Genomic DNA, 118144 nt, shown 5'->3' on the forward strand with positions numbered 1-118144 from the left:
CTACATATATATATCAGTGTAATGACATGAGTATCAGCTGACTCACTGGCACCCAGCTATTGGCTGAAATCGGCACTGTTGGCTTCTCCACCTCCTCTGAGGTGATAGGGGTAATAAGCAGCCAATCAACATCCACCTAACGGCGCACCTAAATGTTACTGGGCCCCACAGCCAATTCCAAGTAGACGAATTTCTCCAAGATATATTGAAATTACTCATTAATTTGGGCTTCACTAGGCCCCCCTACACTCCTAGGGCAGCCTGCATTGGCATTTTAGCAGTTATCTGGTTGCTAAGGTTGAAATTACCCTAGCAACCAGGGAGTGGTTTGAATGAGAGACGGGAATATGAATAGGGGAGGGGCTGAATAGAAAGATAAGGAATAAAAAGTAACAATAACAATAAAACTGGAGCCTCAAAGAGCAATAGGTCTTTGGTTGCTAGAGTGCAAGTTACCTTAGCAACCAGGGAGTGGTTTGGATATGAGACTGGTATATGAATAGGAGAGGGGCTGAATAGAAAGATAAGGAATAAAAAGTAACAATAACAATAAAACTGGAGCCTCACAGAGCAATTGGTTTTTGGTTGCTAGGGTCCAAGTTACCTTAGCAACCAGGGAATGGTTTGGATATGAGACTGGTATATGAATAGGAGAGGGGCTGAATAGAAAGATAAGGAATAAAAAGTAACAATAACAATAAAACTGGAGCCTCACAGAGCAATAGGGTTTTGGTTGCTGGGGTCCAAGTTACCTTAGCAACCAGGGAGTGGTTTGAATGAGAGACAGGAATATGAATAGGGGAGGGGCTGAATAGAAAGATAAGGAATAAAAAGTAACAATAAAACTGGAGCCTCACAGAGCAATAGGGTTTGGCTGCCGGGGTCAGTGACCCCCATTTGAAATCTGGAAAGAGAAAGGCAAATAATTCAAATACTATAAAAAAATAAATAAAGACCAATTGCAAAAAGGTGAAATGCCTATTTTAGAAAAGGGCAACACTTTTATACAAGGAAAGTTTGATAGTAACACTTACCCTTTAGTCTCGCCGTACCCAGAGGGCTCTCCCTTAGAGGCTTAATAATAACAGAACATTCTGCCTTATGACCTACTGATGGGAAAAGTCAGATCTCAGCAGGAAAATGATTTGGAGTCGGGCCCGACGCGCTTCGCTAAACACAACCAGCAGCTCCCTGGCACCGCGCATCAACGTCTCTATCTGCGCCCAACGCCATTAAAGGGGAAGCTCGCCGGGAGATGATGGGCCGACTGACCTGTGATCCTACCGCCTCTTATCCGCCCAGGCGCCATTCCCTAAACAGCGACTGTAATAGTGCGAAGCGCGTCTAAGCAATGCTGGGTACCAGAAGATGTGGAGCAGTGTGTACAGGCTATGAGCAAACTTAGGGGGCTGTTCCTGCTGAATTGTGCTTAGTACAGGGGAATCCCTATGTGCCATAGTTTTATGGTATCTCTCTGTACAGGCTATGGGCAAACTTAGGGGGCTGTTCCTGCTGAATTGTGCTTAGTACAGGGGAATCCCTATGTGCCATAGTTTTATGGTATCTCTCTGTACAGGCTATGGGCAAACTTAGGGGGCTGTTCCTGCAGAACACATCTACATTTACATTCCGTACACTGAAAATCAGCATTTTCAGGACAGAATGGGGGGGATGTTAATCTAAACATCCCATAATAGTATATGTGGGAAGTAGGTTATTGGCACAGGACGGGGCAGATCTGTCAGCGCAGGGAATTGACCACTCAGAATCCTCTAATGCTTTGCCCTGGTTTTGTCTCTGCTTTTTACACTAAACATAGAATTCTTGGGGGGGGGGGTTGTTTATCCGCTCGGAAACCCCATGAATATTTATATGCACTTCCACTTCTGCTGCATCTCGGACCAAATGCTGAATTATTATTATATGAAGAGATTTCTAGAATTCCTCCCATTCATTCCAAGGGAAAGTGGCTCAGAGACAGGAGAGTTGTTATATTCTGTGTTGTGTGAATCCGTTAGTTTTAGGTTAAAGGGAAAGCTAACCTCACAAATCAATTTCCCTTCTGCACAGCATTTAAAGGACACTTTGCCTTCATTTTTCCATTAAGCTGAATGTTTATTTGTTTTTCCATTTCACTTATTTCCTGAGCCCTCGGTAATATTATTATCAGTAGCCTTGTATAATTGGCCACGACTCCATTAGCATCGTCCATAGGCCTCCAATTGTGTTATATTCCTACTGTCATAAGCTACAATGGTCTATCTAGTGCTACCGACCCCTTCCAACACTTTCCCCTGTCTCTGCCCCTATATATTAGGTACCTACCTAGTGCTACCAACCCCTATTTCTGTAGGGAAATGAGAGCAGGGCAGGCAGTAACCCTTCCAACACTTTCCCCTGTCTCTGCCCCTATATATTAGGTACCTACCTAGTACTACCAACCCCTATTTCTGTAGGGAAATGAGAGCAGGGCAGGCAGTAACCCTTCCAACACTTTCCCCTGTCTCTGCCCCTATATATTAGGTACCTACCTAGTGCTACCAACCCCTATTTCTGTAGGGAAATGAGAGCAGGGCAGGCAGTAACCCTTCCAACACTTTCCCCTGTCTCTGCCCCTATATATTAGGTACCTACCTAGTGCTACCAACCCTATTTCTGTAGGAAATGAGAGCAGGGCAGGCAGTAACCCTTCCAACACTTTCCCCTGTCTCTGCCCCTATATATTAGGTACCTACCTAGTGCTACCAACCCCTATTTCTGTAGGGAAATGAGAGCAGGGCAGGCAGTAACCCTTCCAACACTTTCCCCTGTCTCTGCCCCTATATATTAGGTACCTACCTAGTGCCTACCAACCCTATTTCTGTAGGGAAATGAGAGCAGGGCAGGCAGTAACCCTTCCAACACTTTCCCCTGTCTCTGCCCCTATATATTAGGTACCTACCTAGTGCTACCAACCCCTAATTTCTGTAGGGAAATGAGAGCAGGCAGGCAGTAACCCTTCCAACACTTTCCCCTGTCTCTGCCCCTATATATTAGGTACCTACCTAGGGCTACCAACCCCTATTTCTGTAGGGAAATGAGAGCAGGGCAGGCAGTAACCCTTCCAACACTTTCCCCTGTCTCTGCCCCTATATATTAGGTACCTACCCTAGTGCTACCAACCCCTATTTCTGTAGGGAAATGAGAGCAGAGCAGCAGTAAACCCCTCCAACACTTTCCCCTGTCTCTGCCCCTATATATTAGGTACCTACCTAGTGCTACCAACCCCTATTTCTGTAGGGAAATGAGAGCAGGGCAGGCAGTAACTCTTCAACACTTTCCCCTGTCTCTGTCCCCTATATATTAGGTACCTACCTAGTGCTACCAACCCCTATTTCTGTAGGGAAATGAGAGCAGGCAGGCAGTAACCCTTCCAACACTTTCCCCTGTCTCTGTCCTATATATTAGGTACCTACCTAGTGCTACCAACCCCTATTTCTGTAGGAAATGAGAGCAGGCAGGCAGTAACCCTTCCAACACTTTCCCCTGTCTCTGCCCCTATATATTAGGTACCTACCTAGTGCTACCAACCCCTATTTCTGTAGGGAAATGAGAGCAGGGCAGGCAGTAACCCTTCCAACACTTTCCCCTGTCTCTGTCCCTATATATTAGGTACCTACCTAGTGCTACCAACCCCTATTTCTGTAGGGAAATGAGAGCAGGGCAGGCAGTAACCCTTCCAACACTTTCCCCTGTCTCTGCCCCTATATATTAGGTACCTATATACAAGCCGTGCCTGTGAGTGTGGGTGGGGGGATCCCCCAATCTATGACACCCCGTGCCTACAAGCCGCTGCCCCTGTAGAGCCGGGGGGTAATACTGACAGGTACATTGATGTCTTATTCTAGGGCAGAAACTCTCTCCAATTTATCAATGAATCCGTTGCCGCTGGGAGAGGCAGGTGCGCCGGGGATAAATTTAGAATCATCATAAAATTACAATGAAAGAGAAGCATTTTTCTCCCTTCTCTGTGTTCTCTCGACTGCAAAACCCACTCCTGTATCAATTACTTTGTTATGATGGTGCAGCTAAAAATACTCGCGCTCCGTGTAACAACCATTGTGTCTTCTGTCAGCGCCGGAGATTCAACTCCCAGCTGTTACCGAGCAGAGAGCCCCCCACTGTCACCGTGTAACCCCCATATCATATATGCACATAATGTAACTGTATAATATATAGGCACAGATATACCCCCCATCTTTCCCCCCCCCCCCCACTGTCACAGTGTAACCCCCATATCATATATGCACATAATGTAACTGTATAATATATAGGCACAGATATACCCCCCATCTTTCCCCCCCCCCCCCACTGTCACAGTGTAACCCCCATATCATATATGCACATAATGTAACTGTATAATATATAGGCACAGATATACCCCCCATCTTTCCCCCAGCCCCCCCCCCCCCACTGTCACAGTGTAACCCCCATATCATATATGCACATAATGTAACTGTATAATATATAGGCACAGATATACCCCCCATCTTTCCCCCAGCCCCCCCCCCACTGTCACAGTGTAACCCCATATCATATATGCACATAATGTAACTGTATAATATATAGGCACAGATATACCCCCCATCTTTCCCCCAGCCCCCCCCACTGTCACAGTGTAACCCCCATATCATATATGCACATAATGTAACTGTATAATATATAGGCACAGATATACCCCCCATCTTTCCCCCCCCCCACTGTCACAGTGTAACCCCCATATCATATATGCACATAATGTAACTGTATAATATATAGGCACAGATATACCCCCCATCTTTCCCCCAGCCCCCCCACTGTCACAGTGTAACCCCCATATCATATATGCACATAATGTAACTGTATAATATATAGGCACAGATATACCCCCCCATCTTTCCTCCAGCCCCCCCCACTGTCACAGTGTAACCCCCATATCATATATGCACATAATGTAACTGTATAATATATAGGCACAGATATACCCCCCCATCTTTCCCCCAGCCCCCCCCACTGTCACAGTGTAACCCCCATATCATATATGCACATAATGTAACTGTATAATATATAGGCACAGATATACCCCCCATCTTTCCTCCAGCCCCCCCCCACTGTCACAGTGTAACCCCCATATCATATATGCACATAATGTAACTGTATAATATATAGGCACAGATATACCCCCCATCTTCCCCCCAGCCCCCCCCCACTGTCACAGTGTAACCCCCATATCATATATGCACATAATGTAACTGTATAATATATAGGCACAGATATACCCCCCATCTTTCCCCCAGCCCCCCCCACTGTCACAGTGTAACCCCCATATCATATATGCACATAATGTAACTGTATAATATATAGGCACAGATATACCCCCCATCTTTCCCCCAGCCCCCCCCCCCCCCCACTGTCACAGTGTAACCCCCATATCATATATGCACATAATGTAACTGTATAATATATAGGCACAGATATACCCCCCATCTTTCCCCCAGCCCCCCCCCACTGTCACAGTGTAACCCCCATATCATATATGCACATAATGTAACTGTATAATATATAGGCACAGATATACCCCCCCATCTTTCCTCCAGCCCCCCCCCCACTGTCACAGTGTAACCCCCATATCATATATGCACATAATGTAACTGTATAATATATAGGCACAGATATACCCCCCATCTTTCCCCCAGCCCCCCCCCCCCCACTGTCACAGTGTAACCCCCATATCATATATGCACATAATGTAACTGTATAATATATAGGCACAGATATACCCCCCATCTTTCCCCCAGCCCCCCCCCACTGTCACAGTGTAACCCCCATATCATATATGCACATAATGTAACTGTATAATATATAGGCACAGATATACCCCCCATCTTTCCCCCAGCCACCCCCCCCACTGTCACAGTGTAACCCCCATATCATATATGCACATAATGTAACTGTATAATATATAGGCACAGATATACCCCCCATCTTTCCCCCAGCCCCCCCCCACTGTCACAGTGTAACCCCCATATCATATATGCACATAATGTAACTGTATAATATATAGGCACAGATATACCCCCCATCTTTCCCCCAGCCCCCCCCCACTGTCACAGTGTAACCCCCATATCATATATGCACATAATGTAACTGTATAATATATAGGCACAGATATACCCCCCCATCTTTCCTCCAGCCCCCCCCCACTGTCACAGTGTAACCCCCATATCATATATGCACATAATGTAACTGTATAATATATAGGCACAGATATACCCCCCATCTTTCCCCCAGCCCCCCCCACTGTCACAGTGTAACCCCCATATCATATATGCACATAATGTAACTGTATAATATATAGGCACAGATATACCCCCCATCTTTCCCCCAGCCCCCCCCCACTGTCACAGTGTAACCCCCATATCATATATGCACATAATGTAACTGTATAATATATAGGCACAGATATACCCCCCATCTTTCCCCCAGCCCCCCCCCCCCACTGTCACAGTGTAACCCCCATATCATATATGCACATAATGTAACTGTATAATATATAGGCACAGATATACCCCCCATCTTTCCCCCAGCCCCCCCCCACTGTCACAGTGTAACCCCCATATCATATATGCACATAATGTAACTGTATAATATATAGGCACAGATATACCCCCCATCTTCCCCCCCCCACTGTCACAGTGTAACCCCCATATCATATATGCACATAATGTAACTGTATAATATATAGGCACAGATATACCCCCCATCTTCCCCCCCCCACTGTCACAGTGTAACCCCCATATCATATATGCACATAATGTAACTGTATAATATATAGGCACAGATATACCCCCCATCTTTCCCCCAGCCCCCCCCACTGTCACAGTGTAACCCCCATATCATATATGCACATAATGTAACTGTATAATATATAGGCACAGATATACCCCCCATCTTCCCCCCCCCCACTGTCACAGTGTAACCCCCATATCATATATGCACATAATGTAACTGTATATATATAGGCACAGATATACCCCCATCTTCCCCCCCCCCCACTGTCACAGTGTAACCCCCATATCATATATGCACATAATGTAACTGTATAATATATAGGCACAGATATACCCCCCATCTTTCCCCCAGCCCCCCCCCCACTGTCACAGTGTAACCCCCATATCATATATGCACATAATGTAACTGTATAATATATAGGCACAGATATACCCCCCATCTTTCCCCCAGCCCCCCCCCCCACTGTCACAGTGTAACCCCCATATCATATATGCACATAATGTAACTGTATAATATATAGGCACAGATATGCCCCCATCTCCCCCCCCCCCCCCCCCCCACTGTCACAGTGTAACCCCCATATCATATATGCACATAATGTAACTGTATAATATATAGGCACAGATATGCCCCCATCTCCCCCCCCCCCCCCCCACTGTCACAGTGTAACCCCCATATCATACTTACAGGTTTGGGGGTACATGCTCAGTACACACACATACAGTACATATATAATACATTGCTGAGAGGGATAGTGACAGGCCTATATAGTGCCCTCTGGTGGCTGTATATGATATTGCGGCAGATAATATGGATTCACTGATGTTTGGATGACAAAGAAGCCACTGAAAATGACAGAAAAAGAGAATGTTACTTTACTGAAAGAGTAGTAAATGCTCAGAAATGACTTCCAGTTGAGGTGGTTAAACCAGTCCTGTCTATAAAACCCTCTTAAACTTCTTATTTAGTTTCTCAATGCCATGCCCACTTTGGCCGACTCCTTGCAGCGACTACAAGAAACCCAATTAGCTCTGTCCTGTATTTGTGAAATTCTGACCCAAAGTGTCAGTGACCCATCCCGCACACCGTACTCTGTCCCTGGGCAGCTTAGTGACAATATTGAGTTCATGTTTTCAATGGGCTGGACTTAAGGAAACTGGTAGATCCCATAGAGCCCAGCTCACCAAGCACTGTTTATCCCTGATGACATCACCAAGCACTGTTTATCCCTGATGACATCACCAAGCACTGTTTATCCCTGATGACATCACTAAGCACTGTTTATCCCTGATGATATCCCTAAGCACTGTTTATCACTGATGATATCCCTAAGCACTGTTTATCCCTGATGACATCACTAAGCACTGTTTATCACTGATGATATCCCTAAGCACTGTTTATCACCGATGGCATCACTAAGCACTGTTTATCACTGATGACATCACCAAGCACTGTTTATCCCTGATGACATCACTAAGCACTGGTTATCACTGATGACATCACTAAGCACTGTTTATTACCGATGACATCACCAAGCACTGTTTATCACCGATGGCCTCACTAAGCACTGTTTATCCCTGATGACATCACTAAGCACTGGTTATCACTGATGACATCACTAGGCTCTGTTTATCCCTGATGACATCACTAAGCACTGTTATCCTTGATGACATCACCAAGCACTGTTTATCACTGATGACATCACCAAGCATTGTTTATCACTGATGACATCACTAAGCCCGTTTATCCGTGATGACATCACTAAGCACTGTTTATCACTGATGACATCACTAAGTATCACCATGACATCACTCAGAACCTGTATAAGGATATATTGCGCAGGAAATTGACGCTTATTCTCAATTTCTGGGGTTACTTGCCCTTTATTTTGCCGCCCAACCTTCTCAGAGAGGAACATATAATGAGCCCCAATTCAAAGGAAGAACAATAGGGGAGTCAGGCAGGGCTGATAGAGGGGGGCTGTGCCTGGGTGCTGGGGGGGGGGGAGACAGCCGGTAATTGGCCAGATCTCTCTCTCCCAGTCGGGACTGTCACTCTCTGCTCTCTCATTAGAGCCGCAGCGTTTGACCTCTCAGTGAGAGCTGCTCTGGGTCGGAGCCAGTGATCCGGAATCAGGGAACAGAGAGGAAGGAGAGAGAGAGGGAGAAGAAGAGGAGGAGGAGGAGGAGGAGGGGGGGCACTAATCCCGAATAATGGGCTGTGGGAGACAGTGACAGGGGGGGGAGAAGGGACAGCACTTTGAGGGGAGGGAGGTGAATTCAGTGCACAGTTGGGGGAGAGACTGGGAGGAACAGGTTCGGCTCCATCTCAGTCCGGCTCCTGGCAACGCTCCATCCGCCTCCTCTGGGATAAAGGGGTTACCCCCCCCCCCCCGGAATAAACCCGGATACCCCAGGATACCTACCGGGCGGCTTCTTATGGTTTCTCCCCTCTCCGACCTCCCTCTGGGGCGCAAGAAGGATGTCTTCATTATTGGGGTGCAAGGGGGGCCCCTCCGCTCAAAGGTGAGTCCATCAACCCCACCCCGACCCTCAACTTACCCCCCCCGGGGCGAAATAACGCACATTGGCGGCGGCAGTTTAGCGAGTCGCACATGTTACTTTAGAACTGAGGGGTCGCTCCTTATTGTAAACTGCCTGGGGGTTATTTCAGTGATTGAGTATTGTTGCTATGTGCATAGAGTCAGGTGGTCTCCTAAACTATTTACTAAATGAGACGCGTAAGTGAGGGGGCAACATCCCTAATATAGGGGGGCAACTATGTGGGTGTGGGAGATTAAAGGGCAAATTAACAGGGGCATTTAATAGGTTGGATAGATTTGCCCCCACCTGTTAGGCAGTTGCGCTTCTGGAATAAACAGCCCCTAGGGTGTTAAAGGGGTCACAGCGCTCCCCTGTTACCCCGGACCCCCAATGATTTGGGGTACTAAGTGGGATTTCGGGGGTTCTTGGCTATTGTTTGCGCAGGTTGGGGTGAGGGGGGGGGGGGGCTGGGACTGACCCCCCTGTGCTGCTAGTGGAACAGGTGGAAATGGGGGGGCTCAGATTGTGGGGTTCTGCAATGAGAATATTTAGTATACTATAAAGGGAAATTGGGGAGTTTGCTGATTTCCCCTAAATAACTGGGGGGCTATGGGGGGGGGGGGGATTATACAGTCTCACATTATATTATTTGTAATCTGACCCCCCCCCCCCCCTTGTCATTATACATAGTAATTAACCCCTTCATTGTCATTATATTTCCCTCATCTTATTCAGTATTATGTCCCGGGTAACTCACATCTTGCTCTTACCCCTATTTACTCTTTTACCCCCTCTAGTTTCAAGCCTACGGTTTTACCCCTCAGCCCCACATCCAGTCTGTAGATTTACCCCTCTATCCATCACCCATCAATGTACCCCTTAACCCACCGTCAGCCCTACAGATTTACCCCTCGACCCACCATCAGCCCTACAGATTTACCCCTCGACCCACCATCAGCCCTACAGATTTACCCCTCGACCCACCATCAGCCCTACAGATTTACCCCTCAACCCACCATCAGCCCTACAGATTTACCCCTCAACCCACCATCAGCCCTACAGATTTACCCCTCAACCCTCCATCAGCCCTACAGATTTACCCCTCAACCCTCCATCAGCCCTACAGATTTACCCCTCAACCCACCATCAGCCCTACAGATTTACCCCTCAACCCACCATCAGCCCTACAGATTTACCCCTCAACCCACCATCAGCCCTACAGATTTACCCCTCAACCCTCCATCAGCCCTACAGATTTACCCCTCAACCCTCCATCAGCCCTACAGATTACCCTCAACCCTCCATCAGCCTACAGATTTACCCCTCAACCCACCATCAGCCCCACAGATTTACCCCTCAACCCACCATCAGCCCTACAGATTTACCCCTCAACCCACCATCAGCCCTACAGATTTACCCCTCAACCCTCCATCAGCCCTACAGATTTACCCCTCAACCCTCCATCAGCCCTACAGATTTACCCCTCAACCCACCATCAGCCGCACAGATTTACCCCTCAACCCACCATCAGCCCTACAGATTTACCCCTCAACCCACCATCAGCCCTACAGATTTACCCCTCAACCCTCCATCAGCCCTACAGATTTACCCCTCAACCCTCCATCAGCCCTACAGATTTACCCCTCAACCCACCATCAGCCCCACAGATTTACCCCTCAACCCACCATCAGCCCTACAGATTTACCCCTCAACCCACCATCAGCCCTACAGATTTACCCCTCAACCCACCATCAGCCCCACAGATTTACCCCTCAACCCACCATCAGCCCTACAGATTTACCCCTCAACCCATCATCAGCCCTACAGATTTACCCCTCAACCCATTATCAGCCCTACAGATTTACCCCTCAACCCTCCATCAGCCCTACAGATTTACCCCTCAACCCATTATCAGCCCTACAGATTTACCCCTCAACCCACCTATGATCACATTATTACCCCTCACCTTCCCACCCCAGGCAACATTTACCTCTCTCCACCACCCCCCTTACAGGTATAACCCTCCCTCCCCAGAACCCTACAGGTTATTTCCCCCTGCAGCCCAATTCCCCCCCCCCCCCCCACCTAGGCTGCAGGTTTAACTCTTTCCTCCCCTCCCAAACTCCAGGTTAAACTGCCCCCTCCCTGCCCAGTCTTCACCATGAAATCTCTTCTGCCCCCCAAGGCTATAGGTTCAGCTGCCCCCCCCCCCCAGCCCACAGGTTGTACCCGCTACCCCCCATCTTTACCTCCCTCTGTGTTACCCCATTACCAGGACCCTCTTTATCAATGTACAAAGTCCGTGCCCCCCCTTAGCCTTATTACTGCCCCGACTCCCTAATTCCCATTGGCTGCTGCTGGGAGATACATTTATTCTAGTGGGGAAACAGCAGCGACAGTGAGACGAGTATTGATCCCCAGTCTCAGCTTAGTTGGCCTTTAGGATGAACCCCCCAATTTCACTACTTTGCCCCCCCCATAGTGGGAGCCATTGCTCCATACTGACAGGTCCTGCTGGTGTTGCCGGAGCTGCCGTAGAGCCTGGCCCCCCTGCTGTCACCTTACAGTGCCCAACACACCATAGTGGGGGGGGCAACTAAACTCTACATGCCCCCCACCATCCCAGAGGCCCAGGCACCTTGGCACAGACTGACCGACTCGCAGCCATAAGTGTCACCGCTGTGCCAGGCTGAGATGTGAGTTTCTAGGCTTGTGGCTCAGACCATGTGGTACAGATTTACTATCATTATTTTTGGTTGCGCGCCCAACACTCACTGACATTCCTGGGCTTCACGCAGCCGGGGGGGCACGGGGGGGCCCGAACAGTAACACAAACATGTTTTTATAATGTGGTGACCTCAGCTCCTCTCCGACACACACAGAGAAACTCCCTGCACCCCAGGGCTACATGTTTGCAGCAGTTCTGCCCTGCTTTATGGCTGAGATTCTAGCTATCTGTATAACAGAGCATTCTGTCACAGTGGCACAGATCCTATCTGATCCCCCCATTGTAAGCAGCAGTCCTGCCCTGCTTTATGGCTGAGATTCTAGCTATCTGTATAACAGAGCATTCTGTCACAGTGGCACAGATCCTATCTGATCCCCCCATTGTAAGCAGCAGTCCTGCCCTGCTTTATGGCTGAGATTCTAGCTATCTGTATAACAGAGCATTCTGTCACAGTGGCACAGATCCTATCTGATCCCCCCCATTGTAAGCAGCAGTCCTGCCCTGCTTTATGGCTGAGATTCTAGCTATCTGTATAACAGAGCATTCTGTCACAGTGGCACAGATCCTATCTGATCCCCCCATTGTAAGCAGCAGTCCTGCCCTGCTTTATGGCTGAGATTCTAGCTATCTGTATAACAGAGCATTCTGTCACAGTGGCACAGATCCTATCTGATCCCCCCATTGTAAGCAGCAGTCCTGCCCTGCTTTATGGCTGAGATTCTAGCTATCTGTATAACAGAGCATTCTGTCACAGTGGCACAGATCCTATCTGATCCCCCCATTGTAAGCAGCAGTCCTGCCCTGCTTTATGGCTGAGATTCTAGCTATCTGTATAACAGAGCATTCTGTCACAGTGGCACAGATCCTATCTGATCCCCCCATTGTAAGCAGCAGTCCTGCCCTGCTTTATGGCTGAGATTCTAGCTATCTGTATAACAGAGCATTCTGTCACAGTGGCACAGATCCTATCTGATCCCCCCCATTGTAAGCAGCAGTCCTGCCCTGCTTTATGGCTGAGATTCTAGCTATCTGTATAACAGAGCATTCTGTCACAGTGGCACAGATCCTATCTGATCCCCCCCATTGTAAGCAGCAGTCCTGCCCTGCTTTATGGCTGAGATTCTAGCTATCTGTATAACAGAGCATTCTGTCACAGTGGCACAGATCCTATCTGATCCCCCCCATTGTAAGCAGCAGTCCTGCCCTGCTTTATGGCTGAGATTCTAGCTATCTGTATAACAGAGCATTCTGTCACAGTGGCACAGATCCTATCTGATCCCCCCCATTGTAAGCAGCAGTCCTGCCCTGCTTTATGGCTGAGATTCTAGCTATCTGTATAACAGAGCATTCTGTCACAGTGGCACAGATCCTATCTGATCCCCCCATTGTAAGCAGCAGTCCTGCCCTGCTTTATGGCTGAGATTCTAGCTACCCTTGTGGAAGGGTAAGTGACATTAACCCTTAGTGCAAAGTTGATCCAGGAACCGGTCCCATTGCCCTTTTGTAGTCAAGAAGGAATCTTTTTGCCCCCCTGAGGCATATCGGAGGGGCTTTTTATGTTTTTTTTTTCCTTCCTATACCTATATACTGCTGGACTGGGAATCAATATTTATAGGCCGTTGGGGCTTTAATTAATGTCTGCCTTAATTAACTGATTAGTGCTACCCGTTTCTATGGCAACATCAAACTTGGCCTCATTAGTCATGTTATCTGCTTTCCATACAGCGAATATTCCATAAATCATTAAATCGGCCTCTTTTGATCAAGATTCAAATGAAACGGCTTGGCCCCGCCCCCCTCACACACAATGATACATACGGGTGACGTATCCCCCATTTTGCCGCCTTTCTGGCGCTTTTTGCCATGAACTTATGGATTCTGGGGGCCGCCGCGTCCCGGCTGTTGTAAATCAGTAAATGGGCAATGAGCTCGGCTGAGACGAGATAAAGGGGAAGCGAATGCGCTTTTTGGCGATCTTTTCTCGCTGTAGCAGACGGGGAACACGTGGCCCCGAGCGAATATTGAACCAGACGCGCGGAGAGGGAAACCTGTTTATCTGGGGGCCGCCGTACAAACAAGACGTTTATATCATGTTCATAAATTAACCTGGACAGGAAATCAATCATCGTTATATGAGTCTCGCAGGGGGCGGGGCTCGGGGGGGACGGATTATACGATAATGTTCCTTAATTACAAATGACACGGGGACATTAGCTTTAATGTAGGGATGGCAATTGCTTGGGCCGCTGAGTCCCATATCGGGCCTGTATTTAGCTCCGGTGGCACCCCAGGCGGCTGGGGAATTTTTAATATTTTTAAAAAAAAAGAAAATCTATTTTACAGGGACCCCACAGCCACCACCCCCCAAAAGCTGCCACCCTAGGCACAGGCCCTTGGGAGCCTATATATATTTATATATATAAATATGTCCCTACCTATTTTATATTGTAACCCAGACTTATACACAGGCTCCCCCCTCTCCCTTAGAAGCTGCCCTTGGGGTGTTTAGTCCCACCCACTCATTGACTTACAGCCTCCTTGCCCCTCCCCCTATAGTCCCACCCACTCATTGACTTACAGCCTCCTTGCCCCTCCCCTTATAGTCCCACCCACTGATTAACCTACAGCCTCCCTGCCCCTCCCCCTATAGTCCCACCCACTCATTGACTTACAGCCTCCTTGCCCCTCCCCCTATAGTCCCACCCACTCATTGACCTATAGACTTTCCGCACCTTCCTCTATAGTCCCACCCACTGATTGACCTACAGACTCTCCGCCCCTTCCCCTATAGTCCCACCCACTGATTGACCTACAGACTCTCCGCCCCTTCCCCTATAGTCCCACCCACTGATTGACCTACAGACTCTCCGCCCCTTCCCCTATAGTCCCACCTAGTGATTGACTTAAAGATGTCCTGCCCCTCCCCCCACCCAATAACTGACTTGCAGTCTCCCTGCCCCTCCCCTTATAGTCCCACCCACTGATTAACCTACAGACTCTCTGCCCTTCCCCCTATAGTCCCACCCACTGATTGATCTACAGACTCTCCGCCCCTCCCCCTATAGTCCCACCCACTGATTAACCTACAGACTCTCTGCCCTTCCCCCTATAGTCCCACCCACTGATTGATCTACAGACTCTCCGCCCCTCCCCTATAGTCCCACCCACTGATTGACATGCAGAATCCTTGCCCCTCCCCCTGTAGTCTCGCCCAATGATTAACTTACAGACACCTGGCAACTCCCCCTGTCAATTTCCATCAGAATAATCTAGTCCCACCCATTGCTTGAGTCACAGACTCCCTGCCACCCGTTAGCTGTCATTAGAGTGTTCTAGTCCCACCCACTGATTGCGCCTGAAAAAAGTATAATGTATGCGCACTTGTGGGTAAGGGGGTTGTGAGGGAAGTGGGGTGTGGGGGCCCTGCACCCCCCAGTCCAACCCTGCTACCATCTGAGTAGTCCCTCCCACTGCTTGAGTTAAAAACTCCTGCTCCTCCCATTCACCCATAAAGCTTCCATGTTCTAGTCCCGCCCACTGCTTGAGTTACAGCCTCCCTGCCCCTCCCACTGCTCCTTACCCAGAACCCCCTGGGGCAATGAGCCTATAACAGTTCATAATACAAATACAATGACAGAGAACAGACTCCTTTTCTACAAACGTTTTTTCTTTTTTGTTCAAATAAAATCAACCTTTAGGTTTAGTTGCCCTTTATGTTTCCCCGCAGCCCATTGTCCCTGGTTCCCGATATTGTTCCGTTATTTTCCCATTAGTCACAGATGTTCCGGCCTGTTCTGCACAGAACCTTATATTGTTCCCCCTCACTTTGTAGTCTCCTAGCTCAGCGATCCAGGCGCGCCCGGCCGGCAGCCCTGCTGGGATCTGAGAGCCCGGGGGCTTTGATGGGAGAAAGGCTTTTCCCTTTGTGTTTCCTGCTAATGGTGCAACATTGGATCAGTTCTGTCTCTTCTCATCCCCCCCCCCCCCCGTTTGTGTCTGTTTCGTTCCATAGTAAAGATAATAAGGACATTTCTATTTCAATACAGCAGCCCCTATGACCCCATCTGGGGCAAAACTACTGAGGGTACAAATACACCCTGGCCCCTCCCATCGGGGGCCACTAAAGCTTGGGGTTCAAATCCGGTCTGGGATTTGCATTTAAAAAGGAGGCGGGGGGACCTACTACATGACCTGGGCCCCACCAGTGGGGGGGGGGGACCGGACCAGTTGTGGGGTATTTAGTCTATATTACCTACTCTTCCCTGCCTGAATGCATGTCATGGGGGTGGGGGGGGGGCTCAACATTTTTTTTCAAGGCACACAATGCCAGATTATAGCTCCACCCCTCTATGCCTGTCATACTCACCGGACTGCAATCCCCTGCCAGAGCATGAATGAGCTGTTGCTTCCCACCATTACAGTATTGGGGGTAATATGGGGTAATGCTTTGCTGTAATACTGTGCCAATGTAGTAGGGCAAATAAGACCCCCCCCCCCCCATAAATTACAGTACCGGTTCTGGGCAGCTGCCTTCCATTACATCACCCTATACCCCCATTACGTCACCCTATAAACCCAGCCAGGGTCGGACTGGGGGTGCACCCCAGGGGCCCCGCACCCCTCAATGGACCACCCGCTGCCAGCCAAACCCCTCCCCCAAGCACTCGTATCATATATTGTGCCGGGGGAGGCAGAAAAGCAGCCGTTGGGGGCTCCGGGGATCGGGTCTGGGCCGGCCCAGTCCGACCCTGGACCCAGCAGAACATTAGCCCAATAGGATAGGTCAGTAGTCCAGGAAGATCAGCAGCACGGGGGGGATCTAGCTGTATAGCCAATTACATGCAGGGGTTTCCCACCCCAAACTTTAAAAAGGGCAAAATTCCAGAAATTCCATAAAAGACAGAAACCAAACTGCCGACTGTTTCCGAGCGACGAGCGCCACTTGGGACGGCGTTCAGCATTTGTTTTTATTTTTGGCCGCCGCGTGGGCCTGTTTGTACTTAGTGCTGAATCACTGTTTGTCTCCTGTCTGATCATTACAGCACAAGGGAGGATCCCCGCGCGCCGGCCCTTTAAGGAAATGTCAGAAGGTGGCAATGGGCAACGTGGGCTTCCACTACAGATTTGTATTTATACATATGGGTAGGGGGTGCCATAGTGTTTCCCTTAGACAGTACAGTATGGGGGTACAGCTTATTGTGTGCCCAGAACATTCCTTCTCTGTATATTTGTATTTATACATATGGGTAGGGGGTGCCATAGTGTTTCCCTTAGACAGTACAGTATGGGGGTACAGCTTATTGTGTGCCCAGAACATTCCCTCTCTGTATATTTGTATTTATACATATGGGTAGGGGGTGCCATAGTGTTTCCCTTAGACAGTACAGTATGGGGGTACAGCTTATTGTGTGCCCAGAACATTCCTTCTCTGTATATTTGTATTTATACATATGGGTAGGAGGTGCCATAGTGTTTCCCTTAGACAGTACAGTATGGGGGTACAGCTTATTGTGTGCCCAGAACATTCCCTCTCTGTATATTTGTATTTATACATAAGGAAAGGACCCGGCTGAGCCCTTGGGTTTAGTACTTACCCATCTCCGCCTCAGGTTTGAGGGACTAATTACTGGAGAAGATCCTAATTACTTGGAAGGAAGTGGAGTTGGCAGTTCCCAGAGTCTCTGACTGAGGGAAAGCAGATAAATTATTGATTACGGCTCCTTGTTTGTCATTAGAAGAGAAAGAGAATGGACTGAGGGTCAATATCCACCTGTCATTCCTCCAGAGCAGCACAAAGCTCTGCCCTGAGTAGATAATGGGGCAGTTAGAGAGACCCCCTCACTAATTCTCTCTGTCAGCAGCCCAATCCCATGTCAGCACCCCCTGGGTAAGTGAATCCAATCTCCCCCCAGTACTTACCCAGGTACAGAGCTCTGATTCTCTGTACTTCCTGCTCCTGGGCTGCTCTCTTTCCCATGGTCAGGCAGGAACCTCCCCCTGGGTAAGTGAATCCAATCTCCCCCCAGTACTTACCCAGGTACAGAGCTCTGATTCTCTGTACTTCCTGCTCCTGGGCTGCTCTCTTTCCCATGGTCAGATAGGAACCCCCCCCTGGGTAAGTGAATCCAATCCCCCCCCAGTACTTACCCAGGTACAGAGCTCTGATTCTCTGTACTTCCTGCTCCTGGGCTGCTCTCTTTCCCATGGTCAGGCAGGAACCTCCCCCTGGGTAAGTGAATCCAATCTCCCCCCAGTACTTACCCAGGTACAGAGCTCTGATTCTCTGTACTTCCTGCTCCTGGGCTGCTCTCTTTCCCATGGTCAGATAGGAACCCCCCTGGGTAAGTGAATCCAATCCCCCCCAGTACTTACCCAGGTACAGAGCTCTGATTCTCTGTACTTCCTGCTCCTGGGCTGCTCTCTTTCCCATGGTCAGATAGGAACCCCCCCTGGGTAAGTGAATCCAATCTCCCCCCAATACTTACCCAGGTACAGAGCTCTGATTCTCTGTACTTCCTGCTCCTGGGCTGCTCTCTTTCCCATGGTCAGGCAGGAACCTCCCCCTGGGTAAGTGAATCCAATCTCCCCCCAGTACTTACCCAGGTACAGAGCTCTGATTCTCTGTACTTCCTGCTCCTGGGCTGCTCTCTTTCCCATGGTCAGATAGGAACCCCCCCTGGGTAAGTGAATCCAATCCCCCCCAGTACTTACCCAGGTACAGAGCTCTGATTCTCTGTACTTCCTGCTCCTGGGCTGCTCTCTTTCCCATGGTCAGATAGGAACCCCCCCTGGGTAAGTGAATCCAATCTCCCCCCAATACTTACCCAGGTACAGAGCTCTGATTCTCTGTACTTCCTGCTCCTGGGCTGCTCTCTTTCCCATGGTCAGGCAGGAACCTCCCCCTGGGTAAGTGAATCCAATCTCCCCCCAGTACTTACCCAGGTACAGAGCTCTGATTCTCTGTACTTCCTGCTCCTGGGCTGCTCTCTTTCCCATGGTCAGACAGGAACCTCCCCCTGGGTAAGTGAATCCAATCTCCCCCCAGTACTTACCCAGGTACAGAGCTCTGATTCTCTGTACTTCCTGCTCCTGGGCTGCTCTCTTTCCCATGGTCAGGCAGGAACCTCCCCTGGGTAAGTGAATCCAATCTCCCCCCAGTACTTACCCAGGTACAGAGCTCTGATTCTCTGTACTTCCTGCTCCTGGGCTGCTCTCTTTCCCATGGTCAGGCAGGAACCTCCCCCTGGGTAAGTGAATCCAATCTCCCCCCAGTACTTACCCAGGTACAGAGCTCTGATTCTCTGTACTTCCTGCTCCTGGGCTGCTCTCTTTCCCATGGTCAGACAGCAATATAATATAGATTCTCTGTATTTCCTGCTCCCGGGCTGCTCTCCTCCCTATTGTCAGGCTTGGAAAAGCCCAATTTAAGCATTATTGTGCAAGCATGCCGTTTGACCTGGGGGCCCTTTGCCCTTAATCTCATGACATAGGAATTACAGGTCCCTGTACTTAATCCTTCAATAATCCCGTTTCCCTTCATATTAAATGTTTCCCATTGAGCAGTGAAACATAATCATAAGGAGCCATTTGTACAGCTGAACGTGTCCCCACTGTCTCTGGGCTTGGGCTCTGGAGTCGGAACCAACAGTGCAGGGAATTGAACATTAAAGTGGCTGCTGTATAATGGGAATGAGCTGCAATACCGGGGGATAAAGAGCCACAAGTGGACCTTCTCCCATTGGCAGGGATTGGTGGGCCTGGTCCAGACTCCCCTTGATACAATGATGTTTAATGAGCCGCAGCCCAGGCCGACAGCTGGTACGTTTCCAAGTTCAAGGGCTTTGTCTCTGCCTCATCCTGGATCCGACGTTTCCAAGCGAACTCATCCCCGGCTGTTACTTTGTTTGCACTTATTGTAAATGGTGATTTTATTGGCCCATTATCTGCCCCGAAACCTCTTCTTGCCCCAACTCCCACCCCCAGAAACGCCCCACCCCCCTCTCTTACCGGTGCCGCGGTTATTATAGGGTTAATATAGGGCTTTCTGTCATGTAAATGTAAGCAGGGCTGGCAGGGGATGCTGGGAGTTGTAGTACAACCAGACTCTCTACCTGTCCTTATTTGTGCCCTGGGTACCCCTGGAACTATAGCGGGGTGACTGTTACCCCAATGTTTCTATATATCTGTAACCTTGTTATGGGCTAAGGGGGCCCAGCCTGAAGGCCAGTTAGGGGGGGATTTGGGGTGCTTATTTGTGCCCTGGGTACCCCTGGAACTTTAGCAGGGTGACTGTTACCCCAATGTTTCTATATATCTGTAACCTTGTTATGGGCTAAGGGGGCCCAGCCTGAAGGCCAGTTAGGGGGGATTTGGGGTGAGTGCTTATTTGTGCCCTGGGTACCCCTGGAACTATAGCGGGGTGACTGTTACCCCAATGTTTCTATATATCTGTAACCTTGTTATGGGCTAAGGGGGCCCAGCCTGAAGGCCAGTTAGGGGGGATTTGGGGTGAGTGCTTATTTGTGCCCTGGGTACCCCTGGAACTATAGCGGGGTGACTGTTACCCCAATGTTTCTATATATCTGTAACCTTGTTATGGGCTAAGGGGGCCCAGCCTGAAGGCCAGTTAGGGGGGATTTGGGGTGCTTATTTGTGCCCTGGGTACCCCTGGAACTTTAGCAGGGTGACTGGTACCTCCAATGTTCTATATATCTGTAACCTTGTTATGGGCTAAGGGGCCCAGCCTGAAGGCCAGTTAGGGGGGGATTTGGGGTGAGTGCTTATTTGTGCCCTGGGTACCCTGGAACTATAGCGGGGTGACTGTTACCCCAATGTTTCTATATATCTGTAACCTTGTTATGGGCTAAGGGGGCCCAGCCTAAAGGCCAGTTAGGGGGGGATTTGGGGTGAGTGCTTATTTGTGCCCTGGGTACCCCTGGAACTATAGCGGGATGACTGTTACCCCAATGTTTCTATATATCTGTAACCTTGTTATGGGCTAAGGGGGCCCAGCCTGAAGGCCAGTTAGGGGGGGGATTTGGGGTGAGTGCTTGTGCCCTGGGTACCCCTGGAACTATAGCAGGGTGACTGTTACCGCCAATGTTCTATATATCTGTAACCTTGTTATGGGCTAAGGGGGCCCAGCCTGAAGGCCAGTTAGGGGGGGATTTGGGGTGAATGCTTATTTGTGCCTGGGTACCCTGGAACTATAGCGGGGTGACTGTTACCCCCAATGTTTCTATATATCTGTAACCTTGTTTATGGGCTAAGGGGGCCAGCCTGAAGGCCAGTTAGGGGGGGATTTGGGGTGAGTGCTTATTTGTGCCCTGGTACCCCTGGAACTATAGCGGGGTGACTGGTTACACCAATGTTTTCTATATATCTGTAACCTTGTTATGGCTAAGGGGGTCCCAGCCTGAAGGCCAGTTAGGGGGGGATTTGGGGTGAGGGTGCTTATTTGTGCCCTGAAGGTACCCCTGGAACTATAGCATGGCGGGTGACTGTTACCTCCAATGTTTCTATATATCTGTTAACCTTGTGTTATGGCTAAGGGGGCCCAGCCCTGAAGGCCAGTTAGGGGGGATTTGGGGGTGAGTGCTTATATTGTGCCCTGGGTACCCCTGAAGCTATAGCATGGGTGACTGTTAATGCGCGATCCAATGTTTTCTATAGTTCTGTCACCTTTGTTATTGGGGTACAGGGGGCCCAGCTGAAGGCGCAGTTAGGGCAGGGATTGGGGTGATGTGTCTTTATATTGTGCCATGCTGGGTACCGCCTGGAACTAGTGGCGGGGCTGGAACTGTTACAGCGCAATGTTCTATAATCATCTGTAACTTGGTGGGGGCTAGAGGGGGCCAGCGCATGAAGGCACAGTTAGGGGGGGATATTGGGGTGAGTGCTTATTTGTGGCCTGGGTACCCTGGAACTATAGGGGGGTGGACTGGTTTGTCCGCTGTCCTGGTACCAATGGTTGTCTAGATTATATCTGTGAACCTTTGTTATGGGCTAAGGTGGGCCCAGACCCTGAAGGTGATGCCATGTTAGGGGGGGATTTGGTGGTGAGTGTTGATATTGTGTCCTGTTGTATCCCTGTCGGAAGCTATAAGGCTGGGGTGACAGCTGTTACGCAGTAGTGGATTAGGATGTTGAATGATTTTATATATGCTGTAACCCTTGTTTGGCTATAGGGGCCAGCCTGGAAGGCCAGATTAGGGCGGGGATTTTGGGGGTGAGTGTTATTTGTGCCCTGAGGTACCCCTGGAAGCAAATAGCAGAGGTGGACTGGTTACCTGAAGTCAATGTTTCTAATATATAGTGGTAACCGTTAGTTATGGGCTAAGGGGCCCAGCCCTGAAGGCCAGTTAGGGGGGGATTTGGGGTGAGTGCTTTTTGGATTTGTAGCCCGTGGGTTACGCCCTGAAACTATAAACAGGGTGACTGTTACCAACAACGTTGCTCGTTACTTAATTATTGACAGAACAAGCACCTAATATCATTTTCTGCACTGGAAATACAAAGGATTTTACAGTTTCTGTAACTTACCAGTGAGTATTTTAACGTGATTGTGAAATAAATATCTCCCCATCATACAGATCTGGAGACTGAATGATTGCCTTAAGTGAGTTCTTTTTAATGTCCTAAACATTTTGTAAAATTAAAGGGGATATAAACCTAATCTCTGTTGAATTGTAACGCTAAGCTGTTTGTATAAATGAATTGCAAGGGTTTAAAATCAATTTGAAATGCAATTGTCCTGGTGGAAGCCCCTCCCCTGATAAACTGCCATCAGAGTATTTAAGCCCCGCCCACTGCTTGAGTCACAGACTCCAGAGCTAAAACGGATTTTCCCTTTGTTATACTGATTTTGTGGACTGATCTCTGATGAAAGGAGTGCAAGGCAGGGAAGGAGTTAACCTCTCTAACCAATAATAATCCAAGATATTTCATACCGGCCCCCCCTGTGCCTCGTCCCAGCTGTTCATGCCAAGAAGGCATATGGGAGCTTTATTCCCTGGCACAGCGCAGCATTCTAATTGGGGGGGGCACATCAAATAGTATTTTCTTTAAAGGAATAAGAGTATTGCAATAACATCAGAGCCTTTTGCGCTACCCCTCCTAGGCTCCCCCACACGATGAACGCCAAAGATTCAGTTCCAATAGGGTAGATGATGGGCGTGTATGCCGATATACCGCCAGGAGACATCTTCTATGTTCGATGGGGGAATAGATTGCTGGAAGAAGGAATCCAATCCTTACCTTCGAAGACAGTATTATTCCGCCCTTCGAGCCTCCCGAATATGTAATAGAATACAGAATTACTTACCACAGAGAGGGCAATGTTCTGACCCGGCGAACACTCATAAAGCTGTACAGCCTCTGTCCCATAAGCTGTAGCTGTTAAGGGAACTGACTATGGCCCCATCCCTGACTCACATATATATATAGATTCATGAAGCTAGAATATAGCGAGGGGAATGGTTCTGGCACCAGATAAAGCTGTAACCCCAATGTCTGTGCAGCACTAAGTCGTAACGGGAAATACTGATGGCACCCCGATACCAATGTCATAAACTACATATACAGAGAAGGAATGTTCTGGGCACACAATAAGCTGTACCCCCATACTGTACTGTCTAAGGGGAAACACTATGGCACCCCCTACCCATATGTATAAATACAAATATACAGAGAAGGAATGTTCTGGCACACAATAAGCTGTACCCCAATACTGTACTGTCTAAGGAAACACTATGGCACCCCTACCCATATGTATAAATACAAATATACAGAGAAGGAATGTTCTGGGCACACAATAAGCTGTACCCCAATACTGTACTGTCTAAGGGAAACACTATGGCACCCCCTACCCATATGTATAAATACAAATATACAGAGAAGGAATGTTCTGGGCACACAATAAGCTGTACCCCCATACTGTACTGTCTAAGGGAAACCACTATGGCACCCCTACCCATATGTATAAATACAAATATACAGAGAGGGAATGTTCTGGGCACACAATAAGCTGTACCCCCATACTGTACTGTCTAAGGGAAACACTATGGCACCCCCTACCCATATGTATAAATACAAATATACAGAGAGGGAATGTTCTGGGGCACACAATAAGCTGTACCCCATACTGTACTGTCTAAGGGAAACACTAATGGCACCCCCTACCCATATGTATAAATACAAATATACAGAGAGAATGTTCTGGCACACAATAAGCTGTTACCCCCATACTGTACTGTTCTAAGGGAAACACTATGGCACCCCCTACCCATATGTATAAATACAAATATTACAGAGAGGAATGTTCTGGGCACACAATAGCTGTACCCCCATACTGTACTGTCTAAGGGAAACACTATGGCACCCCTACCCATATGTATAAATACAAATATACAAGAAGGAATGTTCTGGGCACACAATAAGCTGTACCCCCCATACTGTACTGTCTAAGGGAAACACTATGGCACCCCCTACCCATATGTATAAATACAAATATACAGAGAGGGAATGTTCTGGCACACAATAAGCTGTACCCCCATACTGTACTGTCTAAGGGAAACACTATGGCACCCCTACCCATATGTATACCAATACAAATATACAGAGAAGGAATGTTCTGGGCACACAATAAGCTGTACCCCATACTGTACTTGTCTAAGGGAAACACTATGGCACCCCCTACCCATATGTATAAATACAAATATACAGAAGAAGGAATGTTCTGGGCACACAATAAAGCTTGTACCCCCATACTGTACTGTCTAAGGGAACACTATGGCACCCCCTACCCATATGTATACATACAAATATACAGAGAGGGAATGTTCTGGGCACACAATAAGCTGTACCCCCATACTGTACTGTCTAAGGGAAACACTATGGCACCCCCTACCCATATGTATAAATACAAATATACAGAGAAGGAATGTTCTGGGCACACAATAAGCTGTACCCCCATACTGTACTGTCTAAGGGAAACACTATGGCACCCCCTACCCATATTTATAAATACAAATATACAAAGAAGGAATGCTCTGGGCACAGTATAGAAGTATCTTTTTCTCTATAAAGTTAGGGGAAATGTTCTACAATCTGCAATCAATCTTTATTTCCGTGCCGCAGACTTAATTAGAGGCGGCAGAACGATGCTCCTGTGGTTTATTAGCAAATTACAGTTGGGGGGGGGGGGGGGGAGCTGCTGCCGCTGAGATTATTCTGTAAGTAAATAATGAGCAACAAAAAGAAATCCGATTGAGAGAGCGACTCAGTAGCAGAAGCCCCAAACCTGGGAATTCTGACTCTCTCATTGGCTCCAATCAGACCACATCCTGGGAATTCTGACTCTCTCATTGGCTCCAATCAGACCACATCCTGGGAATTCTGACTCTCTCATTGGCTCCAATCAGACCACAACCTGGAAATTCTGACTCTCTCATTGGCTCCAATCAGATCACAACCTGGGAATTCTGACTCTCTCATTGGCTCCAATCAGACCACATCCTGGAAATTCTGACTCTCTCATTGGCTCCAATCAGACCACAAACGCTGGCATATTCTGACTCTCTCATTGGCTCAACAAAACACATCCTGGGAATTCTGACTCTCTCATTGGCTCCAATCAGGTTTCCTCATCTGGGAATGTCTGACTCTCAGTCATTGGCTCCAATCAGACCACATCCTGGGAATTCTGACTCTCTCATTGGCTCCAATCAGATCACATCCTTGGAATTCTGACTCTTTCATTGGCTCCAATCAGATCACATCCTTGGAATTCTGACTCTCTCATTGGCTCCAATCAGACCACATCCTGGGAATTCTGACTCTTTCATTGGCTCCAATCACATCACATCCTGGGAATTCTGACTTTCTCATTGGCTCCAATCACATCTTGGGAATTCTGACTCTTTCATTGGCTCCAATCAGATAAAATCCTGGGAATTCTGTCTCTCTCATTGGCTCCAATCAGATAACATCCCTGGGAATTCTGACTCTTTCATTGGCTCCTATCAGACCACAGTCTTGGGAATTCTGACTACTCTTCCCCCTATTGCTCCAATCACAAGCACCCCCACATTCCTGGGGAATTCTGACTTTCTCATTGGCTCCAATCACATCTTTTGGAAATTCTGGGACCTTTTTTTCATTGGGCTCCAATCAGATAACATCCTGGGAATTCTGACTCTCTTATTGGCTCCAATCACATCCTGGGAATTCTGACTCTCTCATTGGCTCCTATTAGACTAGAATCTTGGGAATTCTGACTCTTTCATTGGCTCCAATCAGATAACATCCTGGGAATTCTGACTCTTTCATTGGCTCCAATCAGATAACATCCTGGGAATTCTGACTCTTTCATTGGCTCCAATCAGATAACATCCTGGGAATTCTGACTCTCTCATTGGCTCCTATTAGACCACAATCTTGGGAATTCTGACTCTTTCATTGGCTCCAATCAGATCCCATCCTGGGAATTCTGACTCTCTCATTGGCTCCAATCAGATCACATCCTGGGAATTCTGACTCTCCCATTGGCTGCCATTGGAGCCCATTGTGCACCATGTGACAGCGCCGATCTCTCCTGGATACAAAGTTTCTTCACTAACGAGCAGCAAATTAAACGCTTCTAATAAAACCTTTAAATCAAATTATCCTCTCTAAGACTCATTAACTACAGATTTGAAGAAATAAAAAGGAATTAGCATATTTAATTAAGCAGCGTGCATTCATTAGTCAGTCCCGGGGAGCCCCGCCCCCAACGCCGCAGCTTTGTGCTTCATATCGACGCTCTAAACGGGGGCCACTCCTTCCCTGGGGCCCATTGGCACTTTCGCTTCTGGTTTTCAGGATAAATGGAATTTTGCCTTTTAAAGTCGCCCGTGGGGGGGTCCGAATCAGATGTTTGGGGTGGTAATCCTACCCCCCAATTGGCTGCAGCAAAAGGAGCGGCGAGAAGGGGAGGGGGATTCGCTATAATGTTTTGGGGGGGGGCCATAAAAGTAATTTGTAGGGCCATATCTGGCCCCCTGGCCCCCAGCTGGACAGCCCCGACCTATATTATCTATATCTTACTCCTTCAAACTTTTTTCAACCCCGCCCACTTCCGATGATGTCACTTCCAGTTTGCAGCACCAACACTTCCTGTTTAATGGCGGTCAGTGGGGTCACGGATAAGGCGGTTTGGGTTGCTGCAAATTATATTGGCTGGGTAGTGGGGGAAGGGGGGTTGACAGGGGGGCAGATTGTGATGTAAGCGGGTGTGGCCATGACATCACAGGGAGTCCCACGTGTCTGGGTCTCAAAAATTGGTTCCGTGCTGGACTCTATCCTGATTTGTCCCAGGACATGTCAATCACCCACCCACAACCACACCCCCTTTCCCATATGATACTCTGCCCATTTCTCTGCAAATTGGAACATAAAGGAATCCTTTGTAAGGAGGAGCCCAGGAGGCTTATGGGAGTCAGGGGAAACAAAACCCCCGTCCCGGTATTTCCTTAGTAAGAAAGTGACCTTGAAACGGAGCTGATAGTGTATAATGGCCCTGTTATTACTCATGCTGACAGCAGGGCGGCGGCTGGCACATATAGGGCAATGGGCGCTTATTTATAGTAACTGTATTCTGTATAATATAAACGCAGGGGAGAATACGTTACGGAGATAAGGAGGAATGGGGGGGAATGACAAACTGAGCAATAAGTGGGTCACCGGGAACAAACGGGGCGTTAGATGGATGAGCAATAAGCCTAGAGCATGATGGGAAATTCCATAGGCACTGTTTAACCCTTTCAGGGGTCTCTAGGGAGGAGCAACAGTTCAGCGATGCACACTGGGGGGGAATTAACTGTGGGACAGTGTGTATAGTAAGGCAAGATGGTGCCGGGGGGAGGGGCTGTAACTGTGGGACAGTGTGTATAGTAAGGCAAGATGGTGCCAGGGGGAGGGGCTGTAACTGGGGGACAGTGTGTATAGTAAGGCAAGATGGTGCCGGGGGAGGGGCTGTAACTGTGGGACAGTGTGTATAGTAAGGCAAGATGGTGCCAAGGGAGGGGCTGTAACTGTGGGACAGTGTGTATAGTAAGGCAAGATGGTGCCAGGGGGAGGGCTGTAACTGTGGGACAGTGTGTATAGTAAGGCAAGATGGTGCCAGGGGAAGGGGCTGTAACTGTGGGACAGTGTGTATAGTAAGGCAAGATGGTGCCGGGGGGAGGGGCTGTAACTGTGGGACAGTGTGTATAGTAAGGCAAGATGGTGCCAAGGGGAGGGGCTGTAACTGTGGGACAGTGTGTATAGTAAGGCAAGATGGTGCCAAGGGGAGGGGCTGTAACTGTGGGACAGTGTGTATAGTAAGGCAGATGGTGCCAGGGGGAGGGGCAGTAACTGTGGGACAGTGTGTATAGTAAGGCAAGATGGTGCCAGGGGGAAGGGCTGTAACTGTGGGACAGTGTGTATAGTAAGGCAAGATGGTGCCAGGGGGAGGGGCTGTAACTGTGGGACGGTGTGTATAGTAAGGTATAGTAAGGCAAGATGGTGCCAGGGGGAGGGGCAGTAACTGTGGGACGGTGTGTATATGTAAGGCAAGATGGTGTCAGGGGAGGGGCTGTAACTGTGGGACAGTGTGTATAGTAAGGCAAGATGGTGCCAGGGGGAGGGGCTGTAACTGTGGGACAGTGTGTATAGTAAGGCAAGATGGTGCCAGGGGGAGGGGTGTAACTGTGGGACAGTGTGTTATAGTAAGGCAAGATGGTGCCAGGGGAAGGGGCTGTAACTGTGGGACAATGTGTATAGTAAGGCAAGATGGTGCCAGGGGGAGGGGCTGTAACTGTGGGACAGTGTGTATAGTAAGGCAAGATGGTGCCGGGGGAAGGGGCTGTAACTGTGGGACAGTGTGTATAGTAAGGCAAGATGGTGCCAGTGGGAGGGGCTGTAACTGTGGGACAGTGTGTATAGTAAGGCAAGATGGTGCCAGGGGGAGGGGCTGTAACTGTGGGACAATGTGTATAGTAAGGCAAGATGGTGCCAGGGGGAGGGGCTGTAACTGTGGGACAGTGTGTATAGTAAGGCAAGATGGTGCCAGGGGGAGGGGCTGTAACTGTGGGACAGTGTGTATAGTAAGGCAAGATGGTGCCAGGGGGAGGGCTGTAACTGTGGGACAGTGTGTATAGTAAGGCAAGATGGTGCCAGGGGGAGGGCTGTAACTGTGGGACAATGTGTATAGTAAGGCAAGATGGTGCCAGGGGGAGGGGCTGTAACTGTGGGACAGTGTGTATAGTAAGGCAAGATGGTGCCAGGGGGAGGGGCTGTAACTGTGGGACAGTGTGTATAGTAAGGCAAGATGGTGCCAGGGGGAGGGGCTGTAACTGTGGGACAGTGTGTATAGTAAGGCAAGATGGTGCCAGGGGGAGGGGCTGTAACTGTGGGACAGTGTGTATAGTAAGGCAAGATGGTGCCAGGGGGAGGGGCTGTAACTGTGGGACAGTGTGTATAGTAAGGCAAGATGGTGCCAGGGGAAGGGGCTGTAACTGTGGGACAGTGGTATAGTAAGGCAAGATGGTGCCAGGGGAAGGGGCTGTAACTGTGGGAGTGTGTAGTAAGGCAAGATGGTGCAGGGGGGTGTAACTGGGAAGTGTATAGGCAAGATGGTGCCAGGGGGAGGGGCTGTAACTGTGGGACAGTGTGTATAGTAAGGCAAAGATGGTGGCCAGGGGGAGGGGCTGTAACTGTGGGACAGTGTGTATAGTAAGGCAAGATGGTGCCAGGGGGAGGGGCTGTAACTGTGGGACAGTGTGTATAGTAAGGCAAGATGGTGCCAGGGGGAGGGGCTGTAACTGTGGGACAGTGTGTATAGTAAGGCAAGATGGTGCCAGGGGGGAGGGGCTGTACTGGTGGGACAGTGTGTATAGTAAGGCAAGATGGTGCCAGGGGGGGGGGCTGTAACTGTGGGACAGTGTATAGTAAGGCAAGATTGTGTGCCAGGGGGGGGGGCTGTAACTGTGGGACAGTGTGTATAGTAAGGACAAGATGGTGCCAGGGGGGAGGGGCTGGTAAACTGTGGGAGTGGGACAGTGTGTATAGTAAGGCAAGATGGTGCCAGGGGGAGGGGCAGTAACTGTGGACAGTGTTATAGTAAGGCAAAGATGGTGCCAGGGGGGAGGGGCTGTAACTGGTGGACAGTGTGGTATAGTAAGGCAAGATGGTGCCAGGGGGAGGGGCTGTAACTGTGGGACAGTGTGTATAGTAAGGCAAGATGGTGCCAGGGGAGGGGCTGTAACTGTGGGACAGTGTGTATAGTAAGGCAAGATGGGTGCCAGGGGGGAGGGGCAGTAACTGTGGGACAGTGTGTATAGTAAGGCAAGATGGTGCCGGGGGAGGGCTGTAACTGTGGGACAGTGTGTATAGTAAGGCAAGATGGTGTCGAGGGGAGGGGCTGTAACTGTGGGATGGTGTGTATAGTAAGGCAAGATGGTGCCGGGGGAGGGGCTGTAACTGTGGGATGGTGTGTATAGTAAGGCAAGATGGTGCCAGGGGGGGGCTGTAACTGGGGGGACAGTGTGTATAGTAAGGCAAGATGGTGCCAGGGGGAGGGGCTGTAACTGTGGGACAGTGTGTATAGTAAGGCAAGATGGTGCAAGGGGGAGGGGCTGTAACTGTGGGACAGTGTGTATAGTAAGGCAAGATGGTGCCAGGGGAAGGGGCTGTAACTGTGGGACAGTGTGTATAGTAAGGCAAGATGGTGCCAGGGGGAGGGGCTGTAACTGTGGGACAGTGTGTATAGTAAGGCAAGATGGTGCCAGGGGGAGGGGCTGTAACTGTGGGACAGTGTGTATAGTAAGGAAAGATGGTGCCAGGGGAAGGGGCTGTAAGACTAACAGTGTGTATAGTAAGGAAAGATGGTGCCAGGGGAAGGGGCTGTAAGACTAACAGTGTGTATAGTAAGGCAAGATGGTGCCAGGGGAAGGGGCTGAAAGACAGTGTGCATAGTAAGGCAAGCAGACTGTAAGACCCAGAGCACTACATGCCGGAAGCCCTAATGAAGCCGTCAGAGTAGGAGGGGCCTATACGGACACCCCGCCCCTGTATAGAACATACTCAGCGTATCCCTAACTGAGTCTTATGAGCAATTTTATTGTTAATGAGACCGAATGGTATAATTACATCCAATTTACTTCAGGTACAATTACCTACAATCTGCTTCAATTAGAGACGCCGCGGCCAAGATCTTATTCCAAAGGATAATCAGGGGGCCAATCTCCCACAATCCATCTGTGACTGCTGGAGAATGTGGAACGGGGGGGCCGAAAGGCAAACAATAAGGGGTAATCCCAAATACTCACCCCAAAATAATTACAGATTGGACCCCCTGACCTGGGGGGGGAGATATTCCCTGGTGGGGGGGGAATATTGCTGCACTTTTAATTACCCTAGATGGTAAGATCTGGACTAAATGGGCTTGACTGGGGGCCCTGGGCCAAATCAGGCCAATCTGATTGTTAGCCCAGTGGCCAAGCTTCATAGACAATGTACAGAAGATTTGGTGATGGCAAAGACATCGATTTGGTATGTCGGTCCATAAAGGGATTTTGCTCATCACTATTCAGCAGAGCAGCTACCTGGTTACTAGGGTCCTTCAAACCTAGCAACCAGACAGGAGTTTGAATGAGAAACTGGAATAAGAACAGAAGGGCTGCCGGGGTCAGTGACCCCTATTTGAAAGCTGCAAAAAGGCAGCAAAGTAAAAAATTACGATATAAAAAAAATTACCCAATTGAAAAGACTTCTGCCGAGCGGCATTTATAGGGAGTAACGAGGGTAACGAGTAACAAATAACGAGGGAATATTCCCGGCTAGGAGCGGAATTCAGGATCCCGTGCGGCGCAACACTCGGGTTTATTTGTTGAAGGTTTTTTATTATAAACAGACTCCTGGTGAAGGAACACGGTGGAAACGTTGTGCAGCCGGATAAGGGAAAGGGCAATGGGTCAGTATTAAAGGGAAAGTACATTTGTCTGGCAGCAATCTGGCACAGGGCTCTCATGCTACTCCCCCCCCCCCCCCCCCCCGTTTTATATATGAATATGGACTGTTAATCTTATGTGTGATTGGTCTATAGTTAGTAACTGACAAGCCAATAAAATGCAAGATGGAGACAGTAGGGCAAGATGGAAACAGTAGGGCAAGATGGGGGCAGTAGGGCAAGATGGGGACAGTAGGGCAAGATGGGGACAGTAGGGCAAGATGGGGGCAGTAGGGCAAGATGGAGACAGTAGGGCAAGATGGGGACAGTAGGGCAAGATGGGGACAGTAGGGCAAGATGGAGGCAGTAGGGCAAGATGGAGACAGTAGGGCAAGATGGAAACAGTAGGGCAAGATGGGGGCAGTAGGGCAAGATGGAGACAGTAGGGCAAGATGGGGACAGTAGGGCAAGATGGGGACAGTAGGGCAAGATGGAGGCAGTAGGGCAAGATGGAGACAGTAGGGCAAGATGGAGACAGTAGGGCAAGATGGGGACAGTAGGGCAAGATGGGGACAGTAGGGCAAGATGGGGACAGTAGGGCAAGATGGAGGCAGTAGGGCAAGATGGGGACAGTAGGGCAAGATGGGGGCAGTAGGGCAAGATGGGGACAGTAGGGCAAGATGGAGTCAGTAGGGCAAGATGGGGACAGTAGGGCAAGATGGAGGCAGTAGGGCAAGATGGGGACAGTAGGGCAAGATGGGGACAGTAGGGCAAGATGGAGGCAGTAGGGCAAGATGGGGACAGTAGGGCAAGATGGGGGCAGTAGGGCAAGATGGGGACAGTAGGGCAAGATGGAGTCAGTAGGGCAAGATGGGGACAGTAGGGCAAGATGGGGACAGTAGGGCAAGATGGGGACAGTAGGGCAAGATGGAGTCAGTAGGGCAAGATGGGGACAGTAGGGCAAGATGGAGACAGTAGGACAAGATGGGGACAGTGGGCAAGATGGAGACAGTAGGACAAGATGGGGACAGTAGGACAAGATGGGGACAGTAGGACAAGATGGGGGCAGTAGGGCAAGATGGAGACAGTAGGGCAAGATGGAGACAGTAGGGCAAGATGGGGGCAGTAGGGCAAGATGGGGGCAGTAGGGCAAGATGGGGGCAGTAGGGCAAGATGAAGACAGTAGGGCAAGATGGAGACAGTAGGGCAAGATGGGGGCAGTAAAGCAAGATGGGGACAGTAGGACAAGATGGGGACAGTAGGGCAAGATGGGGACAGTAGGGCAAGATGGAGACAGTAGGACAAGATGGGGACAGTAGGACAAGATGGGGACAGTAGGACAACATGGGGACAGTAGGACAACATGGGGACAGTAGGACAACATGGGGACAGTAGGACAACATGGGGACAGTAGGGCAAGATGGGGACAGTAGGGCAAGATGGGGACAGTAGGGCAAGATGGGGACAGTAGGGCAAGATGGGGACAGTAGGGCAAGATGGAGTCAGTAGGGCAAGATGGAGACAGTAGGGCAAGATGGGGACAGTAGGGCAAGATGGAGATAGTAGGGCAAGATGGAGACAGTAGGACAAGATGGGGACAGTAGGGCAAGATGGAGTCAGTAGGGCAAGATGGAGACAGTAGGGCAAGATGGGGACAGTAGGGCAAGATGGAGTCAGTAGGGCAAGATGGAGACAGTAGGGCAAGATGGAGACAGTAGGACAAGATGGGGACAGTAGGGCAAGATGGAGACAGTAGGACAAGATGGGGAAAGTAGGGCAAGATGGAGACAGTAGGGCAAGATGGGGACAGTAGGGCAAGATGGAGACAGTAGGGCAAGATTGAGCAGTAGTACAAGGCAGAGAAAATAGAACAAGATGGAGACAGCAATGTTCTATGTCGGTGCCCAATATGCAGCCGTTGGGTTCTAGAGCCAGGTGTTGGGTTCCACTTTCTATAAAACATGGTGGCTGACAGAACATGTGTACTAACAATAAGCCCCGCCCTGTTTAGTATCTCTGGGAAGGAATTGCTGTGGAGGCTTCGGTGTTTGTGGCCGGCAGGTTCTAGTGTGCCCCCCGGGGGTATAAACTCACTTCAGCAGATCAGTCGGAAGCATTGGAGATGGGGCTTAGCCCCCCGGGGAGAGATGAGACGGCTGCACTCACATCTGATACGGGAAATTGCTCGAGTTGGAAACATAATCTGCAGAGATCAGAACCACATAATGGGTTTTTGTAAAGAAAAAAAACAACATGTCGGTGTGGGAATGAGGGGTAGGGGCTACAGTGGCACGGGGCTTTGTATTAACCCCTGAGTGCCCACAGGCCTAGCCAGCATTGCACTTATTAACCCATCATATTCCTAATCAAAGGGCAAGGAAACTACTATTCACTGCTGGGTACCAAGTAAATACAATAGCTTACTATTTGCCCCAGGGTGGCAGTTTGCTTCTCTACAAAAACACATGGGCTGGGGGTACTTGCCCTCTGAAAGCTGCCGTCTCTACTGCTTATTATAATTCATTGATTGGTTTCTCATTATTTAAACAAATATATTTACTGCTTGCCCTGCTGTCTCCGTCTTGCCCTGCTGTCTCCGTCTTGCCCTGCTGTCTCCGTCTTGCCCTGCTGCCTCCGTCTTGCCCTGCTGCCCCCGTCTTGCCCTGCTGCCCCCGTCTTGCCCTGCTGCCCCCGTCTTGCCCTGCTGCCCCCGTCTTGCCCTGCTGCTCCCGTCTTGCCCTACTGTTCCCGTCTTGCCCTACTGTCCCCGTCTTGCCCTACTGCCCCCGTCTTGCCCTACTGCCCCCGTCTTGCCCTACTGCCCCCGTCTTGCCCTACTGCCTCCGTCTTGCCCTACTGTCCCCGTCTTGCCCTACTGTCCCAATCTTACCCTACTGTCCCCATCTTGCCCTACTGTCCCCATCTTGCCCTACTGTCCCCATGCTTGCCCTACTGTCTCCATCTTGCACTCCACTGTCCCATCTTGCCCTACGTGTCCCCATCTTGCCCTACTGTCCCATCTTGCCCTAGCCATCTTGCCCTACTGTCTCCATCTTGCCCTACTGTCTCCATCTTGCCCTACTGTCTCCATCTTGCCCTACTGTCTCCATCTTGCCCTACTGTCTCCATCTTGCCCTACTGTCCCCATCTTGCCCTACTGCCTCCATCTTGCCCTACTGCCCCCATCTTGTCCTACTGTCTCCATCTTACCCTACTTGTCCCGCAGGCCCCATCCCGTCACTTTTTACCTCTGAACACAGACAGTCTCCAGGAGACAGTGGGAGACAGTGGGAGACAGTAGGAGACAGTAGGAGACAGTTCCCGGCTCAGACACACAGAGAAATGAAATGGTTGCACTGACACTATAGTTTATGAGAGCAATGAACCTGCCAATGTGACAGTAATAAAACTCCCTTTTCCAATAGTTCAGCTTCCCTTTATGTCCTCATTTAAAGCTCATAAAGTTCTCATTGACGTCCATTGTTCCTGCCGCTGACGCTCAGATTCCCCAAAGGAAAGATGTATAAATTGACAGGTCGTTTGTTGTGTGAAACGTGATGGTCACGGCCGTGAGATAATACAGATAATACAGCCACCTTAACCTTCCCTGCACTCTATACACCAGTTCCACCACTTGTAATAATAATAATAAATAATATACATGTACAATATATATTATACAGTTACATTATGTGCATAAATATAATAAATATAATATACATTTCCTTTCCAGATAATTCTCTAATGGACAGATGAGAGCTAAAGGATGACAGGCTGGGCTTACACCTCCCTCAATGCGCTGATCTTTCTGCTTTTGGTGATGACTTCAAAAGGTACATTTCTTGGCCCAGCGACTCCACATGTGGTGCAGATGTTTGCCCGCATTACAGACACAGATTTCCATGATATTAAACAGCAAGAGCAGCATGTAATCACTTTAACCCAGTATCCAACATTTTCTAGAGATTGTTTAATCCTTTCTGTTGTCTGGTTCTGACTCCTGAAACAATGTAGCAGAAGCATGGTATTTACCTCACCTGGAAGAAAAAAGAGTTTTGCTACATTGAACCAGAGAATAAAAAGGCTGCTAATTATTAATGGCTAAGTGGAAGCTGCCCCATAAAGCTTACAATCTAATTCAAACAGTCACCCCGCTATAGTTCCAGGGGTACCCAGGGCACAAATAAGCACTTACCCCAAATCCCCCCTAACTGGCCTTCAGGCTGGGCCCCCTTAGCCCATAACAAGGTTACAGATATATAGAAACATTGGGGTAACAGTCACCCCGCTATAGTTCCAGGGGTACCCAGGGCACAAATAAGCACTCACCCCAAATCCCCCCCTAACTGGCCTTCAGGCTGGGCCCCTTAGCCCATAACAAGGTTACAGATATATAGAAACATTGGGGTAAACAGTCACCCTGCTATAGTTCCAGGGGTACCCAGGGCACAAATAAGCACTCACCCCAAATCCCCCCCTAACTGGCCTTCAGGCTGGGCCCCCTTAGCCCATAACAAGGTTACAGATATATAGAAACATTGGGGTAACAGTCACCCTGCTATAGTTCCAGGGGTACCCAGGGCACAAATAAGCACTCACCCCAAATCCCCCCCTAACTGGCCTCAGGCTGGCCCCCTTAGCCCATAACAAGGTTACAGATATATAGAAACATTGGGGTAACAGTCACCCCGCTATAGTTCCAGGGGTACCCAGGGCACAAATAAGCACTCACCCCAAATTCCCCCCTAACTGGCCTTCAGGCTGGGCCCCCTTAGCCCATAACAAGGTTACAGATATATAGAAACATTGGGGGTAACAGTCACCCCGCTATAGTTCCAGGGGTACCCAGGGCACAAATAAGCACTCACCCCAAATCCCCCCCTAACTGGCCTTCAGGCTGGGCCCCCTTAGCCCATAACAAGGTTACAGATATATAGAAACATTGGGGTAACAGTCACCCCGCTATAGTTCCAGGGGTACCCAGGGCACAAATAAGCACTCACCCCAAATCCCCCCCTAACTGGCCTTCAGGCTGGGCCCCCTTAGCCCATAACAAGGTTACAGATATATAGAAACATTGGGGTAACAGTCACCCCGCTATAGTTCCAGGGGTACCCAGGGCACAAATAAGCACTCACCCCAAATCCCCCCTAACTGGCCTTCAGGCTGGGCCCCCTTAGCCCATAACAAGGTTACAGATATATAGAAACATTGGGGTAACAGTCACCCCGCTATAGTTCCAGGGGTACCCAGGGCACAAATAAGCACCCCAAATCCCCCCCTAACTGGCCTTCAGGCTGGGCCCCCTTAGCCCATAACAAGGTTACAGATATATAGAAACATTGGGGTAACAGTCACCCCACTATAGTTCCAGGGGTACCCAGGGCACAAATAAGCACTCACCCCAAATCCCCCCCTAACTGGCCTTCAGGCTGGGCCCCCTTAGCCCATAACAAGGTTACAGATATATAGAAACATTGGGGTGACAGTCGTGTATCAGGGTTCTGTATATAACGGGTGCAGTTCCCTACAGTAACACAAATACACTATATATATATATACACAATAAGAGAAGTAGTTAAACACCGGCCGGGTAGTGCTCCGCGGGCTCCGGGGGGAACCAATAAAGCCCTATAATAAAGATTATTTGTGCTGAGAGATCACATTAGCGTCTCTCTGAGCTCAGGACTCGCTTTCCCAGTAAAGATGCTAAAGATTAAAATATAGATGATACCGATGTATAATTTATGTGCCGCTCGACTGAAGGATCCTCGGCGCAGGATTAATAACAGTTCATAGCGCCAGAGCCAAGGAGTCGCGGCTAAGAGCCCATTAATAATGGCTTTATTTGTCTGCAAGGGCAGCGAGTCAATAGAATCCTGTCCAATGGGCTCGTTTCCTACGGCTCATCCCAGAGACAAATGTTCATTATCGTGTAAATACTCAGGGATGGGCTTCTCTGTGCTGTAATACAGATAGCTCTCTGCCATAAAGCAGGGCTGGACTGCTGCTAACATAGCCCTACAGAGAGATACCATAAAACTATGGCACATAGGGATTCCCCTGTACTAAGCACAATTCAGCAGGAACAGCCCCCTAAGTTTGCCCATAGCCTGTACAGAGAGATTGATTGTGAGACAGTTCTTATCCCCCGCGCTCTCACATGAGACATATCAGCGAGTGATGCTGGCAGTCAGTCTGACAGTTGCTACGCTGAGACCCCCCTGTGACCCCAGTAAGGATTCTACCCCCATATGCTTCTTATTACACTCGTCTGGCTCCAAACAGCCATTTCACCAAACGAGAAGATGCTGCGCGCAGTTTACTTTACGTGACCACATCAAACGCCCGTAATTATGACTTTGGAAGGGAACGCTGCTTTATAAATCCTGCCCCAAATCCACCGTGGGTGGAGCCTAATGCCAGCGCTCCCGCCTCCTCTGCCAGTGGGGTCACCTTGAGGCTTTCCTCGTTAGGAAAGTGATTCATTGTACTAATTAGAACTTTATATTCAGGTTATACAGGTGCATTCCTCTAATTATAATGAGTCTGGGTGTGGCCTGGGCGTGGCTGGGGGGGGAAGCGCTGATGTAGAACTGCACCCTGACACCCACCCTGCGTTTCTCTCGCAGCTTCCTCGGCACATTTTCGGGTGTGTGAACCCTACGTGGACCACAAGGGGCGCTACCACTTTGGATTCCACTGCCCGCGCCTCTCCGACAATAAATCCTACATCTTCTGCTGTCACCATAACAACACCGTGTTTAAGTACTGCTGTAACGAGACCGAGTTCCAGAACGTCATGCAGATGAACCTAACGATGGGCGCCGACGGCTACGTACATAAGTAAGTCCCCCCCAGTACTTACCCAGGTACAGAGCTCTGATTCTCTGTACTTCCTGCTCCTGGGCTACTCTCTTTCCCATGGTCAGGCAGGAACCCCCCCTGGGTAAGTGAATCCAATCTCCCCCCAGTACTTACCCAGGTACAGAGCTCTGATTCTCTGTACTTCCTGCTCCTGGGCTGCTCTCTTTCCCATGGTCAGGCAGGAACCCTCCCCCCTGGGTAAGTGAATCCAATCTCCCCCCAGTACTTACCCAGGTACAGAGCTCTGATTCTCTGTACTTCCTGCTCCTGGGCTGCTCTCTTTCCCATGGTCAGGCAGGAACCCTCCCCCCTGGGTAAGTGAATCCAATCTCCCCCCAGTACTTACCCAGGTACAGAGCTCTGATTCTCTGTACTTCCTGCTCCTGGGCTGCTCTCTTTCCCATGGTCAGACAGGAACCTCCCCCTGGGTAAGTGAATCCAATCTCCCCCCAGTACTTACCCAGGTACAGAGCTCTGATTCTCTGTACTTCCTGCGCCTGGGCTGCTCCCTTTCCCATGGTCAGACAGGAACCTTCCCCTGGGTAAGTGAATCCAATCTCCCCCCAGTACTTACCCAGGTACAGAGCTCTGATTCTCTGTACTTCCTGCTCCTGGGCTGCTCTCTTTCCCATGGTCAGGCAGGAACCTCCCCTGGGTAAGTGAATCCAATCTCCCCCAGTACTTACCCAGGTGAAGAGCTCTGATTCTCTGTTCTTCCTGCTCCTGGGCTGCTCTCTTTCCCATGGTCAGGCAGGAACCTCCCCCTGGGTAAGTGAATCCAATCTCCCCCCAGTACTTACCCAGGTACAGAGCTCTGATTCTCTGTACTTCCTGCTCCTGGGCTGCTCTCTTTCCCATGGTCAGGCAGGAACCTCCCCCTGGGTAAGTGAATCCAATCTCCCCCCAGTACTTACCCAGGTACAGAGCTCTGATTCTCTGTACTTCCTGCTCCTGGGCTACTCTCTTTCCCATGGTCAGGCAGGAACCCCCCCTGGGTAAGTGAATCCAATCTCCCCCCAGTACTTACCCAGGTACAGAGCTCTGATTCTCTGTACTTCCTGCTCCTGGGCTGCTCTCTTTCCCATGGTCAGGCAGGAACCCTCCCCCCTGGGTAAGTGAATCCAATCTCCCCCAGTACTTACCCAGGTACAGAGCTCTGATTCTCTGTACTTCCTGCTCCTGGGCTGCTCTCTTTCCCATGGTCAGGCAGGAACCCTCCCCCCTGGGTAAGTGAATCCAATCTCCCCCCAGTACTTACCCAGGTACAGAGCTCTGATTCTCTGTACTTCCTGCTCCTGGGCTGCTCTCTTTCCATGGTCAGGGCAGGAACCCTCCCCCCTGGGTAAGTGAATCCAATCTCCCCCCAGTACTTACCCAGGTACAGAGCTCTGATTCTCTTACTTCCTGCTCCTGGGCTGCTCTCTTTCCCATGGTCAGACAGGAACCTCCCCCTGGGTAAGTGAATCCAATCTCCCCCCAGTACTTACCCAGGTACAGAGCTCTGATTCTCTGTACTTCCTGCGCCTGGGCTGCTCCCTTTCCCATGGTCAGACAGGAACCTTCCCCTGGGTAAGTGAATCCAATCTCCCCCAGTACTTACCCAGGTACAGAGCTCTGATTCTCTGTACTTCCTGCTCCTGGGCTGCTCTCTTTCCCATGGTCAGGCAGGAACCTCCCCTGGGTAAGTGAATCCAATCTCCCCCCAGTACTTACCCAGGTGAAGAGCTCTGATTCTCTGTTCTTCCTGCTCCTGGGCTGCTCTCTTTCCCATGGTCAGGCAGGAACCTCCCCCTGGGTAAGTGAATCCAATCTCCCCCCAGTACTTACCCAGGTACAGAGCTCTGATTCTCTGTACTTCCTGCTCCTGGGCTGCTCTCTTTCCCATGGTCAGGCAGGAACCTCCCCCTGGGTAAGTGAATCCAATCTCCCCCCAGTACTTACCCAGGTACAGAGCTCTGATTCTCTGTACTTCCTGCTCCTGGGCTGCTCTCTTTCCCATGGTCAGGCAGGAACCCTCCCCCTGGGTAAGTGAATCCAATCTCCCCCCAGTACTTACCCAGGTACAGAGCTCTGATTCTCTGTACTTCCTGCTCCTGGGCTGCTCTCTTTCCCATGGTCAGGCAGGAACCCTCCCCCCTGGGTAAGTGAATCCAATCTCCCCCCAGTACTTACCCAGGTACAGAGCTCTGATTCTCTGTACTTCCTGCTCCTGGGCTGCTCCCTTTCCCATGGTCAGACAGGAACCTTCCCCTGGGTAAGTGAATCCAATCTCCCCCCAGTACTTACCCAGGTACAGAGCTCTGATTCTCTGTACTTCCTGCTCCTGGGCTGCTCTCTTTCCCATGGTCAGGCAGGAACCTCCCCTGGGTAAGTGAATCCAATCTCCCCCCAGTACTTACCCAGGTGAAGAGCTCTGATTCTCTGTTCTTCCTGCTCCTGGGCTGCTCTCTTTCCCATGGTCAGGCAGGAACCTCCCCCTGGGTAAGTGAATCCAATCTCCCCCCAGTACTTACCCAGGTACAGAGCTCTGATTCTCTGTACTTCCTGCTCCTGGGCTGCTCTCTTTCCCATGGTCAGGCAGGAACCTCCCCCTGGGTAAGTGAATCCAATCTCCCCCCAGTACTTACCCAGGTACAGAGCTCTGATTCTCTGTACTTCCTGCTCCTGGGCTGCTCTCTTTCCCATGGTCAGGCAGGAACCTCCCCCCTGGGTAAGTGAATCCAATCTCCCCCCAGTACCTACCCAGGTACAGAGCTCTGATTCTCTGTACTTCCTGCTCCTGGGCTGCTCTCTTTCCCATGGTCAGGCAGGAACTCCCCCCTGGGTAAGTGAATCCAATCTCCCCCCAGTACTTACCCAGGTACAGAGCTCTGATTCTCTGTACTTCCTGCTCCTGGGCTGCTCTCTTTCCCATGGTCAGGCAGGAACCCCCCCTGGGTAAGTGAATCCAATCTCCCCCCAGTACTTACCCAGGTACAGAGCTCTGATTCTCTGTACTTCCTGCTCCTGGGCTGCTCTCTTTCCCATGGTCAGGCAGGAACCTCCCCCTGGGTAAGTGAATCCAATCTCCCCCCAGTACTTACCCAGGTACAGAGCTCTGATTCTCTGTACTTCCTGCTCCTGAGCTGCTCTCTTTCCCATGGTCAGACAGGAACCTCCCCTGGGTAAGTGAATCCAATCTCCCCCAGTACTTACCCAGGTACAGAGCTCTGATTCTCTGTACTTCCTGCTCCTGGGCTGCTCTCTTTCCCATGGTCAGACAGGAACTCCCCCCTGGGTAAGTGAATCCAATCTCCCCCCAGTACTTACCCAGGTACAGAGCTCTGATTCTCTGTACTTCCTGCTCCTGGGCTGCTCTCTTTCCCATGGTCAGGCAGGAACCTCCCCCTGGGTAAGTGAATCCAATCTCCCCCCAGTACTTACCCAGGTACAGAGCTCTGATTCTCTGTACTTCCTGCTCCTGGGCTGCTCTCTTTCCCATGGTCATTTTCATATATATATATGTAGGAATTCTAATTACCCTTCAAATACAATTATTGGGGAGAGGGCAGGGACTACTAAAAAAGTGAAAATCCAAAGCAGTTGGTGGCATTGCCCTTATTGCCCCATGCTTAGCGCAATAATAGACCGGCCATTCCTTTATCTGCCCGCCTGGGGGGGGCACAGGGGTTACCGCCGCTTTCTATGCAGATAAATAGGAATATACAGAGGCCGAACATCTCATTTCCATTTCAATCCAAGAATCCAATTAATAACATTTATAAATAAATCCATAATCTGTCCATTAGTTCATCGCCATGGCAACAGTGGAGAGCCAAAATAGCAGCGGAAGCTCCCGCTTTAACGGTTCTCGGGCCCCCACACTCCGGTGGCCTTATTAAAGGGGACACGTACCTTATTTGTTAGTATAGGGGTGTATATAGTGTGCAGTATGGCAGCTCCCACGCACAGATGGATAAAGCTACAAGACTGGAGGATTATAGGTATGCAATAAGGCTCCATACTGGCATCGGCCACCCATGGTGCCAACCTATACGGGTCTCTATACACACAGTATTAAGGCAGAGTTGGCGTAGGGCTGTTGCTATGCGGCACAATGATAAATAGACTATTGGGCCCCATTAGCTGCGATGGCGCCAGATGACAGTTTCTCCCCAAACGCCATGGGAAACAGCTGTTATTTACAAGAGGCAGATGGGGAGACGCGGGGAAGCTGATTAATAAATTGTTGTGGATTTCTATTCCCCGAAAATAAGTGTTTGTTTCAATACGTAATTTATAATTGTCAGCTTCCCGCTACATACAGTGGGCCCTCCAATCACTGTTATCCTAGTATATACTGAATATATCCCCCATCTGTTACACTATATAATAAGCCCCTCCGCTGTATTCTCCAAATATAACCAGCCCGGTCAGGTTATGGGGTTCCCTACCGAGAGAGGGGGAATGAGGGATTCATTAGGGGTGGGGAGGAAAGGGGATCTCACCATCAGCATAGGAAGGGGTTCCTTACTGTAAGTGCAGTCAGGTTATGGGGTTCCCTATCCAGAGAGGGGGAATGAGTGATACATTGGGGGTGGGGAGGAAAGGGGATCTCACCATCAGCATAGGAAGGGGTTCCTTACTGTAAGGGCAGTCAGGTTACAGGGGGCACCTACATTTTCCCATTACAGCTGGGGGGGGGGGCAGGGCTGTACCTAGTGCTGCAGGAAACCCGTTAATAGGACATAAAATATTCATATTTATCTACAGGAGACTTTACATTTGAATTTGGTTCCTTGTGCCCCAGTTACTCTCTGCCAATTACTGCCCTGTCCCCCAGGCAAGAATCATTAGCTCGGGGGGGCGGAGCCTGGTTGGCATATATCCCCCCCCTACATAGGTATTCTCTCCTGAATTATTAATGTGCGTCTTTACATACAAATTACTGATTCGCTTAATGAATGTGCAGCCTGGGAAATAATCCCCCCCCAACTGGCCTTCAGGCTGGGCCCCCTTAGCCCATAACAAGGTTACAGATATATAGAAACATTGGGGTAACAGTCACCCCGCTATAGTTCCAGGGGTACCCAGGGCACAAATAAGTACTCACCCCAAATCCCCCCCTAACTGGCCTTCAGGCTGGGCCCCCTTAGCCCATAACAAGGTTACAGATATATAGAAACATTGGGGTAACAGTCACCCCGCTATAGTTCCAGGGGTACCCAGGGCACAAATAAGCACTCACCCCAAATCCCCCCCTAACTGGCCTTCAGGCTGGGCCCCCTTAGCCCATAACAAGGTTACAGATATATAGAAACATTGGGGTAACAGTCACCCTGCTATAGTTCCAGGGGTACCCAGGGCACAAATAAGCACTCACCCCAAATCCCCCCCTAACTGGCCTTCAGGCTGGGCCCCCTTAGCCCATAACAAGGTTACAGATATATAGAAACATTGGGGTAACAGTCACCCCGCTATAGTTCCAGGGGTACCCAGGGCACAAATAAGCACTCACCCCAAATCCCCCCCTAACTGGCCTTCAGGCTGGGCCCCCTTAGCCCATAACAAGGTTACAGATATATAGAAACATTGGGGTAACAGTCACCCTGCTATAGTTCCAGGGGTACCAAATAAGCCCCCCATTAGAGTTGCAGGTTACCCCAGCGCTGGGCATTATGCCGGTTCTAGTGACCCAATCACGCTCTCTCTCCTTGCAGCAATTACAGCGCCCTGGTTGGGGTTTGGATCTACGGGTTCTTCGTGGTGGTTCTGTTGGTTCTGGACTTCCTGTACTACTCAGCTATGAACTATGAGGTTTGCAAGCTGTACTTGGCACGCTGGGGGATCCAAGGGAAGTGGATGCGGCAGGTGCAGGGCCAGTATAACAAGACCAATCAGGAGCCCTGCCAGGCGCAGACTCGGGGCCACACGTCACATGCGGTGCACACGTTAAAGGGCGACGCGGTGAGTCCGACGCTGATGGCTTTTCAGACTTCGACTGCCTGGTAAGTTCTGTGCTTTCCCTATGTGCATATATGATATGGGGGTTACACTGTGACAGTGGGGGGGGCTGGGGGAAGATGGGGGGTATATCTGTGCCTATATATTATACAGTTACATTATGTGCATATATGATATGGGGGTTACACTGTGACAGTGGGGGGGGGGGAAAGATGGGGGGTATATCTGTGCCTATATATTATACAGTTACATTATGTGCATATATGATATGGGGGTTACACTGTGACAGTGGGGGGGGGGGGGGAAAGATGGGGGGTATATCTGTGCCTATATATTATACAGTTACATTATGTGCATATATGATATGGGGGTTACACTGTGACAATGGGGGGGGGGGGCTGGGGGAAAGATGGGGGGTATATCTGTGCCTATATATTATACAGTTACATTATGTGCATATATGATATGGGGGTTACACTGTGACAGTGGGGGGGGGGGGCTGGGGGAAAGATGGGGGGTATATCTGTGCCTATATATTATACAGTTACATTATGTGCATATATGATATGGGGGTTACACTGTGACAGTGGGGGGGGGGGGGGGGGAAAGATGGGGGGTATATCTGTGCCTATATATTATACAGTTACATTATGTGCATATATGATATGGGGGTTACACTGTGACAATGGGGGGGGGGGGGCTGGGGGAAAGATGGGGGGGTATATCTGTGCCTATATATTATACAGTTACATTATGTGCATATATGATATGGGGGTTACACTGTGACAGTGGGGGGGGGGGGGCTGGGGGAAAGATGGGGGGTATATCTGTGCCTATATATTATACAGTTACATTATGTGCATATATGATATGGGGGTTACACTGTGACAGTGGGGGGGGCTGGGGGAAAGATGGGGGGTATATCTGTGCCTATATATTATACAGTTACATTATGTGCATATATGATATGGGGGTTACACTGTGACAGTGGGGGGGGGCTGGGGGAAAGATGGGGGGTATATCTGTGCCTATATATTATACAGTTACATTATGTGCATATATGATATGGGGGTTACACTGTGACAGTGAGGGGGGGCTGGGGGAAAGATGGGGGGTATATCTGTGCCTATATATTATACAGTTACATTATGTGCATATATGATATGGGGGTTACACTGTGACAGTGGGGGGGGGGGCTGGGGGAAAGATGGGGGGTATATCTGTGCCTATATATTATACAGTTACATTATGTGCATATATGATATGGGGGTTACACTGTGACAGTGGGGGGGGCTGGGGGAAAGATGGGGGGTATATCTGTGCCTATATATTATACAGTTACATTATGTGCATATATGATATGGGGGTTACACTGTGACAGTGGGGGGGGGGGGGCTGGGGGAAAGATGGGGGTATATCTGTGCCTATATATTATACAGTTACATTATGTGCATATATGATATGGGGGTTACACTGTGACAGTGGGGGGGGGGGGGGGGGCTGGGGGGAAGATGGGGGGTATATCTTTGCCTATATATTATACAGTTACATTATGTGCATATATGATATGGGGGTTACACTGTGACAGTGGGGGGGGGCTGGGGGAAAGATGGGGGGTATATCTGTGCCTATATATTATACAGTTACATTATGTGCATATATGATATGGGGGTTACACTGTGACAGTGGGGGGGCTGGGGGAAAGATGGGGGTATATCTGTGCCTATATATTATACAGTTACATTATGTGCATATATGATATGGGGGTTACACTGTGACAGTGGGGGGGGGGGGGGGGAGGGAAAGATGGGGGGTATATCTGTGCCTATATATTATACAGTTACATTATGTGCATATATGATATGGGGGTTACACTGTGACAGTGGGGGGGGGGCTGGGGGAAAGATGGGGGGTATATCTGTGCCTATATATTATACAGTTACATTATGTGCATATATGATATGGGGGTTACACTGTGACAGTGAGGGGGGGCTGGGGGAAAGATGGGGGGTATATCTGTGCCTATATATTATACAATTACATTATGTGCATATATGATATGGGGGTTACACTGTGACAGTGGGGGGGGGCTGGGGGAAAGATGGGGGGTATATCTGTGCCTATATATTATACAGTTACATTATGTGCATATATGATATGGGGGTTACACTGTGACAGTGGGGGGGGGCTGGGGAAAGATGGGGGGTATATCTGTGCCTATATATTATACAGTTACATTATGTGCATATATGATATGGGGGTTACACTGTGACAGTGGGGGGGCTGGGGGAAAGATGGGGGTATATCTGTGCCTATATATTATACAGTTACATTATGTGCATATATGATATGGGGGTTACACTGTGACAGTGGGGGGGGGGGCTGGGGGAAAGATGGGGGTATATCTGTGCCTATATATTATACAGTTACATTATGTGCATATATGATATGGGGGTTACACTGTGACAGTGGGGGGGGGGGGCTGGGGGAAAGATGGGGGGTATATATGTGCCTATATATTATACAGTTACATTATGTGCATATATGATATGTGGGTTACACTGTGACAGTGGGGGGGGGGGGGCTGGGGGAAAGATGGGGGTATATCTGTGCCTATATATTATACAGTTACATTATGTGCATATATGATATGGGGGTTACACTGTGACAGTGGGGGGGGGGCTGGGGGGAAAGATGGGGGTATATCTGTGCCTATATATTATACAGTTACATTATGTGCATATATGATATGGGGGTTACACTGTGACAGTGGGGGGGGGGCTGGGGGAAAGATGGGGGTATATCTGTGCCCTATATATTATACAGTTACATTATGTGCATATATGATATGGGGGTTACACTGTGACAGTGGGGGGGGAAAGATGGGGGGTATATCTGTGCCTATATATTATACAGTTACATTATGTGCATATATGATATGGGGGTTACACTGTGACAGTGGGGGGGGCTGGGGGAAAGATGGGGGTATATCTGTGCCTATATATTATACAGTTACATTATGTGCATATATGATATGGGGGTTACACTGTGACAGTGAGGGGGGGCTGGGGGAAAGATGGGGGGTATATCTGTGCCTATATATTATACAGTTACATTATGTGCATATATGATATGGGGGTTACACTGTGACAGTGGGGGGGGGGCTGGGGGAAAGATGGGGGGTATATCTGTGCCTATATAACAGTGGGGGGGGGGCTGGGGGAAAGATGGGGGGTATATCTGTGCCTATATATTATACAGTTACATTATGTGCATATATGATATGGGGGTTACACTGTGACAGTGGGGGGGGCTGGGGGGAAAGATGGGGGGTATATCTGTGCCTATATATTATACAGTTACATTATGTGCATATATGATATGGGGGTTACACTGTGACAGTGGGGGGGGCTGGGGGAAAGATGGGGGGTATATCTGTGCCTATATATTATACAGTTACATTATGTGCATATATGATATGGGGGTTACACTGTGACAGTGGGGGGGGGCTGGGGGAAAGATGGGGGTATATCTGTGCCTATATATTATACAGTTACATTATGTGCATATATGATATGGGGGTTACACTGTGACAGTGGGGGGGGGGGGGGGCTGGGGGAAAGATGGGGGGTATATCTGTGCCTATATATTATACAGTTACATTATGTGCATATATGATATGGGGGTTACACTGTGACAGTGGGGGGGGGGGGGGGGGCTGGGGGAAAGATGGGGGTATATCTGTGCCTATATATTATACAGTTACATTATGTGCATATATGATATGGGGTTACACTGTGACAGTGGGGGGGGGCTGGGGGAAAGATGGGGGGGTATATCTGTGCCTATATAACAGTGGGGGGGGGGGGGCTGGGGGAAAGGTGGGGGGTATATCTGTGCCTATATATTATACAGTTACATTATGTGCATATATGATATGGGGGTTACACTGTGACAGTGGGGGGGGGGGGGGGGCTGGGGGAAAGATGGGGGTTATATTTGTGCCTATATATTATACAGTTACATTATGTGCATATATGATATGGGGTTACACTGTGACAGTGGGGGGGGCTGGGGGAAAGATGGGGGGTATATCTGTGCCTATATATTATACAGTTACATTATGTGCATATATGATATGGGGGTTACACTGTGACAGTGGGGGGGGGGGGGGGCTGGGGGAAAGATGGGGGTATATCTGTGCCTATATATTATACAGTTACATTATGTGCATATATGATATGGGGGTTACACTGTGACAGTGGGGGGCTGGGGGAAAGATGGGGGGTATATCTGTGCCTATATATTATACAGTTACATTATGTGCATATATGATATGGGGGTTACACTGTGACAGTGGGGGGGGAAAGATGGGGGGTATATCTGTGCCTATATATTATACAGTTACATTATGTGCATATATGATATGGGGGTTACACTGTGACAGTGGGGGGGGGAAAGATGGGGGGTATATCTGTGCCTATATATTATACAGTTACATTATGTGCATATATGATATGGGGGTTACACTGTGACAGTGGGGGGGGCTGGGGGAAAGATGGGGGGTATATCTGTGCCTATATATTATACAGTTACATTATGTGCATATATGATATGGGGGTTACACTGTGACAGTGGGGGGGGGGGGGGGCTGGGGGAAAGATGGGGGGTATATCTGTGCCTATATATTATACAGTTACATTATGTGCATATATGATATGGGGGTTACACTGTGACAGTGGTGGGGGGGGGAGATGGGGGGTATATCTGTGCCTATATATTATACAGTTACATTATGTGCATATATGATATGGGGGTTACACTGTGACAGTGGGGGGGGGAAAGATGGGGGGTATATCTGTGCCTATATATTATACAGTTACATTATGTGCATATATGATATGGGGGTTACACTGTGACAGTGGGGGGGGGAAAGATGGGGGGTATATCTGTGCCTATATATTATACAGTTACATTATGTGCATATATGATATGGGGGTTACACTGTGACAGTGGGGGGGGGGGAAGATGGGGGGTATATCTGTGCCTATATATTATACAGTTACATTATGTGCATATATGATATGGGGGTTACACTGTGACAGTGGGGGGGGGGGAAAAGATGGGGGGTATATCTGTGCCTATATATTATACAGTTACATTATGTGCATATATGATATGGGGGTTACACTGTGACAGTGGGGGGGGGGGGCTGGGGGAAAGATGGGGGGTATATCTGTGCCTATATATTATACAGTATATATGCCGAGGGGGGGGTTACACTGAGGATAAACAAACAAGGTTGGCAGTGGTGCCGCCGTTACACTGGGAGCAGTTACGTTCGTTAGGGAAATGACACATTTTGGGGGGAATATACAATAAATCCTGACGTTACTCTCAGACACTCTCGCCCCGTTCCGCTCCCACAACATGAAAAGAATATTTAATGAGCGCAGAAGCTTCAGGCGGAATATTTTATTCCTTTATAAACACAATCGGGGGTGAGAGCAGTCGCACACAGTTGCGCTGGCCGCGCGGGTCGGGCCATAGATCGGGTTGGGGTTCCCGCCGGGGCTAATGGGGAACATTTAGGAACTGGAAGGAATTAACGTGTCGGGGGGAGACCAATTAATTGTAATTATTTTTTGCAAAAAGAGATTGGGAAACGTATTTGGTGCTGCGTTAATGGCTGCAATGGAGCTAATTACTGCCTGATACCCAAACATGTAATTATTATTATTATTATTATCACCCACATCATTCTCATTTACACAGAAGCGCCGCTAGATTTTTGGCAGCTGCAACTGCAACTCTCATAGAATGACATTCCCACTGGTTACACGGAATTTGTACTCCAATAAACATGGAGTAAGGCCTTGGTATAGGGCTTCCTTGGCTTTACTGGGAAAACTAAACCCAATAGGGCAAGATGGAGACAGTAGGGCAAGATGGAGACAGTAGGGCAAGATGGAGACAGTAGGGCAAGATGGAGACAGTAGGGCAAGATAGAGACAGTAGGGCAAGATAGAGACAGTAGGGCAAGATAGAGACAGTAGGGCAAGATGAAGACAGTAGAGCAAGATGGAGACAGTAGGGCAAGATGGAGACAGTAGAGCAAGATGGAGACAGTAGAGCAAGATAGATTGGTAGTATGGTGTATAGATTGGTAGGTGTGGGTTAGGTGTGCTGGGTTTACTTGGATGGGTTGAACTTGATGGACACTGGTCTTTTTTCAACCCTATGTAACTATGTAACTATGTAAGATGGAGACAGTAGGGCAAGATAGAGACAGTAGGGCAAGATAGAGACAGTAGGGCAAGATAGAGACAGTGGGGCAAGATGGGACAGTGGGGCAAGATGGGACAGTGGGGCAAGATGGGACAGTGGGGCAAAATGGGGACAGTGGGGCAAAATGGGGACAGTGGGGCAAGATGGGGACAGTAGGACAAGATGGAGACAGTAGGACAAGATGGAGACAGTAGGACAAGATGGAGACAGTAGGACAAGATGGGGACAGTAGGACAAGATGGGGACAGTAGGGCAAGATGGGGACAGTAGGTCAAGATGGGGACAGTAGGGCAAGATGGGGACAGTAGGGCAAGATGGGGACAGTAGGGCAGGATGGGGACAGTAGGGCAGGATGGGGACAGTAGGGCAGGATGGGGACAGTAGGGCAAGATGGGGACAGTAGGGCAAGATGGGGACAGTAGGGCAAGATGGGGACAGTAGGGCAAGATGGAGGCAGTAGGGCAAAGTGCAGACAAAAGGGAAAGATTGAGACAATAGAGCAAGATAGATGCAGTAAAGCAATGTGGAGATACTACGATAACATGGAGACAGTAGGACAAGATATAGACGTTAGAGCAAAATAAAGACAGCGGGGTCGCATAGAAACAGTTGGAAGTAGGAAAACATGGAGACAGTAGGACAATATATAAGTTGTAGGACAAGATGGAGAGAGAGTTATACAAATGGAGACAGCTGCCAATAGGGCAAGATGACGACCACAACACTTTGAATCAGTATTGACCTTTCATTAAGAGCCATAGTTTGCCTTTATTCTTCCTATAAGTTATATAAACCTGCCTTCAAATAGTCCTTTGGGTATTTTTTTATACTTTAAATCCACACATTTTATGGAAATATCTAGTCCCGACGCTCTGCGAGTTGTGCTGATCCTACCAGGGAAACCCTTTATGGGTTTGTTAATTTGCCCGGCTTCAGCCTCCCCTGGCAAGCTTTGACCTGCAATTATTCACGTCTCTAATTAGTCTGTAATTATCGCTCTCCCCACAACTCCAGGCTCTGCAGAGAGATAACAAGAGTCTTGGGGATACAAATTTCCCCCCTCCATGGTCACATGACTTCTCATTTATTCCCCGTCTTCAGTTAAAGAAAAAGAACATTAAGAGTCAATGTGGGCACTACCCAACGGGAGACTGCCAGTGAAACCCACAACTGTTTCTACAGCCTTTGGGGCAGTTTTTGCTTCCATGGAAAGTTTCCGGAGATTAATTAAGGGCCGAAACTCTGTTTCAGATCCACTTTTACAGCCTTAACTTACTTCTCCCAAATTCTGCCTGACTCCAGCTTTCTCAGAAGTGTGAACACGAGTGACGCTCACGTCTATTTATGGAAGGTATATTATATAAATAAATATTTTCTGCAGGGAACAGAATAAAATGTTCTTTGCTCGAGTGAGTCTTCAAGACGGGGTGTTACACGCTTCTAAATGTGTAAAGAGCTGAAGGGGTTCGATAGTAAGAGGATCGGTCTTGGGGTAGGTGGGTGGGGGGGGTGTTATGATGGGAGTTGTAGTTCATAAAAGCTTGGGAATAAAGGAAAGGCATAAGAAATACATCTTGTGCTATTGTCTACCAGGAATGGCATGGGGTAACTGGTTGGGGAGGCAACGAGTGGGAGGTAAGGACGGCAATGGGGGCAAAGTGGACATGACGTAACTCAATGTAATCAAGACAATGCATTTCTGGCTGATTTAATTGGCAACGCATTAACACTGGTGGCACTAGTGCAAGGAAGGACCAAAAATGGGGGTCAACAATAAATAGATCCATACATACGGGGCGAGGGTGGGAAAACCCATCCATACAATGACTTATGGGCTTGATGTTTTTGATTTTATCCAATGTGGAGAAGGGACATTGGCCTAGGGAAGTTGACTGGCCACAGTGGAACTTGGGTAAGGAAAAGATGGACGTAGTTGAGAAGAGTCCAAGGCTGAACACAACCTAAAGTTAGCTAAGAACAAACGGGTCCAAAAGCTCAGCCCTTCCAAGATCTTTCATTAGATCCCCACCCAGGTTGTTCATTGGCCATAGTGGAACTTGGGTAAGGAAAAAATGGACATAGGTGAGAAGAGTCCAAGGCTCAACACAACCTAAAGTTAGCTAAGAATGAACGGGTCCAAAAGCTCAGCCCTTCCAAGGTTGTGAAAGATCCCCACCTAGGTTGTTGATTGGCCACAGTGGAAGTTGGGTAAGGAAAAAATGGACATAGTTGAGAAGAGTTCAAAGCTGAACACAACCTTAAGTTAGCTAAGAACGAACGAGCCCAAAAGCTCAGCCCTTCCAAGATCTTTCATAAGATCCCCCATCTAGGTTGTTGATTGGCAGCAGTGGAACTTGGGTAATGAAAAAATGGATGTAGTTGAGAAGAGTCCAAGGCTGAAAACAACCTAAAGTTAGCTAAGAATGAACGGGTCCAAAAGCTCAGCCCTTCCAAGGTTGTGAAAGATCCCCACCTAGGTTGTTGGGTCATCTTTTGGTACCCCGGATTGCCTTCACTAAAGGATGGGAAAATGTAGACCTTTAACAAAGACCAACTTCTAGCAAGGAAGACCACTTATAGGCTACACCAACCTTTATCCAATCAGAGCACTGGGAAACCTACAAACTATAGCTATATAAGCAGTAAACATAACTCTAAAGGGTAAATATGTACGTCGGTATCCCTTTAAGGCTTACTATTGTGGTTACAAGGATGCTTGAAGGTTTTTCTTTGGAAAATAACTAACACTGACCCAGGTCTCAGAGTGTATAATGAGTCCAGCAACGGCCGCTGATGCTCCCTCAGGGCTTTTCAGTGGATTCTGGAGATCTGAGCAGAAATAACTCGTACAAGTACAAAATGAGAAGTGACCTGCAGAATGGCTGAGCAGAGACGGGGGGGGGGGGGGGGGGAAGCTAAGCATGGAGGCTCCAGGTCACAGGGGATGTAGGACTCGATATTAGTTTTAATTCATTTTAGAAACATTACAATAGTCCTGTATGTGTTATTTTCCCTGTTAATTAGTTGGGTGCCGGAAGCTACAGATCCACAGAGAGACATTTGCTCATGGAAAGTGTTACTGCTGCCATCTTGCTGTACTGTTCCTATCTACAACTTTCCCCTTTCATCACATGTCCTCTAACTGCTTTAGCTTTGTCTTACTATATCCACCACCACCTTCTCCTACTGTCTTGTCTCCATATTAACCTTCCACCAACATCTTCTCCTACTGTAGTCTTGTCTCCATATTAACCTTCCACCAACATCTTCTCCTACTGTAGTCTTGTCTCCATATTAACCTTCCACCAACATCTTCTCCTACTGTAGTCTTGTCTCCATATTAACCTTCCACCAACATCTTCTCCTACTGTAGACTTGTCTCCATATTAACCTTCCACCACCATCTTCTCCTACTGTTCTTTTGTCTCCATATCAACCTTCCACCACCATCTTCTTCTACTGTAGTCCTGTCTCCAGATTAACCTTCCACCAACATCTTCTCCTACTGCTGTCAACCTGTCCTCCATTCTTCATAATGACCTTCCATCTATGCCTTGTCCTAGTACTTCAATTTTCCCTTACTCTCTAATTATTTTGCCCTTTCATCACCATCTTCTCTGCTGCTACAATTATATCTTACTGTCTCAATCCTGAACTACTTTCTTACTCTTACCCTTCCATGATTTCTTCTGCTGTTGTCATGTTCTCCAATATGCTTCTTATTCTTCTTATACTGTCCCCATCTTGCCCTACTGTCTCCATCTTGCCCTACTGTCTCCATCTTGCCCTATTGTCCCCATCTTGCCCTAATTTCTATGAATCTCTCTTTCAGAAAATGACAGTGCCCAAAGATGGGCGGCGACTACCAACCCGACGGCGAAGACTGAAGGGGAGGGCAAGAGAACATGAGAATTGCAATGGCCAATAGAGGCGGAAGGAGGATTAGAGGAGATTGACATTTCAATCATCCCAAACTGGTCTTCACTGGCGAGACGCAAGGGAAGGGCCGGCGAGATTCGCTTTACGTCTCTGTTTGTAAGCAATATTTCTTTCTGTAGCATAAGAAGATTCTTTCCTAAGAGGAACTGTCCCTCTAATTCAACATGGAGGAACGGGGCGGCCAACCCGCTTTTCTCTGCTGAGACCGAACTGGCGGTCGGCAAAGAATGGAACAACGGACTGTGACTGTCTACTCGTAATTCTGTCCTCGTTAGCTACCTAGTCCGTGTGTCGGATATAAATACGAGCGCTTGTGACTCCTCTGCGCAAGGACCGATGTCAATAATATTCCTGTTGCCCCTCCCCCCAAATAATTTATTATTCCGTCACTGTATCTCTGGTTCAGATCTGAATACTGACCCCCTTCTTCCTAAACCCCCTCCCCGTCATCTCCTGTCTCCTGAAGTGCAATGAGTTCTTTCACTACACTGTATCAAAGCCACCACAAGTGCCCTGTTCTATGGAAATGTAATCCTATCGACTGTCCGGAAAACGGGATTTTATGTTTCTTCTTCTGAAAAATGGTTTAGAAATATCCAAATGGTGTTAATGTTTTTCTGTGTGCGATAGAAAAATACAGTTTTATATTTGGTGTCTTTTCTTGGTCCTTTCCTCTCGAGTAATCCAGTGTTACCGACTGAGCAGGGCAGGCAGTAACCCTTCCAACACTTTCCCCTGTCTCTGCCCCTATATATTAGGTACCTACCTAGTACTACCAACCCCTATTTCTGTAGGGAAATGAGAGCAGGGCAGGCAGTAACCCTTCCAACACTTTCCCCTGTCTCTGCCCCTATATATTAGGTACCTACCTGGTGCTACCAACCCCTATTTCTGTAGGGAAATGAGAGCAGGGCAGGCAGTAACCCTTCCAACACTTTCCCCTGTCTCTGTCCCTATATATTAGGTACCTACCTAGTGCTACCAACCCCTATTTCTGTAGGGAAATGAGAGCAGGGCAGGCAGTAACCCTTCCAACACTTTCCCCTGTCTCTGCCCCTATATATTAGGTACCTACCTAGTGCTACCAACCCATATTTCTGTAGGGAAATGAGAGCAGGGCAGGCAGTAACCCTTCCAACACTTTCCCCTGTCTCTGCCCCTATATATTAGGTACCTACTTAGTGCTACCAACCCCTATTTCTGTAGGGAAATGAGAGCAGGGCAGGCAGTAACCCTTCCAACACTTTCCCCTGTCTCTGCCCCTATATATTAGGTACCTACCTAGTGCTACCAACCCCTATTTCTGTAGGGAAATGAGAGCAGGGCAGGCAGTAACCCTTCCAACACTTTCCCCTGTCTCTGTCCCTATATATTAGGTACCTACCTAGTGCTACCAACCCCTATTTCTGTAGGGAAATGAGAGCAGGGCAGGCAGTAACCCTTCCAACACTTTCCCCTGTCTCTGCCCCTATATATTAGGTACCTACCTAGTGCTACCAACCCCTATTTCTGTAGGGAAGTGAGAGCAGGGCAGGCAGTAATCCTTCCAACACTTTCCCCTGTCTCTGTCCCTATATATTAGGTACCTACCTAGTGCTACCAACCCCTATTTCTGTAGGGAAATGAGAGCAGGGCAGGCAGTAACCCTTCCAACACTTTCCCCTGTCTCTGCCCTATATATTAGGTACCTACCTAGTGCTACCAACCCCTATTTCTGTAGGGAAATGAGAGCAGGGCAGGCAGTAACCCTTCCAACACTTTCCCCTGTCTCTGCCCCTATATATTAGGTACCTACCTAGTGCTACCAACCCCTATTTCTGTAGGGAAATGAGTGCAGGGCAGGCAGTAACCCTTCCAACACTTTCCCCTGTCTCTGTCCCTATATATTAGGTACCTACCTAGTGCTACCAACCCCTATTTCTGTAGGGAAATGAGAGCAGGGCAGGCAGTAACCCATCCAACACTTTCCCCTGTCTCTATCCCTATATATTAGGTACCTACCTAGTGCTACCAACCCCTATTTCTGTAGGGAAATGAGAGCAGGGCAGGCAGTAACCCTTCCAACACCTTCCCCATTTAATATAATGCATTTAACATCCCAGATCCATGGATATAACGGGTTTAATTAGAAACATATTGCCCCATGGGCGGTTCCTTTGTGTCTGGATGGAGCGAGCGCACTGCTGACAGCCGACTGAAGGATAAAACACAAGTATTACGGCGCCAAATGAGAAATTCTTTCAGATCTTCTTCTGCAGAATAAAAATATCTCTGTGCAAATACGCGGATATCGTGCAAAACATGACTGCCGACATTTAAAAAAAAAAAAAAAAACTATTTCCCGTTTACCAAAAATCCATCAAATGTGCCAAGAAAATGACTCGACTTTATTCCCCAAGTGAAATCTCTAAAAGATGATAGAATTTCTTTGAAAATGTTTAGAGCTGATTTTCATTTTGTCTCCAGGGAGATGTGGCGGACTGGGTTCCGACTCATGAAACAACGCAGCAGAAGGCGGTTGATTAACTGAGCTGGGGGGAGAAGTGCTAACTTGTTTCATGAGTCAGAACCACAGTGCAGAAAGAGACAGACAGAGGCTGCTTTTAATTTCAACTCTGTTTGCATAGAACATAAAAAAACAAAGGACAAAGTGTGCAAGAGCGCCCCCTGTTGTAATATCCCTGAATTTTGCTCCTGGAAAGGAGCAGGGCAGGACTGCTGCTTACAATGGGGGGATCAGATAGGATCTGTGCCACTGTGACAGAATGCTCTGTTATACAGATAGCTAGAATCTCAGCCATAAAGCAGGGCAGGACTGCTGCTTACAATGGGGGGGGGATCAGATAGGATCTGTGCCACTGTGACAGAATGCTCTGTTATACAGATAGCTAGAATCTCAGCCATAAAAGCAGGGCAGGACTGCTGCTTACAATGGGGGATCAGATAGGATCTGTGCCACTGTGACAGAATGCTCTGTTATACAGATAGCTAGAATCTCAGCCATAAAGCAGGGCAGGACTGCTGCTTACAATGGGGGGATCAGATAGGATCTGTGCCACTGTGACAGAATGCTCTGTTATACAGATAGCTAGAATCTCAGCCATAAAGCAGGGCAGGACTGCTGCTTACAATGGGGGGATCAGATAGGATCTGTGCCACTGTGACAGAATGCTCTGTTATACAGATAGCTAGAATCTCAGCCATAAAGCAGGGCAGGAGTGGGTGACACTAATGCAGTTAAACAGCCTATCAGTGAATGGGAGAGGTGCCCATCATGAGGCCAAATCAGATGGAAATTTTCCCATTAACCCAAGGAGCCAATGCGCTGTGAGTCGTCCCTAATTCACTCCCTGCCGCTCTCCATTCCCGGCACCATAAATACTAATCATCTCTATACTGATAATTTGTACTAATGGATCTCAGCCCATGTGTCAGGGAGACATTACTGCCGCCCATGTAATACAGACCAACCGCAGCGTATTAACCATACAATGGCCTGGCCTGTAATATGGGAAAAGGGATCTCCCCCAGGTGGAGAAGGAGGTTCAAATTAGGCCCTTAAGTAGTGATAGGAGAAAGAGATGCATCTGGCACCTTGTGCACCAAGGCTACTATACTGGTACTAGCATGGTATCTCTCTGTACAGGCTAAAGCTAGGGCAGGACTGCTGCTTACATGGGGATCAGATAGGATCTGTGCCACTGTGACAGAATGCTCTGTATACAGATAGCTAGAATCTCAGCCATAAATCAGGGCAGGGACTGCTGCTTACAATGGGGGGATCAATAGGGATCGTGCCACTGTGACAGAATGCTCGTTATACAGATAGCTAGAATCTCAGCCATTAAAGCAGGGCCAGGACTGCTGCTTACAATGGGGGATCAGATAGGATCTGTGCCACTGTGACAGAATGCTCTGTTATACAGATAGCTAGAATCTCAGCCATAAAGCAGGGTAGGACTGCGCTTACAATGGGGGGGATCAGATAGGATCTGTGCCACTGTGACAGAATGCTCTGTTATACAGATAGCTAGAATCTCAGCCATAAAGCAGGGCAGGACTGCTGCTTACAATGGGGGAATCAGATAGGATCTGTGCCACTGTGACAGAATGCTCTGTTATACAGATAGCTAGAATCTCAGCCATAAAGCAGGGCAGGACTGCTGCTTATGATACAGTAGATATCTCCTTAAGTTTTACTGTAGCCGCTCCTGCGGTTCTGCTGTTCCACTTTCCTATGACCCAGTAGATAAAAATCACCCAGCAAATTGGCACGGAAACTGCTTTTAATTTTAATAGGAATGAATCAGCCGAGCGGTAAGTACATATCGGGGAGAGATAAGAGGAAGCGCCGGGGAGGGAGAGTCACTCCTTGTAGGGATATAATGTAGTTTGGGTTCAGGGAGTAGACTTCTGTATTTACTCAGTTCTGTGACTCATCCCTTGTCAGCTGGGGGGTCCCGGCCCCCATAGGAATCACTTGCCTACAGCCCTAATATTCTGCTTTATTTATATAGCACTGTATAGAGATTATACATCATTCCCATCAGCCCCTGCCCCAGTGAGCTTACAATCTAAGGTCCCTATCACATTCCCATCAGTCCCTGCCCCAGTGAGCTTACAATCTAAGGTCCCTATCCCATTCCCATCAGTCCCTGCCCCAGTGAGCTTACAATCTAAGGCCCTTATCACATTCCCATCAGCCCCTGCCCCAGTGAGCTTACAATCTAAGGTCCCTATCCCATTCCCATCAGCCCCTGCCCCAGTGAGCTTACAATCTAAGGTCCCTATCCCATTCCCATCAGCCCCTGCCCCAGTGAGCTTACAATCTAAGGTCCCTATCCCATTCCCATCAGCCCCTGCCCCAGTGAGCTTACAATCTAAGGTCCCTATCCCATTCCCATCAGTCCCTGCCCCAGTGAGCTTACAATCTAAGGTCCCTATCCCATTCCCATCAGCCCCTGCCCCAGTGAGCTTACAATCTAAGGTCCCTATCCCATTCCCATCAGTCCCTGCCCCAGTGAGCTTACAATCTAAGGTCCCTATCCCATTCCCATCAGCCCCTGCCCCAGTGAGCTTACAATCTAAGGTCCCTATCCCATTCCCATCAGTCCCTGCCCCAGTGAGCTTACAATCTAAGGTCCCTATCCCATTCCCATCAGTCCCTGCCCCAGTGAGCTTACAATCTAAGGTCCCTATCCCATTCCCATCAGCCCCTGCCCCAGTGAGCTTACAATCTAAGGTCCCTATCCCATTCCCATCAGTCCCTGCCCCAGTGAGCTTACAATCTAAGGTCCCTATCCCATTCCCATCAGCCCCTGCCCCAGTGAGCTTACAATCTAAGGTCCCTATCTCATTCCCATCAGCCCCTGCCCCAATGAGCTTACAATCTAAGGTCCCTATCCCATTCCCATCAGTCCCTGCCCCAGTGAGCTTACAATCTAAGGTCCCTATCCCATTCCCCTGAACTGAGCACAATTCAGCAGGAACAGCCCCCTAAGTTTGCTCATAGCCTGTACAGAGAGATACCATAAAACTATGGCACATAGGGATTCCCCTGTACTAAGCACAATTCAGCAGGAACAGCCCCCTAAGTTTGCTCATAGCCTGTACAGAGAGATACCATAAAACTATGGCACATAGGGATTCCCCTGTACTAAGCACAATTCAGCAGGAACAGCCCCCTAAGTTTGCTCATAGCCTGTACAGAGAGATACCATAAAACTATGGCACATAGGGATTCCCCTGTACTAAGCACAATTCAGCAGGAACAGCCCCCTAAGTTTGCTCATAGCCTGTACAGAGAGATACCATAAAACTATGGCACATAGGGATTCCCCTGTACTAAGCACAATTCAGCAGGAACAGCCCCTAAGTTTGCCCATAGCCTGTACAGAGAGATACCATAAAACTATGGCACATAGGGATTCCCCTGTACTAAGCACAATTCAGCAGGAACAGCCCCCTAAGTTTGCCCATAGCCTGTACAGAGAGATACCATAAAACTATGGCACATAGGGATTCCCCTGTACTAAGCACAATTCAGCAGGAACAGCCCCCTAAGTTTGCCCATAGCCTGTACAGAGAGATACCATAAAACTATGGCACATAGGGATTCCCCTGTACTAAGCACAATTCAGCAGGAACAGCCCCCTAAGTTTGCTCATAGCCTTTACAGAGAGATACCATAAAACTATGGCACATAGGGATTCCCCTGTACTAAGCACAATTCAGTAGGAACAGCCCCCTAAGTTTGCTCATAGCCTGTACAGAGAGATACCATAAAACTATGGCACATAGGGATTCCCCTGTACTAAGCACAATTCAGCAGGAACAGCCCCCTAAGTTTGCTCATAGCCTGTACAGAGAGATACCATAAAACTATGGCACATAGGGATTCCCCTGTACTAAGCACAATTCAGCAGGAACAGCCCCCTAAGTTTGCTCATAGCCTTTACAGAGAGATACCATAAAACTATGGCACATAGGGATTCCCCTGTACTAAGCACAATTCAGTAGGAACAGCCCCCTAAGTTTGCTCATAGCCTGTACAGAGAGATACCATAAAACTATGGCACATAGGGATTCCCCTGTACTAAGCACAATTCAGCAGGAACAGCCCCCTAAGTTTGCTCATAGCCTGTACAGAGAGATACCATAAAACTATGGCACATAGGGATTCCCCTGTACTAAGCACAATTCAGCAGGAACAGCCCCCTAAGTTTGCTCATAGCCTGTACAGAGAGATACCATAAAACTATGGCACATAGGGATTCCCCTGTACTAAGCACAATTCAGCAGGAACAGCCCCCTAAGTTTGCTCATAGCCTTTACAGAGAGATACCATAAAACTATGGCACATAGGGATTCCCCTGTACTAAGCACAATTCAGTAGGAACAGCCCCTAAGTTTGCTCATAGCCTGTACAGAGAGATACCATAAAACTATGGCACATAGGGATTCCCCTGTACTAAGCACAATTCAGCAGGAACAGCCCCCTAAGTTTGCCCATAGCCTGTACAGAGAGATACCATAAAACTATGGCACATAGGGATTCCCCTGTACTAAGCACAATTCAGTAGGAACAGCCCCCTAAGTTTGCCCATAGCCTGTACAGAGAGATACCATAAAACTATGGCACATAGGGATTCCCCTGTACTAAGCACAATTCAGTAGGAACAGCCCCCTAAGTTTGCCCATAGCCTGTACAGAGAGATACCATAAAACTATGGCACATAGGGATTTGTTGCAGGAAATTTTCACCAGTGTAAGAGAGAGGAGAGCAGAAGAACGTGAGAATATTAGAGAGAAAGTAGAAGGGATTGGCTGGAGGTAAGTCGGATGACTTGGGTTATGAGGGATTTAGGGGGATTAGTCTGTGTGGGAGAATAATTAGGGGGGGATAACACAGGAGATTGAAGGAGATTGTTTCCCATCTCTGCCACATTGCAATGGGGAAATGAATCAGTTTGTGTCTCTCTCTATATATATATATATTATATTTACCACTTTCCTCATGGCTGCCATTATTTTACCAGACAAATGCAGTTTCATTGCCCCCTGACTCTCTGTGGGAAGCTGCAGTCAGTATTATTACTAACACAGTCAGTATTGGCCCCCAGGAGCCCATAACCAGCAGAGAAAACATGAAGGAGAGGGATCTACAGTCACTGCCAGAAGCTTACACACCTGACTGGACGCCATCTTGGATTCCCCTCTGACATGGGGCTCACTTCCCCTGCTGCCTGACCTTCTTCCCATCACCCCCTTGGGTTTCCCTCAGGGTTCCCAGGTTGGCGGTTTTTCTGCCAAATTGGGCTACTAATTTAAAGCCCAGGCGGGTTTACAAAGTACAAAACCACCAAGGTACAGATTTGGGCTATTTTTTGGGTTTGTAGTTTGGAAACTAGTCAAAGATTTTCCCCCTAGTAAACCTGACGTGCATGTCCCACTGCATGCTGGGTAATGTAGTTTGTATCTACCAATTAGCCTACAGCGATAATTAATATAAAACTACAATACCCAGCATGCAATTAGACAGAATAGACAGAGGCTCCCATTTCTATTCTATTCAGGCTCAACCTGTCTGCTCTACTCCCTGCTCCCTGCTCTATAGGGTATGAAATTGTACCATTACTATCTACTGTGTGTGGGGGCTGCCATTTGTTACTTTCTGCAGTTGATCCTTAAGGTATAATTCTCAGGATCTTTTGGGGCTGCTGAGAGTTGTAGTTCAAGGCACCCATATGTATATCATGTCTGGGGTTAATGTAACAGTCTGAATCCATTTCTGTAGTGACTTCCCAGCTGGACTGGGCACAGAGGGAATTATCGGCCATCCCAGTCAGCAGAAGTTTAACATGGGGTTCCTTGCAGGTTTATGGCACCTTTTCCCTTATCCAAGATGGCCGCAGGTACCTCATTACCTCCATTAACTTACTTTCTGGCAGCTGAAGGAGCCTTCATCTTTTCTTGTAATGCTCTGTGCTTATTTGTGTCTTTGCCTTCAGAGGGGTAGCACAAACTCTGGTTTTAGAACGTTCCTTCTCTGTATATTTGTATTTATACATATGGGTAGGGGGTGCCATAGTGTTTCCCTTAGACAGTACAGTATGGGGGTACAGCTTATTGTGTGCCCAGAACATTCCCTCTCTGTATATTTGTATTTATACATATGGGTAGGGGTGCCATAGTGTTTCCCTTAGACAGTACAGTATGGGGGTACAGCTTATTGTGTGCCCAGAACATTCCTTCTCTGTATATTTGTATTTATACATATGGGTAGGAGGTGCCATAGTGTTTCCCTTAGACAGTACAGTATGGGGGTACAGCTTATTGTGTGCCCAGAACATTCCCTCTCTGTATATTTGTATTTATACATATGGGTAGGGGGTGCCATAGTGTTTCCCTTAGACAGTACAGTATGGGGGTACAGCTTATTGTGTGCCCAGAACATTCCTTCTCTGTATATTTGTATTTATACATATGGGTAGGGGGTGCCATAGTGTTTCCCTTAGACAGTACAGTATGGGGGTACAGCTTATTGTGTGCCCAGAACATTCCCTCTCTGTATATTTGTATTTATACATATGGGTAGGGGGTGCCATAGTGTTTCCCTTAGACAGTACAGTATGGGGGTACAGCTTATTGTGTGCCCAGAACATTCCCTCTCTGTATATTTGTATTTATACATATGGGTAGGGGGTGCCATAGTGTTTCCCTTAGACAGTACAGTATGGGGGTACAGCTTATTGTGTGCCCAGAACATTCCTTCTCTGTATATTTGTATTTATGCATATGGGTAGGGGGTGCCATAGTGTTTCCCTTAGACAGTACAGTATGGGGGTACAGCTTATTGTGTGCCCAGAACATTCCCTCTCTGTATATTTGTATTTACACATATGGGTAGGAGGTGCCATAGTGTTTCCCTTAGACAGTACAGTATGGGGGTACAGCTTATTGTGTGCCCAGAACATTCCCTCTCTGTATATTTGTATTTATACATATGGGTAGGGGGTGCCATAGTGTTTCCCTTAGACAGTACAGTATGGGGGTACAGCTTATTGTGTGCCCAGAACATTCCTTCTCTGTATATTTGTATTTATACATATGGGTAGGGGGTGCCATAGTGTTTCCCTTAGACAGTACAGTATGGGGGTACAGCTTATTGTGTGCCCAGAACATTCCCTCTCTGTATATTTGTATTTATACATATGGGTAGGGGGTGCCATAGTGTTTCCCTTAGACAGTACAGTATGGGGGTACAGCTTATTGTGTGCCCAGAACATTCCTTCTCTGTATATTTGTATTTATGCATATGGGTAGGGGGTGCCATAGTGTTTCCCTTAGACAGTACAGTATGGGGGTACAGCTTATTGTGTGCCCAGAACATTCCCTCTCTGTATATTTGTATTTACACATATGGGTAGGAGGTGCCATAGTGTTTCCCTTAGACAGTACAGTATGGGGGTACAGCTTATTGTGTGCCCAGAACATTCCCTCTCTGTATATTTGTATTTATACATATGGGTAGGGGGTGCCATAGTGTTTCCCTTAGACAGTACAGTATGGGGGTACAGCTTATTGTGTGCCCAGAACATTCCTTCTCTGTATATTTGTATTTATACATATGGGTAGGGGGTGCCATAGTGTTTCCCTTAGACAGTACAGTATGGGGGTACAGCTTATTGTGTGCCCAGAACATTCCCTCTCTGTATATTTGTATTTATACATATGGGTAGGGGGTGCCATAGTGTTTCCCTTAGACAGTACAGTATGGGGGTACAGCTTATTGTGTGCCCAGAACATTCCCTCTCTGTATATTTGTATTTACACATATGGGTAGGAGGTGCCATAGTGTTTCCCTTAGACATTATGGAAAAGCCGAGGTGCATAAGTAGAACTAGTTGCTTTATGAATACAGAACGGTAAATCCTCTGATACAGGAGAACATTGCTGAGCAATTAATTAAAGATAAACCTAATTACCTACAAATGTCAGTCACAGTGAGTCATGTGAGTGCACAGAGCCAGGGAATGACAAAACCGTTGAGGGGCACATACAGAATGGGGAGCCACAGAGGGACCCTGCCCAGACAGAGGGGAGGGGCACATACAGAATGGGGAGCCACAGAGGGACCCTGCCCAGACAGAGGGGAAGGTGAGGGGCACATACAGAATGGGGAGACACAGAGGGACCCTGCCCAGACAGAGGGGAAGGTGAGGGGCACATACAGAATGGGGAGACACAGAGGGACCCTGCCCAGACAGAGGGGAAGGTGATGGGCACATACAGAATGGGGAGACACAGAGGGACCCTGCCCAGACAGAGGGGAAGGTGAGGGGCACATACAGAATGGGGAGACACAGAGGGACCCTGCCCAGACAGATGGGAAGGTGAGGGGCACATACAGAATGGGGAGCCACAGAGGGGCCCTGCCCAGACAGAGGGGAAGGTGAGGGGCACATACAGAATGGGGAGACACAGAGGGACCCTGCCCAGACAGAGGGGAAGGTGAGGGGCACATACAGAATGGGGAGACACAGAGGGACCCTGCCCAGACAGAGGGGAAGGTGAGGGGCACATACAGAATGGGGAGCCACAGAGGGACCCTGCCCAGACAGAGGGGAAGGTGAGGGGCACATACAGAATGGGGAGCCACAGAGGGACCCTGCCCAGACAGAGGGGAAGGTGAGGGGCACATACAGAATGGGGAGACACATAGGGACCCTGCCCAGACAGAGGGGAAGGTGAGGGGCACATACAGAATGGGGAGACACAGAGGGACCCTGCCCAGACAGAGGGGAAGGTGAGGGGCACATACAGAATGGGGGGACACAGAGGGACCCTGCCCAGACAGAGGGGAAGGTGAGGGGCACATACAGAATGGGGAGACACAGAGGGACCCTGCCCAGACAGAGGGGAAGGTGAGGGGCACATACAGAATGGGGAGACACAGAGGGACCCTGCCCAGACAGAGGGGAAGGTGATGGGCACATACAGAATGGGGAGACACAGAGGGACCCTGCCCAGACAGAGGGGAAGGTGAGGGGCACATACAGAATGGGGAGACACAGAGGGACCCTGCCCAGACAGAGGGGAAGGTGAGGGGCACATACAGAATGGGGAGACACAGAGGGACCCTGCCCAGACAGAGGGGAAGGTGAGGGGCATATACAGAATGGGGAGCCACAGAGGGGCCCTGCCCAGACAGAGGGGAAGGTGAGGGGCACATACAGAATGGGGAGACACAGAGGGACCCTGCCCAGACAGAGGGGAAGGTGAGGGGCATATACAGAATGGGGAGACACAGAGGGACCCTGCCCAGACAGAGGGGAAGGTGAGGTGCACATACAGAATGGGGGGACACAGAGGGACCCTGCCCAGACAGAGGGGAAGGTGAGGGGCACATACAGAATGGGGAGACACAGAGGGACCCTGCCCAGACAGAGGGGAAGGTGAAGGGCATATACAGAATGGGGAGACACAGAGGGACCCTGCCCAGACAGAGGGGAAGGTGAGGTGCACATATAGAATGGGGGGACACAGAGGGACCCTGCCCAGACAGAGGGGAAGGTGAGGGGCACATACAGAATGGGGAGACACAGAGGGACCCTGCCCAGACAGAGGGGAAGGTGAGGGGCACATACAGAATGGGGAGCCACAGAGGGACCCTGCCCAGACAGAGGGGAAGGTGAGGGGCACATACAGAATGGGGAGACACAGAGGGACCCTGCCCAGACAGAGGGGAAGGTGAGGGGCACATACAGAATGAGTGTTAGCACACAGGACAAGCAGTATCTGTGAATATCCTTATAGTAAAGCGACTGGTGGGGAGTTCTAGGCAACAGCAGCTGGAGGGGCCACTAAACATGAGCTTTACTTAGCGCAATAAGTATTTCTGTCCCTAATCAGAGAGGGAGCTGATTGGCCTCTTATATTTGGTTCACAAATTGCAGATCCCTAATGGGCCCATAAATCCTGCAGTCAGAAAGCAATTACAATAAATGTCACATGTATAAATAGAACGGAGCTGCTGTGGGTCGGTTCTTACGATACCAGCAGATACCTGGCACCCCCAGAGCCCAATGATTCATCATGAATAACAGCCCTGTCCTGGGGGTAAATTTATACATTTGGCCTTTGGCCCCATTCACATAAACTATAGGGGCCGGTAATATCTGCACAGAAAGGGCCCCATTGTGCTTAGTATGGGGAATAACTCTCTTTACATGCTATGAGCAAACTTAGGGGGCTGTTCCTGCTGAATTGTGCTTAGTACAGGGGAATCCCTATGTGCCATAGTTTTATGGTATCTCTCTGTACAGGCTATGAGCAAACTTAGGGGGCTGTTCCTGCTGAATTGTGCTTAGTACAGGGAAATCTCTATGCTGCCATAGTTTTATGGTATCTCTCTGTACAGGCTATGGGCAAACTTAGGGGGCTGTTCCTGCTGAATTGTGCTTAGTAAAGGGAAATCTCTATGCTGCCATAGTTTTATGGTATCTCTCTGTACAGGCTATGAACAAACTTAGGGGGGCTGTTCCTGCTGAATTGTGCTTAGTACAGGGGAATCCTTATGTGCCATAGTTTTATGGTATCTCTCTGTACAGGCTATGAGCAAACTTAGGGGGCTGTTCCTGCTGAATTGTGCTTGGTACAGGGGAATCCCTATGTGCCATAGATTTATGGTATCTCTCTGTACAGGCTATGGGCAAACTTAGGGGGCTGTTCCTGCTGAATTGTGCTTAGTACAGGGAAATCTCTATGCTGCCATAGTTTTATGGTATCTCTCTGTACAGGCTATGAACAAACTTAGGGGGGCTGTTCCTGCTGAATTGTGCTTAGTACAGGGGAATCCCTATGTGCCATAGTTTTATGGTATCTCTCTGTACAGGCTATGGGCAAACTTAGGGGGCTGTTCCTGCTGAATTGTGCTTAGTACAGGGGAATCCCTATGTGCCATAGTTTTATGGTATCTCTCTGTACAGGCTATGAACAAACTTAGGGGGGCTGTTCCTGCTGAATTGTGCTTAGTACAGGGGAATCCCTATGTGCCATAGTTTTATGGTATCTCTCTGTACAGGCTATGAGCAAACTTAGGGGGCCGTTCCTGCTGAATTGTGCTTAGTACAGGGGAATCCCTATGTGCCATAGTTTTATGGTATCTCTCTGTACAGGCTATGAGCAAACTTAGGGGGCTGTTCCTGCTGAATTGTGCTTAGTACAATACAGTACTTCCCCTTTAAATACTAACCTAATGAAATATTTGGCCCCTGGGGACCTAGAAACTGGAGGGATCCACCTAATCTCAGATTTACTACAAGGAGGATTCTCAACAAATCAGTTCCAGATGGCTGATGGGACCCCAGGATCCCCCACGCAACAATCTTTTTGCCCCCCCCCCTTGCAATTTATGGGTTTCCTAAGCCCCCCAACCCCCATTAGCCAGAGGTCTATGGACCCAACTCCTGGCCAGCGACTCCCTTTATCTTTATTCCAGACACTTTCCCAGGTGGTGGGGAGGGAGGGGGGGTGGTTAATATGATCAGTTTAAAGGGGAAGTAAAAGTCTCGGGTTTTTTCCTCCATCAGTTTCTGGAGTGAAATGGGTCGGCGTGCCAGAACTCTGCAGCCCATTATGGGAACTCTCAGCGTTTGGCGGCCAAAATCCCAGGCGCGGGGGCCAAGGCGGAGCGGGGGCTGCACAGCGAGGGTCTCCCTGGCCTTCTCCCCTTACAGATCTATTTAGCAGACAGGAAGGGAACGGCTATGGTGTATTCCCCACTACAGACAGCGGTGTAATCTAACCCTGACCGGGGGCTGTTATGGGGCAGGGGAGGGGGCGGGAGAAATAATAAAGAAGCCGAGGTTTTTGGCTCAGTGACACATTCGGAAACACGCAAACGCTCGCAAATCATTAAAAGATGTGTTTTTCTTTCCAATTAAAGAATATCGCTTCCATGTTGGGAACTAGCAGCTACTGCCCGGGAATACAGCGCCCCCTACATGTCACTGTGCTCAGGGGAATCCCTAGGCTGCAATAATTATATGGGATCTCTCTGGACAGGCTATGAGCAAACTTAGGGGGCTGTTCCTGCTGAATTATGCTTAGTACAGGGGAATCCCTATGTGCCATAGTATTATGGTATCTCTCTGTACAGGCTATGAGCAAACTTAGGGGGCTGTTCCTGCTGAATTGTGCTTAGTACAGGGGAATCCCTATGTGCCATAGTGTTATGGTATCTCTCTGTACAGGCTATGGGCAAACTTAGGGGGCTGTTCCTGCTGAATTGTGCTTAGTACAGGGTAATCCCTAGTGCCATCGATTTATGGTATCTCTCTGTACAGGCTATGGGCAAACTTAGGGGGCTGTTCCTGCTGAATTGTGCTTAGTACAGGGGAATCCCTAGTGCCATCGATTTATGGTATCTCTCTGTACAGGCTATGGGCAAACTTAGGGGGCTGTTCCTGCTGAATTGTGCTTAGTACAGGGGAATCCCTATGTGCCATAGTTTTATGGTATCTCTCTGTACAGGCTATGAGCAAACTTAGGGGGCTGTTCCTGCTGAATTGTGCTTAGTACAGGGGAATCCCTATGTGCCATAGTTTTATGGTATCTCTCTGTACAGGCTATGGGCAAACTTAGGGGGCTGTTCCTGCTGAATTGTGCTTAGTACAGGGGAATCCCTATGTGCCATAGTTTTATGGTATCTCTCTGTACAGGCTATGAGCAAACTTAGGGGGCTGTTCCTGCTGAATTGTGCTTAGTACAGGGGAATCCCTATGTGCCAAAGTTTTATGGTATCTCTCTGTACAGGCTATGAGCAAACTTAGGGGGCTGTTCCTGCTGAATTGTGCTTAGTACAGGGGAATCCCTATGTGCCATAGTTTTATGGTATCTCTCTGTACAGGCTATGGGCAAACTTAGGGGGCTGTTCCTGCTGAATTGTGCTTAGTACAGGGGAATCCCTAGTGCCATCGATTTATGGTATCTCTCTGTACAGGCTATGGGCAAACTTAGGGGGCTGTTCCTGCTGAATTGTGCTTAGTACAGGGGAATCCCTATGTGCCATAGTTTTATGGTATCTCTCTGTACAGGCTATGAGCAAACTTAGGGGGCTGTTCCTGCTGAATTGTGCTTAGTACAGGGGAATCCCTATGTGCCATAGTTTTATGGTATCTCTCTGTACAGGCTATGGGCAAACTTAGGGGGCTGTTCCTGCTGAATTGTGCTTAGTACAGGGGAATCCCTATGTGCCATAGTTTTATGGTATCTCTCTGTACAGGCTATGAGCAAACTTAGGGGGCTGTTCCTGCTGAATTGTGCTTAGTACAGGGGAATCCCTATGTGCCAAAGTTTTATGGTATCTCTCTGTACAGGCTATGAGCAAACTTAGGGGGCTGTTCCTGCTGAATTGTGCTTAGTACAGGGGAATCCCTATGTGCCATAGTTTTATGGTATCTCTCTGTACAGGCTATGAGCAAACTTAGGGGGCTGTTCCTGCTGAATTGTGCTTAGTACAGGGGAATCCCTATGTGCCATAGTTTTATGGTATCTCTCTGTACAGGCTATGGGCAAACTTAGAGGGCTGTTCCTGCTGAATTGTGCTGAAGGGTTGGTAGTGTTGCCCTTTAACAATTCTATTGTGTTACCTTTGTGGCGTTGCCTCTCGAGTGGATCAGCGCCAGAACAGGGAAAACACAATGTTCCGAATAGTAAATGTCAGCGGATATTTCTGTTCTCACGAAATGTGAAAAATACCCCGGAGCAGCCGCGAGTTTATTGTTTGCGCCCGGCGAACCGTGAAAAGCCAATGATTGCGGCCGGCGGGTCGGAACCAGAACTCCACATCCTAAACAACACCGCGCAGTGATGGGAAGGAAAGATACAGGGTGTAACGTGTCCAATAACATCGTCAGTAACAACAAACACAGTCAGCGAGCCAATGGGAATCCAACTCCCTGCGGCCCCACGAGACCACGCCCAGTTTCTGCCTGACCCCGCCCTATAAACAGCCCAGATTAGTGCCCCAAACCCCACCATTGAGACCCCCCAACTCTTCCCAATAATAACAAAAAGTCTATGTTTCCTAAGAGACGAGGAAGCTCAGCAGCGCAGGGGAACCAACTAGTTTTTATTAATAACCAACTGCTCAGCACTAATTTGTTATAAAATGATTTATTGCAGTAAATACAGAACAGGCGCCGGCGCTGGATCCATTTGGTACCGGTTCTACCTGCGTTTGTGCCTCAGGAACAGGCCATACAGGAGGCGCAGAGTCGCTTTTAGGTCTCCGTTGACAATATCTGGTGGTAAACATGGAAATAAGGTCAGTTGCCCAAAGCAGAGCCGCCTCTAGGGGGCGCCAACTGGGTCTATTGCCCTCGGAATGAACCCCCCCTTTACTTACCTGCAGGGTCCATAGGGTTCTGTATGATCCCTCCCTCCAAAAGCAGCTCCATGGCCAACGAGACGTTATGGACCTGCGGGAAGAGACAGATACCCATATGTGGGGGAGCAGCAAATCCGGGTCAGTATGGGGGTGACTGTTACCCCAATGTTTCTATATATCTGTAACCTTGTTATGGGCTAAGGGGGCCCAGCCTGAAGGCCAGTTAGGGGGGGATTTGGGGTGAGTGCTTATTTGTGCCCTGGGTACCCCTGGAACTATAGCGGGGTGACTGTTACCCCAATGTTTCTATATATCTGTAACCTTGTTATGGGCTAAGGGGGCCCAGCCTGAAGGCCAGTTAGGGGGGGATTTGGGGTGAGTGCTTATTTGTGCCCTGGGTACCCCTGGAACTATAGCGGGGTGACTGTTACCCCAATGTTTCTATATATCTGTAACCTTGTTATGGGCTAAGGGGGCCCAGCCTGAAGGTCAGTTAGGGGGGGATTTGGGGTGAGTGCTTATTTGTGCCCTGGGTACCCCTGGAACTATAGCGGGGTGACTGTTACCCCAAAGTTTCTATATATCTGTAACCTTGTTATGGGCTAAGGGGGCCCAGCCTGAAGGCCAGTTAGGGGGGGATTTGGGGTGAGTGCTTATTTGTGCCCTGGGTACCCCTGGAACTATAGTGGGGTGACTGTTACCCCAATGTTTCTATATATCTGTAACCTTGTTATGGGCTAAGGGGGCCCAGCCTGAAGGCCAGTTAGGGGGGGATTTGGGGTGCTTATTTGTGCCCTGGGTACCCCTGGAACTATAGCGGGGTGACTGTTACCCCAATGTTTCTATATATCTGTAACCTTGTTATGGGCTAAGGGGGCCCAGCCTGAAGGCCAGTTAGGGGGGGATTTGGGGTGAGTGCTTATTTGTGCCCTGGGTACCCCTGGAACTATAGCGGGGTGACTGTTACCCCAATGTTTCTATATATCTGTAACCATGGGGAGAGGACGTATTTAGACACTTTCGGGAGTTAATAAAAGATTTATGAGGTTCTGGAACAGGAGACTGATCCTCGGGCCGGAAATGTTCAGAAGGAAACACATTATTTCTGCCGCCTGTCAAATCAAAACATCGACATTGTTCTGTTTAATCTCCAGCGTCTGTCTCTCTGTCTGTCTCTCTGCCTGTCTCTCTGTCTCTCTGTCAGTCAGGGACGAGGCAGAAACCTCATAATAAACTGTCAGCTTCTCAGGCGCGCTGCTAATGGCCATGTCTGTGCTTTTTCATATATTATGTATATTTTGTATATGTATCTTTTATTTTGGACCAATTTATAGCCAATCAGAACCGGGGCTCGGCCAACCCTGAAGCTGCTCAGAGGTGGGAGGTTTTAGTGGGTGCGCGGGTCGAACCATCGACAGTTACCTTGTCTTCCTGGGTGCTGGGAGTCAGGAAGAAGGAGCCCAGGTTCATGAAATAGCCCTCCAGTTGCCCAATGAGAAGCAGGAGGATTACGCCATCAGCAAACTGCAATAGAAAGGGATGTATTCCATGGGCCCCCCCCAAAAAAAACATTTTCCATTATCTGTCCAAACTCCGCCCACTGACAAGTTGGCCCTGTCCCCTTAAGTGCCCACATATCAACCCTTCATGTATCTGGGGCCCCTTTTGTTACCTGTACTCCCCTGATGGTAGTTAAGGGTTACCTGGCAACACCAGCCGGCAGGGAAAAGGGGCTGGGCAATAATGTAAGTGGCGTTACCATGACATAGAGGGGGTAGACTGAACAGGGATTGGTTAGAAGGTAGGGTAATGGTTTCAGAGAGATACCTATATGTTATAGGGTGTAGTTGCCCTTTAAATAGTGAGTTCAGTCTCCCATTTTGGCCCCACCCTGTTATTCCCAGGCCACACCCCTAGTTCCAAGCCAGCCCATTATATAAACTGGGGTAATTTGACAGCTGCTTTAAATGTATTTATATATTCAGTTTGTATGAATCTTAGGGAACCGGCGCTCGGGCCAATGGGGATGTCGCTGCCGGGCCCGACCCATTAGCTTTCCCTGCAATTTATCATAAGGTACATTATATATTCAGGCTCCTCTAGGGCCGGCGCTGGCGACAAGCACCATGGAGACGTTATGGCCTACATTCCCACAGATTATCTACTCCCCGCACCCTGACAGCCGACTCCGGGAAAGGGGAACGTTATCCGGGGAAATCACATGGTTATTTAAAGCTACGGGCAACCGTCCTCTCCTACCCCCCCATTATTCTTCTATTGTCAGCGAGTCGCAGTATGATCCATTTCTATGTTTCTAGTAAATCCAATCTCCCCCCAGTACTTACCCAGGTACAGAGCTCTGATTCTCTGTACTTCCTGCTCCTGGGCTGCTCTCTTTCCCATGGTCAGGCAGGAACCCCCCTGGGTAAGTGAATCCAATCTCCCCCCAGTACTTACCCAGGTACAGAGCTCTGATTCTCTGTACTTCCTGCTCCTGGGCTGCTCTCTTTCCCATGGTCAGGCAGGAACCTCCCCCCTCTGGGTAAGTGAATCCAATCTCCCCCCCAGTACTTACCCAGGTACAGAGCTCTGATTCTCTGTACTTCCTGCTCCTGGGCTGCTCTCTTTCCCATGGTCAGGCAGGAACCTCCCCCCTCTGGGTAAGTGAATCCAATCTCCCCCCAGTACTTACCCAGGTACAGAACTCTGATTCTCTGTACTTCCTGTTCCTGGGCTGCTCTCTTTCCCATGGTCAGGCAGGAACCTCCCCCTGGGTAAGTGAATCCAATCTCCCCCCAGTACTTACCCAGGTACAGAGCTCTGATTCTCTGTACTTCCTGCTCCTGGGCTGCTCTCTTTCCCATGGTCAGACAGGAACCTCCCCCTGGGTAAGTGAATCCAATCTCCCCCCAGTACTTACCCAGGTACAGAGCTCTGATTCTCTGTACTTCCTGCTCCTGGGCTGCTCTCTTTCCCATGGTCAGGCAGGAACCTCCCCCTGGGTAAGTGAATCTAATCTCCCCCCAGTACTTACCCAGGTACAGAGCTCTGATTCTCTGTACTTCCTGCTCCTGGGCTGCTCTCTTTCCCATGGTCAGGCAGGAACCCCCCTGGGTAAGTGAATCCAATCTCCCCCCAGTACTTACCCAGGTACAGAGCTCTGATTCTCTGTACTTCCTGCTCCTGGGCTGCTCTCTTTCCCATGGTCAGACAGGACACCCCCCCCCCCCTGGGTAAGTGAATCCAATCTCCTCCCAGTACTTACCCAGGTACAGAGCTGTGATTCTCTGTACTTCCTGCTCCTGGGCTGCTCTCTTTCCCATGGTCAGACAGGAACCTCCCCCTGGGTAAGTGAATCCAATCTCCCCCCAGTACTTACCCAGGTACAGAGCTCTGATTCTCTGTACTTCCTGCTCCTGGGCTGCTCTCTTTCCCATGGTCAGGCAGGAACCTCCACCTGGGTAAGTGAATCCAATCTCCCCCCAGTACTTACCCAGGTACAGAGCTCTGATTCTCTGTACTTCCTGCTCCTGGGCTGCTCTCTTTCCCATTGTCAGACAGGACCCCCCCCCCCCGGTAAGTGAATCCAATCTCCCCCCAGTACTTACCCAGGTACAGAGCTACAATTCTCTGTACTTCCTGCTCCTGGGCTGCTCTCTTTCCCATGGTCAGACAGGACCCTCCCCCGGGTAAGTGAATCCAATCTCCCCCCAGTACTTACCCAGGTACAGAGCTGTAATTCTCTGTACTTCCTGCTCCTGGGCTGCTCTCTTTCCCATGGTCAGGCTTAACTTTGGCTCCACCTCCTCCCTGACCATGGGAAAGAGAGCAGCCCAGGAGCAGGAAGTACAGAGAATCAGTTGCAGCCGGTTCTAGCTCAGTATATACCTGGCTCTCGGGGTCCGTCACAGTCAGGCTCAGGTTTGCCAGGTGCTTGTTCACAAAGTTTACGATTGCCTGAAATATAAGGAAATTTAGCAATGAAATAACACGCCCCACTGCTATGCATAGGAAATATTGATTGTAAGCTCTGCGGGACAGGGACCTCCTTCCCCTTGTTGCGCTTAACAATAAAGGTAAGGGTAAGTACCACGTCCCGCTGTTACTGCATTAATACCCAATTACCTTCTTCACATCCTCGACTTTTTCGGGACTCTGCTCAAACAGGTGATCAAACGCGTCGGGCTCTGCGGGAAAATAAAATAAGTTGCACCATTGGCTCCAAAAAGGGCCCTGTTAGTAATCACGGGGCTCTATTAACTAACCCATTGGCCACCGGGGCACCCTCCCCCAGGGCCCTGTTAGTAATCACGGGGCTGTATTAACTAACCCATTGGCCACCGGGGCACCCTCCCCCAGGGCCCTGTTAGTAATCACGGGGCTGTATTAACTAACCCATTGGCCACCGGGGCACCCTCCCCCAGGGCCCTGTTAGTAATCATGGGGCTCTATTAACTAACCCATTGGCCACCGGGGCACCCTCCCCCAGGGCCCTGTTAGTAATCACGGGGCTCTATTAACTAACCCATTGGCCACCGGGGCACCCTCCCCCAGGGCCCTGTTAGTAATCATGGGGCTCTATTAACTAACCCATTGGCCACCGGGGCACCCTCCCCCAGGGCCCTGTTAGTAATCATGGGGCTCTATTAACTAACCCATTGGCCACCGGGGCACCCTCCCCCAGGGCCCTGTTAGTAATCACGGGGCTCTATTAACTAACCCATTGGCCACCGGGGCACCCTCCCCCAGGGCCCTGTTAGTAATCATGGGGCTCTATTAACTAACCCATTGGCTACCGGGGCACCCTGGGCCATAGGCCCTGCCCCCAAGTAGATTGGAGCCCCAAAGAAACAGAATGCATGGTAATGTCCCTGACCCCCCTTGTGCTCCACTATCCGAAACCCCTCCCATGATCTGTCCAAACTCCTCCCACTTCCCCACAGTACCTGCCCATTTTGGATGGTTGTAATATCCCTACATTTAAGCCCCACCCACCTAACCTCGACCTGCCCCAATCCAACCTTTCTCATTTCCCCAATCTCCCCTCTCCATCCTGTCGTAACCCCTCCCCCTTTGATATCACCCACACTATTGTCATACCCCTGTTTACATCGTGCCCCGCCCCCTTTTGTCACTGCCCCCATTCAGCCAGTAAAAGCAGCCCTACAGCTTGGGGAACAATGGAGTGTGACTGTAGGCTGAAGCTGCAGGCTGAGATAGCCCCGCCTCCATAGAACAAAGTGATTCTACATCCACTCAGACAGATGTAAAGGGGAAATAAAACCCAGCAGCCCCTTAGCCATTCGCCGTCCCCGCTTCATTCCTGGTGGGTAATTGTGCATTTTATATGCAGTCGCACTGCTCAGAGAAAGCAGCCGGGAGTCATAAATAAAACATGGTTTCACCTACTTGATTTGGCGTCTCCGTCCCTGAAGGAAATTCGCAGGCAGAGAAGGTTTTAATGAGGAGGTAAAAAAGGGAAAGGTAAACAAATAAATCACCGCAAAGCGGGGCCCCTGCCTTGGGCGGCTAAGAATATAAGCTCTGTAACCTTTCTACTGGGAGATTGTGAGCCCCCCGGCCCCCCTTGTATATAACATAACTATAAACCCAGTGAGAATGAGGAATGAATGGATATTGGGGAGTTGTATCAGGAGTCAGAACCAGCAGTGCAGGGAAGGGAAAGGGACAGACACAGTGACAGTTACACATAACTATAAACCCAGTGAGAATGAGGAATGAATGGATATTGGGGAGTTGTATCAGGAGTCAGAACCAGCAGTGCAGGGAAGGGAAAGGGACAGGCACAGTGACAGTTACACATAACTATAAACCCAGTGAGAATGAGGAATGAATGGATATTGGGGAGTTGTATCAGGAGTCAGAACCAGCAGTGCAGGGAAGGGAAAGGGACAGACACAGTGACAGTTACACATAACTATAAACCCAGTGAGAATGAGGAATGAATGGATATTGGGGAGTTGTATCAGGAGTCAGAACCAGCAGTGCAGGGAAGGGAAAGGGACAGACACAGTGACAGTTACACATAACTATAAACCCAGTGAGAATGAGGAATGAATGGATATTGGGGAGTTGTATCAGGAGTCAGAACCAGCAGTGCAGGGAAGGGAAAGGGACGGACACAGTGACAGTTACACATAACTACAAACCCAGTGAGAATGAGGGATGAATGGATATTGGGGAGTTGTATCAGGAGTCAGAACCAGCAGTGCAGAGAAGGGAAAGGGACGGACACAGTGACAGTTACACATAACTATAAACCCAGTGAGAATGAGGAATGAATGGGTATTGGGGAGTTGTATCAGGAGTCAGAACCAGCAGTGCAGGGAAGGGAAAGGGACAGACACAGTGACAGTTACACATAACTATAAACCCAGTGAGAATGAGGGATGAATGGGTATTGGGGAGTTGTATCAGGAGTCAGAACCAGCAGTGCAGAGAAGGGAAAGGGACAGACACAGTGACAGTTACACATAACTATAAACCCAGTGAGAATGAGGGATGAATGGATATTGGGGAGTTGTATCAGGAGTCAGAACCAGCAGTGCAGGGAAGGGAAAGGGACAGACACAGTGACAGTTACACATAACTATAAACCCAGTGAGAATGAGGAATGAATGGATATTGGGGAGTTGTATCAGGAGTCAGAACCAGCAGTGCAGGGAAGGGAAAGGGACAGACACAGTGACAGTTACACATAACTATAAACCCAGTGAGAATGAGGGATGAATGGATATTGGGGAGTTGTATCAGGAGTCAGAACCAGCAGTGCAGGGAAGGGAAAGGGACAGACACAGTGACAGTTACACATAACTATAAACCCAGTGAGAATGAGGAATGAATGGGTATTGGGGAGTTGTATCAGGAGTCAGAACCAGCAGTGCAGGGAAGGGAAAGGGACAGACACAGTGACAGTTACACATAACTATAAACCCAGTGAGAATGAGGAATGAATGGGTATTGGGGAGTTGTATCAGGAGTCAGAACCAGCAGTGCAGGGAAGGGAAAGGGACAGACACAGTGACAGTTACATATAACTATAAACCCAGTGAGAATGAGGAATGAATGGATATTGGGGAGTTGTATCAGGAGTCAGAACCAGCAGTGCAGGGAAGGGAAAGGGACAGACACAGTGACAGTTACACATAACTATAAACCCAGTGAGAATGGATGAATGGATATTGGGGAGTTGCTTAAAATGACATTTTCCATAATAAGGCACAAAACTCTCGGGTGAAGTTCCCCTTTAAAGCCATTAGCTATAACGTTCCCATGGTGTAACCCCCTCTCACCTGCTGCCGGTAATAAATTCAATAACATTCTCGGTCTTCATTCCATTTCGGGTCGGCTGTTACAAAAAGGAGAAGAACATTAAAAGGCTTGATTGGTCCCTATAATGTGAGGATCAAGAAATAGCGGCGGGGAATTGTGGGTAATATAGTCAAACAGCATTTCCAATGAGGGGACACTCCCCTATGAGGAGTCAAGGCCATGTAGTCCCAGTCTGCACTGTGATCTACGGGCCTTTACCCAGGTGGTACAGCACACAAGACCCAAGGCTGAGATGAACCAAGCTTGAGTGCCAAAGCACCGAAACCAAAACAAGACCAACTGCAGAAGGTGGAACAGTACGTGAGACCAAGACAGCGCCATAGACAAACGTTTAAAAGACTGCACGCAACTGAGTCAAGAGTGCAACAGTAGATAATCCTGAGCCAAGCTTGGGTGCAAAACCACCCAAACCAAAACTATATCAACTGCAATAGGTGGAAGAGTACACAAGACCGTATACAAGAGTATCGAAGAGTGAGACAAGACCAAGTGGGCTGACCCAAGCATGGGCACCCAAACCAAGACAAAACCAAAAGGTGGAAGAGTACACAAGACCAAAACAAGACCGTATACAAGAGTATCGAAGAGTGAGACAAGACCAAGTGGGCTGACCCAAGCATGGGCACCCAAACCAAGACAAAACCAAAAGGTGGAAGAGTACACAAGACCAAAACAAGACATAAGGATACAAGAGTATGGAAGAGGGATACAAGATGACCCAAGCTTGGGTACAAAAGCAACCAACCAAGACAAGCCCAACTGCACAAGAGACAACCCCAGGTGGAGGAGTACAGAAGACCAAAATAAGACCACTAGTGCACCAACTCAAGTAGAAGCTTACACATGACCTAGGGCAATGAAAGACATGACCAAGCTATGAGGAGAGGAAGCCATGAATGGGCAGTTGCAGCCCAAGGGGATTTTGAAGGCCTCAGAATAGTGATCTGGGCAGTTTGTGGGCTTTCCCTCCACACACGGCCCAATAACCTAGTGACCCAATCTGGAGGGACAGAACTGTGTATGGTCAGGTCTTCAAGAAAGAGTCAAGACCAAGTGCAACAGCATTGAAACCAAAGTGGAACAGAACCTCAAGCCAAGCCAAAACCAACGGACCACGGTATAATAATCGGGTCGGAAGTCATTTGCCCGTTTCCTTACTTGTTCGACGGAAAGAGGTATTTGAGTTGCTCTGCTGCCCCCGACTCATGTACCTGCCCCTGTCACGCTCCGTGCCCAATCCAACTGGACAAGGTTTCTTTCCCTTTGCCTTCGGGTTTTTTATTTGTAAGGAACAACCCAAATCCCTTCCTGCCTTGTGTGTCACAAATGCCAGGACTCATTAGATCCTGCCCGGGGGGGAGAAGCAGAACCGTTCCGCGTCCAAACACAGAACTGGCGCCGTTCGGTTTAAATGAACCATTGACTTTAAAAATCCTCTCGCAGGGAGGGGGGACCTGGGCCACTACCCCACTGTGTGTGGCTAATAACATCACTGGCCTTGTAGTCGCCGTGGTTACAGAACTGGACCACTAGGAGCGCTTCCAGCCATGGCTTCTAAGGGGCCCAAACATGGGGCCACAGTGATTGTAGGGTTGCCACCTGGCTGCCCATTTACTGGCCCCATAAACCTTTCCAGTGGCCAACCTGCCTATTGCCCTGCCCCAAATGATGTCACACCCCGCCCCCAACCCGAAGGCCGCTATTGGTCACAGAAAAAGGGTGGCAACCCCAAGTGAACCCCATTGATTTTTAACATTAGAGGGGTGGTTAACATTTCTTTGCAACTTTTCAATTGGTCTTCATTTTTTATTTCTTACAGTTTTTTAAATATTTGCCTTTTTTTGCCTTTCAAATGGGGGTCACTGACCCCGGCAGCCAAACCCTATTGCTCTGTGAGGCTACAATATCATTATTGGTGTTACTGTTTCATATTCAAACCACTGCCTGGTTGCTAGGGCGATAGGAACCCTAGCAACCAGATACCTGCTGAAATTCCGAACTGGGGAGCTACTGAACAAAAAACTAAATAATGCAAAAACCCCAGAAAATAAAATAGTGAAGACCAATTGCAAATTATCTCAGAATACCAAGCTCTGCTACTTGTTCAGCAGCTCTTCAGTTTGGAGTTTTCAGCAGCTATCTGGTTGCTAGGGTCATTTTTACCCTAGTAACCAGCCAACGGTTTAAACAAGTGATGGGAATATGGATAGGGGAGGGGCTGAATAGAAAGATAAGGAATAAAAAGTAACAATAACAATAAAACTGGAGCCTCACAGAGCAATAGGGTTTGGCTGCCGGGGTCAGTGACCCCCATTTGAAAGCGGGAAAGAGTCAGAAGAAGAAGGGAAATAATTCAAAATCTATAACAAATAAATAATGAAGACCAATGGCAAAGTTGCTAGGAATAGGCCGTCCTATAACATACTAAAATTTAACGTAAAGTAAAGGTGAACCTCCCCTTTAAACACTGAGCCGCTGTTTCGTGCCTTACATAGCGGCAGCACAAGGAAATCAATATTTTAATGCCCCCCCCGGTTCCTGCTAAAAGCGCTAAAAGCATCAGAGACAAGAGATACACAAAGCTCATTTACAAACACAGTTCTATGTGCAAAGTGCAATTTTTGGAACGTTTTTTTCCCAGAATTCCTAGGGCTTCTGCTATGTCCGCCATTACTTGGACCCCCTCCCCCATTACTTGCACCCCCTCCTCCATATCCCTCGGTTGGGTGCCAGTGCCATGGGGATAGATCTATAGGGGCAATAACCAGACCTCACCTCCACCCTGATCACTTCGACTCCCACGTTAGCAGGAAGCTCCAAGTCCGGCCGGAAGTGCTGAGCCAGGGCCACAATGAGGTGCAACGTGCACAGTAAGTCCTTGTTGTGGATCTCTGTGGGGGACAAAGATACAAAGTGAACCCCTTACCCATAGAGAATGATATTTCATTGGTGGGGAGGAAAGGAGATCTCACCATCAGCATAGGAAGGGGTTCTTTACTATAAGGGCAGTCAGGTTATGGGATTCCCTACCCAGAGAGGGGGAATGAGTGATACATTGGGGGTGGGGGGGAAAGGGGATCTCACCATCAGCATAGGAAGGGGTTCTTTACTATAAGGGCAGTCAGGTTATGGGATTCCCTACCCAGAGAGGGGGAATGAGTGATACATTGGGGGTGGGGGAAGGGGATCTCACCATCAGCATAGGAAGGGGTTCTTTACTATAAGGGCAGTCAGGTTATGGGGTTCCCTACCCAGAGAGGGGGAATGAGTGATACATTGGGTGTGGGGGGGAAATGGGATCTCACCATCAGCATAGGAAGGGGCTCCTTACTGTAAGGGCAGTCAGGTTATGGGATTCCCTACCAAGAGAGGGGGAATGAGTGATTCATTGGGGGTGGGGAGGAAAGGGGATCTCACCATCAGCATAGGAAGGGGTTCTTTACTGTAAGGGCAGTCAGGTTATGGGGTTCCCTACCAAGAGAGGGGGAATGAGTGATACATTGGGGGTGGGGAGGAAAGGGGATCTCACCATCAGCATAGGAAGGGGTTCTTTACTGTAAGGGCAGTCAGGTTATGGGGTTCCCTACCCAGAGAGGGGGAATGAGTGATACATTGGGGGTGGGGAGGAAAGGGGATCTCACCATCAGCATAGGAAGGGGCTCCTTACTGTTAGGGCAGTCAGGTTATGGGGTTCCCTACCCAGAGAGGGGGAATGAGTGATTCATTGGGGGTGGGGAGGAAAGGGGATCTCACCATCAGCATAGGAAGGGGCTCTTTACTGTAAACTTCAACTCAGGGCCCCTTGCAATACTGGGGTGCCCCATGCTTTACCCCCAAGCCCTGCGCCACCCTACTGTAGGGTGTAAATACCCAGCAAGTATTTGTGATTTTTATTCCTAAACCCACAGGAATGTATCACGGGGGGAATTATGTGTCTGCAGAAATCAATTTGCTCTGAGAAGCTCATAAATGAATGAGGGGAGAAAGCTCCAATGTGCCGTCGGCCAATCCCGTGCCGATAATCTGTGTGCAGACCTTTACCCCCAGCTGACATGATTGCAGAATCACATAATGCAAACCAAACGCCCGGATCATGTGACCCAGACAGACGCCGCGGATCCCTGTTTGTTTGCCCAGAGAGGGATGATATATATTTTGGGGGGTTTTTTTTGCCTTTTCTTTCACAAGATTCCTGGGTTTTACATTCGCTCCGGGCTGACGTAGAGACTGCCTGGTTGTCAGGGAAACGACAATTACCCCCAGCTCCGATGTAGAATATTCCGTATTCGAGCAATGCGACCGGCGCAACTTTGCTGGTCCGAGTGAGCCATCTGTTGATCTGAAATTCACTTTCATGTCCTTCCGCTACCAATTCCCTCCCTTTCTTCTCTTCTGTAGAATTAATATCCTCGGGGGAATCTTCTGTTTTTCTGACATTTGTAACGGGGAAGGTTCCTGAGATCTGTTCGTAATTTTATATATTTGAAAACAGGGATGATAAATGGAAATTGGCGTTCTCTTGAGAAGAAATTCCCTAAGGGACTTTCATATAGAATTTCTGTAAAATAATCAAAGCGAGGACTCGAGAGCTCTGGAGAGTGGTAAGAACAATGTGTTGGAAGGGATGATGAACCAAAAATCAGATCTAGTAATGTCATTAGGGGTTGGTAGAACCAAAAATCAGATCTAGAAATGTCATTAGGGGTTGGTAGAACCAAAAATCAGATCTAGAAATGTCATTAGGGGTTGGTAGAACCAAAAATCAGATCTAGTAATGTCATTAGGGGTTGGTAGGACCAAAAATCAGATCTAGAAATTTCATTAGGGGTTGGTAGAACCAAAAATCAGATCTAGTAATGTCATTAGGGGTTGGTAGAACCAAAAATTAGATCTAGTAATGTCATTAGGGGTTGGTAGAACCAAAAATTAGATCTAGTAATGTCATTAGGGGTTGGTAGAACCAAAAATTAGATCTAGTAATGTCATTAGGGGTTGGTAGAACCAGAAATCAGATCTAGTAATGTCATTAGGGGTTGGTAGAACCAAAAATTAGATCTAGTAATGTCATTAGGGGTTGGTAGAACCAAAAATCAGATCTAGTAATGTCATTAGGGGTTGGTAGAACCAAAAATCAGATCTAGAAATGTCATTAGGGGTTGGTAGAACCAAAAATCAGATCTAGTAATGTCATTAGGGGTTGGTGGAACCAGAAATTAGGTCTAGTAATGTCATTAGGGGTTGGTGGAACCAAAAATCAGATCTAGTAATGTCATTAGGGGTTGGTAGAACCAGAAATCAGATCTAGTAATGTCATTAGGGGTTGGTAGAACCAAAAATCAGATCTAGTAATGTCATTAGGGGTTGGTAGAACCAGAAATCAGATCTAGTAATGTCATTAGGGGTTGGTAGAACCAGAAATCAGATCTAGTAATGTCATTAGGGGTTGGTAGAACCAGAAATCAGATCTAGTAATGTCATTAGGGGTTAGTAGAACCAGAAATCCAATCTGGTAAGGTCCCTAGAGGTTGGTGGAACAATAAATCAGATCCAGTTATGTCATTGGGGGTTTGTGGAACCAAAAATCAGATCTAGTAATGTCAACTGGGGTCAGTGGAACCAGAAATCAGATCAGGGTAATGTCATTAGGAGTTGGTGGGACCAGAATTCAGGTCTAGTAATGTCATCAGGGGTTGATAGAACCAGAAATCTGATCTGGTAATGTCAGCTGGGGTTGATATAATCAGAATTCAGATCTAGTATTGTCAGCTTGGGTTGGTAGAACCATAAATTAGATCTGGTAAGGTCCATAGGGGTTGGTGGAACCATAAATCAGATCTGGTGAATGTCAGCTGGGGTTGGAGGAACCAGAAATCAGCTCTAGTAATTTCAACTTGGGTTGGTGAAACCAGAAGTCATCTAGTACTGTCACTAGGGGGTTGGTGGAACCAGAAATCAGATCAAGTAATATCATTATGGGGGGTTGGTGGAACCAGAATTTAGATCTGGTAATGTCAGCTGGGGTTGATGAAATCAGAATTCAGATCTAGTATTGTCAGCTTGGGTTGGTAGAACCAGAAATTAGATCTGGTAAGGTTCCTAGGGGATGGTGGAACCAGAAATCAGATCTGGTGAATGTCAGCTGGGGTTGGACGAACCAGAAATCAGCTCTAGTAATGTCAACTTGGGTTGGTTGAACCAGAAGTCATCTAGTAATGTCACTAGGGGGTTGGTGGAACCAGAAATCAGATCAAGTAATATCATTATGGGGGGTTGGTGGAACCAGAATTTAGATCTGGTAATGTCAGCTGGGGTTGATGAAATCAGAATTCAGATCTAGTATTGTCAGCTTGGGTTGGTAGAACCAGAAATTAGATCTGGTAAGGTTCCTAGGGGTTGGTGGAACCAGAAATCAGATCTGGTGAATGTCAGCTGGGGTTGGAGGAACCAGAAATCAGCTCTAGTAATGTCAACTTGGGTTGGTGGAACCAGAAGTCATCTAGTAATGTCACTAGGGGGTTGGTGGAGCCAGAAATCAGATCAAGTAATGTCATTATGGGGGGGTTGGTGGAACCAGAAATCATGTGATTAATGTCATCAGGGGTTGGTGGAACCAGAAATTAGATCTGGTAATGTCACTGGGGGTTGGTGAAACCAGAAATTAGATCTGGTAATGTCATCGGGGGTTGGTGGAACCAGAAATCAGATCTAGAATTGGCATCATGGGTTGGTGGAACCAGAAATTGTTAGAGGAGTTTAGGTTAACTACAATTCCAATTGGATCGAGTGAATTAGAAGTCCTAACCTTCAAGCTGAATTAAAATTGGTGGAAATTCTAAAAGAGAAACATGGGATTGGCTGACACAGAAATCAGATCTTCCATTGTCAACTGGGGTTGGTGGAACCAGAAATCAGAAACTGTCTATTCCAACTGGGATCGAGTGAATTAGAAGTCAAAATCTGAATTAAGCTGAATTAAAATTGCTGGAAACTCTATCCTGTATGAGGGACACGGGATTGGCTGACACAGAAATCACATCTACCAATGTCAACTGGGGTTGGTGGAACCAGAAACCACATGCTGTGAGAGGAACGAGGTTTGGTGATACAGGAAATCAGATTCTGTAGGAGGAACAGGAGGGGCTTCTAGAAGAACTCAGGGGGGATTCAGAAATACTCACCATTTAGGCTCCATTTCAGGTCAGTCTCCTGCAGCTGGAGACTCTGGGTAATGGCCTCCATAATGACCCCCAACTTGCGCTTCTGGCTGCTGGCCGACAGGGCAATTTCCTCCACCTCCAATTTCATCCCGGCAATTTTTTCTAAGGAGGATAAAATATGTGGATCCCAGACCCAATAATAGAGATTATACCCTCCATACTCCACCCCATTTGGCAAGTTACCCCTACTGTATTGCCTTGAGGGCAATGCTATTGCTCCTCCCACCTGTATCTATAAATACAAATATACAGGGAAGGAATAATCTGCCCACACCCCTGCCCAAGGGTTTATGGGGTTTATTCCAGGGGCACTGTAGGGCTATAGGGTGGACATCCCATGAATGTGCCTCAACCTAGGGTGTGAAGGACTCACTGAGAAGATGGTGAAGAACAAGTCCATCGTAGAGATCCTCTTCCACGCTCTTCACCACAATGTGCTCCTCCTTCAGTTCGGCATTGATCCAATCAATCAGGAACTGGAGATGGAAACAAGAAATCCAATGTCGGACTGGGGCTTCCTATGGACAACCGGAGAACCTGACACCCTGGCCCAATCTTGGGTTCTAGATCAATCTTGAGTTCTAGATAGTGCCACGTGGTATATGACTCAAGATTGGGCCATGTGGCACTATCTAGAACTCAAGACTGATCTAGAACTCCAATATTGGGTTCTAGATCAATCTTGAGTTCTAGATGTGGCACTATCTAGAACTCAAGGCTGATCTAGAACTCCAATATTGGGTTCTAGATCAATCTTGAGTTCTAGATAGTGCCACATGGTATAGGACTCAGGATTGTGCCATGTGGCACTATATAGAACTCAAGATTGATCTAGAACTCAAGATTGGGCCAGGGTGTCAGGTTCTCCGTTTGGCCCTAGGAGACCCAGTCCGACATTGGATTTCTTGTTTCCATCCCAAGTCCATTGTAGAGATCCTCATCCACACACTTCACCACAATGTGCTCCTCCTTCAGTGCGGCATCGATCCAATCAATCAGGAACTGGAGATGGAAACAAGAAATCCAATGTCGGACTGGGGCTTCCTATGGCCAACCGGAGAATCTGACACCCTAGCCCAATCTTGAGTTCTAGATAGTGCCACATTGTATATGACTCAGAATTGGGCCATGTGGCACTATCTAGAACCCAAGATTGGGCCAGGGTGTCCCTGGCCCAATCTTGGGTTCTAGATCAATACTGAGTTCTAGATAGTGCCACATGGTATAGGACTCAAGATTGGGCCATGTGGCACTATCTAGAACTCAAGATTGATCTAGAACCCAAGATTGGGCCAGGGTGTCAGGTTGTCCATTTGGCCCTAGGAGACCCAGTCCGACATTGGATTTCTTGTTTCCATCTCCAAGTCCATCGTAGAGATCCTCTTCCACTCTCTTCACCACAATGTGCTCTTTCTTCAGTTCGTCGTTGATCCAATCAATCAGGAACTGGAGATGGAAACAAGAAATCCAATGTCGGACTGGGTCTCCTAGGGTCAAACGGAGAACCTGACACCCTGGCCCAATCTTGAGTTCTAGATCAATCTTGAGTTCTAGATAGTGCCACATGGTATAGGTTTCTACATAGACCCTTGGTGGAAATAAGGATGGGCTGATGGGAATTGTCCACTGTATAAGGATTTCTTCATGTAGAACTTTGCTTGGTCCATATCCCATGTACTGACCCATTCTGTCTCATTGTACCTCGGGCACCGGTACTTGTATTGTTCCCAGCGGCCCAGAGTCGGAATGTAGAAAGAAAAATAATGGGAAGAGGAATTTCTATGAATACATTTCCCTCTGTGCCATGGACTGTGCCCGGTGCCATTTAGTTCCGGCGCTGATGAGGCCGCAGAGCTCTGATTGGCCTAATGACTTGCAAATGAGCCCTCGGCCGGTTCCGCACAAAGACTTTTATGTATTTAATAAGGAGAGGAAATGGGATTCTACTCGAGTCGGGCGCTGATTGGGGGGGTGATGCTCGTTCGTAATGAACTGACGGCTGAGATTTAACCATTTCCACCAAGCTGGGGGGGGGGGGTATTAGCCAATATCTATTGCCCCCTGTATGTGGAACACTAGCAGTGAATTGTTGGACTACCATTCCCAGCATCCCCCATTGCAATTTGGCTTCTTGGTTGTTATACCCCCATAACCCAACCCCAGCCTAGCTTCTCTTGCCCCTGCACCCAACACCTCTCTGCCCTCCCTGTATATACCAAGCCCCGCCCACTTACCCATCATTATTTAATTTGTCATGTGATCCTTATTTCCCAGAAGCACTTGCTACTCAACCTCATAAAGGCTTTACATACAGTAACAGATACATTTCCCTACCGTCTGCAGGTCTTGGAATTTGGGGTCATTTTTCGCATTTGCCTGGATAAATTTCTTTATTTCTCCTAGAAAAATAATCAGGGGTTTAACTGCAAATACGTCAAAGTAGAGTATCTGAGTATCACTCATGTATTATAAGGGATAATGTACCCCCTACTGTAAATGATAAGGATATTAGCAGTCACTGAGGGGTTCTGTGCCCCCCATATAAAGGCACAAGGCTGCAGGCTGAGTTATACAGGGAACTCTGAGTATCACTCATGTATTATAAGGGATAATGTACCCCCTACTGTAAATGATAAGGATATTAGCAGTCACTGAGGGGTTCTGTGCCCCCCATATAAAGGCACAAGGCTGCAGGCTGAGTTATACAGGGAACTCTGAGTATCACTCATGTATTATAAGGGATAATGTACCCCCTACTGTAAATGATAAGGATATTAGCAGTCACTGAGGGGTTCTGTGCCCCCCATATAAAGGCACAAGGCTGCAGGCTGAGTTATACAGGGAACTCTGAGTATCACTCATGTATTATAAGGGATAATGTACCCCCTACTGTAAATGATAAGGATATTAGCAGGCACTGAGGGGTTCTGTGCCCCCCATATAAAGGCACAAGGCTGCAGGCTGAGTTATACAGGGAACTCTGAGTATCACTCGTGTATTATAAGGGATAATGTACCCCCTACTGTAAATGATAAGGATATTAGCAGTCACTGAGGGGTTCTGTGCCCCCCATATAAAGGCACAAGGCTGCAGGCTGAGTTATACAGGGAACTCTGAGTATCACTCATGTATTATAAGGGATAATGTACCCCCTACTGTAAATGATAAGGATATTAGCAGTCACTGAGGGGTTCTGTGCCCATATAAAGGCACAAGGCTGCAGGCTGAGTTATACAGGGAACTCTGAGTATCACTCCTGTATTATAAGGGATAATGTACCCCCTACTGTAAATGATAAGGATATTAGCAGTCACTGAGGGGTTCTGTGCCCCCCATATAAAGGCACAAGGCTGCAGGCTGAGTTATACAGGGAACTCTGAGTATCACTCGTGTATTATCCCCCTATGCCCCCACCGGGGCATTTTTAACCCTCCCGATACCTGGAGCGTCGACGCTATCGAAGACATTAAGTGGGACGTCACTGGAAGGTTGAGGCGGCTCCATTTACACTGCGGGGGGGAAATTAAAAAGGAAAATGATATTTCTGAAATAACTAATTGGAATCAGTGATCATATCGTGTCAGATAATCAGTGCCCCTCTCTTTGTATAAATACGGTATCAGTTACTGAGGATCCTTACTGTATACATTTCTGCACTGGGGGGCACTGCTGTAATTACTGACCTACCTTTTCTGGCCTTCCTATATTTTTATGATTATTCCCTATTAGTAACATTGGCACCAAGCATTGTAGTTACCGGGCAGGGGCGGGCACAGGAGGCACATTTGTGGCCCTAGGGCTAAATAATGGATAGTACATATTATTATTATTATTATTATTAACCCCGGGCCCCATACATCTCAATGCCCATGGCTTATTCTCCTTATCCCACTGGCAGCCGCAGAGTAAAGTCATTATTAACATTTACTTCCCCTTACATTCACTTCAGGACTGGAGTTGGCCAATAGGGGCCCCTGGCTGTCGAGGCCTGTGCCCCCATCTAAGTTAGGGCCTTTCTAACCCACCCTAAAACTGGCAGTGCCATGGGGATGCTGCCCCCCAACCTCCCTGTTTCCCCCTTACCTGCCGGGTCCTTCCGCTTCTGCAACTGACGAGAGTTTTGCCCCCTCACTTCCTTATCCGCCCCCCAAATCGCAAGCGTTTGACTCCCTCGCTGCTTCCCTTGTGGTCACAACACAATTTAAAAAAAAATAAATAAAACTTCCCCTTTTTTTGTTGTGAAACAGCCTGAGCCTCCCAGCGTGGCACTCTAATATCCTTATCATTTACAGTAGGGGGTACATTATCCCTTATAATACATGAGTGATACTCAGAGTTCCCTGTATAACTCAGCCTGCAGCCTTGTGCCTTTATATGGGGGGTACAGAACCCCTCAGTGACTGCTAATATCCTTATCATTTACAGTAGGGGGTTCATTATCCCTTATAATACATGAGTGATACTCAGAGTTCCCTGTATAACTCAGCCTGCAGCCTTGTGCCTTTATATGGGGGGCACAGAACCCCTCAGTGACTGCTAATATCCTTATCATTTACAGTAGGGGGTACATTATCCCTTATAATACATGAGTGATACTCAGAGTTCCCTGTATAACTCCGCCTGCAGCCTTGTGCCTTTATATGGGGGGCACAGAACCCCTCAGTGACTGCTAGTATCCTTATCATTTACAGTAGGGGGTACATTATCCCTTATAATACATGAGTGATACTCAGAGTTCCCTGTATAACTCAGCCTGCAGCCTTGTGCCTTTATATGGGGGGCACAGAACCCCTCAGTGACTGCTAATATCCTTATCATTTACAGTAGGGGGTACATTATCCCTTATAATACATGAGTGATACTCAGAGTTCCCTGTATAACTCAGCCTGCAGCCTTGTGCCTTTATATGGGCACAGAACCCCTCAGTGACTGCTAATATCCTTATCATTTACAGTAGGGGGTACATTATCCCTTATAATACATGAGTGATACTCAGAGTTCCCTGTATAACTCAGCCTGCAGCCTTGTGCCTTTATATGGGGGGCACAGAACCCCTCAGTGACTGCTAATATCCTTATCATTTACAGTCGGGGGTACATTACCCCTTATAATACTTACAGTAAAAACAACAAGGGGATTAATGACAATACTTTATAGAGATTCCAGAACAAAAGACAAAGTTCAGGGGAGACAGAAGGACACATTCCATAGATATAATTTAATAACAATAATTCCAGTTGTTCCGGAAGTCGGACTGAGCGGCGTCTCTGGATGCTGCGTTTTCATTGGTCCATTTATACTTTTTGTTTTTTCCCCCATCAGTTTTGAAACAGAAGAGACGAAGGGGAAACCCGGACACACAATATATAAATATCTCTCACACAGATACAATAAGCTCCGTAGGGTTCCCGGGTCGCTGGCGCCGATGGGTAGAACTGGGTCGGGGGGGGGGGGGGGGGGGGGAATTGGGGGTGCAGTGCATTTCCCCATAAGGCACAATATGGGGGGAATAAGAGGGGTTCAGTCGAGGTGCTTGTACTTTGTGAAGAGATTGTATAAAACCCGCAGAGTGGACTTTAGGTCAAGGTTGACAATATCTGCAAAAGGAAAAAAAGACAGAAAAGTAAAGAATATGAAAAGGTTCTCTGCACTGCTGGTTCCGACTCCAGAATGGGGAACAAGACGGTGTTACCTTCAGGCCTGGCTTTCGGCTTCTTGAGCCCCCCGTCCTGCATCAGCTCGAAGGAGAAGGCGACGTTGTGAACCTGAAAAGGGGGAGATATAAAAGTGGGGACCCCATATTATATATGTACAGCAGGGGCTGTTCCTGCTGAATTGTGCTTAGTACAGGGGAATCCCTATGTGCCATAGTTTTATGGTATCTCTCTGTACAAGCTATGAGCACACTTAGGGGGCTGTTCCTGCTGAATTGTGCTTAGTACAGGGGAATCCCTATGTGCCATAGTTTTACGGTATCTCTCTGTACAAGCTATGAGCACACTTAGGGGGCTGTTCCTGCTGAATTGGGCTTAGTACAGGGGAATCCCTATGTGCCATAGTTTTATGGTATCTCTCTGTACAGGCTATGGGCAAACTTAGGGGGCTGTTCCTGCTGAATTGTGCTTAGTACAGGGGAATCCCTATGTGCCATAGTTTTATGGTATCTCTCTGTACAGGCTATGAGCAAACTTAGGGGGCTGTTCCTGCTGAATTGTGCTTTAGTACAGGGGAATCCCTATGTGCCATAGTTTTATGGTATCTCTCTGTACAGGCTATGAGCAAACTTAGGGGGCTGTTCCTGCTGAATTGTGCTTAGTACAGGGGAATCCCTATGTGCCATAGTTTTTATGGTATCTCTCTGTACAGGCTATGAGGCAAACTTAGGGGGCTGTTCCTGCTGAATTGTGCTTAGTACAGGGGAATCCCTTATGTGCCATAGTTTTATGGTATCTCTCTGTACAGGCTATGGGCAAACTTAGGGGGCTGTTCCTGCTGAATTGTGCTTAGTACAGGGGAATCCCTATGTGCCATAGCTTTATGGTATCTCTCTGTACAGGCTATGGGCAAACTTAGGGGGCTGTTCCTGCTGAATTGTGCTTAGTACAGGGGAATCCCTATGTGCCATAGCTTTATGGTATCTCTCTGTACAGGCTATGGGCAAACTTAGGGGGCTGTTCCTGCTGAATTGTGCTTAGTACAGGGGAATCCCTATGTGCCATAGTTTTATGGTATCTCTCTGTACAGGCTATGGGCAAACTTAGGGGGCTGTTCCTGCTGAATTGTGCTTAGTACAGGGGAATCCCTATGTGCCATAGTTTTATGGTATCTCTCTGTACAGGCTATGGGCAAACTTAGGGGGCTGTTCCTGCTGAATTGTGCTTAGTACAGGGGAATCCCTATGTGCCATAGTTTTATGGTATCTCTCTGTACAGGCTATGGGCAAACTTAGGGGGCTGTTCCTGCTGAATTGTGCTTAGTACAGGGGAATCCCTATGTGCCATAGTTTTATGCTATCTCTCTGTACAGGCAGGATGGATGTTGGCTGAGTGCCGGCTTCTCCTCAAATGCCCCACTTACCCCCCTGGTGTTAAATCACATATAAAATCAGGTCAATGCCAGCTACATATCCAGCCAATCACAGAGCCCCGCTCACCTTCTGTTCAAAGCCTTCGGGCGTGAGGTAGAAATTATGAAGAGGAACAAAATACCCCTCGAGGAGCCCCATGAGCAGCACCAGGTAGACGCCATCTGCAAACTGCGCATAGAAAAAAAAAATAAATCAGCGCCACCGAGGGAAAGTTCCCCTTTAGTTTTTTCATTTCCAGACTAAACAATAGGAGAAATTTGCCTTCGGACTGAGAATATAAATGTGAAGCTGCCGGAGAGCGGCACAATCCTCCTCGTTACCGATCAAATGGAAAGGTCATTTACCAGGTTCCGCCCGACTGGCGCCGAATATAAACCGTGCAGCGGAGGCCGTTATGTAACGGGCATTTGTTCTTCCGTCTCGCTGGGAATGGAGCTGCCATTGTGATTCTTATTCGCTCTAATGGGATTTTCTTCCCAGAACATGAAGTGCTCTAGAAAGGACTTATTTCCTCTCATTTATGGATCTGGTAGTTGTAGTTCTACAACATCCATGATGCCGAGGGTTTTCTATCCCAACACTATAGTCTTTGTCTAGAAACAGGGAGCCCACCTATCAACAATTGTGTACATGACTCTGAAGGCTATGGGTTTGTTCTTTGGGTGTTTTAGAGACCAGTAGAGGTTTAGATCATTCAAGAGGAAAGAAAGCAGAGGTCTAGGTCATTCAAGGAGAATGCCAATAAACATCTCTGTCAATTAAGGAGAACATCAGGACAGGTCTAGGTCAATTAAGTAGAGCCTCCGCAGGGGTCATTCAAGAATATCAGTAAAAGTCAAGTATGATGTTAGTAGAGGTCTAGGTCATTCAAGAAGAATGTCAAAAATCTCTGTCAATCAAGGAGAACATCAGTACAGGTCAGGATATCAGCAGAAGTCTAGAGCATTTAATAAGAACCATCACTAGGGATCTAGGTCAATAGAGGTCTAGGTCATGCAAGATGAACATCTGTAGGGATCTAGGTCATTCAGTAGAATGCCAGTAGACGTCTAGGTCATTCAGGCTGAACATTACTAGATATTGTGGTCATTCAAGCATAATGTCCATTGACGTATAGGTTAATTAAGTAGAACCTCAGCAGAGGTCTAGGTCATTCAAGAATATCAGTAGAAGTCTGGGTTATTCAAGCATGTCAGTAGAGGTCTAGGTCATTCAAGGAGAATGTCAATAAAAATTCCAGGTGAATTAAGGAGAACATCAGTACAGGTCAGGATGTCAGTAGAGGTCTAGAGCATTTAAAAGCACCATTACTAGAGATCTAGGTCATTCAAATGGAATGTCATTAGAGATCTATGTCATTTAAGATGAATGTCAGTAGAGGTCTAGGTCATTCAAGATAAACATCTGTAGGGATCTAGGTCATTCAGTAGAGGTCTAGGTCATTCAGGTTATACATCACTAAAGATCAGGGTCATTCAAGCATAATGTCCATAGAGGTCTAGGTTAATTAAGTAGAACCTCAGCAGAGGTATAGGTCATTTAAGAATATCAGTAGAAGTCTAGTTCTTTCAAGCAGAATTTTAGTGTAAGTCTAGGTCATTCAAGCTGAATTTGAGTTGAAATCTAGGTAGAGCTCTAGGTCTATTAAGGAGAACCTTATCAGAGATTTAGGTCATACAAGAATAGAACAAGTAGAACTCTAGGTCATTCAAATTAAATGTCAGTAGTAGTGTAGGTCATTCAAATAGAAGGTGAGTAGGAAGACTAGGTCATTCAGGCTGAACATCGCTAGAGATCTGGGTCATTCAAGTCCATAGAGGGTTTAGTCCATAGGTCAATTAAGTAGAACCTCAAAAGAGGACTAGGTCATTCAAGAATAATATCAATAGAAGTCTAGGTAATTCAAGTACAGAGCCAGTAAAGGTCTAGGTCATTCAATTACATCAGAAAAGGTCTAGGACATTTAAGAGGAATGTTAGACAAGTTCTAGGTTATCCAACTGGAAATAAGCCCTTGGACAAACCAGAACACCCAAGCAGACTGGTATTCGGGGGGGGGGGGCAAATAAATACATGCACAGAACCTCTCCTACCTGAGTCTCCAACTCCGTCACTTCCAGATTCAACTTGTTGAGATGTTTATTCACAAACGTGATCAACGACTGGAAGAAAAAAGGGGCAGAACCCTGAGATTAATACCCACCTACCCCCAGGGGAGAGAAGCAAAACCTGCTGGTCCCAAGGGAAGGGGGGCACTTACCTTCTTAACAACACTTAGTTTGTCAGGGGCGTGGTCAAATAAAGTGTCGAATGCGTCGCGCTCTGCATAAAGGGCAAGTAAATCAGTTATAAATGATGCACATTGACAGGTCAACTCAACGGGTCTCACAGAATATTTACTCACCGAATTTGCCCATCATCATCCTATGGAGAAAAATAAGCAATTAGTTCCTGTAATTGCAAATCTATTTAGTTTTATGGTATCTCTCTGTACAGGCTATGGGCAAACTTAGGGGGCTGTTCCTGCTGAATTGTGCTTAGTACAGGGGAATCCCTATGTGCCATAGTTTTATGGTATCTCTCTGTACAGGCTATGAGCAAACTTAGGGGGCTGTTCCTGCTGAATTGTGCTTAGTACAGAGGAATCCCTATGTGCCATAGTTTTATAGTATCTCTCTGTACAGGCTATGAGCAAACTTAGGGGGCTGTTCCTGCTGAATTGTGCTTAGTACAGGGGAATTCCCCTGTTCCTGCTGAATTGTGCTTAGTACAGGGGAATCCCTATGTGCCATAGTTTTATGGTATCTCTCTGTACAGGCTATGGGCAAACTTAGGGGGCTGTTCCTGCTGAATTGTGCTTAGTACAGGGGAATCCCTATGTGCCATAGTTTTATGGGGGGGTATTGGGGGGGTCAGTAGAGGTTTCCCCACTTACTCGGTGGTGGTTGTCAGTTCCTCGGTCACATGTGCCGTCTGTAAGAGCCCCTCGCGTTTCTGAAACAACAAACATACGGACATCAAGGGGCAGATTCACTAAAACTCCATCATTCCCCCCCCCTTTTTTTTTTTTAGTTTCCAATTCGACTAAACTCGTTCTCCCGAATGTCTGATGTTTAATAATTTTTTAATTTAATAAATTGCCATAAACAGAACAGGGTTAGAATTCTGCCATAGGAAGGAGTGGGGAAAATCTAAGCTTGCCCTGCACTGCCACCCAGTGGCCAATTGAGGAAACGCCTTACAGAGAGCTATAAAGGATTGAGCCCTGGGCTGTGGGGCTGCCGCACACACGGCGGTTGTTAGTAGTCGTATCTAGAAGTTTCTCTCACAGACTCACCTTGACAACGACGACTTGCACGCACACGTGCTCGGGGAGGCGGATCGGGGCCCGGAAATGCATGGCCAGGGCCACCAGAAGGTGCAGAATGGCAACCAGGTTTTTCCCATGGATGGCTTTATAGCATGCAGGGCAAAGAGAGACAGTGAGATTGAGGGGGGAGGGGTTAGAGAAGGGGGGCAGGTTTATAATACCCCCCCACCCCACCCAGTTTCTTGGCTGCAATCACCCATCTGCCTTATGGGTATCAGTTTACTGCAGTGCTAAGGCTTAAACCCCACCCACGAATACTTACAGTCAACGTTCCACCGTATGGCCCACCCCTGAGGTCTCAGCAGCTCCTGAACGGCTTCCAGTACAGTCTGCAGCTTCTGCTTCTGCCCAATCTCCGACTGCGTCACCTCCGCCACATTCAGCTTCCGACTCCCCAGCGTCTCTAAATGCAGAAAGAGTTTGCCCTGTAGCCTTGTGCCTTTATATGGGGGGCACAGAACCCCTCAGTGACTGCTAATATCCTTATCATTTACAGTAGGGGGTACAGTATCCCTTATAATACATGAGTGATACTCAGAGTTCCCTGTATAACTCAGCCTGCAGCCTTGTGCCTTTATATGGGGGGCACAGAACCCCTCAGTGACTGCTAATATCCTTATCATTTACAGTAGGGGGTACATTATCCCTTATAATACATGAGTGATACTCAGAGTTCCCTGTATAACTCAGCCTGCAGCCTTGTGCCTTTATATGGGGGGCACAGAACCCCTCAGTGACTGCTAATATCCTTATCATTTACAGTAGGGGGTACATTATCCCTTATAATACATGAGTGATACTCAGAGTTCCCTGTATAACTCAGCCTGCAGCCTTGTGCCTTTATATGGGGGGCACAGAACCCCTCAGTGACTGCTCATATCCTTATCATTTACAGTAGGGGGTACATTATCCCTTATAATACATGAGTGATACTCAGAGTTCCCTGTATAACTCAGCCTGCAGCCTTGTGCCTTTATATGGGGGGCACAGAACCCCTCAGTGACTGCTAATATCCTTATCATTTACAGTAGGGGGTACATTATCCCTTATAATACATGAGTGATACTCAGAGCGCTGTACCTGGGTAAGTACTGGGGGGGTTCCTGATGTTCCCAGTGCAAGTGGCACAATGTTACCCCTAAAGTCAGAGATTCCTTCTCACCTAGGAGTTTCTGCAGCACCTGCCCATCATACAGATCCTCTTCTAAATTCTTCACAATAATTCTCTCCTCGACCAAAACCTCATTAATCCAGTCTATAAGAACCTGAAAGGAACCAATCATGGGGTTTAGAACGAGGACTGAAAGAAAGCAGTAACATATATAGCACAATTCAGCAGGAACAGCCCCCTAAGTTTGCCCATAGCCTGTACAGAGAGATACCATAAAACTATGGCACATAGGGATTCCCCTGTACTAAGCACAATTCAGCAGGAACAGCCCCCTAAGTTTGCTCATAGCCTGTACAGAGAGATACCATAAAACTATGGCACATAGGGATTCCCCTGTACTAAGCACAATTCAGCAGGAACAGCCCCCTAAGTTTGCCCATAGCCTGTACAGAGAGATACCATAAAACTATGGCACATAGGGATTCCCCTGTACTAAGCACAATTCAGCAGGAACAGCCCCCTAAGTTGGCTCATATCCCCGCGGCGCCCCCTACCTTCACAAGCTCTTTGAATTTGGCCTCTTCCTTGGAATTGGGGTCGATCATGGTGCGCTCCTCGTTCTCCTCTGCGGGGCCACAAAACACAGAGAGGCTCAGAGACATTATACAGAACCTTTCCAGCACCGACCCGCCGGCACCCAGTAAATAAAGGCACGGAAACGGGAAGCGCAAACACTTCATGGAAAATATTTTCAAGGAATATTGTCACCAGGATTAGAATAAAAGCTACAAGGTGTTGTATTTACACACTGTCTTGCTTTATGGCAGATATGCACTTACTTTAACTCCAATAGGATTATTTACAGCACTGCTGCCTGAGGAAACCTGTGGGTGATTTGGCTAAGATTGGGGTGAAAATGGGAGACGAGGCCCCTTTCCTAATATACAGAGTGTAAGCACATCTGGCACCACTAGAGGGAGCCCTGTAAATAGGACTTATAGACAATAATAGGGGAACCTCTCTAACATGTAATATATATACTGACCAGCAGAGGGAGCATTAAACGTCAATTACATATTAACAATTACAGTCGTGCCCCTTACCAAGCAGGGTGTCTTCTGGGTGCAGATCAATGGGGGTGGGCGACATCGGTGCATTGATGGCATTTTTACCCTCTTCCTGGAGATCACTCACTGCAAGGAACATAAAAGCACCCCGGCATTAATACCCAAACGGGACAGGTTTGACCCGACTCATAATCCCATATTTGTTGGAGTCAGAACCAGCAGTGCAGGGAAGGGAAAGGGACAGACACAGTGACAGTTACACATAACTATAAACCCAGTGAGAATGAGGAATGAATGGATATTGGGGAGTTGTATCAGGAGTCAGAACCAGCAGTGCAGGGAAGGGAAAGGGACAGACACAGTGACAGTTACACATAACTATAAACCCAGTGAGAATGAGGAATGAATGGGTATTGGGGAGTTGTATCAGGAGTCAGAACCAGCAGTGCAGGGAAGGGAAAGGGACAGACACAGTGACAGTTACACATAACTATAAACCCAGTGAGAATGAGGAATGAATGGGTATTGGGGAGTTGTATCAGGAGTCAGAACCAGCAGTGCAGAGATGGGAAAGGGACAGACACAGTGACAGTTACACATAACTATAAACCCAGTGAGAATGAGGGATGAATGGATATTGGGGAGTTGTATCAGGAGTCAGAACCAGCAGTGCAGGGAAGGGAAAGGGACAGGCACAGTGACAGTTACACATAACTATAAACCCAGTGAGAATGAGGATGAATGGATATTGGGGAGTTGTATCAGGAGTCAGAACCAGCAGTGCAGGGAAGGGAAAGGGACAGACACAGTGACAGTTACACATAACTATAAACCCAGTGAGAATGAGGAATGAATGGATATTGGGGAGTTGTATCAGGAGTCAGAACCAGCAGTGCAGGGAAGGGAAAGGGACAGACACAGTGACAGTTACACATAACTATAAACCCAGTGAGAATGAGGAATGAATGGGTATTGGGGAGTTGTATCAGGAGTCAGAACCAGCAGTGCAGGGAAGGGAAAGGGACAGACACAGTGACAGTTACACATAACTATAAACCCAGTGAGAATGAGGAATGAATGGGTATTGGGGAGTTGTATCAGGAGTCAGAACCAGCAGTGCAGGGAAGGGAAAGGGACAGACACAGTGACAGTTACACATAACTATAAACCCAGTGAGAATGAGGAATGAATGGATATTGGGGAGTTGTATCAGGAGTCAGAACCAGCAGTGCAGGGAAGGGAAAGGGACAGACACAGTGACAGTTACACATAACTATAAACCCAGTGAGAATGAGGAATGAATGGATATTGGGGAGTTGTATCAGGAGTCAGAACCAGCAGTGCAGGGAAGGGAAAGGGACAGACACAGTGACAGTTACACATAACTATAAACCCAGTGAGAATGAGGAATGAATGGATATTGGGGAGTTGTATCAGGAGTCAGAACCAGCAGTGCAGGGAAGGGAAAGGGACAGACACAGTGACAGTTACACATAACTATAAACCCAGTGAGAATGAGGAATGAATGGATATTGGGGAGTTGTATCAGGAGTCAGAACCAGGGAAAGGGACAGGCACAACAGTTCCCCTTTAATGAGCGCCCCCATATGGTTGCCGCTGGCTGTGAGTCCCTGGGGGCCACTCGGGGGCGGAGCTGACAGACATCTGGCTCACAGACAGACAGTTGTGGCCCCGCTGGGAAATCCACCAGTTACTAATGAAGCCACCAATGTGCCACGGGGCGCGGGTGAGACAGTCTCCCTACATGCCTCGGGCTGCTTGATTGCAAGCTCTGTGGGGCAGAGAATCTGCTGTATAGGCTGAAGCTTTACCCTAATGCATGAAGTGATGTCACAGCGAGGGAGGGAATGTACCTGCCCCTACTACTCCCAAATAGCACCCAGCCTGCCCCCCCCCAGGGCATCTCCAGCCCCCCTTATTGCCCCCACCTACCTGCTGCTTCTTTCCTGCGCTTCCTGCACAGCAGCCCCGACATGTTTGTGCCTGACGCTCCTTACTGCCTCCAACTGGGGGCAAAGTGGCTCCGAGCAGCGTCGGCTCAGGTTATTTCTGACTGGGTGACGATGGGGCGAGGGGGGAGGAAAGGCTGAAATTCTATCACCAGCGTCTGAACAGTAGCACAGAATTTATTGGTCTCTCAGCTCCCAGGGAGCCCGGCCAATGAGAAAAGCAGATTGTAAACAAAATAAAGGGGAACTTGACTCTATTTATATAAAGGATTGAGCTTCCCCCCATTTATAGCTTATTGTGTGCCCAGAGCATTCCTTCTCTGTATATTTGTATTTATACATATGGGTAGGGGGTGCCATAGTGTTTCCCTTAGACAGTACAGTATGGGGGTACAGCTTATTGTGTGCCCAGAACATTCCTTCTCTGTATATTTGTATTTATACATATGGGTAGGAGGTGCCATAGTGTTTCCCTTAGACAGTACAGTATGGGGGTACAGCTTATTGTGTGCCCAGAACATTCCCTCTCTGTATATTTGTATTTATACATATGGGTAGGGGGTGCCATAGTGTTTCCCTTAGACAGTACAGTATGGGGGTACAGCTTATTGTGTGCCCAGAGCATTCCTTCTCTGTATATTTGTATTTATACATATGGGTAGGAGGTGCCATAGTGTTTCCCTTAGACAGTACAGTATGGGGGTACAGCTTATTGTGTGCCCAGAGCATTCCTTCTCTGTATATTTGTATTTATACATATGGGTAGGGGGTGCCATAGTGTTTCCCTTAGACAGTACAGTATGGGGGTACAGCTTATTGTGTGCCCAGAACATTCCTTCTCTGTATATTTGTATTTATACATATGGGTAGGGGGTGCCATAGTGTTTCCCTTAGACAGTACAGTATGGGGGTACAGCTTATTGTGTGCCCAGAACATTCCTTCTCTGTATATTTGTATTTATACATATGGGTAGGGGGTGCCATAGTGTTTCCCTTAGACAGTACAGTATGGGGGTACAGCTTATTGTGTGCCCAGAACATTCCCTCTCTGTATATTTGTATTTATACATATGGGTAGGGGGTGCCATAGTGTTTCCCTTAGACAGTACAGTATGGGGGTACAGCTTATTGTGTGCCCAGAACATTCCCTCTCTGTATATTTGTATTTATACATATGGGTAGGGGGTGCCATAGTGTTTCCCTTAGACAGTACAGTATGGGGGTACAGCTTATTGTGTGCCCAGAACATTCCTTCTCTGTATATTTGTATTTATACATATGGGTAGGGGGTGCCATAGTGTTTCCCTTAGACAGTGCAGTATGGGGGTACAGCTTATTGTGTGCCCAGAACATTCCTTCTCTGTATATTTGTATTTATACATATGGGTAGGGGGTGCCATAGTGTTTCCCTTAGACAGTACAGTATGGGGGTACAGCTTATTGTGTGCCCAGAACATTCCTTCTCTGTATATTTGTATTTATACATATGGGTAGGGGGTGCCATAGTGTTTCCCTTAGACAGTACAGTATGGGGGTACAGCTTATTGTGTGCCCAGAACATTCCTTCTCTGTATATTTGTATTTATACATATGGGTAGGGGGTGCCATAGTGTTTCCCTTAGACAGTACAGTATGGGGGTACAGCTTATTGTGTGCCCAGAACATTCCTTCTCTGTATATTTGTATTTATACATATGGGTAGGGGGTGCCATAGTGTTTCCCTTTTCTCTGTACCTGTTGGTGGGTACTGCCATAGCGCCATGGATGCAGATGAAAGAGCTAAACTGGGAGGAGTCAGACAACATAAATACAGAGTCAGGATCCATTATATTGCTTAGATCCCAGGTCTGGTATCGCTTTTGTTATACCCACACTGACCAGTAGGTGGGACACTTCCTGTAGTACAGAGCTATCATTACTCTATAGCAGTGCTGTCCAACTTCTGCGGTGCAGAGGGCCGGAATTTCTCTAGCATACATGGCGGAGGGCCGGTAATGGAAGCCAGTTTTGACCACTCCCCTTTTTGAAACCGCACCCACTTCAAACCACACCTATTTTATCACAATGGTGGTAGCACAGCAAAATCCCAAATGCTTGGTCCTCACTGCGGGGATATCAACCATCATTCATATGTGAAAGAATTATGTCATATTAAGATATACCCTTAAATTCCATATGCCTCCTTCTCCCCTGTGGATAGCACAGCAACCCCCAGTACATAATTACACACCTTTGGGACCATTTAATGGCTATTTCCAACTGCTAACAAACTCCCACAACAAACCCCTGCCAGGTTCACCTCCCACAAGCAGCATAGGGCAAGAAGAGTATGTCATACACAGGCAGCACTCTGCCTGTCCTATGCTGTCTGTGTGTGCCATACTCTGCCTGCCCTACCCTGACTGTATGTGCCATACTCTGTCTGCCCTACCCTTCCTGTGTGTGCCATACTCTACCTGCCCTACCCTTCCTGTGTGTGCCATACTCTACCTGCTCTATGCTGGCTGTATGTGCCATACTCTGTCTGCCCTACCCTGACTGTATGTGCCATACTCTGTCTGCCCTACCCTTCCTGTGTGTGCCATACTCTACCTGTCCTATGCTGTCTGTGTGTGCCATACTCTGCCTGCCCTACCCTGACTGTATGTGCCATACTCTGCCTGCCCTACCCTGACTGTATGTGCCATACTCTGTCTGCCCTACCCTTCCTGTGTGTGCCATACTCTACCTGCCCTACCCTTGCTGTGTGTGCCATACTCTACCTGCCCTATGCTGCCTGTGTGTGCCATACTCTACCTGCCCTACCCTTCCTGTGTGTGCCATACTCTACCTGCCCTACCCTTCCTGTGTGTGCCATACTCTACCTGCCCTATGCTGCCTGTGTGTGCCATACTCTACCTGCCCTACCCTTCCTGTGTGTGCCATACTCTACCTGCCCTATGCTGGCTGTATGTGCCATACTCTGCCTACAGTACCTATGTCTGAGGTGTGAAGAAGTGAACAATGGGAGTGATTACAGTCTGAGCCTGAGGTGTGAACACTGCAGGGGGTGAACAATGCAGAAACTAAAAGGTGTGAAAAACACAGGGGATTACATTTTTAAACAATACAGAGGGATTACAGCCTGAATCTGAGGTGAGAACCATGCAGGGGGGCAGTTAATCACAGTACTGATACCATTTAATGCTTACTCAAAGGTAAGCCATCAAAGCAGCCAGACAGGTGGGGGGCCACACAGAGGGGGGCCGCGGGCCGCATGCGGCCCGCGGGCCGCCAGTTGGACAGCACTGCTCTATAGTTATGTGTAACTGTCACTGTGTCTGTCCCTTTCCCTTCCCTGCACTGCTGGTTCTGACTCCTGATACAACTCCCCAATATCCATTCATTCCTCATTCTCACTGGGTTTATAGTTATGTGTAACTGTCACTGTGTCTGTCCCTTTCCCTTCCCTGCACTGCTGGTTCTGACTCCTGATACAACTCCCCAATACCCATTCATCCCTCATTCTCACTGGGTTTATAGTTATGTGTAACTGTCACTGTGTCTGTCCCTTTCCCTTCCCTGCACTGCTGGTTCTGACTCCTGATACAACTCCCCAATATCCATTCATCCCTCATTCTCACTGGGTTTATAGTTATGTGTAACTGTCACTGTGTCTGTCCCTTTCCCTTCCCTGCACTGCTGGTTCTGACTCCTGATACAACTCCCCAATATCCATTCATTCCTCATTCTCACTGGGTTTATAGTTATGTGTAACTGTCACTGTGTCTGTCCCTTTCCCTTCCCTGCACTGCTGGTTCTGACTCCTGATACAACTCCCCAATACCCATTCATTCCTCATTCTCACTGGGTTTATAGTTATGTGTAACTGTCACTGTGTCTGTCCCTTTCCCTTCCCTGCACTGCTGGTTCTGACTCCTGATACAACTCCCCAATATCCATTCATTCCTCATTCTCACTGGGTTTATAGTTATGTGTAACTGTCACTGTGTCTGTCCCTTTCCCTTCCCTGCACTGCTGGTTCTGACTCCTGATACAACTCCCCAATACCCATTCATCCCTCATTCTCACTGGGTTTATAGTTATGTGTAACTGTCACTGTGTCTGTCCCTTTCCCTTCCCTGCACTGCTGGTTCTGACTCCTGATACAACTCCCCAATACCCATTCATTCCTCATTCTCACTGGGTTTATAGTTATGTGTAACTGTCACTGTCCCTTTCCCTTCCCTGCACTGCTGGTTCTGACTCCTGATACAACTCCCCAATATCCATTCATTCCTGTAAATTTCATTACACATTTTTTTGGGTTTAGTTCCCCTTTATGACTGATCGCTCGGTGGATAATTAACGAGGGATCGTTTATTTCTGCACAACACAAATCAATATGTAGATGTGCCGCAGCCTGTAACGACACGGGCGCAGAGAGCCAAGAATGCCATTAGGAGCAGCCTATCCGGTTACGGCTAAAATAAGCGCTCATAACGGATTACGGGGTGTCTGCGCCAGGGTTCTAGCTCCCTTCCTGCCTGCCCGTTTCACCCGACCAACTGCAATAAACTGAAATGCCTACAGGAGTACGAGTTACACACAGACCCCCCCCCCCAGAAGTGACACAGCACTAAAACATTTGGTTCCGACTCCTGAATAAATGTAGCAGAAGCCAGAAACATCCACAACTGCCTCTACCTATTCACTGCTGCCATAAATAGGAGTGCAAGCTCTTCTGGGTCAGGGACCCATCTCTGGAACATGTCGGCATTATATAAATGAAAGGCAGTCGGGGGGGGCACTCACTTGGTACCGGAGAATACGGCGCCGACCGACCTCTATAGTCGCAGGGGATGAGCCCAAATTGCCACAGCCGGCAGTGAGGCTAAATAAGATCCCCAGAGCGGCCATATCTGAGCCGCCATCTTGGCCTGAGCGCAAAGCTGCTTCCTGCCGATTGGATAAAGGCACGGGTGCCCATTAAAGGGGAAGTTGGCCTTGTCATTCGTGTATTTCCCTTTAAAGGGGAGGTTCACTTTAACTTCTAGTAGGTTATAGAAAGGCCTATTCATAGCAACTTTGCAATTGGTCTTCATTATATATATATTATATACAGTATATATAGTTTTCATATTACTTGCAGCTTTAAATGGGGGTCACTGACCCCGGCAGCCAAACCCTATTGCTCTGTGAGGCTCCAGTTTTATTGTTACTTTTTATTCCTTATCTTTCTATTCAGCCCCTCCCCTATTCCTATACCTGTCTCTCATTCCAACCACTCCCTGGTTGCTAAGGTAACTTGGACCCTAGCAACCAAACCCTATTGCTCTGTGAGGCTCCAGTTTTATTGTTATTGTTACTTTTTATTCCTTATCTTTCTATTCAGCCCCTCCCCTATTCATATTCCAGTCTCTCATTCCAACCACTCCCTGGTTGCTAAGGTAACTTGGACCCTAGCAACCAAACCCTATTGCTCTGTGAGGCTCCAGTTTTATTGTTATTGTTACTTTTTATTCCTTATCTTTCTATTCAGCCCCTCCCCTATTCATATTCCCGTCTCTCATTTAACCCACTGCCTGATTGCTAAGGTAAACAAGGCCCTAGCAACCAGACAGCTACTGAAATTCGAAACTGGAGAGCTGCTGAACAAAAAGCCAAATTACTGAAAAAAACGCAAAAAATAAAGACCAATTGCAAATTTATCCAGAATATCAGTGTCTACATGATACAAAAAGATTAGACCTGATTTAAAAAGGGTTGTTCTCCTTTATCTTAAATTAAGTTTTAGTATAACGTAGACACGGATATTCTGAGGCAATTTGCAATTGGTCTTCATTTTTTATTATTTGTGGTTTTTGAATATTTCGGGTTTTTTTTGTGCAGCAGCCTGGCATTTTTAGAAGCCATCTGGTTGCTAGGGTGCAATTCAACCTAGTGACTGGGTGTTGATTTGAAAACGAATAGAGGCGGGGGTGAATAGTAAGATAAATAAAAGAATAGAAAGTAATTAACCTGAAGGTGAATGTTGCCTTTATTGCAGTTCCCTAGGCAAAACAGCAGAGGGCGTTGCTGGTAACAATCTATGATATTGGCAGCGTAAAACTGCAAATCAGCAAACGAAACCAGTCATCAGAATCAGCAGAAATTGCAAATAAAATACACGAGAGCACACATGTGGGTGTATGTCCCCTTAAAAGTGTATATGGCAGCTCCTACCCATGTAGTCAGAGAGGGCACGTTGGGGATCTGATCAGGCACAGACTGCCCCTGGCACTGGGGGTTAAATGGTTTCATTTATTAGGGTGAGGTTTGTGCTGCAGAGGAATTTACGGCCTGGGGGCTGGGTGTGGGGGCTGTACGTTGGGTGGGGCAGTTACTCAGAATCTGGCACAGGATTAGCCCTGGAGTGAAGGCCCCTGAATTCTATTGGCTATTGGCTTCCTAAATATAATAAGGGCCGGAATATTTATTATATTTACACCTGCCCCCCCACCTCTCAATCCCAACCCAAGGGGGTTAATATGAAGTTACCCCTCCCTTTGCTGCTATAACTGCCCCTGCCCTTCTGGAAGGTCCCACTAGATGTTGCTGGGAGTTGCTGCCATTCAGCCACAGGGGCATTAGTGAGGTTGGGCACTGATGTTGGGGATCAGGCTCACAGTCGGGGTTCCATCCCACAGGGGATCAGTTGGGTTGCCCCTCCCTTTGCTGCTATAACTGCCCCTGCCCTTCTGGGAAGGTCCCCACTAGATGTTGCTGGGAGTTGCTCCCATTCAGCCACAGGGGCATTAGTGAGGTTGGGCAGTGATGTTGGGGGTCAGGCTCACAGTCGGGGTTCAGTGGGTGGAGCTTTATGCATTCAGGCAGGTAGTGTTCTCCCTTTTAGTGTCTCTCAGGGGATGCTGGGAATCGCAGTACAACAGCAGCAGAGGGCGCCAGTTCTGCATTATGATCATGGGTAGAATTCCACTGGGGGTTGATACGACCTTGGCTAAGTGGCAGCTCTGCGCGGCTGAAGGGCACAACCAGCCTATTTATAGAAGGGCCCGGGTAAGTGCCACCCACAGAAATCTGCTCTCAGTTACTATTGCCCCTGACTGGGCGGCCAACCCCAGCTTTGTGCCCCAGGGCCCCCTGCCAGGGAAGCCACCTTTGTATTTCTCATTTATAACATTGACATCCATTGCCATTACCAGCAGGGGGCAGCCTCTCAGTGGCCCTCCTCATATCTAGTGTGGCCCTTGGCTCTCCAGGGCCCCCATGGGTGCTGGGAGTCACTCTGCCCAAGTGTTGGGACAGGGAGCAGGGGATGCTGGGAAAGGGAGCAGGGGATGCTGGGAGCAGGGGATGCTGGGAGCAGGGGATGCTGGGAGCAGGGAGCAGGGGGAGCAGGGGATGCTGGGAGCAGGGAGCAGGGGATGCTGGGAGCAGGGGATGCTGGGAGCAGGGAGCAGGGGATGCTGGGAGCAGGGGATGCTGGGGCAGGAGCAGGGGAGGGATGCTGGAGCAGGGAGGCAGGGGATGCTGGGAGCAGGGAATGCTGGGAGCAGGGAGCAGGGGATGCTGGGAGCAGGGAATGCTGGGAGCAGGGAGCAGGGGATGCTGGGAGCAGGGAATGCTGGGAGCAGGGAGCAGGGGATGCTGGGAGCAGGGGATGCTGGGAGCAGGGAGCAGGGGATGCTGGGAGCAGGGAGCAGGGGATGCTGGAGGCAGGAAATGCTGGGAGCAGGAAATGCTGGGAGCAGGGGATGCTGGGAGCAGGGGATGCTGGGAGCAGGGGATGCTGGGAGCAGGGGATGCTGGGAGCAGGGAGCAGGGGATGCTGGGAGCAGGGGATGCTGGGAGCAGGGGGATGCTGGGAGCAGGGAGCAGGGGGATGCTGGGAGCAGGGAGCAGGGAATGCTGGGAGCAGGGAATGCTGGGAGCAGGGAATGCTGGGAGCAGGGAATGCTGGGAGCAGGGAATGCTGGGAGCAGGGAGCAGGGGATGCTGGGAGCAGGGGATGCTGGGAGCAGGGGATGCTGGGAGCAGGGGATGCTGGGAGCAGGGAATGCTGGGAGCAGGGAATGCTGGGAGCAGGGAGCAGGGGATGCTGGGAGCAGGGAATGCTGGGAGCAGGGAGCAGGGGATGCTGGGAGCAGGGGATGCTGGGAGCAGGGGATGCTGGGAGCAGGGGATGCTGGGAGCAGGGAGCAGGGGATGCTGGGAGCAGGGAATGCTGGGAGCAGGGAATGCTGGGAGCAGGGAATGCTGGGAGCAGGGAGCAGGGGATGCTGGGAGCAGGGGATGCTGGGAGCAGGGAGCAGGGGATGCTGGGAGCAGGGAGCAGGGGATGCTGGGAGCAGGGAGCAGGGGATGCTGGGAGCAGGGGATGCTGGGAGCAGGGGATGCTGGGAGCAGGGAGCAGGGGATGCTGGGAGCAGGGGATGCTGGGAGCAGGGGATGCTGGGAGCAGGGAGCAGGGGATGCTGGGAGCAGGGAATGCTGGAGCAAGGGAGCAGGGGATGCTGGGAAGGCAGGGAATGCTGGGAGCAGGGAGCAGGGGATGCTGGGAGCCAGGGAGCAGGGGATGCTGGGAGCAGGGGATGCTGGGAAGCAGGGAGCAGGGGATGCTGGGGAGCAGGGAGCAGGGGATGCTGGGAGGCAGGAAATGCTGGGAGAGGAAATGCTGGGAGCAGGAAATGCTGGGAGCAGGAAATGCTGGGAGCAGGAAATGCTGGAGCAGGGAGCAGGGGATGCTGGGAGCAGGGAGCAGGGGATGCTGGGAGCAGGGGATGCTGGGAGCAGGGGATGCTGGGAGCAGGGGATGCTGGGAGCAGGGGATGCTGGGAGCAGGGAGCAGGGGATGCTGGGAGCAGGAAATGCTGGGAGCAGGGAATGCTGGGAGCAGGGAATGCTGGGAGCAGGGAATGCTGGGAGCAGGGAATGCTGGGAGCAGGGAATGCTGGGAGCAGGGAATGCTGGGAGCAGGGAGCAGGGGATGCTGGGAGCAGGGAATGCTGGGAGCAGGGAATGCTGGGAGCAGGGAATGCTGGGAGCAGGGAGCAGGGGATGCTGGGAGCAGGGAATGCTGGGAGCAGGGAATGCTGGGAGAGGAATGCTGGAGCAGGGAGAGGGGATGCTGGGAGCAGGGGATGCTGGGAGGCAGGGGATCGCTGGGAGCAGGGGATGCTGGGAGCAGGAGAGGCGCAGGGGATGCTGGAGGAGCAGGGAATGCTGGGAGCAGGGAGCAGGGATGCTGGGAGCAGGGAGCAGGGGATGCTGGGAGCAGGGAGCAAGGGGATGCTGGGAGCAGGGAGCAGGGGATGCTGGGAGCAGGGGATGCTGGGAGCAGGGAGCAGGGGATGCTGGGAGCAGGAAATGCTGGGAGCAGGGAATGCTGGGAGCAGGAAATGCTGGGAGCAGGAAATGCTGGGAGCAGGGAGCAGGGGATGCTGGGAACAGGGAATGCTGGGAGCAGGGGATGCTGGGAGCAGGGAATGCTGGGAGCAGGGAGCAGGGGATGCTGGGAGCAGGGAATGCTGGGAGCAGGGAGCAGGGGATGCTGGGAGGCCAGGGAGCAGGGGATGCTGGGGAGCAGGGAATGCTGGGAGCAGGGAGCAGGGGATGCTGGAGCAGGGAGCAGGGATGCTGGGAGCAGGAGGCAGGGGATGCTGGGAGCAGGGGATGCTGGGAGCAGGGGATGCTGGGAGCAGGGAATGCTGGGAGCAGGGAATGCTGGGAGCAGGGAGCAGGGGATGCTGGGAGCAGGGAATGCTGGGAGCAGGGAATGCTGGGAGCAGGGAGCAGGGGATGCTGGGAGCAGGGGATGCTGGGAGCAGGGAATGCTGGGAGCAGGGAGCAGGGGATGCTGGGGAGCAGGGGATGCCTGGGAGCAGGGGATGCTGGGAGCAGGGGATGCTGGGAGCAGGGGATGCTGGAGCAGGGAGGCAGCAGGGGATGCTGGGAGCAGGGAGCAGGGGATGCTGGGAGCAGGGGATGCTGGGAGCAGGAAATGCTGGGAGCAGGGAATGCTGGGAGCAGGAAATGCTGGAGGCAGGAAATGCTGGGAGCAGGGAGCAGGGGATGCTGGGAGCAGGGGAATGCTGGGAGGCAGGGGATGCTGGGAGCAGGAATGCTGGGAGCAGGAGCAGGGGATGCTGGGAGCAGGGAATGCTGGGAGCAGGGAGCAGGGGATGCTGGGAGCAGGGAGCAGGGGATGCTGGGAGCAGGGAGCAGGGGATGCTGGGAGCAGGGGATGCTGGGAGCAGGGAGCAGGGGAATCTGGGAGCAGGAAATGCTGGAGCAGGGAATGCCTGGGAGCAGGGAATGCTGGGAGCAGGAAATGCTGGAGCAAGGAAATGCTGGGAGCAGGGAAATGCTGGGAGCAGGGAGCAGGGGATGCTGGGAGCAGGGAATGCTGGGAGGCAGGGAATGCTGGGAGCAGGGAATGCTGGGAGCAGGGAATGCTGGGAGCAGGGAGCAGGGGATGCTGGGAGCAGGGAATGCTGGGAGCAGGGAATGCTGGGAGCAGGGAGCAGGGGATGCTGGGAGCAGGGGATGCTGGGAGCAGGGGATGCTGGGAGCAGGGAGCAGGGGATGCTGGGGAGCAGGGAAATGCTGGGAGCAGGGAATGCTGGGAGCAGGGAGCAGGGGATGCTGGGAGCAGGGAGCAGGGGAATGCTGGGAGCAGGGAGCAGGGGATGCCTGGGAGCAGGGAGCAGGGGATGCTGGGAGCAGGGATGCTGGGGAGCAGGGAGCAGGGGATGCTGGGAGGCAGGAAATGCTGGGAGCAGGGAATGCTGGGAGCAGGAAATGCTGGGAGCAGGAAATGCTGGGAGCAGGGAGCAGGGGATGCTGGGAACAGGGAATGCTGGGAGCAGGGGATGCTGGGAGCAGGGAATGCTGGGAGCAGGGAGCAGGGGATGCTGGGAGCAGGGAATGCTGGGAGCAGGGAGCAGGGGATGCTGGGAGGCAGGGAGCAGGGGATGCTGGGAGCAAGGGAATGCTGGAGCAGGGAGCAGGGATGCTGGGAGCAGGGAGCAGGGGATGCTGGAGGCAGGGAGCAGGGGATGCTGGGAGCCAGGGGAGCAGGGGATGCTGGGAGCAGGGATGCTGGGAGCAGGGGTGCTGGGCAGCAGGGGATGCTGGAGCAGGGAATGCTGGGAGCAGGGAATGCTGGGAGCAGGGAGCAGGGGATGCTGGGAGCAGGGAATGCTGGGAGCAGGGAATGCTGGGAGCAGGGAGCAGGGGATGCTGGGAGCAGGGAATGCTGGGAGCAGGGATGCTGGGAGCAGGGAGCAGGGGATGCTGGGAGCAGGGGATGCTGGAGCAGGGGATGCCTGGGAGCAGGGGATGCTGGAGCAGGGGATGCTGGGAGCAGGGAGCAGGGGATGCTGGGAGCAGGGGATGCTGGGAGCAGGAAATGCTGGGAGCAGGGAATGCTGGGAGCAGGAAATGCTGGGAGCAGGAAATGCTGGGAGCAGGGAGCAGGGGATGCTGGGAGACACTGGGAGAGGGATGCTGGAGCAGGGGATGCTGGAGCAGGGATGCGGGGAGCAGGGAGCCAGGGATGCTGGGAGCAGGGAATGCTGGGAGGCAGGGAGCAGGGGATGCTGGGAGCAGGGATGCTGGGGAGCAGGGGATGCTGGGAGCAGGGGGAGAAAGGGGAATGCTGGGAGCAGGAGCAGGGGATGCTGGGACAGGGAATGCTGGGAGCAGGGAATGCTGGAGAGGGAATGCTGGGAGCAGGGACAGGGGATGGGCTTGGGAGCAGGGGATGTGGGAGCAGGGAATGTGGGAGCAGGGAAGGCAGGGGATGCTGGGACAGGGGATGCTGGGGCAGGGATTGCTGGAGCAGGGAATGCGGGAGGCAGGAATGCTGGAGCAGGGAATGCTGGGAGCTGCGGGAGCAGGGGATGCTGGGAGCAGGGGATGCTGGGACAGGGAGCAGGGGATGCTGGGGCGAGGGGATGCTGGGAGCAGGGGATGCTGGGAGCAAGGGAGCAGGGAGATGCTGGGAGCAGGGAGCATGGGTGATGCCTGGGAGGCAGTGGAGCAGGGGATGCTGGAGCAGGGATTGCTGGGAGCAGGGGATGCTGGGAGGCAGGGATGCTGGGAGCAGGGGATGCTGGAGCAGGGAGCAGGGGGAATTGCTGGGAGCAGGGGATGCTTGGGAGCAGGGGATGCTGGGAGCAGGGGATGCTGGAGCAGGGAGCAGGGGATGCTGGGAGCAGGGAATGCTGGGAGAGGGAGCAGGGGATGCTGGAGCAAGGGGATGTCTGGGAAGCAGGGAGCAGGGGATGCTGGGGAGAGGGAGGCAGGGATGATGGAGCAGGGATGCTGGAGCAGGGAGAGGGGATGCTGGGAGCAGGGGATAGCTGGGAGGGGGATGCTGGAGCAGGGAGCAGGGGATGCCTGGGGAGCAGGGAGCAGGGATGCTGGGAGGCAGGGGATGCTGGGAGCAGGGATGCTGGGAGCAGGAATGCTGGGCAGCAGGAAATGCTGGGAGCAGGGGATGCTGGGAGGGCAGGGCAGGGATGCTGGGAGCGGAAATGCTGGGAGCAGGGAATGCTGGGCAGAGGATGCTGGGAGGAGGAATGCCTGGGAGCAGGAAATGCTGGGAGCAGGGGAATGCTGGGAAGCAGGAGGCAGGGGATGCTGGGAGGCAGGGATGCTGGGAGAGGGAGAGGGGATGCTGGGGAGCCAGGGGATGCTGGAGCGGGGATGCTGGGAGCAGGGGATGCTGGAGGGCAAAGGATGCGGGAGCAGGGAGGCAGGGGATGGCTGGGAGCTGGGAGCAGGGAAGCTGGGAGCAAGGGAGCAGGGGATGTGGGAGCAGGGAGGCAGGGGATGCTGGGAGCAGGGGATGCTGGAGCAGGGGGATGCTGGAGCTGGGAGCAGGGGATGCTGGGCAGGAATGTTTGGGAGCTAGGGAATGCTGGGGCAGGAAATGCTGGAGCAAGGAATGCTGGGAGAAGGGAGCAGGGGGGAAATGCTGGGAACAGGGAATGCTGGGAGCAAGGGAGTCAAGGGGAAGCTGGGGCAGGGAATGCTGGGAAGCAGGGAGCAGGGGATGGCTGGGAGGGCAGGGAAATGCTGGGAGCTAAGGGAGCAGGGGATGACTGGGAGCAGGGAGCAGGGGGATGCTGGGAGGCAGGGAATTGCTGGGAGCAGGGAGCAGGGGATGCTGGAGCAGGGGATGCTGGGAGCAGGGGATGCTGGGAGCAGGGGATGCTGGGAGCAGGGAGCTAGGGGATGCTGGAGCAGGGGATGCTGGGAGCAGGGAGAGGGGATGCTGGTAGCAGGGGATGCTGGGAGAGGGGGATTGCTGGGAGCAGGGGATGCTGGAGCGGGAAGCTGGGAGCAGGGAAATGCTTGGAGGCAGGGAATGCTGGGAGCAGGGAATGCTGGAGCAGGGAGAGGGGATGCGGGAGCAGGGAATGCTGGGAGGAGGGAATGCTGGGAGCAGGGAATGCTGGAGGGAGGGAATGCTGGGGCAGGGATGCTGGGGAGCAGGGATGCTGGGAGCAGGGGGAATGCTGGAGCAGGGAAGCAGGGGATGCTGGAGCAGGGAATGCTGGGAGCAGGGAATTCGCTGGGAGCAGGGAGCAGGGATGCTGGGAGCAGGGGATGGCTGGGAGCAGGGGATGCTGGGGAGCAGGGGATGCTGGGAGCAGGGGATGCTGGAGCAGGGGATGCTGGGAGCAGGGAATGCTGGGAGCAAGGGGGATGCTGGGGAGCAGGGAGCTAGGGGAATCGCTGGGAGCAGGGATGCTGGGAGCATAGGGATGCTGGAGCAGGGGAATAGCTTGGAGCAGGGGATGCTGGAGCAGGAGAGGGGATGCTGGCGAGCAGGGGAATGGCTGGAAGCAGGGGATTGCTGGGAGCAGGGGATGCTGGGAGAGGGAGCAGGGATGCCTGGGAGCAGGGATGCTGGGAGAGGGATGCTGGAGCAGGGAATGCTGGAGAGGGGATGCGGAGCAAGGGAGCAGGGGATGCTGGGAGCAAGGGAATGCTGGGAGCAGGGAGCAGGGGATGCTGGGAGCAGGGGATGCTGGGAGCAGGGGAATGTGGAGGCAGGGAAATGCTGGGGCAGGGAGCAGGGATGCTGGGAAGCAGGGAGGAGGGGATGCTGGGGAGGGAAATGCTGGGAGCAGGGAGCAGGGGATGCTGGGAAAGGGGGATGCTGGAGCGGGGATGCTGGAGCAGGGAGGCAGGGATGCTGGGAGCAGGGGGGATGCTGGGAGCAGGGGATGCTGGGAGCAGGGAGCAGGGGATGCTGGGAGCAGGGAATGCTGGAGCAGGGGATGCTGGGAGGCAGGGAATGCTGGAGCTAGGGGATGCTGGGAGCAGGGGAATGCTGGGAGCAGGGAGCACGGGGGATGCTGGGAGCAGGGGAGCTGGGAGCAGGGAATCGCTGGGAGGCAGGGGATGCTGGGGAGAGGGACAGGGTGCTGGAGGCAGGAAATGCTGGGAGCGGGAGCAGGGGGAATCTGGAGCAGGGAGCAAGGGGATGCTGGGAGCAGGGGATGCTGGAGGGCAGGGAGCTAGGGAATGGCTGGGAGCAGGGATGCTGGAGCAGGGAGCAGGGAGCAGGGGATGCTGGGAAGGGAGCAGGGATGCTGGGGAGCAGGGAGAGGGAATGCTGGGGCAGGGGAATGCTGGGAGCAGGGGGCAGGGATGCTGGGAGCAGGAGGAGCAGGGAATTGCTGGCAGGGGATGCTGGAGGCAGGGATGCTGGGAGCAGGGAATGCTGGGAGCAGGGAGCAGGGGATGCTGGGAGCAGGGGATGCTGGGAGCAGGGAATGCTGGGAGCAGGGAGCAGGGGATGCTGGGAGCAGGGGATGCTGGGAGGGGGGAGCAGGGGATGCTGGGAAGGGGGCGGGACACATGAGGGGAAGCTGCTTCTGCCCTGGAAATGCCAAAACTCTCAAGGACCTGTGAGCTCATCCCCTGAGCTGTCTGTGTGAGAGGTGCATCCTGGGAAATTAACCCTCTGTGGGCTGTAGCAGGGCCCCTTAGAGATTAACCCTCTGTTAATACAAAACAAGAACACTTACCTTCTGAGGGGTTAACCAATTATATGCACAGGCCTCACAGACACAAGGAGTTAACCCCTAAATGACAGAGTCGCAGAACCATTCGTTATTAAACCCTCAACTCTCCAAACAGTCTGCACTTCGTAAACAGCAAAAGGCACAAAGACTTCTGGGAGGTGTAGTTCAAACAGCTGCTATTTAGTGATGAATTCCCAGAACTATGGAGATTATAAACCTGAACACAGGAGGGGGGGGGGAAGCAGCAGATTGTAAGCTCTGCAGGTCAGGGCAGGCAAAGCATTCTGGGTAAGGTGCTGGCAGGTCAGACCTACAGGGCTGTATCACCAGGTGTGAGACCCCTTCATTCCTTCTGACCCCGCTGAGATCCCATACCTGTCCCATTAACCCTTCCCAGACTCACCCTCTTTGGCTTTCTTCTTCCTGACCAGGGTCCCTCCCAGCTTCCCCAGGAATGATTCGTCCTTCCTCATCTTTGGTCCCTGTAGGGTGGGGGACCTGACCGGGGTGGCAGACATGGTGCTCCCCCCTGGGGTGCTGGGTGGGTGCTGGGTGCCTCTCAGTAGCCCCCTGAGACAGAGGGAGGGGATGGGAAGCTGCAGCTCAGCCTTATCAGCCGCCAATGGGAGTTACTGGGAGCTACTGGGAGGGGGCGGGCAGACCCTGCAGGAGGGGAGGGATGGGGGGGGGGGTTGGCCCAGTAATTGTTCAGCTGCTCTGGGCTGGGGTGGGGAGAGGAACAAATCATCCTGTAGCCAAATATATCCTCATCCTGAAGAATTTCCAGGAAAAGATAATAGGAGCCCCCCCCCCCACTAGGATTCCAGCAGCACTACAACTCCCAGCATCCCCTGTAGGGATTTAGTCATCACAGGAACTTTGCAATTGGTCTTTTTTGACTTGTAAAGTCTTTGGCACATTATTAGTGCGACTCTTTAGTAATGATATTGTCCCATTGTGTGATATGGGATGTAAGTGATATAGCATATTCCCATCAGCCCCTGCCCCAGTGAGCTTACAATCTAAGGTCCCTATCACATTCCCATCAGTCCCTGCCCCAGTGAGCTTACAATCTAAGGTCCCTATCCCATTCCCATCAGCCCCTGCCCCAGTGAGCTTACAATCTAAGGTCCCTATCCCATTCCCATCAGTCCCTGCCCCAGTGAGCTTACAATCTAAGGTCCCTATCCCATTCCCATCAGTCCCTGCCCCAGTGAGTTTTACAATCTAAGGTCCCTATCCCATTCCCATCAGCCCCTGCCCCAGTGAGCTTACAATCTAAGGTCCCTATCCCATTCCCATCAGTCCTGCCCCAGTGAGCTTACAATCTAAGGTCCCTATCCCATTCCCATCAGTCCCTGCCCCAGTGAGCTTACAATCTAAGGTCCCTATCCCATTCCCATCAGTCCCTGCCCCAGTGAGTTTACAATCTAAGGTCCCTATCCCATTCCCATCAGCCCCTGCCCCAGTGAGCTTACAATCTAAGGTCCCTATCCATTCCCATCAGTCCCTGCCCCAGTGAGCTTACAATCTAAGGCCCCTATCCCATTCCCATCAGCCCCTACCCCAGTGAGCTTACAATCTAAGGTCCCTATCCCATTCCCATCACCCCTGCCCCAGTGAGCTTACAATCTAAGGTCCCTATCCCATTCCCATCAGCCCCTGCCCCAGTGAGCTTACTATCTAAGGTCCCTATCCCATTCCCATCAGTCCCTGCCCCAGTGAGCTTACAATCTAAGGTCCCTATCCCATTCCCATCAGCCCCTGCCCCAGTGAGCTTACAATCTAAGGTCCCTATCACATTCCCATCAGCCCCTGCCCCAGTGAGCTTACAATCTAAGGTCCCTATCCCATTCCCATCACCCCCTGCCCCAGTGAGCTTACAATCTAAGGTCCCTATCCCATTCCCATCAGCCCCTGCCCCAGTGAGCTTACAATCTAAGGTCCCTATCCCATTTCCATCAGT

The 118144-nt window shown here is 49.5% G+C and overlaps 3 protein-coding genes and 1 long non-coding RNA gene across 7 annotated transcripts; 1 reads left to right on the plus strand and 3 right to left on the minus strand.

Moving 5' to 3' along the window:
* The first annotated feature begins 8866 nt into the window (after positions 1-8866).
* Positions 8867-55740, plus strand: shisal1 (shisa like 1). Of its 2 annotated transcripts, XM_031898492.1 has the most exons (5): positions 8868-9335; positions 35781-35880; positions 38680-38893; positions 44614-44901; positions 54978-55740. In XM_031898492.1, coding segments are annotated over exons 2-5 (570 nt in total). In that variant the 5' UTR covers positions 8868-9335; positions 35781-35813; the 3' UTR covers positions 54979-55740. The 2 variants fall into 2 exon arrangements, with proteins under 2 accessions (XP_031754351.1, XP_031754352.1); XM_031898491.1 differs by lacking the exon at positions 54978-55740 and having other exon boundaries at positions 8867-9335; positions 44614-44905.
* On the minus strand, positions 35399-62940 carry LOC116409674. Its single transcript, XR_004221900.1, has 2 exons — positions 62774-62940; positions 35399-36084 (listed from the first exon to the last, which is right to left on the minus strand). It is a non-coding gene; the product is annotated as an uncharacterized LOC116409674 (long non-coding RNA).
* Positions 62941-71748: 8808 nt separating this feature from the next.
* parvg (parvin gamma) lies at positions 71749-90842 on the minus strand. Of its 2 annotated transcripts, XM_002942440.5 has the most exons (13): positions 90632-90842; positions 89989-90057; positions 88883-88947; positions 86922-87024; positions 86510-86650; positions 82107-82222; positions 79292-79347; positions 77388-77407; positions 76104-76165; positions 75867-75935; positions 73401-73502; positions 71997-72069; positions 71749-71892 (listed from the first exon to the last, which is right to left on the minus strand). In XM_002942440.5, exons 2-13 carry the CDS (start codon positions 90050-90052, stop codon positions 71819-71821), a joined length of 945 nt encoding a protein of 314 aa, XP_002942486.3. In that variant the 5' UTR covers positions 90053-90057; positions 90632-90842; the 3' UTR covers positions 71749-71818. The 2 variants fall into 2 exon arrangements, with proteins under 2 accessions (XP_002942486.3, XP_017945481.2); XM_018089992.2 differs by lacking the exon at positions 90632-90842 and having other exon boundaries at positions 89989-90613.
* An 843-nt stretch (positions 90843-91685) lies between these two features.
* On the minus strand, positions 91686-116751 carry parvb (parvin beta). Of its 2 annotated transcripts, none has more exon segments than NM_001005624.1 (13): positions 91686-92145; positions 92241-92313; positions 93702-93803; positions 95728-95796; positions 95895-95956; positions 96039-96058; positions 96570-96628; positions 96972-97087; positions 97267-97407; positions 98167-98269; positions 98670-98740; positions 99219-99308; positions 116582-116751. In NM_001005624.1, coding segments are annotated over 13 exon segments (1098 nt in total). In that variant the 5' UTR covers positions 116697-116751; the 3' UTR covers positions 91686-92068.
* Between the last annotated feature and the right edge of the window lie 1393 nt (positions 116752-118144).

This window comes from Xenopus tropicalis, chromosome 3, assembly GCF_000004195.4.
Source record: "Xenopus tropicalis strain Nigerian chromosome 3, UCB_Xtro_10.0, whole genome shotgun sequence".
Classification (NCBI taxonomy): Eukaryota; Metazoa; Chordata; class Amphibia; order Anura; family Pipidae; genus Xenopus; species Xenopus tropicalis.

Excerpts from the sequence above, each read along its gene's own strand:
- shisal1 (XM_031898491.1), top strand. The coding sequence starts at position 35,814 with ATGACAGGCTGGGCTTACACCTCCCTCAATGCGCTGATCTTTCTGCTT. Across the intron at positions 35,881-38,679 it reads TTTGGTGATGACTTCAAAAG|CTTCCTCGGCACATTTTCGG; the intron begins GTACATTTCTTG and ends TTTCTCTCGCAG. Across the intron at positions 38,894-44,613 it reads GCCGACGGCTACGTACATAA|CAATTACAGCGCCCTGGTTG; the intron begins GTAAGTCCCCCC and ends CTCTCCTTGCAG.
- parvb (XM_012958798.3), bottom strand. The coding sequence starts at position 101,178 with ATGTCGGGGCTGCTGTGCAGGAAGCGCAGGAAAGAAGCAGCAG. Across the intron at positions 98,270-98,669 it reads AATTCAAAGAGCTTGTGAAG|GTTCTTATAGACTGGATTAA; the intron begins GTAGGGGGCGCC and ends GGTTCCTTTCAG. Across the intron at positions 92,146-92,240 it reads GCCGAAAGCCAGGCCTGAAG|ATATTGTCAACCTTGACCTA; the intron begins GTAACACCGTCT and ends TTCCTTTTGCAG.
- parvg (XM_002942440.5), bottom strand. The coding sequence starts at position 90,052 with ATGGAGCCGCCTCAACCTTCCAGTGACGTCCCACTTAATGTCTTCGAT. Across the intron at positions 82,223-86,509 it reads CCTGAAATGGAGCCTAAATG|AGATCCACAACAAGGACTTA; the intron begins GTGAGTATTTCT and ends TGTCCCCCACAG. Across the intron at positions 72,070-73,400 it reads CCAGCACCCAGGAAGACAAG|GTCCATAACGTCTCGTTGGC; the intron begins GTAACTGTCGAT and ends CTCTTCCCGCAG.